The following is a 144,179-nucleotide window of genomic DNA, read 5'->3' as shown; positions in this document are numbered from 1 at the left end:
TTGAACCCTCCCTGCTTTTTTTTTTTTTAGCATAATGTGTTGCACATTCAAGGTACTAAATAAAGAAATGTTTCAAAATACGTCACCATCGTTATGGTTTAACTTATAATCACGGAGTTTGCAATGATTTTACCACTATACCTTGCGCGTACTTGGAAAAAACTCACCGTAAACTCTGATTAGTTATTTGTTGAAAGCATTTATAGCTTATTAAAAGAAGGCCTCTGTTTCTTTGATAAGAATAACCAAATTTCTCAACCAAGAAAAAATATTTGCTTTAGTGAACGTGTTTTGCTAATGCACTACATTTTTAAAGAATAGAAAGCATATACACCAAAACCAAATCTTGTTTGGTATCTCAACAACCATATGGAAAACCAAGAAAATAATTAGAGATCTTAGGGGGCTTCAAAAGCAAATCCTTTTTGGTGTCCTAGAATGTGGTTGCTGTGAGGGCAGGGACCTGGTCTACCTTACTCTCCACTTCATCCCTGACTCCTAGGAAGGACCTCATCCAGAGGTAGATTCTAATAAATATTATTCAAGATGAATGAATTATGAATGAATGGAAGTTAAAAGGCTGAGCCAGAAACTCTAAATTAGAAGTATTTTTGAAAGTCCGCTAAAAGATGTATTTTTTGCACATACACTTAGAGGGTCAGGCATTTATCATCTAAAGAGTCACAGGAGTTCCAATCTGAATAAGAGACCATTTGTTTTCTTAATAGCTGTTACTACTAACTGTTCTACCTGAATTTGGTTGTTCACAACAGCTGCAAGATTCTTTTTGGTAAATATTGACTACGTTTTGTATTTAAAGGTAGGCATGTGTTCCTTCTTTACAATCTTGCTTCCGTGTAATATGTTAGGATGAGAATGAATACATGGAGTTCTGCCACTCATAATGCGTGAATTAGAAAGCCGAGGCCTAAAGCTGACCTGCAGCTTGCTCTGTGTGCCTCCCTGCTGGCCCTCTTCCACGGTTACTTGAGGTGAGTATGACAGTATTACAGAGACAGCGTGTAAATGAAAAGTAAACAGGGAGGCCGAGGTAGGTGGATCACGAGGTCAGGAGTTCAAGACCAGCCTGGCCAAGACAGTGAAACCTGTCTCTACTAAAAATACAAAAATTAGCCAGGCCAGGTGGCATGCATCTGTCATCCCAGCTACTCAGGAGGCTGAGACAGGAGAATCACTTGAACCCGGGAGGCAGAGTTTGCAGTGAACTGAGATCGCACCACTGGACTCCAGCCTGGGTGACAGAGCAAGACTCCATCTCAAATCAACAGCAACAATACAACAGCAACAATAACAACAGAAACTAAACAAGCCTACATATTATATACTGAAGGACTGTGAAGAACATTAAGGACCAGGTAACACCTGGAAAATGTATGTAAATATTTTATCTTTAAATACACTGAATGACTCATGGATGTCATATTTTAATGCCTTTGCTCATGCTGTCTGTCTTACTGTCCTCTTCTGTTCACCGTTGGCACCATCAGCAACATCCTTATTTATCCTCAAAGCACAGTTTAAATTCATCTTCCTTCCCTGAGTGTGCCTAGATCCTCCTCAGAACGACTTGATCCTTCCTGATGTTTGCATTTCTATTATTGCTTTATTGAAATTGCTTTATAGCAAATTATTTTCATGATTATAAGGAGAACCGGGGAGTGTATTTTATTTTACCAACTCCAAAAACAATCCCTCGGTAACTACTGTCTAAAAGGTATTTTTCTAGATGGTGCACCAATTCTGAATGGTGAGCAGGGAAACACTGAGAGAGGAGCATTCATAATCACCTGGGCTTTGAAGTTCGTGTTGGATTTTCTCGAATTGTTGTCGAAGAACTAGGGAAAAGAAAAGGGATCGTCATTTAAGGAATAAGTGAAAGTGAAAGGTAATAGAAGACTGGGGAGAGAAAAAACTGAGCACATGTCTGAAGTAAAAGGCGGGGATGTATCCATGATGGAAAAAAGGGAAGAATGAGTGAGTGAGCACATAAGGAAATCTGGTCAGATGACTGAGGTGACAAACAGACAGCTCAGATTTGGAAAGAAAGTACTTTGGGTATTTCCTCATCTGGGACAGGGAAGGGAGTGAGGACAGGCCTAGCTCATGATTCCAAATGCTCAACAGTGATTTGCTGAGTTAGGTATATGAAGAGCCTCTGAAGTTAAGAAGTAGGGTCCAATTAGTGCTGTGATCTATTTCATATTGTGACTAAATAATTCTCCCTCCTAACGCTGTCCACTCAGAATCAAATTCAAAAACACTATCTAGATTGTATCAGGCCTTCAAAATTGTTTAAAATTGTAGACAGAATACATTTTTTAAAGTAGGCAATTTAATAAGAAGTCCTATCAGTTACATTGACTTTTTTAGTATAAAATATGTCAAATAAAGTAAAAGAAATCACAGAAATTGTATCAATATGCAATTTGGCTCATAAATGACGATGTATTTAGTTAAAATGGTAGTCCCTTTGACGACATACTGTACAAGAAAAATCAGAGAAATAGAAGAATTAGGTTACCAATGAGAGTAGAAGATTCAATATTACCTCATGCATTCAGATAAGTACCTATACCTTAAAATAAAATACAAAATAAATAAGATATTTGATAAGTGGGCCAGGCATGGTGGCTCATGCCTGTAATCCCAACACTTTGGGAGGCTGAGGTGGGCAGATTATGAGGTCAGGAGATTGAAAACATCTTGGCCAACATGGTGAAACTCTGTCTCTATTAAAATACAAAAAATTAGCTGAGCATGGTGGCACGTGTCTGCCTGTAGTCCCAGGCACTCTGGAGGCTGAGGAAGGAGAATCCCTTGAATCTGGGAGGCGGAGGCTGCAGTGAGCTGAGATTGCACCACTGCACTCCAGCCTAGTGACAGAGCGAGACTCTGTCTCAAAATAAATAAATAAATGAATAAATAAATAAATAAATAAATATTTCATAAGCTGTGCAGAAGGAATAATAAGGAATTCTTATTAAAGAAATCTTTTTTACTGAATACAATTTTTTTTATTGCATTTTAGCTTTTGAGGTACATGTGATAAACATGCAAGATTGTTGCATAGGTACACACATGGCAGTGTGGTTTGCTGCCTTCCGTCCCCTCACCTGTATCTGTCATTTCTCCCCATGCTATCTCTTCCCACCTCCCCACCCCCCCACCCCTCCCCCATTTCCCCCCAACGGACCCCAGTGTGTAGTGCTCCCCTCCCTGTGTCCATGTGTTCTCATTGTTCAACACCCGCCTATGAGTGAGAATATACGGTGTTTGATTTTCTGCTCTTGTGTCAGTTTGCTGAGAATGATGGTTTCCAGGTTCATCCATGTCCCTACAAAGGACGTGAACTCATCGTTTTTGATGGCTGCGTAATATTTCATGGTGTGTATGTACCACATTTTCCCTATCCAGTCTATCATCGTTGGGCATTTGGGTTGGTTCCAAGTCTTTGCTATTGTAAACAGTGCTGCAATGAACATTCGTGTGCACGTGTCCTTGTAGTAGAATGATTTATAATCCTTTGGATATATACCCAGTAATGGGATTGCTGGGTCAAATGGGATTTCTATTTTTAGGTCCTTGAGGAATCGCCACACTGTCTTCCACAATGGTTGAATTAATTTACATTCCCACCAACAGTGTAAAAGTGTTCCTATTTCTCCACATCCTCTCCAGCATCTGTTGTTTCCCGATTTTTTAATGATCGCCATTCTAACTGGTGTGAGATGGTATCTCAATGTGGTTTTGATTTGCATTTCTCTGATGACCAGTGATGATGAGCATTTTTTCATATGTTTGTTGGCCTCCTGTATGTCTTCTTTTGTAAAGTATCTGTTCATATCCTTCGCCCATTTTTGAATGGGCTTGTTTGTTTTTTTCTTGTAAATCTGCTTTAGTTCTTTGTAAATTCTGGATATCAGCCCCTTGTCAGATGGGTAGGCTGCAAAATTTTTTTCCCATTCTGTTGGTTGCCGATTCACTCTACTGACTGTTTCTTTTGCCGTGCAGAAGCTGTGGAGTTTGATTAGGTCCCATTTGTCTATTTTGGCTTTTGTTGCCATTGCTTTTGGCGTTCTGGTCATGAAGTCCTTGCCTACACCTATGTCCTGAATGGTTTTGCCTAGATTTTCTTCTAAGGTTTTTATGGTATTAGGTCTAATGTTTAAGTCTTTAATCCATCTGGAGTTAATTTTGGTGTAAGGTGTCAGGAAGGAGTCCTGTTTCTGCTTTCTGCACATGGCTAGCCAGTTTTCCCAACACCATTTATTAAACAGGGAGTCCTTTCCCCATTGCTTGTTTTTGTCAGGTTTGTCGAAGATCAGATGGTTGTGAGTATGTTGTATTTCCTCTGAGGCCTCTGTTCTGTTCCATTGGTCTATATCTCTGTTTTGGTACCAGTACCATGCTGTTTTCATTACTGTAGCCTTGTAGTATAGTTTGAAGTCCGGTAGTGTGATGCCAAAAGCATGAGAGTAGATATAATGTGCTTATTAACCAGTATAAGGTTTTACACTTGAGGAGAAAACATTAATATAGACATTTTCAGAATGAATATTTGTTTGACATTAATATTTAATTTATGCACACCTCTCCTTTCAGATTGATTGATTTACTTATTATTATAAAGGTTTGCTCCTTTTCATTGGATAGGGTATGATTTTGACATCCTTTAGTACAATTTTTAACGTAAACAGTTTCAGCCGTGGAGCGCAGCAGACCTTGCTGCCTAGTGGAAGGAGCCTGGGGCCTGGTATTCCTGGCTGCTGGCCCAGTGCTGTTGAGCCGTGCTCTTGGGAAACTGATTTGGGTGCTCCAGAGCTCCATTTCTTCATCTACAACATGAAGGGCTTGCCGGTCTGAAAATCTCAACCAAGCCTCAATCCCTGATGGGCTTTTATGAATATCCCAGGATATGTGCTGCCTATTTCAATGACTTGAGTTGCTAATGGTTTATGTTGTTCTAGGGCTAGAGACGCTAAAAGTATTACAGTGTGCAGGAAAGTCTAACACAAGAAAATCGCCCTATCCAAAATGCCAGTAGCACCCACCTTGAGGAGGAGGAGAGGTGGTTTACAGCACTGGGTCTGCAGTGGGCCTGGGTCATTGTTCCTCGCCCTAATCACTGCCACCTTCAGCCAAGATTCTAAACATAATGGAGCAGAGTGGAGGTGCATCTATTTGAGGATCTCTGTCTTCTCTGTGAATCTGAGTGTGCTGTCCACTGAGAGTGGGTGTGCTGGAAGGTGTGAGTATAGTTGGTATAAAAGACTTGATATAATTGCCACGGAGAAACAGACGTAAATCAGAGTTGTAGGCAGCTTCAAAGACTTATTCAAGGTGGAGGACTATGAATTTACTGACTATAATCTGGATTTTTTTATGGTACACATAAAACAATGTAAGGAAACTAAACTGGCTATAAAATGCTTTTTTTTTTTTTTTTTTTTTTTTTTTTTCTGTGAGACAGAGTCTCCCTCTGTTGCTCAGGCTAGAATGCAATGGTGTGATCTCAGCTCACTGCTGCAACCTCTGCTTCTCAGGTTGAAGCAATTCTTCCATCTAAGCTTCCTGAGTAGCTGGGATTACAGGCATGTGCCACCATGCCCAGCTAATTTTTGTATTTTTTAGTAGAGATATTGAATAATTAGTTACTAATGAGAGTAGAAGATTCAATATTACTTCATCTATTCAGATAACTCAACTACACCTTAAAATAAAATACAAAAAAAAAAGATATTTGGTAAGTAGTGTAGAAAGAGTAATAAGGAATTCTTTAAAGAAAACATTTTTTACTGTATATGATTTTTTTAACATTTAAAAGCATCAGAGTGGATATGACGTGCTTATTAACTGGTATATTAACAGGTATATTAACAGGTGTGAGCCACTGTGCCAGGCCCAAAATTCATGATTTTTACTGACAGTTCTTAATATCCTTGGGGTAGGAGTGGAGAAGAGGAAAGTTAAATTGACCCGGGGTTGAGGTTTTGTGTGACATCTGGAAAAGAAGGGAAAAAAGGAATTGAGGATTTTTTTAATTGCATTTTAGGTTCTGGGGTACATGTAAAGAACATGCAAGATTGTTGCATAGGTACACACATGGCAGTGTGGTTTGCTGCCTTCCTTCCCCTCACCTATATCTGTCATTTCTCCCCATGCTATCTCTTCCCACCTCCCCACCGCCCCCGTCCCTCCCCTATTTCCCCCCAACAGACCCCAGTGTGTAGTGCTCCCCTCCCTGTGTCCATGTGTTCTCATTGTTCAACACCGTCTATGAGTGAGAACATGCGGTGTTTGATTTTCTGCTCTTGTGTCAGTTTGCTGAGAATGATGGTTTCCAGATTCATCCATGTCTACAAAGGATGTGAACTCATCGTTTTTGATGGCTGCATAATGGAATTGAGGCTATTTTAAGAGATTCATTGAGGTGGTTGGCCCTGGAGTCTTGATTGGATGAAGGATGAATCAAGAACGGAAGAAGACTCAAAGTCGGACAGTACGAGTCAGGTGTTGAATCATCTCGATCCAACAGCTAATGCATTGAGCATCCACGTTGGCATTGTGTATACTGTGGATTTTCTACTCAATTTGATTCTTGATTGAATTTCATTGTACAGTTGAGAATTTTCACTATTATTATGGTAGATTGCATCAATATTTGAAGCCTACATGTTATTTCAGAACCTTGGCATTTCCTCTCCAGCAGAATCGATTTTCTATTCCCTTAAGTCAAGGTGGTCTTCTGTGACTGCCAGGAAAGGTGGCGTGGTAGACAAGGGCTGATCAGCTCCTACCTGATGCTCTCCTTCGTGGCCTGCGACTTGAAGCCCTGGGTTGACATGTAGCAAGTCAGGCTATTCTGAAAGCCACCATATCGGAGCCACCATGGAGAGAGCCACCATGGAGAGAGAACAGATGAGCCCCAGCACTTCCAGCTCACAGGTGTTTGAAACTTTCCAGCCCAGACCTCAGATGCATGAGTAAGGGAGCCCTGTGATAATCCAGCCCCTGGCCTCCAGGCTTCGTTAGCTGACGCCGAGTAAAGCAGAAGTGAGTTATCCCAGCCAGCCAGGTCTGAGTCATGAGCAAAATAAAAGTTGGGGTTTCTAAGGACACTACCTCTTTTTGCACTGTCTTTAAGTAGAAGGTGTTTGAAATCATTTGGTTTTAGGTGTCCTTACACTAAAACCAGTTGAGAACCACACTACTCCAGAAAATCAGATTCACCTTCCCTGTGTCCCACAGTGCACTTCCACAGAGAGAATAGCCCACAAGAGCTTGTGAAATGAGAGGGAAACACCAATGCTGTGTGCTGCATGTTCCAGCCCTTCCAGAAAGCTTGGTTCAAGTCCTGCCTCAACCACCACTTTCTAACCGGATTAAGTTTTTTCATTTATAAAGTTAGAATCAGACCACATATTCTTGTTGCAAGAATTAAATATAATTATAGGTAAGTCGTAGACTGCAAAGCACTCTACAAACGTAGCTCACGATCATAAAAGCGATGGGAAGTTCTACCTCTAGCCCAGAAGCTGGGGAAGAGACAGTGTCCGCTGTTACCCCATTGCTTTTCTCATTAACTTCAATGTTTTGGAGTATTCTACTTACTGCAGAGGAATTTCACTTTAGTATTCCTGTCTGGGAAACAACTACTGTTACACGTTTCTGGAGTTTCATCTTGTTTTTAATCCACAAACTTTTTTTTTTTTTTTTTTTTTTTTTTTTTTTTTACAATTTCTGGATACATAGCAGGTGTATATATTTAGGGAATACATGAGGTCTTTTGATATGGGCCTGAGGTGTGACATAAGCACATCAAGATTTATTTATCTTCTTAAGCATTTACCCTTTGATTTACAAGAAATCTACATTCTTCAAGTTATTTTAAAATACACAATTAAGTTATTATTAACTATAGTCACCCTGATATGCTGTCAAATAGTAGGTCTTATTCATTCTTTTTTTTTTTTTTGTAGCTATTAACCATCCCTATGTCCCCTCAATCCTCCATTACCCTCCCTGGCCTCTGGTAACCAGCCTTCTATTCTCTAAGTCCATGAGTTTAATTGGTTTGATTTTTAGATCCCACAGATAAATGAGAAGACGTGATGTTTGTCTTTCTATTCCTGGCTTATTTCACTTAACACAGTGATCTCCAGTTACATATATATTGTGGCAAATGACTGGATCTCTTCCCTTCTTTAGGGCTGGATAGTACTCCATTGTATATATGTACTACATGTTCTTTATCCATTCATCTGTTGACTGGCACTTAGCCTGCTTCCAAATCTTAGCTATTGCAAACTGTGCTGTAACAAGCATAGGAGTACCAAATCTCTACAATACTGATTTCCTTTGTTTGGGCATATTCCCAGCAATGGGATTGCTGGATTCTCTGGTAGCTCAACTTCTAGTTTGTTGAGGAAACTCCAAACTGTTCTACATAGTGGTTGTATTAATTTACATTCCCACCAACAGTGCACAAGGGTTCCCTTTTCTCCACGACCCTGTCAGTATTTATTATTACCTGTCTTTTGAATGTAAGCCATTTTAATTGGGATTAGATGATATCTGATTGTAGTTTTGACTTGCACTTCCCTAATGATCAATGATGTTGAGCCCTTTTTCATCTGCCTGTTTGCTATTTGTGTGTCTTCTTTTGAGAAATGTCTCTTCAAATCTTTTGCCCATTTTTTGATTGGATTATTCAATTTTTTTTTCCTACAGAGTTGTTTGAGCTCTTTATATCTGGTCATTAATTCCTTGTCAGAGGGGTAGCTTGCTAATATTTTCTCCCATTCTGTGGATTGTCTCTTCACTTTGTTGGTTGTATCCTTTGCTGTACAGAAGCCCTTTTAACTTGATGTGATTCTATTTGTCCATTTTTGCTGTGGTTGCCTGTGTTTGTGGCATTTTACTCAAGAAGTCTTTGCTCAGACCTGGAGATTCAATATCCTGGAGATTTCTCCCAATGTTTTCTTGTAGTAGTTTCATAGTTTGAAGTCTTAGTTTTAAATCTTTAATGCCTTTTGATTTGATTTTTGTGTATGGTGAGAGATAGGGGTCTGGTTTTATTCTTTTGCATATGGACATCCAGTTTTCCCAGCACCATTTATGGAAGAGACTGTCTTTTCCTCAGTGTATGTTCTTGACACCTTTGTAAAAAAATGAGTTCACTGTAGCTGTGTGGTTTTGTTTCTGGATTCTCTCTTCTGTTCCACTGGTTCCATTTGTATGCCAGTACCATGCTATTTTGGTTACTATAGCTCTGTAGTATAATTTGAAGTGAGGTAATGTGATTTATCCAGTTTCATTCTTTTTGCTTAGGATAGCTTTGGCTACTCTAGACCTTTTGTGTTTTCATATAAATTTTAGAATTGTTGTTTATATTTCTGTGAAGAAAATCATTGGTATAATGATAGGGATTGCATTACATCTGTAGATTGTTTTGGATAGTATGAACATTTTAAACAATATTGATTCTTCCAATCCATGTACATGGAATATTTTTTTCTAATTTTTGGTGTCCTCTTCAATTTCCTTCATCGATGTTTTACTGTTTTCATTATAGAGATCTTTTGCTTCTTTGGTTAAGTTAATTCCTAGGTATTTAATTTTATGTGTGGCTATTGTAAGTGGGATTACTTTCTACATTTTTTTTCATATTTTTCACTGTTGGCATATAGAAATGCTACTGATTTTTATATGTTTATTTTTGTATCCCGCAACCTGGCCGAATTTATCAGTTCTAATAGGCTTCTAGTGGGGTCTTTGGGGTCTTTAGGTTTTTCCAAATATAAAAGCACATCGTCAGCAAACAAGGATAATTTGACTTCCTCCTTTCCAATTTGGACGCCCTTTGTATCTTCCTCTTGTCTGACTGCTTTAGAATTTCTAGTACTCTGTTGAATAACAGTGGTGAAAGTGGTCATCCTTATCAGGTTTCAGATCTTAGAAAAAAGGCTTTCAGTTTGTCCCCATTCAGTATCACACTAGCTGTGGGTCTGTTGCATATGGCTTTTATTACATCGAGTTATGTTCCTTCTATACCCAGTGGTTTGAGGGTTTTGATCATGAAGCAATGTTGAATTTTACCAAATGCTTTTTCAGCATCAGTTGAAATGATCATATGGTTTTCATCCTTCATTCTCTTGACACAAACTGTTTCTTACAATTTGAATGTAAAAGGCTTTGCTGACTTCTTAGCTTGGCCTTTTGTTCATTCAATACTTTCTTTCCCTTCCTTTGTCTAGAATGACTGATCTGAATTCAGTTAAAAAAAAAATCCAGGAATTATAGCTGGGAAGATCGCTGTGTACCTATTATTCATTAAGGTTTTTGTGTTTAGTACATTGGACCCAGCTCACTTTGTTAACATTTTGAAATGCTTTATTTCTTTTCTACAAAAAGGGCACAAAGTGGAGGTTTCTAAACTTTATTTTTATGACCAAGTCAAACTAGTAAAGGTTGAAAATGATACTGAAACTAGGTGCTAACACTGTAGTTTCCCTTCGAGGAAAATGTGCCGTGTGTGCAGGACGTTCGCAAGCATGATAGTTACGCGTGGTAATCAGTTACAGTTTAGCTTGACATATCCTGTCTCTAGAAGTGGGCACCGAAGTTCCCTTCCCACACTGCCATTCCCCTGGCCCAGAGGAAGCTTCTGTTGTGTTCAGATTGGCAGCCACACTCTTCCTAGAGAAGGTTTGTCCCCCTTTGCTGCTCAGCTCCCAGAGAATGTCCTGTGAACTCTCCCCCACTGATTCAAGTCACATGCATTCTCTAAGACCAGGTATCAGTGCCGCTCTCCCCACTGGGACCTTATGAAATACACACGTCTAGATGAACTCTCCTCTTTCCTGAACTAACCAGATTATTTGCTATTAATGCAATATTGTCTTACGATGTCTTAAATAGTACCCCCGCTCCTAGACTTCAAATATTTGAACACAGACCATTTGACATCCACTAAATAACTGCTGAATAAATGCATGAATTGTTGAACTATGTATTATAAATTGATAATGTCATTCGAGCAATTGATTTTCTAAGTTAAGTAGCCAGAATTTCTAAAGGTCTCTCATTGGTGGGGTCTGTCCTTCCTCCACTCTTCCAGCAGGCCTGCCTTTTTGGGATGATGGTAACATGCATATTAGATTCTCTGCAGAAACTGGCTCAGCACTACAGGTAGGTAAGAAGATTCAGAACCAGTAAGTATAAAAATACAAATGAGTATTAAAGTTTCTTACTCCAATTCCCTGATGTCAAGATTAGGGAAAAAGGGCCCTGGAGGCAGGTGTCTTCCTGCAGTGACTCAGATGTCAAGGGCTGGCATGGGCTTTCCTCTTCCAGTGCTGCTTATTTCTAGAACAGTTTCTAGAGTAACTTGAGTGATTGATGAAGAACCTATTTCAATTCTCTCTGGCCAGCATGCATATGTACTCCTCACTAAGCATATTTTTACAGCAGCTATTTTTTAAATAACAAGGCGAGTAGATCACCTGAGGACAGGAGTTCAAGCCTGGCCAACACAGTGAAACCCTAACTCTACTAAAAATTAAAAAAAAAAAAAAATAGCTAGGTGTGATGGTACCTGTAATCCCGGCTACTCAGGAGGCTAAGGCAGGAGAATCACTTGAACCTGGGAGGTGGAGGTTGCATTGAGCTGGGATCACGCCACAGCACTCCAGCCTGCGCCACAAGAGCAAAACTCTGTCTCAAAAAAGAAAAAGAAAAAGACAATTGTTCCAAGCATTAGGTGCCTGAGCAAAGGAGAGACACAGCACCTGCCTCCCAGAGCCAGCATGGGAGCCTCTCCCTGTTCCTGTGGCTTCCACTCCAATCCTCCAGCCACGACTTGCTCCTGATCGAGCCTCTACTCTGGGGTCTTTATTTTCACTGGCTTATTTTTTTTCTCAATGTCTCGGTCTGAGCAACAAAATTCTAAATATTGTTGACTTAATTGATTATCCAAATAGGGAAAATTTAATAATGATAGAAATAATGTCATTAGCTAGGTCATGCTAAGTGCAAAGTTACTACTGATCAGTCGATCTGCCGAGTAAGCATACTGACTCTATAAAAACATGTATTTTTAGATTGGCCTCTGTTTCCTTTTTCCTCTGGAAGGGAAACACAAAAACTAGGTATGGGTAAAATCCTATGAAGAAAATAACGCCTGATTTATCCACGTGAAGTTGACATAATCAGGGTTATACAGCACGACACTGCTTTTTCAATTGTGCCAGACTACTCTTAGGCGTCAGTGACAGGGACAGCAGCTTTTCTGTAATGGCAGTGGACCGCCGTTCCCATATTCCTTCCACGCACTCCTCGAAGCATCAAAGAAACCATGCCCGGGGCAGGGAGGAATGTGGAGGATGTGTGAGTCCCAGCTGGGGGCTGGCAGGATACCTTACAGGGAAAATCAAGGGCAACAGCCTGCATTACACCCAGAGTCATCAGTTTGTGCCTATTTTAATGCCTTGTTTTATCATCTTCAGGTGTGGGAAAACGAGGTTCTTTTTTTCTTTTTAGTAAATTTGAGATAATTTTCTATAGCTCTTTTTCTTTTTTTTTTTTTTGAGAGTGGAGTGCAGTGGTGTGACCTCAGCTCACTGCAACCTCTGCCTCCCAGGTTCAAGCAATTCTCCTGCCTCAGCCTCCTGAGTAGCTGGGATTGCAGGTGCCCACCACCATGCCCAGCTGATTTTTGTACTTTTAGTGGAGACGGGGTTTTGCCATGTTCACCAGGCTGATCTTGAACTCCTGACCTCAGGCGATCTGCTTGCCTCAGCCTCCCGAAGTGCTGGGATTGAAGGTGTGAGCCTCCATCTCTTCTTATGTGGGTTTATTTCTTGATTTTTTTTTTCCAGAAAAAGCCCAAATAGTCATTATTCTTTAAAAAAAAAAAGGCTCACAGAATATAATAAAGATCAATGTTTTTTATTGCCTTACCTTTGATTCTGGTGCACAAATCTTCCCGGAACCAAGCTGGGTCCAACCGCGTTTTCTTGATGCTCCATAACGAGAAGCAGACAAAATAGGAAAGAAGGGAATTTATTGCTATCACCAGATACAGGGGACAAGGCCAGAGATAATTCCACCAGACCAACTCAACGTGTTACAATTTTCTTAGTGCTTATATAGGTTGAGGTTATGTGCCTACATGCATTATAGCATTCCCTAAGTCTATTGGTAACTACTTTTGTTTCAACTAGTGTTGGAAAAGCAGCAAAGGAGAAAGGACTTACAGAGTGCCTACATAAATTGCTTATGAGTAACACATAAACAAGGAACAACAAACTGTGGAAGGCTGCAGGAGGCCTCTGAGGAGGAAGGTCCCTTCATGCCTCATGTTCCAGTGCAGGGTGACCTGGGCTCTGTTACAGTAAACCTTGTGCTCAAGGATGTAAAACCCCTTTGTAGCACTATGACGTAGCCAGACTTGCAGGCTCCTTGTAAGGCCTGTGTTCTGTCCACTGCCCATAGATAACAGGCTAAAGAGAACCACATGTTCTTGTTTTGTGAAACTCCCAAACTGCCACTGTTATCAATCCTTAAAATGATATACCAGTCCTGGCCACTGATTCACCCCACCATCACTCCACCCCACCCTGTAGATCAAAGTGATTGTAACCAATAAATATTGTGGATGATCAGAGCTTGGGGCCTTCACTGCCTCTTCCAGAGTAATAAGTGATGGCCCCTTGGTCCCACTGTCTCTCTTAATCTGTCTTTTTCTCATTCCTTTGTTGCCACTGGACTCAGGGTACCCACAGGTGAGGTAGGGCTGGCTTCCTACATTCTGGCACCCAAAGTGTGGGGCTCATGGATCCCTATAAACTAGCAAGTCAGAGGCAAAAAATGCTTGCTAAATCTGATTAAGCTGTGAGGGCCACAGTACCTTCAAAGCCTGCCTACTGTTGTACCAGTGATCATTTCTATCTTATCCTTTACAGCTTGGCCCAGAGAGCTCCCTGAGATTCTCTAATGAATCTATTCAAACAGCTGCCTCTGTGACCTCGACTCATCTCAGATTCTGTCCACCCAAGACAGGTCCTGGCCCTAGGAATGTCAGACGGTCTATTATGTCAGCTTGCTCCAGGTTAGGGAGAAGCCCGTGTAAGGCTTCTACTGACTGTATGTTGCATTTCTAGCTTTGATGTCTGGGCACTGATTTCCCTCAGTTTAGCTATTTGCTCAGTGTCAAGGCCATGCTGTGGAAAGCTGTGTAACTGGAGCACTATGCAGGCCCGTCTGTGTGCTTGTCAGAGAGAACTGGCCTGCCACACAACAGGATCATGCTGAGTCGTTCCACACATCCTGCAGAGACAGCACACCAGGCTGTGCTGGGCATTCAGTCCCTGCAGGTCAGTGAGCCTAGGAGATGCCTGGCCGGATATAGGGGTCCTGTTACAACATTTGACCTGTGTAACTCCCATCTACAGTGATCCCTGACATCACATAATTCAAGGGACACTATTTTCCGCAACAAATGCCTGGCATCTCACTGGAGATGCATGTGTTTGGATTATTTTCCATGTTTTTTTCTTGTGGAGTGGCTGTGTGATTTGGATCTCACAAATCAGGGGTCTGGGGTGTGCTCTTACCTCCGTAACTTAGCTCACGGAGAGATTCCTCGCCTGTCAACTTAGCATGCTGAAGTCGAACTTCAAAGGTTCCTTCCAGCTCTGAAATTTGAAGATTTTATTTTATTTTTTCAAAGAAAGTGTTCACTACACTAAAGGTTTTTCTAGGGAAAATAGTGCCTAACTGGCTCTCTTGGAGGGTGGGGCAGAGGAGAGGAAATAAACCTGTCATTTGCAGTGTTTGCCAATTACCATGGTGTAAAGGCTCATACGCTCAATTTCAACCTGCCAAACTGAAGACACTGAATGTGGAATTGGGAAGTTCAGTCTCCAAAGCCAGGACAAGCCAGTTCCAACACACCACTGGCTGAATCTCACTAATCATTTTAGTGTTTTTTTAAAAAATATGTATTTAAGCATTTTTAGATATTTTAAATTTTATGTGTGTATTCTAGGAATATGTACTCAGATTCTTTCATCAGGCATGTGTTATTAACAATGTTCATCTTCTTAAAGGCTGAACTGAGTTTGCACATTTTATCAACAGATATTTACTGAACATCTAATATTACCAGGCAGTGTCCAAGGCAGTGGGATTCATCCATGAACAATACGTACAAAAATCTCTGACCTAAATGGAGCTTGAGGTTTATATCTAAATCATTCAAAGATTCTGTCGTGAAAGAGAAGTTAGAAATCTTTTAGCTGCAAAACATAACCCGAATTAAAACTCACCTTTGGAATAAGAGAACTTATTGGTTCATAAAATTACAAAGTCCAGATGCACCCGTGAGGGGACGCTTCATTCAGCTTGTGTCTGTGTCACTGATCTTACCTGCTTTACACTGCGTCCCTTGCAGACCCGTGATGTCCCCACCTGTGACTTTAGTTACAGATCTCAAACATCACACTCAGGAGAAGAAAGCGATTGCTTTTCAGGAGCTCCTGTAATCCAGAGGAAAAAAGCTCTTATTTGTCCAGAAGCCCTAAAACATGCCACTTTGCCTAGGGACTGTTTGGACACTTCCAGGCAAATCTGTCTGCAAAGGTGTTGAGATTTGTTGATCAACCAAAGCCCATGATTTCTTATCCCTGCGGTTGGAAGTGGAGCTTCTCCTGAAGGAGAAGCTATTTTGAAAAAAAAAAAAAAACAAAAAAACAAAACAAAAAACCAATAAACCGATGCTAGATGGTAAAAATAGCAAATGTCAATCACAGGCACCTTCAGCACACCTGAAATGTGTTATCATACCCCTGAAAATGAACAGAGCTTTCCCGTGTCTCCCCTTCTGGTCAAAGACAAGAAAGGCGTGGCCTCTGGGTCTCAGAGAAGCTTATAATCTAGGCAATCTTGGACCTGGCTAAAATAGTCAATATTTTAAAAAATACTAACTGGAGGTTAGCACATTTGAATCCATTGTAATTAACCTGCTTTTCCCGAATAGTTGGAGTGAAAAATAGAGAAGAAACAGATCAGAGGTTCTTCTTTTCACATTTAATTTTTTTTAACAATCCATGCAAATTTCTTGGTGGCATTCCGGGTTTTTTTCCATGAATCAACAACATGAACTCAGAGTCAACTGTTTTGAAGGCAAGTCAGAATAAGCCTGACAGTAAACACCCTATATGGATGCCTGTGGTGGTTTCTGGAGAAATAGGTAAAGGCTGAAATGTCTGATGTTTGAGAAAAATCATTGTCTTTAAGGAAGGGCATGGAATATGAGAAATATATCAGTATGATCTGTTTCTAGTTAATAATGACATGTCATTAGTTTCTAAGTTTTAAGGTTTTTTTCTTCCAAAAATATTTACACATAACTGATTTTATATAATATTTTTCACTTTTAAGTGAGTATCAACAAAATACATTTTAGCTAAGGTTCAAAAAAACTTGAGGCATCATTAAAATTTATTAATTTCTCTGCTTCAGATGATCATGAAAACATCAGACTGACAGAGATAGTCTTTGGATTTTAGATGTAATTATCCTTAAGTTACCAAGTACAAATCTCGTTTGAATATGATTATCTGCTTCTTAATGTGATTAAGTTTCAATCTGGCTTGTGACGTCACTAGTCTCATCTAGCATCTAGATGTACTTTTGTATTTTTAATCTAAATCCCACCAGAGTCTAGCTGTAACTTAATACTGTTTCTCCTTGTTATCTCCTCAAGGGAAATTTAGGATAGGAACTGACTTCGAGATTTCAATTATGATTCCTGATGACATGCAATCTTTTCTATAAGGAAACTTCTACCCCCTGTCCTTGTTGGGTAGATGTAGGTTGCTTGGTTTGCATCCTTTTGAGTCACAGCTGCTGTGAACAGAGGCATATTATCTGCTGCTGCATCAGAAGCTAACTCTAAAACTTAGTGGCTTAAAACAATCATTGTGTTAAATTTCATAGTTCTTTGGGTCAGAGATTTGGGCAGTGCTTCTGTGGTGATGCTCTTTCGGGACAGTGGATGGCATTCAGCTGATAGCCGATCTGGTCTGAAGGGTCCAAGATAGCTTCATTCCCGCATCTGGCACCTTGGCAGGGGCATCAGAGGGCAAGGCTCAGCTGGACCCCTCTCCCATCCGTATTGTCTAAGAGCCTTTTCACAAGGTCTTTCTAGTGAAGTGGCAGCTCATGGTTCCAAGGGTAAGACTGCTGTTCCACCAGAGACCCAGATAGAAGTTGTGAGGCACCTTCTGGCCTAACCTGGGAAGTTCTTTTTCCAGGTTACTTCTCTTGTATTCTAGACATCAAGCAAATGTCGAAGGCAAGGCCAGTTTTAAGGAGAGGGAGATGAGACTTCATCTTTCAATGGGAGAAGAAAAGAGTTTGCAAAGGTCTGTATTCTGCCACAGGCAGTGAATCCATAGGTTTGCTAAGGATACAAAGCCACACTGAAAAGGTAAACTACAACTATCCCATTCATCTCTCAATCATCTGGGACAGAGAAAAATGCTGAGGGTCCAGTGAGCAATGATAAAGTATCGGGGGCACGTCTGCCAGGAACTCTTGTCCAGCAAGAGGGTTCCAACCTGGATGGGGGGGTGCGCAAAAGGAAAGAATGATAGAAAAACAGGGTCTGGAGGACGAGAAGACTGTGCTTCACCAGCAAGTTCATTGTGCTCAGGGTCGACTTATATACACTTTTTTGGGTACTTGCTTAAATCAGCTAAATGCATAGTTTCGTGAGATAAGCGGAACAGAAAGTCTTAAAGTAGAAAAACAAGTTACAACATCATCAAAGGGGCACACTGGAAAGATCAGATATACAATGGAACCGAGTAGGTGGGTCTCATCATCTTACACAATGAAAAGGTCAACTAGACAATCAAACTAAACAGGTGACTTGATATCTTAACAAGAAGTTAGTCATTGCTTTCTTAGGAGATTAGTAAAAGTAATCATGTTTACTGAGGAGGAACTAAGTTAAAAGACACAATGTGTCTTATGACCACATGACCATCTGGTGATTGTCCATAAATGCTTATCTTTAGCTCAGATCCTCTTTCTGTTCCTGCTTTCCCATAGCTCGACTCCCCTCAACTGGAGACTCCATGTCGGGGCTCAAGCCCACCGTATTGTGTAGCCCAGTTTATGAGGGGCTTCACACGGGAGCATTCCCCACAATAAAGTGGGGCATGAGTGACTGTGTGGGGCTAGGGCAAGCGGCTGTGGTGAAGAATCCACTCTGAAGGAAGGGAGGTAGGAGTCCTGGGTGGGGAGCAGATGACCTTGCTCCCCAGGAATTGCCCAGCTCCAGGGGAGAGGGAAGCAGAGCGCCTAGCTGCCTAATTCTCGAGGACCTTTGATCCTATTTTTTTTAAGATTAACCTTGCTATCCTGGAGCTTACTTAGGTGGGCCAGGATTTCTTGAAACCAAAACTTTCCTGAATCACCTCTTCACCATCTGGATGCCACGTGTTTGCTGAGTAAGTTTTGACTTTTAAAAGAAAATACTACATATTGCTGCGTGTTTCGCTATAACAAAATCTACTTTTACTTCTCAAGGTATTCCTGAGATGGAATAATAGTTAATGAACTCTGCAACCATAACATGCTGAAAAATCACAGATTTAGTTTATTCTACGTTGAAATATATGGGTACACATTGAAAAACTCAGCTGATGTGTAAGGGTTTTTCTACTCAAATCCAGCTGTTTGAGCACACGGTGTTGGCTGTCGCCTGCTTCACCCTTCCACGCTAAGAGTGGGTGGCAGGAGAACAGGCTGGACAGTCTAAACTCACACTCACAGGACATCAAGCCATGGCCTTGTGAGTCCAGCTGCACCTTGTTTCAACTGTATGATGGTTACAAAAAATGTTAGAGACGGATTCTTGAAGACATAAACTGTAAAACGTTAGCGTTCCTTACATCTCATAATCAAATGTTCCATTTTGCTTTCTTTAAAAGCATAATGTCATTTAGAGTTTTTAGGAAGCTAAAACTTTAAGGAGCTGTATGATCGATGGGAAAAATTTAAATGTTTTCTAAAAAGCACCGGGTCTATTTCTAAAACAGATTTTAGTCTCCAGCTAAACATTCATACACACATCAATATCATATTCAACAAATTTGCTTTCACTCTGTAAAATTCCATAGAATAATTTGATTTTAAAGTCACCTGAGTGGTTAGACCTGAGTGTTTGAAATTGGATTTTTTTTCCTTGTGAGAAGCACAGAAGTATATAGCCCACATATAGCCAGGCTAGTGAATAGGGAAAACTGTTATGCATCTTGTTAAAGCTGATATAAACATAAGTTGATCATTCTGGCCAGAACCAAGGTTGACTTATGTCGTAGAAAAAAATAAACATAGCACGGCCCTAACCCTAACCTTTTCTATTGAGTGAGAAGTGATGATTTTCCCATTTTTTAAAACGAGAGAAACTTATAGGAGAGTCAGTCACCATTGCTGGGAGTATTCATTCCTTTTTTGGAGTCTGCTCTAGACACAGAACAAGGGGCTACCTCTGGGTATTTGTAAGTAGTTGTTTGGGGAATTGTGTAAGCAAGTTTTCAACACTGAATAACCCCATTTTTGTTACAAGGAGAAATGAAGACATAGACCTCTATTTATATGTTGTCGCTTCCTTTTCACATCAGAAGGAACCATTGATTTTTCTCCAGCTCAATGTTGATGTTCAATTTCAACCATTTAATGTGCTTATAATTTTGAAATTTTTTGATCAAAAAAAAAAAAACATACAAAAAGTTAAAGAATACATTGTTCTGGCTGGGTTCCATGGCTCATACCTGTAATCCCAGCACTTTGGGAGGCCAAGGCGGGTGGATCACTTGAGGTGAGGAGTTTGAGAACCACCTGGCCAACATGGTGAAACCCCGTCTCTACTAAAATATAAAAATTAGCTAGGCATGGTGGTGGGAGCCTGTAATCCCAGCTACTCGGGAGGTTGAGGAGGTTGAATCGCTTGAACTCAGGAGGCAGAGGTTGCAGTGAGCCAAGATCGTGCCACTGCACTCCAACCTAGGTGACAGAGCCAGACTCCATCAAAAAAAAAAAAAAACAAACATTTTTCTTTCACCCATTTGAAGAGATTTTTATAGAATGAATAGAATACATTATAAGTCAATAGTTAAATCATAGGTTGGGAGGCCAGAACAAATCACAAATGGCTTGGATACCTTGTCCTACTTTGTTATTTGTTTGTTTGAGACAGGGTCTTGCTCTGTCGCCCAGGCTAGAGTGCAGTGGTGTGATCCCAGCTCACTGCAACATTGCCTTCTGGACACCAATGATCCTCCCTCAGCTTCTCACGTTGCTGGGACTACAGGCGAGCATCACCATCTCTGGCTAATTTTTTTTTTTTTTTTTTTTTTTTTTTTTTTTTTTAGAGGCTGGGTCTCGCTATGCTGCCCAGGCTGGACTCAAACTCCTGGGCTCAAGCAATCCTCTCATCTCAGCCTCCCGAAGTGCTAGAATTACAGGCAGGCATGTGTCCTGCCTCAGATCCTGCCTTGAAGGACAGCACGTGCAAGCAGGTAACAATGCATTCAGAGCCATTTCTGGAGGAGAAATCACTGCTTTCATGAAGCCTGAGTTTTCATTCTGATTTATTATATACCACCCCAACTTAACATTGAAAGAAATACCTATCTTTTTCTACACAAGAGCAAACTTGGAGGTGAAATTAGGTCATGCATTGTTTTATTTGCCCCATGCTTAGTTGATCACTTTCTGGAAATTTTTTTCCATGAACGTGTAGGTTGAGAATTGGCCCATGCAGGAGAGGACAGTGTCTTTTTTGCTTTGAAAAGGTCCCTTGCTGCAAGTGTAAATGTATTTAAAGCAGAGGTGTGCAGCTACCATGGAGGCCTGGCCCTCAGAAGATGGGGCCAAACCCTGCAGCAACAGCAAACGCAGGAGAAACCTGTACGGGAGGCCGAAGCCCTGAACAATCCTTAACAGATAACCGATTCTAGCCACTGGGAAGGAAATGAAAAGGAACATTTCTGTGGATTATGCTGCTTCTGCATCTGCTTTTTGGGCAAAGATACTGTCATTTTTCACCCTATGATTTGACATTTAATTAAACTGAATGTTACACTAATATTTGTACCATGCTGGGAGCACTGCAATTAGTTTTGAAGAATTGTCCTACAGCTATACAGATGGTCCCTGACTTATGGTGGTTTGACTTAATTTTTTGATTTCAGGGGTGATGCAAAAGTGATATACATTCAGTAGAGACCATACTTGTGCTTTTGACTTTTGATCTTTTGCAGGGCTGGGGATATGTTGTCTAATTCCCCTCCCAATGCTGGGCAGGGGCGGTGGGCCACAGTTCCCACGCAGCCCTGAGATCCTCAGGATAGCAGCCGATACTGCGCAGAGGGCTGTGCTGTCTGCAGGTTTTTGGATATTGTGTTTTCCCATCTCATCATTTCTACAGACACGCATCTGTGGCTCCTGCTTCTGATGAGAGGAAGGCAATTATTTTTGAGATGAAACTCAAGATAACTTCCCAGTATGAAGTTGCAGTTCAGTAATGGCCATTGCACATGAGTTAGGACTTCTGCATTTCATCATCTTGACCATCTTATCTTTTAAAGGCATTTCAACTTATCATATTTTCGACTTGGATTTATCAGGACATAACCCCATTGTCAGGAGAGGAGCATCTCTATACAGTCTATTAACCAAAAGCTGATTCCCACAGAAAATATTTCCAATAAATCAACTTAAAACATTTCTAAGTGGATTTCCACTATGAGCACTGCTGCATAAATCATCGTCTCTCCCTTTCTCCTGCTGGAAACCGTAAAAGAAGAACCTCCATTTGGAGCCAAACTAGGAGATAGATGTATTCCCTCTAGCACAAAATGCGTGCACAGGATACTAGAAACAGCTGAGATCTTGGCGAAGCATGCTAGCAAGATTGAAGAGTGAAATAATGAAGAGCTGCAGGTGAGCTAAATTGTACTAGATCTTTGGAAAAGTTAGGAAAAGCTCATTTCCTGAAAACGATGGAAACACAGCTGAACTGAAATATAGAGCTAAATTCCTTGTTAGTAACAGTGGGTGGAGAATCAGGGTATAAGGGAGAAGCCTTCTTGAACTTGGTTTGACTCAAAGGGTTAGAGGAAATAAAATATCAAAAAAGAGAGAGAGGGAAATACAACAACTGGCCACACTTGCAGGAAGCGATCTGTTTCTGTGACAGCACAGGGCAGAATCTTTTACCTTAAAATCTGAAGTTTCTCTTGACCCTTCCTTTATTTTGGAAATTTCCACAAAATTCTGTCATTCAATGATAGGGAAAAAAGTAAACAGCAACAGGTAGGAAGCAGCTGGGGCTTCGCTGATGGAAGATACTACATGAAAAATTTTGAAAGAAAGCAACAAAACCTCAGTAGAGAAATAATGCTCACCAGAAAACACGTTGCCACAGCATAGATTTTTAAAGTGACTGTTTCTCTATAGTTAAAAAAAAATCTTATGTAACCTCTGTGCAGGAGGATCACAAATCAGATATTTGAGAACTTAAGGAAATGACAATAACAGTAGAAAACACATGAGCCTAGACAACTCAGAATTATTACTTAAGAAAAGTGGAAAATGAAAATGAAATTGAAAGGAGCACCAGGAAGAACAGGAATTGAAGGTGCCCAAATGGATAGACATGCCGGATGGGAAAAGTGAATTCAGTGAAACGGGAACAAAGGAAGAATTAAAAGGACTGGGGAGAAAAAAATAGATAAAAAGAATGAGAGTTGTGATAAAAAATTGAAAGCTAAAGAAAAAACCAAAAATTATTATTTACATTTTAATTCAAGAAAATGTTCCTGAAATTAAAAACAAGCCACATACTGAAAGGTATACTATGTCCTAGAAAAATAGAACTAGAATAGTCAACACTGAAATGTATTTTATTGTGCTTTGAAGATAAAGAAAAAGTTCTGAAGTCGGCAAGGCCAAAACGATGACATGAAAAGATTGAAGAAAAGAAAAGAAAATTACTTGCAAGCAGGTAAAAGATTAGCCTCTAGTTTCCTCCTGGCAAAATTTAACTAAAAGGTAGCAAAGCAGCACCTGCAAAATACTGAAAAGAAGAGAGTTCAAGGCAAACTGTCCTTCTGTGTAAAAATGTCAGCAAAACCCTTAAACATACATGAATATAGGAAATACTGTTCTCATGGGTTCTTCCTTTAGGAAACTATTGGAGAAAAAATTTCAGTCACCGAAGAGATGACAGAGAGAATTGTGACAAAAGGATCTGTGAAAAATCATTAACTATATTCTTGGGAGAAATAAGACAAACAAATGCCACTCATAAAGCTATGTAAAAGAGACATGTCTAAAATAAAGTAACTCAGACATGCTGAAAATGAAAAGATACCTAAGGGTGTGCAGGGCTGCAGAAGGAAGCAGGGATCACAGTGTTAATACTAGGCTAGGTAGAACGCACACCAAAAGCCATTCTCATTTTTAATTGAATCTAAAATGCCACTGATTGTATGATTTATCATTACTTTGTTTCATTAAAACAATATAGGTGATCAAGTAAACTGAGATAAAGTGCTTTCTTATCACCCAAGGTTTTTACTTTCTACTTACTGAAATGGGTAAATGTATTACGACAAAGATTTTAAAAAATGATCTATCACTAATTGTACATTCATAAAGATGAATATATCAGTAAAACACATTGGTTTATTGCTTCCAGAAATTCTTGACTTCAGTGACAGTTCATTTGAATGTATTGTTAACTCAAATTCATTACTGTCCATACTTTTCTACATATCAGCCTCTGTGCCGTCAAGAGCACTAGCAGTGTGGCATTTCCTAAGAGCACTCCATGATTGATTTCAGAATATTCTTCCAAGCCATTGATTCCTGTACAAATCAGGGAATCGTTGGCATATGTGGATGGGGTAATGTTAGGAGAGTTTCATAAAGGAGCTATTTGCATAGGTATAGACAGGGTATAGAGTTCACTAGCTCAGGTGGTGGGGACCCCCTACCACTCCTAGTCTGAAGAGTCCAGAGGGAAGCTGGGACCTCCCCCTGCTCTTCTTTCGAGACAGTGCCGCCACCAAGAAACAGTCCCACTGTTAGGAGCTTCCCTACCCACCCCCGCTTGACACACGCCACCCTGTGGCATGAGCCAAGGGGAGAACACCCAGCTCTTCTTCTCTGTCTCCTGCTGGGATGCCCTGCTGGCGGAACAGAACTCAAAGCCAGCAAGTAAAGGAGCCCGTTAATCAGTACCGTCCTTCCAAGATCCTCCAGGTCTCAGACAGGAATGTGAGAACTAGCCACGGTGGAACTGTGACTATTGGCTCCCTCTGCACATTTCCCACCCTTCCGCTGTCACAGCCTCCCATTGTGCTAGGATTTATTTGCCTCCTTGTGTGATTCCTCTTCAAGACTGTAGACAAGGGCTGTTTCCACCTTAATTCTGCATCCCGAGGGTGCAGCAAGGGCTCCACAAAGCTTTTGGCATTATGGGTTGGCGCTCCGTGCCTGTTTCCTGCTGGCACATTTTGATTCAGTCATACTGGGTGAAACCCAAACATTTGAGTGCTATTGCAGTCACTTCACAATGATGCCACGGTTCTGTAAACATCTGAGAACCCCTGGAATAAATAATCTATTTTCAGGTAAAGGGTTCCAGAATGCCAGAATGTGCACCCCAAAATATGTCACTTTGGCATAAGGATTATTTTGAGTCAGAAACACTTGAGAAACAGCAGATAAAAGAAATGCATTTCATTCTCCCTCTTTCTTCCCCAAAATAGAAGGTTAAAAACACCCATGTGAAAGATGCCCTCCCTACACCAGGAGAAAAAAGCATTCTGTGACCAGGAGCATAGCCCAGAGAATTCTATATAAACAGACCATGGTAAAATAATGCTTATCTTCCTGTAGCCTTTCCATATAATTTAGTTACTTTCCCACAGTTGCCTCTTTTTTGCTCAATCTAATATAAAAGCAGTTAGGTATTGCCATTTCTTTGGGTCTTCATTTTCTTATTCAGGCTCCCATGTCATGTGAAACCTCTGTTAAATGTGCATGCTTTTCTCCTGTTAATATACCTATGTCAGTTTCGCTCTCAGGCCCAGCTAGGACCTAAAGGGTAGAGGTAAAGTTTCACTTTTCCTTTACAGGTGATTGTAATATTATTATTATAGGCTGCTTGGGCTCTCAAACCACTAAATACTAAATCTAGAATTATTATTATTATTTCTTAGAGTCTTGCTCTGTTGCCCAGGCTGGAGGGCAGTGGTGCAGTCTCAGCTCACTGAAACCTCTGCCTCCCAGGTTCAAGTGGTTCTCCTGCCTCAGACCCCCAAGTAGCTGGGATCACATTCCACCATGACCAGCTAATTTTCATATTTTAGTAGAGGGGTTTTTACCATGTTGGCAAGGCTGGTCTCCAACTCCTGGCCTCAAGTGATCTGCCTGCCTTTGTCTCCCAAAATGCTGGGATTACAGGTGTGAGCCACCACACCCAGCCTAAATCAAGAACTATTAATTGAAGGAACCAACAGAACTATTGGGGAAAGGGAGAAGAGATGCCTTTAGTCCCTGATCTTTTAGTTTATATGAGGAAGGTTTTCCCCTAAGCATGCTATTTATTTTGCCCAGGTTAGGAGGAGTAACTTAGTTGACATGTGATTGGGGAATGTCTGTCCTCACTCTGCTATAAGAAATATTTGAAACTGAGTAATTTCTAAAGAAAAGAGGTTTAATTGGCTTACAGCTCTGCAGACTGTACAGGAAGCGAGGCTGGGGAGGCCTCAGGAAACTTACAATCATGGTGGAAGGTGAAGGGGAAGAAGAACATCTTCTCATGGCTGGAAAAGAGGAGGGAGAAGAGAGATGGAGGAAGCATACATACTTTAAACAACCAGATCTTGTGAGAGCTCACTCATTATCACAAGAATAGTGAGGGGAAAATCTGCCCCCATGATTCAATCACCTCCTACCAGGCCCTCCTCCAACACCGAGACATGAGATTTTTGTATTTTACAGAGATGTAAGATTTGGGCAGGGACACAGACCCAAACCCCATCAGGGGAGAAATCCCCTTCTTTCTTGCTGAGAGCACCCTGGTTTTCTGCCTTGCTCTCCCAGCTCTCTAACTTAGGGGCGCAGACCTACCATCGGTCAACATTGCCTCTGAATGGTGGGCAAAGCCTCCTTGCCCCAGAACCCAGGGATAGAGCTTTACTGTGCCCCAGAACCAAACCAGTCTCAACAACCCTGTCAGTGATAAAAGCTGACCTTATCTCCACTGGCTGGATTTTTTTTTTTTTTTGTGAATCCCTCAGCTGGTTCAGAATTTAGTAGTGAGTGATGCATGTCTTCCCCGTTCCCTCCCTCCCACCGCCCTCCTTTCCTTTCCTTTCCTTAGGTTCGTGGGGCTCAGTTAATCGCAGCACTAGGTCTGTGGCACAGCAGCAGCAGCAGATTGTACAAGGACTCTCTCTAACTGTATTTCTCATTCCTTGACCACCCCACAATCCCAACCAAACTCTTACTACTTTATGTGAATCCAGAATGATCTGTACCTTGCCCTCTTCAAAGTGGGAATTTTAAGGTAAGAGCACACTAGCTTGCACCTACTTCCTTTCATTTGTTCCTCAGTGTCTCAGATAACTAACTCTTGCTGTGAGCTGTATAGTAGGTAGCAGATTCACTCCAGGACACTTGTTAAACATTTTAAGTTACTTTTATTTTGGTTCATTAATGACCATTGAGACACATTCTATATGCCTGCTGTAAAACAGTAGATCTAAAGTCACTTCTTGTGAGTTAAGCCTTAATCCTGGATGCAGATGCAGTAACTTGAATTTCCCGACTAGAGATAAGAGAAAGCAATCCTCGTTTCAAAGATGCGATTTTACTCACTGTTGAGTCTCTCCATGCTTGTCTTACCAAGATCTGTGCCACTCCCCTGCCCTGCAAGCCACACTCCTTAGCATGGTCAACCGTGCTCTGCCACAGTTGCTTTCTATAGCTCAGGCTTAAGGGACTGTGGCCTTGTCCATCCTAACACGTCTCATGTACGAAGTTGGATGTTACTTACCAGGTTCACATTTGCCCTTCCTCCTCCCTCTCTGCTTGGGGGATGAACCAGCTGAACACACACAATGTCCCGGCTCTGAAGGTCCTGGAATGGAGGAAACCCATGTCCATGTCTTCACCCACTGGTGTGTCTCCAGGATGGATGTGGAGGCACTGGCTCCTCCTTGGCCACAGCTTCCTGGTTAGGGCCCTAGGTTAACCATGTTCTGAATAGGAAGACAGGTGAGTTGGGAGAGATGGAGCTGGGTGCCCGGACAGAAATATGCAGACTGCCAATGGCCATGGCTCCCAGGTGCCCCAGGGGTCCCTGTTTTCACAGTCCTGTCCTGCCATGTTTCTCTTCAGATGGCTTCATAGAGCCCAGAGTTCCTCTATGAAAAGTGTGATCATTCCCAGTGGATTCATTCACTCCATAGGTTTACTGTTGGAGATCTGGTTGACCCTGATTTAGAGCTCAAGAAAGCACTAAATCTGAGATGTTTAAAACCGAATTCACATCTCCTCAGAAAGATCTCAGGATCTCTCCTTTCCTGTTTTTCATTTTTTTTTTTTTTTGCATCAGGTTTTGTTAATTAAAGTGTACAGATGTGTGCAGCAGCAGGGCTGTTAGACGCAGCCGTTTCAGTCATGTTCTGTCTTTGCATCCTAGAAGACTGTCATGTAACACAAGCTTTTTCTTTCCTTTTGGTCCCAGAAGGAGAAAATCATGACAATATTCTTACATAAATCCCCCATTATTATACTATGACAATAACAGGATGTTGTATGTGGGAAATAATGAAACCTATTGCTGTCTCTTCCCGAGTTTCTGATAGAGTTTCTGTGCTGAGTGTATCTCCCTGCCAAGTTAGGTGTTGGACTTCCTCCCTCAATCACCCCAGTTACCCAGGGAGAGAGACACTTTCAGGATGGTCTCTTCTGCCTGTTCAAGTAGTGCCATTCTACTATTTCAGAATTTGTGTGTGCACAGTTGCCTTGAGAGGAAGAAGGCGGCTCTCAGCAAAGAACTCTATTTCCAAACATTGCTCTTCTCTCCATATCTTGGTCATTTTTACAGCTTGAATCTGGCTGAGAGGTCCCCGGTTTTCACAATTTCCTTTTGGAATTGGCACATGGAGATCTGCCTCAAACCCACTTTGGTATCTGATGTCTATGTTATGGAAAATTCAATGGAAATAAGGCCAAAACCGTCCTGTCTTCACATAGTGTTGAAAAAAAAATGAATAAATTGCTGTTGAGTGAAGAATCTAGAAACTGAGAAGAAAAGCAGAGATTTCAGTCTCATCTTGACTCGTAGAGGTGACATCTACAAGATTAATATGTATTATGTAGCACAGTATTTCAAGACTATACAAATATCCCATTTTGTATATATTCAAGACTATATAAATATCCCTAAGATGCCATACAAGACATCGTAAGCCAGTTGCCCCTTGTCCCCCAAAGCTTATTTCTGTGCCTTGTTTACAGTCATCTGGGATTAACTTTTCATCGTTCTTACAACCTCTTCTCCCATGTTCATTTGCTGCCCTGGCCATTTTCCAGAATTGATCTGCTGAGCACCCGCTCAGAGCCTGGCATTTGCCTAGGTCCTTCTGGTCATACATCGTTAAACAGAATGGAGTCTTTGCCCTCATAAAGCTTGCATTATAATTAGAGAGGAAGACAGTAAACGAGTAAGCCAAAACACGTTTGTTAGAATGTCAGGTAGGAACAAGTGCTGTGTAGAAAAATAACTCTCCATGGCTCGAAATGGATGGAGATGGGCAAGTGCTGGATGAATTAGGTTGGTGGAGAAGGGTTTGCTGACAAGGCAACGCTGAGTCGCTACCTGACAAGCTGGGACAGGTGGCCATGAGAAGCTGAGAAAGAGTGCCAGGCACAGGTAAGAGCAAGTGTGAAATCCCCGTGGCAGGACAGAGCTTAACGTGATCCTGGAAGAACCAGAGATCCCCGGAGCTGAAGCAGCATTAGCAGTAGGCTACGTGGTAGGTAAGAGCCTATAGGGCTGATGTGCCACACCATGGATTTTGATCTCATTCTGTGCTTGAAGGGATGTCACTGAAGGGTGTCCTACTCCCCCCGCCATATTTATCAGGCTGGCCAAAGAACGTGCAGAGCCTGACACCACTTCCTCTGTGGGGCTCAGCCCCTGTGTTCTTCCCCTTTCCACTGCAAATACTAGACCACACACTGACCACCTGCCTGACCTTATATTCCTCTTCCCCTCTTCCGCTTATCCAGTCTATTTCATGTACTGCAGCAGATTTATAACCCTGAAAATTAACAAGCCTTTCACATGTCCCATCTCTTTGGGTATTTTTCTTCTTTAACTTGGCTTTCAAGACATTCCACTGAAAACGTTCTAACTGTCCCTTCCACTCCACTTCATTCCTGCCTTCATACTAGTATTGATGGCTCCTCAGCTCTACAGAGACAGTCCCTCAGCCCCACTGTGGTGCACCTTTGCTTATGCTGTGAGTACACTCATGCACATGCACACACATGTGCATAGCTCACTTTTCCTTACTCGTGTTTAAGCCTTACTTTCTCACCAAGTCATAGGTGTCTTCAGAGAACAGTCCCGTCTACATATAACCCTATTCAGGAGGGAATAGTAACAACACAGCTGCAAGTGAAAATGACAGTTTTTAATTCTTTCATGTTAAAAAAGTGATCCAAAGTTGGTTTACCTTGGTGTCATGCATGTATGCATGACTGTAAGGTCCTATCTAACAGGATAACAAGAGGAATGGAGCACATGGGATTCTGACTACTTTAGGCTTTCTGTATAGCCAAGAGAAATAATTCCAATCAGCGTATTCCTAAGTGTGTATTTTCAGTTGTTGACTTAACTAACAGACAGTAATAACCAATTTCAGGATTGACCAATACATCTATTTCTCTGTATGTTACATGGACAATGCAAAAAAAGACAACGCTTCCAGAAAGAGGCTACCCTTAGAGTGAACTGGGAAGAAATAGACCATAAACATGGCAGGGGTAACAGTGTACATGAGTGTGTGTGCATGTAGGTGTGAGTGTGTGGGGACGTGGATGTATGTGTGTGCATGTGTGACTGTGTGCATGCATGCACATAGGGGTGTGTGTGTGTGTGTGTGTGTGTATGTGTATAACATAGCAGACCGAGGAAACAACACACATAAAGGGAGAGAGACATGAGAATGTGTTGGAACATGTAAGTGGTCTGGTCTAGGTGGTGATAGTGGTGTGTGTGCACCCAGGGCTGGGGAATGGATGAGGCCTGGCTGGAAAGACCCTAAGGTCTTGCTCAGGAGTTTGACTGTCATTCTCAAGGACATCCAGGGAAGGATTTCAGCAGGGGAGTGACACAGTTAGATCTGAATTTGAGAAATATTACGCTATGTAAATAGAAAAAAAATTGAGAGCAAAATGAGCTTATTAAATAGGAAATTTATAACCAAATATTCTGAAGCTATGTTTTCAATAACTAGTACATAATGAAAACAGGACAGTTTTCTCAAAATGGAAATCATAAATTTTTTTTCCTACCTTGAATTTCTTGGGCACAGACAATGAGATAGTTGAAATAGTTGGACCACCTGATTTTCCACCAGTGTTTTGAAAGGTGGATAACACAAAGATATTTTAAAAATGTAATAAAAGAGCAAAAATTGTCTTTGCGATTAGATTTTGTTTATAATAACTTGGTTCCTGTGATTAATAAGGGCCATCTGTCTGGGATAAGTACTCAATTTAAGTAAGTGAAAACACAGTCTTGAGAGATACAGATCAAATCAGCAGCAGAAAACAACTCTTAAGATCATATTTCTTCACTGGGCTGTTTATACGTGGACAGCATTGAATCATTACGTAACTGCCACAAGAACACACTTTTCATTTAGTTAATATCTTAATGGGCTTGTGAGAAATATGATGTAAAAAACATTGGAAAAATAACACTAGAATAAAGTGAAAGATAAAAATACCTGCATGGGAGAATATACACATAAAAGAAGTGTATGTCACTCATTCAGCTGGCTATTGATCAAGCAATTGACACCAGGCATCTTCCTCTGTGCTAAGGGTACAAGATGAACTAGATACTTCCCTGTTCTTGAGAAGTTCAGTATGATGAGGGGAAATAGAAAGAAATACAGTGCGTAACATGACAACAGAGAGGAATGGAGAGAATGTGAAAAGGAGGGAGTCTAGGATGGGAAAGGGCTTTGCCGAGAAGGTGAAATATGAATGAGTCTTGAAGCCGAAATATCAAGTTAATTGAAATTAACTTGAAGCCGAAATATCAAGTTAATTGAAATTAACTTCATATTTCCAATAATTGGAAAAGACAAGAAAAGACAATCCAGGCTGAGGAAGCAATGCATACAGAGGCACTGAAGAATGAAAGAACTTGGCATTCAGAAAAGGGTCACAGGCTGGAGCACAGGACACAGCACAAATTAGGAATTCTCAGAGAGATTGGAGACATGCTGCACAGAGTCACAAAGTCATGGACATCACACAAAGACATTTGGGCTTCGTCATTTAGGTCATGCCTCTCTAACAGGACCATGTCTTTCCTCATACTTAGAATGGAACACAAAACCACAGATACAGGCAACTCATCCTCCTGGAGCATGAATTTACCTATGGCTAAAGCATTATTTAAAACAGAGAAAGACGCGATTGAAAAATTCACATTAGTCTTTAAAGTGAATCATGATACTTAAGTTAGACATTTTATCTTTGAAGTGTTGGGCTGCCTTTGGCTCTAACCCTAACCCTGTCAGAACTACATGCTTCATCTCCTCTGCTACTGGAAGAACTTTCAAAAATATTAGGAAGCAATGCTATGTCATGAGATGCAGTTGAAGAGTTTTCACCAGAGAGCTCCTATGATCAGTTTGGTGACAAATGTTAACTTGGGTAAGGATAAGCGAAGGGTGCAAAGAGGGTGTCTAGACGCAGATGGTCAGGTCACCATGTGAGCACTGGCACAATGCATGTTTGCAACAAATTTTTGCTGTGGTCACAAGCTTGGCAGCCACCCATGTCAGCTGTGACCCCATCGACCTAGCCCCTGACCACTGTTGCTCCCACCCCAAAATCCAAAGTCTTCAGCAGCATTTCCTTTAGAGCCTTTTTTTTTTTTTTTATTGAGACAGAGCCTTGTTTTTTCACCCAGGCTGGAATGCAGTAGTGCAAACTTGACTCACTGCAACCTCCACCTCCTGGGTTCAAGTGATCCACCTGCCTCAGCCTCCCGAGTAGCTGGGACTACAAGTGTGTGCCACCACACCTGGCTAAGTTTTGTATTTTTAGTAGAGACAGAGTTTCACATGTTGGCCAGGCTTGCCTTGAACTCCTGACCTCAGGTGATCTGCCCACCTCAGCCTCCCAAAGTGCTGGGATTATAGGCATGAGCACAGACATTCAAGTGTGTTCTCATTCAGACTTGGTGCCTTGTGTCCCAGCTTGCTTGTGGTGTTGAACCAGTGGGTACACAGAAGTCAAGAATTGAGGTTTGGGAACCTCCGTCTAGATTTCAGCGGATATATGGAAATTCCTGGATGTCCAGGCAAAAGTTTGCTGCAGGGGTGAGGCCCTCATAGAGAACCTCTGCTAGGGCAGTGCAGAGGGGAAATTTGGGGTCAGAGCCCCAGACAGAGTCCCTACTGGGGCACTGACTAGTGGAGCTGTGAGAAGAGGGTTACCATCCTCCAGATTCCAGAATGGTAGATCCAACAACAGTTTTCACTGTGTAACTGGAAAAGCTGCAGACACTCAATGCCAGCCCATCAAGGCAGCTGTACCCTGCAAAACCACAGGGGTGGAGCTGCCCAATATGATGGGAACCCTCTGGCATCAGTGTGACCTGTATATGAGACATGGAGTCAAAGGAGATCATTTTGGAGCTTTAAGATCTGACTGCCTTACTGAATTTCAGACTTGCATGGGGCCTGTAGCCACATTGTTTTGGCAAATTTTTCCCATTTGGAGTGGCTGTATTTACTCTGTGCATGTACCACCATTGTATCTAGGAAGTAACTAACTTGCTTTTGATTTTACAGGCTCATAAGTGAAAGTAGTTTGCCTTGTCTCAGCTGAGACCTTGGAATATGGACAATTGAGTTAATGTGGAAATGAGTTAAGACTTTGGGGGACTATTGGGAAGGCATGATTGGTTTTGAAACATGAAGACATGAGATTCGGGAGGAGCCAGGGGTGGAATGATAGGGTTTGTCTGTGTCTCCACCAAATCTCATCTTAAACTGTAACTCCCACCATTTCCACATGTCATGGAGGGATCCAGTGAGAGGTAATTGTATCACGGGTGTGGGTCTTTGCTGTGCTGTTCTTGTGATAGTGAATAAGTCTCACAAGACCTGATAGTTTTGAAAAATGGGAGTTTCCCTGCACAAGCTCTCTCTTGGCCTGCTGCCATCCATGTAAGACATGCCTTGCTCCTCCCTTGCCTTCATGCCATGATTGTGAGGCCTGCCCAGCCACATGGAACTGTAAGTCCAATCAATTTCTTTCTTTTGTAAATTGCCAGTCTTAAGTGTGTCTTTATTAGCAGTGGGAAAACAGATCAATACACTAATTATTAGAAAAATGCAAATCAAAACTACAATGAGATATTATCTAACTTCAGTCAGAATGGCTATGATATGAAAGACAAAAATAACAGATACTGGCAAGGAGGTGCAGAAAAGGAAACTCTTACACACCTTTGGTGGGAATGTAAAGAGTACAGCTGCTGTGGAAAGCAGTCTGGAGATTTCCCCCGAGAAACTGAAAATAGAACTATCATTTGATTCAGCAATCCCGCTACTGGGCATCCTCCCAAAGGAAAAGAAATCAGTATTTCAAAGGGATACCAGCATGGCATATTTATTGCAACTCTATTCACAATAGCAAAGATACGGAATCAACCTAACTGTTCATCAGTGGATGATTGGATTAAGAAAATGTGGTGTATATACACAATGAAATACTATTTGGCCATAGGAAAAAAAAAAATGAAATCATGTGTTTTGCAGCAACGTGTATGAAACCGAAGGTCGTTATCTTGATTGTGATAAGTCAGGCACAGAAAGACAAATATGATGTGTTAACACTCCCATGTGAGAGCTAAAAAATTTGAACATATGGAGGAGGAGAGTGGAAAACTAGGTAACAGACTGGGAGAGTAGATCAGGGAGAAGGGGCAGGATAAAGAGACGTGGTCAGAGGTACAAACATATAATTAGACAGAAGAAAATAAATTCTGCATTTGATAGTAGAGTAGGGTGACTATAAGTTAACAAAGATGTACTTGGGTGATGGACACCCTGAATTGATCACTATGCATTATATACATGTGATAAGTTTTCTCATGTATGCTATAAATTTGTACAAGAAAAAGATAAAAATAAAGTTCTAGGAATTTATATGAGAGTGGAGTTGGGTAAAGATCTCCAGATAAAACGACCCCAGCCAAAGAGCCATAGAATAATGCCGTTCGTCCCCATTTCACTACTATCTTCCAGGATTTTCTGCAGGCAGAACATGGATACTTTGCATGCATATGAAACATGCAATACTGGGTTACATATGGAAGCATTACCCACTGACCCTCCGTTTCCTTTACTCCTCAAGTTCAATAATCACATAACAGAGGTGGGGTGGATGCCAACACTTGAATCCTACAGACCTTATTGATTCACTTCTCATAATGGTAGATGGCTAAGATGTGTCATAGAAGGATGCCAAAACTTGGGCAACTTCCAGCCCACTCTTTTTACTTGGCCATTTCCAAACCTCTTGTGACCTTATTGTCATAACCTAGGGTCACATTAGTCCTGGCAAATGATAGGTAGTGGAGTGGCTTGGGTCGAGTCTATTCTGGCAAGTCCTGGGAATGTCTCATGACCAGGGTCTCCTTGAAGTTTCTCACCTGCACTTTGAGTCCTGAGACAGGAAAGGTAAGTTCTTTTTCTTGTGGCTCACACTCTCTTTTGTGTGCTGTGGAGCTGCCACGCTGATCACGTATTAAGGGGAGTTTTAGGACAACTAAGCTGTACTGCAGTAATAATCATTCTTAAAAATCCTCCAAGTCTCAGTAGTTTAACAAAATAAACTCACAAGATGGTCTCACTTAGGTCCTCCTTAGGTTTTCCCTGGAAACTTTCCAGAAAGTGATGACTGCGGGCTGCTTCCATTTTCCGATGCTGCTGTTCTAATCCCACGGCCTTCCACGCAGACATGGAAGAAAATCTGTGGGCAGTGATGCAGGAAGTTTCATGGCAGGCTATTACGTCATGGCCATCACTTCTGCCACTAGATTCTTGGCCAGAATTCAGTCACATCCAGAGGGCGGGACAGAATAGTCTAAGTCTGAGCCCTGTGAGAGAACCACATAGAACTGGTTAACACAGAGTCTCGCCTCTGCCACCAGGTTTCTGAATGTCCCTATCCCGACTGGCCTCTCTCGGGAAGTCTGTGTGAAAATGCACATGACTTCCGTTTCCAAAGTCTGTAACACTACTGTTAGGCCTTCTGCTCCTTGTATGTGTTCCTCAGTTACTCCAGGCCCAGCTTCCTGAGCCCAGCTTCCTCACTGACACGTTCCCCTCACTAGTTTCACATTAAAAGAAGGCTGGAGATAAGTCCTCTCCAGGTGGCATATAGACATTGTCTGTTCTCATATTTCTAGTCCTCCTTGTAACTACTGTAGCTAGGGAAATGTTTCTGCATGAGGTCAGAACGATAAAATGAATATGTATACATATTTTTACTGGTTTACTGGAAGTATCGGCATGCTTTTGTTCAAGTAGTTACTTGAAAATTTACAAGTCACTAGATAATTGTTCACATTGAAAGCATGACCTCAAGTATTAGTGCAGAAACACCTCCTATGTCCAGCACTTCACACACCCAGTCTGAAAGTTCTCCTTGACTTGATTCCTGGGAGAGGGAGGTGGTATCTGAACGCTGAATGTTTTAGAGACCAAAAGATAAAAGCTACTCTCAGGACAGGTGATCTCACAGCTGTGAGATCTCTACCCTGAATCCTCAGGAGAAAACGATTTTCTGTGCCTCAAACTTATCAACTTAAGTGAAACTAAGGCAACTTTTGACACCATAAGTACTAGAGCAGGGAAATGTGCATGAACACACACACATCACTGTCCATATACTTTTTATCGTACGCATTTGTTGATAAGAATTTTTGAGTCCATGTCTTTGATATGCACATATTTATTTACTTGCAGGGATTTTGCAATGTTACTCTACTAAAGCATTATTTACCATATAAAACATGCAAAAATAAAAATTTGAAGATGTGAGATGAAGGTGAAATTATATTTTTAAAAACATTTGTTATCAAATGATAGCAAATACTTTTTGCTTTCACAAAAATATGATCAATAATTTAGAAAGAAGAGTATGCTAGAAAATATCTTATTAAAAAAATCTTGGCTTAATATTCTGTACACAGCAATGCAAAGAATTAGACCTAAGTTCACTTTATGTGATAAAAGCATTACTCAATTTTAATAGTTTTTGTAGCTGAGAAAGATCATTTATGAAGAGCTTTAACAAAAAGAAATCAAAACTGGCTCCTTTAAAATATCTTGACATTCATTTTTCAATTCCATTCAATAATTGGGAGAGAATTTTAGAAATTTTCAGTTTTGCCTGATGTTAATGAATTGTCCTTGCAGACTATGAGGAAGCTGATGTATTTTTGACAAATAATTTTAAAGTCTACTTAAGACTTCCATTTTACAGATTTTAAAACGAGTTTGTAAATTATGTTTTCAACTTTTAAGGAGAAGATAAAAGAGTATCTGTAGGTGACTCACACTGTTTCCAACACATTCAAATTATAAAACATAAAACACATTCACTTTCAAAATATCCTCTGTGTAACACATGCTTTAAAAAAGACCGCTGTATTATTCCATCATAAAGTGGGGTAAAATTCTGATACATGCTAAGTGAAGTAGGTCATGCAAAATTACAAACATTGAATCATTCTGCTTATATGAAGTACCTAGAGTAGTCAGAGAGACAGAAAGTAGAATGGTGATTACCAGGGACTGCAGGAAGGGGCAATGGAGAGTTATTATTTAATGGGTACAGAAATGTAGTATGGGATAATACAAAGTGTTCAGTGGATGGCTGGTGGTGATGGTTGCACAACAGTGTGAATGTACTCAGTGCCACTGAACTGTAAGCTTAACAATTGTAAATTTTGTGTATATTTCACCAAAATAAAAAATAAAGCAGTTACATTTTCATTTATTCCTAAGGGGTTTACATTTGTTTAAAAGGTGCAGATTGAGAGAAAGAGAGAGAGAGAGAGAGAGAGAGAGAGAGAGAGAGAGAGAAATAGTAAATATCACGAAGTTCTAAGTTAATGGCTTTCAAAGTATCCTTCCTGGATCAGCAGCATAGACCTCACCTGGGAAACTGTAATAAATGCCAACCCTTGGCCACACTCCAGACCTACTGAATCAGAAACTGCAGGGGCAGGGCCCAGCAATCTGTGTCTTGCAAGCTATCCAGGTGATTCTCATGCATGCTTAGAGCTTGAGAATGCTGTCTAGGCAGCCTGCTACTGTCCTCACAGAAGAAGACAGCAAATTTGGAACACCTGTCTTTCTATAAAAGAAAAATTCTCTTTTAAATACACTTGCCTCAAGATAGAGAGCCTTTTGTATTAAAGTATTTCATGGTTCCTTGTAATGATTCTAATGTATTTTGAATGCATTCATGTTTAGTAAAGCTAACCGTGTTCATGATAATCTATATAGAATATACCAATTTAATATCTTCATACATTCACTGGACTTTGAATGAAGCAGTCAATGGATTTCACATGTTTTACTCTCTCTGCCCCATTACAAAGAATCCTTGTTTTATTTTAGCCAAAGCAGCTACAGCATTAATGGTTTATATTTTAACAGTTTAAGAAACTGTTTATAAAAATATAAAAAGTATATTTACGTTTAAGAAACATAAATAAATGGAGATATTCTATGTTCATGGATAGGAAGACTCAATATTTTTAACATGTCAACTGTTTCTTAGTTAATATGCACATTACATGAAATACAAAGAAAAATCCCATTAAGGTTTTTGTGAAAATGAATACTGATTCCAAAATTTGCATGGAAATATAAAAAACCTAGAATAGGCATGATAATCTTTAAAAATAAGACCAAAGTTGATGGAATTACATTACTATGTTTCAAGATTTATTATAAAGTTTCAGTAATTAAAACAATATGGTGTTGGTGCAAAAATAAACAAAGAAACAATTGAAACAGAACAGGGGGTCTAGAAACACACCCCTCTATAATTAAAGTTGTTTAGTTTACAACAAAGTTGCCAATTCAATTTTAATAGGGGAAAATTGTGTTTTTATTAAATAATGCAGGAGCAGTTGAATATTTGTAAATGAACTTTAAAGAATGAATTTTAATCTTTAATCCCCTATTGTTTGCCATTCACAAAAAATTTAAGTTATGAAAAGAATGACATGAAAAGAAGAATGATAACACTTCTAGGAAAAATATATAATTTTTTTTGTGACATACTATAGGCAGAGATGTCTTAAAATAGGACCAAGAAATACATCAACTGTAAAAGAAGAACAAGTGTGATGTTAGCTGTAGCTTTAAATGTCAATGAAAGTGTAGTTTAGTACAATATCCTTAAAAAACATATGGTAATATCTACTAAAGCACTTCTGCTCTGCAAGTCTATGCTCAAGATAAATGGCAATGTGTGCCAGAGCCAATGGCAGCATCATTTGTAATAGCTAAGAACTGGAAATGACCAAAATGTTCATCAAGAGAATGAATACTACACAGCTGTAAAATAACAAGTGATCACTCTCACAAAAACATGGATAAATGTCACAGATAAGTTGAGCAAAATATGCCCCCCCCAAAAAAAAGAAAGAAAGGAAAAGAGTATACAGTGTATGATTCCATGAAGTAGTTAAAGAACAGGCACAAAATTAATCTGTGTGATACAAGTCAGAACACTTGTCTTCTCTGCAGGGAGGGTTTGGTCTATGCTGAGAAGTAGCAAGGATCCATATGAGGTATTGTAGGCATTTGTCATGTGTTGAATTGTGTTCCATAAAAAGCTATGTCAAGTCCTAACCCCCAGTGCCTCAGAATGGGACCTTATTTTACAGAACTTATCAAGTTAAAATGTTATCACTAGGGTGGGTTCCGATCCAGTAAGACTACTGTTTTGATAAAAATGAGAAACTTGGACACAGACAGACATGCAAAGAGAGAAGACTGCGTGAAGAGAGACAGAAGTCCATGTGACAATGAAGGCCGAGTCTTGGGTGACGAATCTCTGAGCTGTGGAATGCCAAAGACTCTCAACAACCAGAAGCAGCTGGGAGACGCATGGAACACATTCTTCCTCTCAGCTTCAGAAGGAACGAACCCTACCAACATCCTGATCCTGGATTTCCAGCCTCCAGAAGTATAAAGCGTAAGTTTCTGTTGCTTGCACCTCTAGGGTGTGGTGCTTTATGTCAGCCCTAGGATCTAATACAGTGTTTGATGTTTTTACCTGGGTGCTAATGCTATGGAAGTGTATATATGTATAGTGCATATATAAAACTTCAATTAAGATACGTGTACTTCTCTACATGCATGCTATATCATTTTAAATATTAAGCTTCATCCATGTGTTCTATTTTCTTCCCTTTGGGATACAATGGATGGCATTGAAATCATTTATACAAATCCATAGCAGGTTGTGATCTTCAATTTTTGAAATCGTCCTGACATTTTCTTTCCATAGTCCTGTTAGTAATACTCTCTAGATTTAAACCATCCGTACCTTGATGCTTATAACTCTAACTTATTACTCATAATTGCTTTTCTGAACAGAACTTTAAAAAAGTTTGTTTTGGCCACTCAGGGAGGTGAAAGCACACATGAGAAGGCAAGGGAATTGATTTAGAGGAAGTAATAAATCTAACAAAAGAGAAGGAACACTTCTGGGGCCTTATCACACTCATTCTCTTCACAGTAACGAAGCTGAAAAGGCACTTCATCAATAGTCTAATTTATAAAGTCAAGGTCTGATACTGTTTGATTTTTTAAATAATTAAAAACTTGCTTTCAGAAGCACACAATGCCATCAGGAATTAGATATTTAGAAAATACAGTCTTGCAACTGGCTTGCTTTCTTTTTCTAAGTCTCATCTGTCTAGCAATATGATCGTGTGCAATTGCTGTCTAATTTAATTCATGTTTAAAGGAACTGATTATTTCCTTAAGATTAGCAAATTCATTTACAGTTATTGGATTTTGTTTTTCATTTACTCAAATGAAATATGATCTTAAGCAGAAATAAGTACAATTGCAATTAACGTGATTACAATAGGGTAATTCAAGAAAGAAAATTCTTCTGTTTAGGTTGTTTTTGTTTTTTGTTGTTTTTTTTTTTTTTTTTTCATAATCATCAGGCCGGGTTTAAGTAATTTTTCCATCAAAATGATGAATTAGTGGCAGTCAATTAGAAGTCTTTTTGTTTTTTTACAATTAAATATGACAATTATAATGGGGGAAGCTTCTAAAGTTTCATCCTGATTCTTTTAATGTGTTAAATTTATTGACCACTGTATTACAATATTTTCAATCCACTAATTTTTTTATTTTCCACAATTATGAAACATGTCATGTGCCCACAGCTCGACCCTTAGGATTCTTCTTCTTTTTCTGCTGAGCCAAGCGATTGACTCACAGTAAGAAACTGAAGTAACATGCAGGTCTTCACACAGTCTATCACGGGGGCTGCTGAAAAGGGACATATATTCCAATTATCAGCTAAATAAGCTGCAACCATTTGGGGCTACTGAGAGTTTTCTGTCTTAGATTAGTAGCTTAGCCATCTTTGCAGCCGTCCAGTTCCCTGGGAAGATCACTAGGATGGCACTTGCAGTGACGTGGATGTAAGGAAGGTTCCATCTACTCTTTTAGCAATGGCATAGCTAAACTTTTTTTTTTTTTTTTTTTTTTTTGCCTTGGTAAGCCTCTGGGTTTCAGTGTTATAAGCAAAATAGTTTCGAAGTTGCTGAGAAGGAGGAGCTCCCAGAAACCCTCTGGGATTTCTTTTCCAGTTTTCCTTTGCGATTCCAATGATTAGATCATGGCTGATGGTTACGGGAAGAGGCTGTTTCTGGTGCAGTGGCTGGCCGAGGGTGGATCCCCTCCTCACCTCGCCATGCTGGCTCCAAAGGCAGGTCTTCCCAAGGCTGGCACAGGCCTGCTTTGATGTGGAGCAGCCAAGATGAGTAAAATACTGGGGAGTCAAGCCTCTTTGAAGGTTTGGGTTGCTATCATTTGCTTCAGCGCTCACAAAGTGTAGGGCCTTGTCACAAACGCTTGAGCTTTTTGCTTGGGACAGTGACACCCCAGGAGATGTTTCAGACTGCCAGTCATGACGTTTCTCCCAGAACGGTTTCGACGCTCTGTTTTCCACACTCTGATTCAAAGCCTCCGGGTGAGGCAGCCCTGGACCACACCGCTAGCCTGCTTTAAGCACACAGGCCCTTCTCGGGCAAATCACAGCATGACTGTACTTTCCTGATGGTCCTCCTGTCGCTCTTGGAGGCCAGCACCTGCTCGGGCTGACCTGCTCTTGATGTATTGGCGGGGACACTTGAAGGTGCCACTGCCACTGCTGCTGTGGGACCAGGCTGCCGAGGCTCCCCTTTCTTCTGCAGCATCTCTTCTGAGTTAGGGCCCTGAGTCCATTGTTTTGATCCTCCCACAAAGGCCAAACTTCTGCTGGTTATTTCCAAGTTTGCACGCTGCCAGCATGGCAGGGTTGGGTCGAGTTCCTCAACAGACGTAACCGCTGCTGTTTGAAGTCTGATGACTCCCACAGAGTCACGGACACAGTGTTTTTCCATCCAGTTGAAGACATTCCTGGGCCACACAGGACTTCCTTTTAATTTGCCTTTAGTTTCTCTACTCCTAACTCTTCTTCGTAAGACTTGCTTGTATATCTGAACCCTAATCTTGTACCTACCACAAATTCTTTTCTCAGAAGGCTTCTGAACCCTTAAAAAAATAAATGGATTTAAGCACCATGGGTGGGAGTAATCAGGTCATTTTAGCAGGAAGACATAGCTGAACCCCAGCTCCCACCCAGCAAGAAGTCATGTTGCTCCAGGAGTTTTTGGTTTTTAGATTAGAATAGCCAATCCCCTAATTATGGATCACAAAACAAAGTGCACATACTGTGGGGTTCCTGAAGTGATCAAAATCACAAATGAAACTGTCATCACCAGGAACACGAAATTAGACATTGACCTGTTTCTTTAGACTGAAATTGTCTTTTAATGGAATCACCATTTTAAAGATAAAGTGACACTATTGATTTGTTTAATCAAATGCTCTGTTTTGAAACAATGAGGATGACAGCAAGTAGCTACGCTGTATTCATCCCTTCTCTAATCAGTTAGACTCTTTCATTCTCTGATGTGATAGAAAATAATAGGACAGGTTAGTGATTGTATTTGTTACTACCCTTAAGATAAAATTTAAAAGTCCTTAGCGTAGCTTGTAAGGATCTGGCCTCAGCTCATCTTTCCAGCTTGATTTTCTACCTCTTTCTCTTTGTCATATATCCTAAAGCCCCACAGGACTCCCTTCAGCTCTCTAAGCACTCCATGATTTCCTTAACTCCTAGTCTTTGGTTTATTTACTTCTCCATCTATACCTGACAAAGTCTTATTTATTCTTTTAGTCTTCACTGAAATGTCACCTCGTTAACAGGCCACCCATCCACCTGCAAGCCAGCAGCTGCAACCAGGTAAATTCCCCTCTTACAGGCTTCTGAGGGCTTCAAGCTTGATCACTGCCATTTGCCCAGCACTTAACATAGTCTCTGGCACATGGTAGGGACCCTAAGTAACTATCTAATGTAATCAAAGTTGCTGTCCATTAGCATAAAATGCCTTTTTCTACTCCTTTACTTTAAGTTTCTGTGAGTCTTTATGTATTAGGCAAGTCTCCTGAAGGCAACATATAGCTGGTTGGTGAGTTCTTATCCATTTTGCAGTTCCATATCTTTTAAGTGGAGCACTTAGGCCATTTACATGCCATGTTGGTACTGAAATGTGAGCTACCATTGCATTCATCATGCTCTTTGTTGCCTTCGTACTTTGTGTTTTTTTGTTTTGTTTTTGTTTTTTAACTTGTATTTTTGTTTTATATGTCCTGTGTGATGTATGCTTCAAAGAGGTTCTGTTGTGATGTGCTTCCAGGATTTGTTTCAAGATTTAGAGCTCCTTTTAGCAGTTCTTGTAGGGGTGGCTTGGTAATGGTGAATTCTCCTAGTATTTATTTGTCTGAAAAAAACCACGTCTTTCCTTCCTTATGATACTTAGTTTTGCTGGATATAAAAATCTCGGCTGATAATTGTTTTGTTTGAGGCGGCTAAAAACAGGACCCCAAACCCTTCTAGCTTGTAGGGTTTCTGCTAAGAAATCTGTTAGGTTTTCCTTCATAGGAAAACCTATAAAGGTTTTTTAAAAGCACCTTTTAGGTGCTTCTGTCTCACAGGTCTTAAGATTTTTTCCTTCAACTTAACTTTGGATAACCTGATGACAATGTGCCTAGGTGAAGATCTTTTTTATGATGAATTTCCCAGGTATTCTTTGTGCTTCTTGCATTTGAATGTCTAGGTGTGTAGCAAGGCTGGGGAAGTTTTCCTTGACTAGTCCCCAAAATGTGCTTTCCAAGCTTTTAGAATTCTCTTCTTCCTCAGGAACGCCAGTTATTCTTAGGTTTGGTCATTTAACATAACCCCAGGCTTCTTGGAGGCTTTGTTTGTATTTTATTATTCTTTTTTCTTTGTCTTTGTTGGATTGGGTTAATTAAAAGACTTTGTCTTCAAACTCTAAATTTCTTTCTTCTTCTTCTTCTTTTTTTTTTTTTTTTTTTTTTTTTTTTTTTTTTTTTGATAGAGTCTTGTTCTGTTGCCCAGGCTGGAGTGCACTGGCGCAATCTCAGCCGACTGTAACCTCTGCCTGCTGGGTTCAAGTGATTCTCCTGCCTAAGTCTCCAGAGCAGCTGGGATTACAGGTGTGTGCCTCCACATCCAGCTAATTTTTTGTATTTTTAGTAAAGATGGGGTTTCACCATGTTAGCCAGGATGGTCTTGATCTGACCTTGTGATCTGCCTACCTCAGCCTCCCAAAGTGCTGGGATTACAGGCATGAACCACTGCACCCGGCCTCTTTCTTCTGCTTGTTCAATTCTATTGCTGAGATTTTCCAGAGCATTCCACATTTCTAGAAGTGTGTCCAAAGTTTCCTGAAATTTTTTTTAGTTTTTTTGTTAAGTTATCTATTTCCTTGAATATTTCTCCCTTCACTTTCTGTATCAAATTTTGAATTTCCTTGCATTGGGCTTTGCCTTTCTCTGGTCCCTCCCTTATTAACTGAATAGCTAAACTTTTGAATTCTTCTTCAGCTAAGTCAGGGATTTCTTCTTGGTTTGGATCCATTGCTGGTGAAGTAGTATGATTTTGGGGGCTTTGAAAAGTCTTGTTTTGTCATATTACCGGGGCACTCACAGTTTTGGGGGAAATCTCCCAGGCCCTGCAGGAGCAGTCCACTTCCTTCAGGGAGTCTGTGGGTCCTCTCAGGACTGCTGGATTGTTCTTGCAGTGCATCTGGAGTTAAAATTCACAATGCAAGCCCCCACACATTGCTCTGTCCAGTGCTGCAATCTAGTCCTGCCTCCCATCCGCAATGAAGATCGTTCTCTGAAAAGTCTCCTTTCTATGATTTTTTAGGGTAACATATAACATTGGTGAAAGCAGAGTCTATTAGTTAACTCAGTTATGATAATGTATTTTGGAAATCTGGAAATATGCCTCTTTGTACCCAATAAACGATAAATTTGAAAGCTTTTAGGTGCTGTTTTAATGTCTTCTTATTGCTATATTTCTCCTTGATATGTAAGATGTTTGTGCATACATGGCAAAAATTATAGTCTTGATTCATGCTAATAAATTTTGCTTGAATTACCAACCTAGAAAACTCATAAAAACAACTTATTAGCATATGGTATATAGAATTTCTTAAAACGGTCATTAATATTTTCTTTACCAGTTTTAAAATTCAGTGGTTCTCAGTGTAAACACCACTATATTTCAATCCTGTTACCCACTTTTTTTCCTGAAGTTATAAGAGAATCTGACAACTACAAAATGAACTCTGCTTTCGTTCATAAACAGCACAGCATGGGGTCAGACAAGTTCTACCTTGAGTCAATTATTCTGTGACAAATAACGCCTGAGGATTTCCAAATTGCTGCTATTATTGTGAACTTACAAAGTTTTTCTTATGAAAAATAGTATTTTCAATTTTCATATTGAATAATCATCTCAAAAATGTATAAATTTGACTTCACAGCATACCAATACCTGTGTTTTCATCACCCAGCTTCCGAAATCATCAGTGGAAAATGATCTTTCTTCATCTATACCCTGCCAGTTCCCAGCCCCCATAGTAAGCAAGCCATGGACATTATGTAGTTTTATCCTGAAATGTTATAGTATGTATATTGAGAAGAACTCTAATTAAAACAACCACCAAATGACTATCTCATGTAAAAATTTAAAATTTCTTAACTTATAAAATATCATGTCAATATTAAAATTTTCTATCATCTTGTAAATGTCACTTAAAAAATAATTTGTTCAAATTGGCATCCAAATGTATCTCCTAGTATAAGACATGGCTTACATTTATTTTGCTCTCGAGATTCTCATCCATTTTCTTTTCTCTTACAATTTATTTATTGAAGAAAATGGATTATCTTTCAAAGAAAATGGATTAACTTTTGGCAATCACAGTCTGGAATTTCCAGATTATATCCTGTCTGCTTTACAATGGTTTTCTCTGTCTTCAGTATTTTTTAAATAAATTGGAAGTTGGGTATAAAGACTTGATATGATTTTTGCTTGATTCATTTATTTAATTTTGGGAAGATAAGACTTTCTGAAAGTATGTATTTCTCATTAAGAATCAAGCATTTCTGGTTATCGTTTTTTTAAATCATGTTAATAGCTACTTAAATATTGGTAGGATTCATTAATTCGTGAGCAGTTGCTAAATTACTATATTCAATTTTATTGTTTCTTTTTGTATACTAGCTGGGTATTTCTTTAACCGGTAATTTTTCCTCAGCTAGTATTTGGTTAAACTACCTAAGATTGTAGGTAAAAAAATGACATAAAAATGCTTGAATGTTTTCATTTATTTATAAGTTTTCAAAATATTGAGTTTTGCTTTCTCCAATTATGACCAATGTGTTTGGTGTGTGTTTGTGTGTGTGTGTGTGTGTGTGTGTGTGTGTATGTGTGTGTTGCAGTCTGAAGAAAGGGTGCTTGTAAGAAAGCTAAATATCACTTGGAAAGAATTGATTGACTTCACCTTGGCAAATTCAACACAGACCAGGTTTGGGTTTTTCAGAATGCAGGATCCAGCACCTGATCTGACAGCACAGAGATCAGATCTGCACTCAGTGGATATACTCACCTCATAGAATCGAGATATGAAAATCAGGAAGGTGGTTCCTTATTCTCCAATGAGAAATACAACCCCCAGGCCAACAGGGGACTTGTGATCACTGATCAACATTTTCTTTCCCTGGAGAAAAAGACACAGCAGAGATCTTAGTTATTACATGAATTTGCTCAGTGGAGCACAGGAGCTGGCTTGTTAGGTAGGTCTTTGGCTGGCACCATTGCACCCCAACAGTTTGCAAAATCTGTTGCCAGGCTAGAAATAAATCTGCAAATAGACTTGTTTTATTGGACCAGGGCAGATGTTCTGGCTGTTATTTACACATGTACTCCTTTGATTGACACATTTTTTTCTCTCAACTTACACTGAAGTCTTGGCTTTAGAGATTCATTTTATTTCTTTTCAACAGTGATTTTGCATATCTTTACTGAGAGTGAAAGTTAGAAAAATCGACATGAATCACAGTGGCATTTGCCAAGGTCGGCTTGGAGAAAAGAAAATCAAGGCTCCAGCATGGTGGCTCACTCCTGTGATCCCAGTGCTTTGGGAGGCTGAGGCTAAAGGATTGTTTGTAGCCAGGAGTTCGAGCCCAGCCTGGGCAACATAGCAAGACTCTGTCTCTACACAAGTGGCTATAGTCTCAGCTACTTGGAAGGCTGAGGTGGGAAGATTGTGTGAGCCCGAGAAGTTGAGGCTGCAGTTAGCCATAACCATGCCACTGCACTCCAGCCTGAGCAACAGAGCGAGAACATCAGGTTCACCAAAGCCTAAAGGGGACATACAAGGAGGGAAGAGTTTGTTGGTTTTAGCATAGGGGCGAGGGTTCTATGGCAGGCCTAGTTCCAGCACAGCCTGTGCTGACACAGAAAACCCTCTCAGACGCTGCCATAAATACTACGTATGAGGAACAATGCAGGGCATGTGAGCACATGAGGCCTGACTTTGAAGCTAGCCGTGGGGCATGACTACCATGCTGCGGGGAGCCAGACCAGCAAGGACCAGGAAATGGAGATGTGTCCACCTGACCCTATGGCATTTCTCTTGAACAATCAAAGCAACCAAGTAACTGTGCAATTACAGGACTAGAAAACCAAATGCTGCATATTCTCACAAGTGGGAACTAAATGATGAGAAAACGTGGACACAGAGGGGAACAACACACACTGGGGCCTTTTGGAGGGTGGAGGGAGGGAGGAGAAGAGGATCAGGAAAAATAACTAATGGGTGCTAGGCTTAATACCTGGATGATGAAACAGTCTGTACAACAAAACCCATGGCACAAGTTTACCTATATAACAAAGCTGCACGTGTACCCCTGAACTGGAAATAAAAGTTTAACAAAAAGTAACAGCGCAGTTAAACAAATCAGATTTCTCTTTTTTCTCTTTGTATAACATTGAAACTCAGCACTGATATTTGAGGCCTAAGTAACCTCTAGGGGCTATTAAATAATTTGTGTGGTTAGGAGTAAAGTTTCAGAGCACATATATACATATGTATATATGTATACATGTGTGTATATATATTATATATATATGTAGTATTTGGAAGTAAAGCTTCAGAGAGGAAGAGCATATGTATATGTATATAAGTATATGTGTGTGTGTATATATATGATATATATATATATGATATATATAGTGTTTGGGAGCTGAAATCAGTAACAAGAAAAAAATAAGAGTTTTCTCTCCATCTGTACCATAAACTGGTAATATGAGTTGCATAGGTTATGATTCCCATCACTCTTAACCTCCTCCAAAGTCATTTTTTGGGACTCCCTGTGTGTATATTACTGTACCAGGAGTTAGGAACATGGAAGCTTCTAGGGAAGGCCCAGCTCTAGGACATGCTGATGTACCTGAGAAGGGGTAGAATACTAATAAAATAAACCACACATTAAATTATGAGGAAAGTGGGAAACAAAAGGAGGAACAATGGCAACAAATACATATTTCACATGAGGACTGGAGGAAGTCAAGAGGTCCTGAAGGTGGAGGTGGCCCGGGACCATCTGTGGAACTGAGGCAGGCTGGGGAGAAAGCACAGGAGCTGGCGGTTTGGCAATAAGGAAACAAAAACCCTCCTTTGGAAAGGAAGCTCATTTAAAAATGGGCACAATTTTCCTTTCTACCCTGGTCAACATCCTCCCAGATTGCTTCATGGATGAATTCTTTTGAAACATTTAAGGAAGAAATAATTCAAGTAATTAAAAAACTTTCAGAAAACCCTAATACAAACATCGACAAGGGCTTCTGACAAGAACACACATGCCAGTACCCCTCACTGGCATGAATGCAAAAATCCAAAACAAACTTTTGGTAAATTAAATCTAACATTGTAGAAAAATAATATATTATCACAAAGTGAGGTTTATCCTGAAACTATTATGTTAGTTTAAAATTTGAAAAACTTAATATAATTTAAAGAAGAAAAATCAGGTGAGCAGAAAAAAATCATTTAACAAAATCCAACGTTCATTCACAGTGACAAAAAGAAACAGTCATCTGTGAAAATCTTACAGCTAACATTACATTTAGTGGTACAATACTGAACTCATTTCCCCTGAAATGAGAAAGCAAATATGTCCCTCTCACCACTTGCGTTAATTATTCCACCAAATAGCTAATCCAATGCAATAAGGAAAAAAAGAAAAGAACAAAAATAAATAAGAAGAAATATTGGAAATGAAGTAAAACTATATTTGCAAATGACATGATTTTATATAGAAAACTCACAGAACTCTAAGAAAAAAATCTACCACATTCATACTAAATTGGATAAGTTGAAATCAACACGACTTCAGAATATGAGATATATATATATAAATTTTTTGTATATCTATATACAGATAAATTTATAAACATTGATTTCAATAAAATAAACATCAGAAAACATAAAACACCTAGGAATCAATTTTTAAACATATATAAAAAAATCACAATTAAAAACTACAAAATACTATTGAGAGAAATGCTTTTTACATTTAGGTCTTTTTAACCTAAGTACATGGAGATATATATATAATCATCATAGTTGTCAAGTCATTAATTTTTCCCAATTTGTCTATAGATGCAATTGAATTTCAAAGTTGCAGCAGGGTTAGATTTTTTTGAAGGGCAGTATATATGAGTAAGTTGTTCTGACTTACATACGGAATTTAAAGGACTCAGAATAGGCAAAATAATTTCAAAAAGAGTAACAAAATTGGATGTTATTACCTGATTTTAAAGTACATTGTAGAGCTACCATGAGATGTGATATCAACAGGTGGATAGATAGACCTATCAACCGAACAGAATAGAGATTTCAGACATAAATCCACAATATATGGTCAATTGATTTTCAAAATAAAGCAACAAAATAATTCATTTTTTAATTTTTGTTTTTTGGGACAGAGCCTCACTCTATTACCCAGGCTGGAGTGTGGTAGCATGATCATGGCTCACTACAATCTCAACCTCCCAGCTACTAAGGAGGCTCAGGTGATCCTCCCACCTCAGCCTCCCGAGTAGCTGGGAATACAGATGCACCCTGGCTGCCACACCCAGCTAATGTTGGTATTTTTTGTAGAGACAAAGTTTCACTATGTTGCCAGAACTGGTTTTGGTACAAAGTGGGATCAGGGGGCTAACAGCCTTCAGAGCCGAGAGCCTTAAGCAGACTCTGACCCACATATTTCTGAACAGGTGATTGTTATTAACAAGTAGATGTTCTGTGTTTTATCAGGCTCACTACTAATCAAACACAAACTAGAAAAGCATTCTTCATAAGGGAGCAATGGGGGAAGGGTCACATATCCCATGTTTAAAGAACTGGTTCAACTAGTCTATGATATGCATACATTGCTCACTATTTTAGAACACCCTGAGCAATTTTCCGCTTTGGGGGCCAGCTTGGTTTCCCTTGCCATCATTCTCAGTAAACAATATAATCCATCATACTCATTAGGACTTGTTATCAGCAGTATCCTATTGTAGTTTTTCATTCTATTTTCAAAGATGATTAATTAAATACTACAAGCCAATGATGAGAAGGTTTGTGACTCTGACAGAACTATCTTGCAAAAGCAAAGAAATTGTGAGTTTTACTCCAACAAATACATTATTTTAAAAATACTGTAATCATCTCATCCAGATCCAATGGAATTACTATTTAAATAGAAGATGTTATATTTTAGCAACCTTCTTGAACTAAAACAACAAAATGCTGTTCAAACTATTAGCCACAGTTCACTGCGTTGTTTTCTAGAGTTATTGCTAGCAAACTTCTTTAAGTTTGCTGATGTTTACATGCTTTTGTCTTGCCTTGTTTTTTAAGAATATATTGAGTAAGTATAGCAATAAAACAAACTACAGTTCGGCCATCCGCCACCCCACCACCATCACCTCCATCAGGGAATATGTTGACTGAGAGTTTTAAAAATAAATTAGTGTTCTGTGAGCCACGCTCATCTGAAAAATACAAAATATTTAATCGAGTTTTGTTTTCATGATAATTGAACAATAGTACATTTTGCTTGTTTTTAAATCCTTACTTTGACAGATTTTTCTCTTAACCTTCAAAGTTTATGTAGCAGACATGAGCAAGACATTTAAACCAAAGAAAAGAGGCGAAGAAAATTGGTGAACAGGTGAGGAAACAATTTTACGGGTCATCACTAGTTTTGTTGAAAGTGATTTGGCATATATATCTACAATGCTTTTTAAAGCACATACACAGTTAATTTAATATTTAACTTACCTATAATATTATAGTTACTAATACAAACTGCTAACCATAGCATTAATATAACACTTTTCCTATGGAAGTATAAAGAGTTGTAATGATAGAAACAATTGCATTATAGAATCAGGGACATTTGTTAAATATCCTGAAACTCTCTAAAGTTTTAAATTTGAAAACTTTAAAAATATTTTATCATGGGCAATGCAAAGTAGAGAATGGTATAATTAACCTATATTCATGCATCATGCAGCTTCAACAGTGATCAATTTATGTCCAATCTTGTTTGATCTGTGTTCACCCACCGGAATTTGGGCTAGGCTGTTGTCCTGTTCCTGTGTGTATTGGCAGGTGAAGAGGAGCAATTATACAATTCTACTCAAGGCAGCCGGCAAGTCACATCATGTAAACACAAACTGCTTGAGACATTGTTGCTGAGACCAGCTTGGTCATGGAGACTCCAACCCAGGTGGTGCTGAAGGAATTAAGAAACAGACACAGAGATAGAGTGCAAAAGGTGGGATTTCGGGGGGCTACAGCATTCCCAACCGAGAGCCCCCAACAGAGTTTAACCCACACATTTATTGACAGCAAGCGATAATCATCATTTAACTAAATGCATTCTTCGCAAGAAATAAAGCATTCTTTACTAGCGGCAAGAAGCAGGCTCTGACGCATTTATCTACTGCAGCTGGAACAAGTCATTAAGGCATGGGTCGCTCATGCTATTGTGTGTGGTTCAGGAACGCCTTAAGCAGTTTTCCGCCCTGGGGCGGGCCAGGTATTTCTTGCCCTCGCTCCAGTAAACCAACAACCTCCAGTAATGTGCGCACCTGCCATAACAAGTATATCGCAGTACTATAGATAGGTTGTTTACGGCCAGTTTCTTTTTTTTTTTTTTAATAAGAAATTTAAAAAAGTACTTATTCAGATTCAGTTATGTGTAAATTTTATTTATAGTTGTATATAATTTTTAGTATTACAAAAATGATTCTGTAGTCAGTAACAGTAAGTTGTACATTTAAAAATAACTAAAACTGTGGAGCCGGATTGATTGTAATGCAAAAAATAAATTCTACAGGTGATAAATACCTCATTTAACCTTATGTAATTATTATATATTGTATACCTCTATCAGAATATGTATATATAACATATATACATATATATAACATAAATATTATGTACCCACAAAAATAAACACAAGTAAATTTAAATGTAAAAAATAAAATAAAAATTTTACCTACAGGAACAATATTCCTTGTTTGCAGTTTTAAGCCATTGGCAAAAAAGACTACTAGAGACGTTAGTCCATTATTTAACCAAATAGTGTATTCCTACCATCTTTTATCTATACCCTTGGGTAAGGGAGACTAGTTTAAAGTAAGTGAAATAATGAGATTTAATTTAATGCACAATACTTAACATGAAAAATGTTGACTTAAGAAATTAAGTTCACACATAATCTGAAATTTTTAACATGTACTACATTTTGTTTCATAAAAGTACAATTAGTAAAATAATATACTACTTACTTTTTAATTTTTTTTGAGATGGAGACTCGCTCTGTCACCCTGTCTGAGTGCAGTGATACAATCTCGGCCCACTGCAGCCTCTGCCTCCTGGGTTCAAGTGATTCTTCCGTACGGCCAGTTTCTTTAAGGCCTGTTTATGTCCATCTGAGGGCTTGCTCCCAGTACACTGTGTCCACATCATACCAAGCAACCATACTGAATGATATTTTCTGAGGGAACTGGTATTTTGGCTTAACTGGCCAAAGAAACAACCTGCTTTTATATGTATGTATACAGCGTAAGGTGCAGACCCATCGACAGGTACAGGTTTTCTGGTAGTGGCTGCAGATGCAATTAAAATGGATTTTTCTTTCCACATAGTATATACAGGATAGAATGGAATATCTTAGAGGCCTTTTTTCTGTCCAGCCTACACAAGAACAGTAACCTCACTTAACCAGTATCACCCTGTGTTCCAAAAGAAAGCAACGTGAACATTTTAACCTGGGCTGGAAGCCATCACTACTCCGTCTGTCAGTTAATATAGTAATCTTGTCAGTCTTGGAGTCAGACAGTTTAAACCCTTGTTCTGCCACTGAGTAGCTGAATGTCCTTGAGCAACTTACCTAACTCTTCTCTGCAAAATGGGTGGAAAAGAGTACTTACCTCATAAAGTCCTCAAATAATATTATTTTCTCTCAGCTTTTATCAGTTACTATGCTTCATTTTGTGTCTTAGAATCCAGCCAGGGCTTGCAGAAGTGCTCATTTTTCTCACAGGACATTTACACACTGAGTGTAGACTCAGCTCCAAGAAATCTCAGTTTACTGCTTCATAGACCTCAAAGTCAACTGAAGCCATAACTGCGTTTATTTAAAAGACAATAGAACATGATAGAATATTATTTATCCTGTTGGTATACCTACTGAGTATTATAATTTTCTTCTTTTGTGAATGTAAGTAGATAGTAACTCCTTAAATGGAGGGCTTGTATCATCTACTTGATTTTAAAAATCTTCTTATTTAAAAAAAAATGGTATCTCTGTTCATAATAGGTCCTTAATAAAATTGGATGAGAAGTCAAAAAACTAGAAATGAAATTATTTACTTGCCATATCTAATATTACTTATCACTCAAGGTTGATATAAAATTTGAATATTACAAATATCTTTTGAGCATTCCACCCTAATGGGTAAACAAGGCAATGTAGAAAGTTTGTGAAAATAATAAAACATTTCAACCACAAAATAAATTATTTGCTTCACTTGCAAGAAATAAATTTGCTATTTTTCAGCACAAATGATTACTAGCAAATGGAAGTGTTTTCTGTTTCTTCTTCTTTCCATTGACTGGGGTGTAATTCACACCAGACAGTCAACAGGCAAAACCTTAGCCTCATAAAAAATGAAATAATTTGGGAGAATTCTGAAGCTAAAGAATACTAAATAGGTGGGAGACATTTTCACTTAGCATGGTTTGAATAAAGTATTCAAATGAACAGGTGTGGGCTCACCAGCCTGTAGGACATGCTATGTATTTTCATTTATCGTTAATTATCTCAATACAGGCAGCTGAGACATGAAAGATGCTCCCTTTTAAATCATTTAATCTTTTAAAAAGACTAGGGCCTGCTGCTTGCTGGTACAATTTAAAATCTGAGAACCGCTAGTGAAGAAATGCCTACGGCTGGCTTCAGTTTGGAGAGCAGTGGTTCTCAAACGAAGCGTAGGGTGAGAAGGGTCTGGAAAGCAGGGAAAATGCAGATTCCTGGTTCCAGTCAGCGATGTTGATCTTGCAGGGATGATGTAGAAACCTGACCACTTTGAAGCACACGGATGTGAGCCTGCTGGGAAAGCCCCGGGGAAGGCTGTGCCTTGCCATTCATGTCCTCCATGTATGTGATCGGGACAGCCTAGCCTCTCTTCCAAACATTCTTGGACACAGTTTCTATCTTCTGGACCATCCCAGGATTTCTCCTGTTGTTTGAAATGTACTTTAACCCTTATTAAATTGTCACAAACAAAATGAAACACCTAATTTCAGATTTATCCTATGGAGACTGGAGCCAGTGACCTAAGAAATTCCGAAGACTAGCATAAAACCCAGAAGAGTGGGATAAACAGAATTCACTCTCCGTCCCCCAGGAGCCAGCTAAACTGGCTCAGAATACTTTTTTTTTTTTTTCTTTTTTGGTTCTAACTAATTTTAACCTCAAGTTCTTTCAGATCTAACCAGATGCATTCTCCTAATTGAATGGATTCATAAAAGGAGCTATAAATGGTGGAAAATGTTTTAATTTATGGATGGGCATGGTGGCTCACATCTGTAATCCCAGCACTTTGGGTGGCAGTTGAGTTGGATCAGTTGAGGTCAGGAGTTCAAGACCAACCTGGCCAACATCGTGAAACCTCATCTCTACTAAAAGTGAAAAAAAATAGCTGGGCGTGGTGGCACACGCCTGTAATCCCAGCTTCAGGGAGGCTGAGGCAGGAGGGTCGCTTGAACACAGGAAGCAGAGGTTGCAGTGAGCAGAGATCATGCCACTGCACTCCAGCCTGGGAAACAGAGTTAGACTCCAACACAAAAAAAGTGTTTTAATTTATGACTTTTATTATGATGTTTTAAAAAAAATTATGGGAGGCCATTGTATTGGACTGAGCTCCTGCCCTAGGCCCAACAAACCAGACTAAGCCAGCACAGAGGCGCTCATGCTAAACGCACATAATAAAATAGAAACTTTAAGGAAGTAAATGGATCCCCAAACCAACCAATTTTTCCTGAAAACAGGAATCCGGTCTACCTGAATCCACTAGGAAGGAAGCCCCCTTTGCTTTAACTCTTACAGTAAAAGTAACTCAAGTTAACTAGTCAGTTTTTCTCTATGGTTCTGTTTCCTCGTTTCCATCTTACAAAACCTACTTTTCTGACATTTCTCAATAGGAGTGTTCATTCTGTTCTGTAGAATGGAGGCTGCCTGATTCATTAATCATGAATAAAAGCCAATTTCTTCTATAAATTTGGAGTGAGAGTAACTTTGTCTTTTAACATACTCATGGAGATTTAAATTTTGTGAATATAGAATCTTCTCATCTTATAAAACTGTTCAAGAGTGAACCAACGGTGACTTGCAGTTTGTTGATCCTGGGCAATGACCCTGAGCAGAGCCCTTCACACAGTGGGAACATGTTTGCAGTAGGCAGGGTTTATTGATGCTGCCGCCTGAATTGACCTGAGTGACCCACCAACATCATCCTGTGCTCCCTTGCAGGCCTGAGGGAGGGAGGGGGGACTGCTTTCTCTAACTCAATGGAATTTAAATGCTAAAGTCCATATTATTTGTTCACAAACATCTCAATAAGGACAAAATCACAACAACAACGAAAAAGGACAAGTAGCCATCTTAACTAGTATTTTAAAAACATGGATCAATCCTGACCTTAGGTCATTATTTCAGAGTAATCGCCAATGTTTAAAAGTTAGATGTGTGAAAGTTTACAATTTCTTCCTGTTTTGGTATCACTACCAGCCCTACTGAGACCCCAGAAGAAAGGCAATGGAAGTAAGAGCTGTGGGCTGTGAGTAAGCTAAGCTGTCATACACCTGGCTAGTGCAAACATTTATCTCATATGGGCTCTCTGTCTGCCAGCTTGCCCAGCAATAATTTGTTTAAAAATTCTGTATCGTGGTGATTGATATTGATGCATCTCTGCAAACTAATCTATGGATCACTTTTTTGGTGATTAAGAATGTTTTGGAAGCTGTCGGAAATTAGGAATGAGTTCATTAGCACAACAATAGACTCATTAAGGTGACTGGTAAAAATTATTGGCGTTATTAACTTCCAAGAAATCTGATTTTATTTTTAGTAGAATTTCTCCCAGCTAAGCAAAATCGTTTTTTTGTTAATTGTTATTGTGCTAATGATAGTAATCATTAAGTTTTAATCATGCCTGGCCTCCAGCAGAATGATGACTTAGGCAAGGACTGTTTAGATCCATGTACTACTTTGTGTGCAGTATTTACCTTATTAATTCATGCACCAAATATTTGTTCTCTACGTGAGGTTGTTGGTGACTTGACAAGTGCAGTTTTGGAGGAGCAGAGGAAGTGAAGGTGTTTTAAACAGAAGACATAATGACATATTTGTGTGCTAATGGGATGACCCAGTAGATAGTAAGGACATGGTGATGGAGGAGAGAGGAGACAATTGCTGTTGTGTTGTCCTTCGGGAGGGAACAGAGGATGGTGTAATGAGCAAGTGGAGGAGTTGATGTGATTGATGACGTTAGTTAGGGCAGGCTATTTGGGTATTTGGGCGGCCAGGTTAGAATTGTGATGGCAAGTGGGTAAGGATACTGTCTTCTGAAGATAACCGTGTTTTCTCACTGAACTAAAAATAAACTGAGAATTATGGAGGCATCTTGGGGACTTGAGGAGGATGAAGGTGAGCAGTTGGGAGAGTGAGTGGCCTAAGGAAGCACAGAAATGCTTCCTGATAGTACAAATTGTTCCGTGAGGTACAGGGTCATGAATTTACTGCGTGGTCATCATGACAGACAGTCAGCTGTCTGTGTACCGAGATGGAGTACGTAGGAAACTGGATCTACCCTGTAGAAAGAAAAAAGTTTCTCCTAACTCCCAAAGGCAGTGAATTGTCTTGCAAAATGCATTGAGAATTAATTTATAATTCCGGTCAAGTTCTGGATACATTTGTGCTATGCCAGGACTATCACTACAAATACGTTTCTATAAATGGTTAGCTTTGAGCCTCACTTGGAGGTCCGATGGCACCCACATGGGTAAAAATGTCGTTAATATCTTAGAACATTTAGTTTGAAATGATGTACTCTTGACCTTACCAAATAACCTGTCTATATGTAAATAGCCAATGTGTTTTTCGTCTCTCCAGAGCTTTGAAGAAGTAATCTCAATCTCTGAGCATTTTTATCATTTTTTTCAATGTATCCTTCTGAAGTTTAAAGATTTGCTTTTTCTTGATGAACACGAGTTCCTTTTTATTATTATTAATGCAGCAATGCAAAGCAACAGTGACAGAATCGTTGATACAGGGATAATTCCCTGAAAGCGATGAATCTCTGAGGCAAAAACCTGAAAGCAAAAAGCTCCCTGTAGTGAAAATAAGTGAGATGTGGGAAGCATTTATAGAAAGAATGACGTTTTCTCCACCATCCCCTGGGTCTGTGAATGGCTTCATCAGAGCTTCCTGGCAACAACGTTAATTATCAAGTGTCAACCTTGGTGCTTACAGAGGGCAACGTGGACCGGAGCCAGGCCCCCTACTGGGCCTGTGATGAGCACCCAGGAGCAGGTTGAATGAGGGATCAATGACTTGCAGGGTTCCAGGCAGAATAATGAACAGAAGTGCGCCAACTGCAAGTAAAAATCAGCTGGAGACATGAGAGCTCTGAGGGTGAGTGGCCCACCATGAGGCACAGCCGTAGAAAGTTGAGCAACTGGGGTCATCGGACCTGGCCTGGGAGGTGCTGACTGCGGATGGCCTGGCTCCTCTGTTAAATCAAGGCCGATGATGAACTTCTTTTTTTTTTTTTTTCTTTTTTGAGACAGAGTCTCACTGTGCAGTGGTGCAATCTTGGCTCACTGCAACCTCCACCTCCCAGGTTCAAGTGATTCTCCTGCTTCAGCCTCCCGAGTAGCTGGGATTACAGGTGAGCGCCACCATGCCTGGCTAATTTTTGTATTCTTAGTAGAGATTGGGTTTCATCATGTTCGCCAGGCTGGTCACAAACTCCTGACCTCAGGTGATCCACCACCTTAGCTTCCCAAAGTGCTGAAATTACAGATGTGAGCCACTGCATGTGGCCAGTCCTGATGAACTTCTAATCCTTCTCTGCTTTTGATGAAATGTGTCACTGGGGACTTGCTTTATCCCAGGAGCCCTGCTTGCCCTGGAAACGCTATAAAGAACAAAGTCAACATTGTCTCTGGCTTGATGAAGCTTAGAGTTTATGAGATGAGGCAAATGTGAACTGTGTCATTGCACAGATGTGTGTCATATTGAAACATGCTGCATGGGCTGAGCACGGTGGCTCACACCTGTGACCCCAAGTCTTTAGAGGCCAAGGTGGGTAGATCGCTTGAGCCTAGGAGCTTGAGACCAGCTTGGACAACATGGTGGAACCCAATCTCTACTAAAAATACAAAAATTAGCCTGGCGTGGTGGTGTGCACCTGTAGTCCCAGCTATTTGGGAGACTGAGGCTGGAGGATGGCTTGACAAACCTTGTCTCAAAAAAAAAAAAAAAAAATGGCGAGTGTACAGAGGAGTCATACATGGTAAAGAAAGCACACACTGGCAATTTCACCTGAAATTGGTCTGAAAGAGCAGAAACAACTTCCTGAGGAAGTGGTGGTGGAGGAATAGCTGGAAGGAAGAGCGGGGTTTCTGGAAGAGATGGAAAAGGCCTCGTGGGGGTAGGGAACCCCGGGCACTGAGAGGTGACCGTGCTGGAGAACACAAGGCCAGGGGCAGCAGCATATGGTAGGAGAGGGGCTGGAGAGGACATGCAGGCCGGTCTGTGTCAGGTGCAGAGTCCATGGGAAGGTCCTGGGTCTTTATCCTAAGAGCACCAGGAAGCATTGAAAGCAGGGGTGTCCAGGCCAGGCACGGTGGCTCAAGCCTGTAATCCCAGCACTTTGGGAGGCCGAGGCGGGTGGATCACAAGGTCGAGAGATCGAGACCATCCTGGTCAACATGGTGAAACTCCGTCTCTACTAAAAATACAAAAAACTAGCTGGGCATGGTGGCACGTGCCTGTAATCCCAGCTACTTAGGAAGCTGAGGCAGGAGAATTGCCTGAGCCCAGGAGGTGGAGGTTGCGGTGAGCCGAGATCGCGCCATTGCACTCCAGCCTGAGTAACAAGAGCGAAACTCCATCTCAAAAAAAAAAAAAAAAAAAAAAAAGAAAGCAGGGGTGTCCCATGAACATGTATGTTAATCGCAGCACTATTTACAATAGCAAAGACCTGGAACCAACCCAAATGCCCATCAATGATAGACTGGACAAAAAAAGTGTGGCACATATACACCATGGAATACTATGCAGCCATAAAAAAGGATAAGTTCATGTCCTTTGTAGGGACTGGATGAACCTGGAAACCATCATTCTCAGCAAACTGACACAAGAGCAGAAAATCAAACACTGCATGTTCTCACTCATAGGCGGGTGTTGAAAAATGAGAACACATGGACACAGGGAGGGGAGTATCACGCACTGGGGTTGTGTCGGGGGGGTGGGGAGCTAGGGGAGGGACAGTGCGGGGTGGGAGGTTGGGTATGGATAACATGGGGAGAAATGCCTGATGCAGGTGACAGAGAGATGGAGACAGGAAATCACCACAGCATGTGTGTACCTATGGCACAACCCTGCAAGATCTGCACATGGACCCCAGACATTAAAGTATAAAAAAAAGGAGGCAGGGGTGTCCAATCTTTTGGCTTCCCTGGGTCACACTGAAAGAAGAATTGTCTTGGGCCACACATAAAATGCAAGAACACTGATGCTAGCTGTTGAACAAAAAAGAAAAACCACAAAAAAAATCTTCTAATGTGTTAAGAAAGTTTACAAATTTGTGTTGGGCCACATTCAAAGCCATCCTGGGCCACAGCTGGACAAACTTGATTTAAAGTGATTCAGCATATTCAGATTTTCTGTATGAGAAAACCCTTCTGCAGTGAGTAGATACATTTACTAACCTAGAGGCTACGGGCACACAGACGGTGCAGAAAGCACTCGTGCACAGCTTGAGGAGCCCTAGGTGTCAGCTCCAGCAGGAAACACAGGGGAGTCTTTAAGGCCAGATCAAGACTTTAGGCCAGGCATGGTAGTTCATGCCTGTAATTACAGTACTTTGGGAGGCCAAGACAGGCAGATCATGAGGTCAGGAGATCGAGACCACGATGGATAAGCTGCTGCATACCCGTACATCACACATGCCATCACGTTGGCATTTAGTCCTCACAGCAGTCCAGTGAGGTGGTTCCTGGTCTCCGTTTTCAGAGATGGGGAAAGTGAAATGTTGGAAAACATATTAACCTGAGCAAAGTCGCGGTTTCTGACAAGCAAGCACCATGTTTCAGTGCTGTCTGACTTCCCACGTCTGCACTGTTACACTGTTAGCTGCTACCTGGTGCTACAGGGGCGACCTCTCTGACCTACTCTGTGTCCTGGTTAGGAGTTGACAAGTGGCCAGGTATCCTGAATCAGCTGCTGAAGGCATCAGGGACTTCAGCTTCGAGGGACTGTGAAACATTGTCTCTTTTTTTCATCACAAATAGCATGGTGACTTACATTCACTGTTTTTTTTTTTTTTTTTTTTTTTTTTTTTTTTTTAATTGAGTTTTAGATGCAAGGTGGGAAGATTAAGGGGAGAAAAAATAACAAGAAAACAACACAAATTCTATTCTCTATTGCCTCAGGATGGAGATTTATGCTGACTGTGAAAAATGAATTTTCTACCCCAGAGAGGCAAGGTGTGGTGTATTCCTTCCCATAAATTATGACCATTGGGATACCCCGGCTCTCTCCATCTGTACAGTTTTTAACAGTTGGCTAATTACATCAACTGACCCGATTTAATAAATTTATGTGTGACTTGAGCTAGAAATGCATTAGCTAGCCAAATGAATTAAGGCTGTGTGTCTTTTCAGGTATTCTCTGTTCCTACATGTGTCTGACACATAGTAAGCACACAGGAAAAGTTGGCTGAGTTATTATTATTATGTGCAAAGTAATCAATGTTACAGCTGCAAAGGTTTTAAATTGAGAATGCTCTATTAAAGTGATTCTGTAGTTCTAGCAGCTATTAACCAGGACATCATTAAAGACTTTGGAGAAGATTAGCTAATGAGCAGCTCAATTCATTAATAAGACAACTCAGCTGTGTGTTTTCTTCCCTTAACAGTAGATCTTCTGACTCTCCAAGGCACTATTTAAACTATTAAAATAACTAATGAGATCATTACCGTTGTCAGAAAAGTACCAGCCTGTGCAGCTATCTTCACTAGTAAATGTAAAGTATTTGCTCGAGCATAGCTTCTTCCATGTTGAGTAGAATCAAAAGAGAGCCAGGTAACTGCAGAGCAGAGAACCAGCTCCAGGGTGCCTGGGTCTACATGGCAGGGAGAGTGCCATCACACAGCATCACAATTTCCCAATCAGATGTGCAGTTAGAGTCATTCCTTTGTTTGAAGGCAATTGAGGGTTGGATTTTTCTGTAACTTTTAAATCAAATGAACACAACAGCCTTCACTGTCAATGAGACTTACATGAAATATACATCATGTCCAGCAGCATGCATTTATTCCTGCTCTGCTTAAGAGCTGGGCACCCTGAGATCTCAGAATAGCCTCAGCAGAGGTGAGGCTTGCCTTTTCTACCATGGAGTGGTATTTCTGTCCTCATTCCACTGACTACAAAGTGAATGCACGGCCCCACATAACTGAAACATGCCATCTTTCAGGGTGCCAGGAGGGACAGGAAATGCATTTGGAAACAGAATTGTCCTGGTTGTGCTCTTAACATTTAAAATTAAATTACATCTGTAACATCAGTAAATTATATCTATTTAGTTTTTTTTCTTTTTTCTTTTTCGTTTCTTTTTTTTTTTTTTTTGAGACAGAGTCTCACTCTGTCACCCAGGCTGGAGTGCAGTGACACAATCTTGGCTCACTGTAGCCTCTGCCTCCCAGGTTCAAGCGATTCTCATGCCTCAGCCTCCCAAGTAGCTGGGACTACAAGTGTGTGCCACCATGTCAGGCTAATTTTTATATTTTTAGTAGAGATGGAGTTTTGCTATATTGGCCAGGCTGGTCTCAAACTCCTGACCTCAGGTGATCCACCCACCTCAGCGTCCCAAAGTGCTGGGATTACAGGCATAAGCCACTGCACCCAGCTTCTATTTAGTTTTTAGTATCCTTATATCAATACTTCCAGCTGTTTTAGATCGTAAAGGGTAGAACCAAGGTCTGTAAACCTCTCAATGCCCAGCGCCTGGTACCTAGATAGGTGTAGGGAGCCGGAGTAGCCCATCTGCTCTGGGGGATCAGCAGCAAGGCTGCTGTGAACTTTGGTTGAACTTCAGGGAAGTGAAACCACAATAGGAGGATGTGTATGCCTCAGAGAACAGACGGGCCTAGAGAGATAACCAGCTTTCACTGACCTTGCTGAAAGATAGGTTTTAGCTGAAGTATGAGAATTACAACCACGGAATGTTCTAAGTCACTGCACCCTACCTCCCTCTGCTATGTGCTTTGTGAACAAATAAAATAAAGTATGCTGAGACAGGTCAGGGCCGGAGAGAGTGACATCCTCACCTCCTGGACCGCCTGGCCCAGCTTTCTGTATGTCTGTGTCTGTGTCTTTTCTTATCCCCTGTCGTTCCCTCTTAGGTCCTTGAACCCTTGTGCAGTTCAGGACGAGGCACACACCGGAGGTAGGCAGTGGAATACACGCCCCTCATATTGATGTTCAGAATGAAAAGAATAATAATGCATTTAGATGTATGTTCTGTAAATACAGATAATGGTGGAGTTGGGGAAAGAGAGGGCAGACTATTCCATTGTCACAGCCGTGATGACGATGATGATGATGATATTATTACTTTAACAGACAACAGACTGTTATTGATAACTAGTGGATTATATATGATACTGTTATTGGTAATTAGTGGAATATATACAGAATAAAATCATAGCATGTGCAGCATCAATATCTAGGAGTTCCTCAGCTCATCCTCTGTGGCTTCCTGAGTGCTCTTTTCTGCCAGGAAGAGTTTTGGTTTCTGAGGGAGAAGTGCAGTGTGGGGATAAGAGAGTGAAAAGCTGCCACCAAGCTTGGGGGTATCTCAGCTTGTTCATCTTCCATGTCACAAAGGTCTTTCTGGCGAGATTTCCAACATTCATTCTTCCATGCGTCTGCAACCCACAAATTTCAGGTTTGTTGGCAATAAACATTCTGTTCCAGACAGACCAGGAATATCTTGCTTGCTAAAAGCATTTCTCAGTGAGTAATTGGTACATGACAACCCCTGAAAGACCCCAATTTAACAGTGGATGTTTGCAAGGAGTTCTGCTTAGGGCCAGGCTTGCTTCAGGTGTTCCCAAGGAGGGAGGGAAGGGTTACAGACATTTTCCTGACTGAAGACAAAGAGCTGTTAGCTGGAATGTTAACATTCATTTGAAATACAAAGCAACCAGCTGTTATTATCAGAGCACAAATGCCAAGACGAGCCAACTGTTTAAGGTCCACCTGTTTTGACCTAAATGCGGCAAAGTATTAAAACCACCACTGCATTGCACTCCAGCCTGGGTAACAAGAGTGAAACTCTGTCTCAAAAAAAAAAAAAAAAAAAAAAAAAAAAAAAAAAAAAAAAACCCACCACTGCTCAGGATCAGGATCAATTACAAATAAGGTCAATTTAAGTAAATCTTCATGATAGTTCTGTAAGCCAAAAAAAACAAAAAAAAAAGTTACATTTTCTTGTACTGTAATCCTTTTTAAATTTAATCTGGCTGCCATCAGAGGAAAACAAACATTTTGTATAAAATTCAACCCATTGCAAAGGGTTTTGTAATATTTGAATGTCAAAGAATATACTTCAGATGTAAATATCAGAAATGACAGTGTGGGTAGTCGTAGTTCTCATATAAGGTAATCATTCTGTAGAATACATTTCCTTTATTTTACCTGTTCATTTGGTAAAATCCAATATCATTAAATACTACTGTGATCTTTAAAATGACATAAACTTGTAAGAAATTGGGTTACAATGTATGAAAATCTCATCTAACCAGAGTAATATTCCATGTTATAGTAATGAAAACATTAAATATTAGGGGTAAGAAGAAGTGAATGTGACTTTTCATTTTCATTATTTTACTTCTTCTTTATTGTGTGCCTTACGTGTTAGAGACAGGATTAACAATGGAGCTTTCAGAATCTCCAGTTTTCTTTCTCCAGTTTCCAGGAATAAAACAGAAAACAAACAAACAAACAAAACCCAAACTGACTACCAAGCCAGAGCTGGAGACACATGATGTGCCACAAACACTCACCCAAACCCTCATGCCAGACACTTGCCTAGGTTGACTGTTCTAGATACATACTTTTTCTTTTGGTGCATTTGGGGACTCTGTGACTGTTACCTTCTTTGTACCTTGAATCTGTTCTGGCGGGAGATGCTGGGGAAACACGAAGAATCAGCAAAATGTGTCCCATGTCTATTCATCCAATATTTTAAAGGGTCTTTTATGTGCTTGTTGCTGGATGTGAAAGGAGAGCCAAGTTCCTTCCCTATGAAATCCTGTGGTCTGGAAGGGAAGAGAAGTATCTACAAAGGTAGGGATAAGCCAGCAGATCCTGCACTATAGAATGAGGAGATGCTGCAGGAAGACAGAGCAGTGAGTGCATAATTGTGCCCAGAAGAAATTGTAACTGAAGTGGTAAGATTTGTGCTGAGTTTAGAATGACATTTGGGAGTTTCCCAAACATAAAGAGAAGGATAGGAGATAGATTATATGTCGAAGAGAGACCATAAATATATATCATTTTTATTTGTCAATCAAAAAATTAGTTATTCTGTTATTGTGATTATTTTTTTCTTGCAGTTCCAGCTCAAAGGAAGTTATTTTAAAAGAGCAGTGCAGGGGCTATTCTGCCAAAATGGCTGAATGGGAACAGCTCCAGAGCACAGTTCCCACGGAGAGCTACTCAAAAGATGAGTGATCTCCACATTTCCAACCAAGGTACCAGGTTCATCTCAATGGGACTGGTTGGACAATGAGTATAGCCCAAGGAGGGTAAACTGAGGCAGGGTGGGGCGTTGCCTCACCTGGGAAGTGCAAGGGGCTGGAAGACTCCCTCTCCTACCCAAGGGAGGCCCTTGGGGTCTTATCTGGACACTCTCTAGCACTCCAGCTCAAGTGCTGTGCTTTTCCCACAGACCAACAGATTCCTGCCAGTGCCAAAAACACCACCACCATGGTTTCCATCACAAAGCTGGGTGGTCATTTTAGCTGGTGTCTGAAACACCTGTGAGACAGAACCACCCATTCCCCTGAAAAAAAAAAAAAAAGGTGGGGGAGCTGAAGGCAGAGAGCCAAGTGATCCGGCTTGGTGGATCCCACCCCAACAAAGACCAGCAAGCTGAGACGCACTGGCTTGAGATTTTTGCAGTCCTGGGACAGTCGCGCTTGGTGGAGGGGAGGGGTGTTCGCCCTTGCTGAGGCAGTCCTAACCTTCCCTATGTAAACAAAATCACAAGAAAGTTCACACGACAGCTGGGCAGAGCCCAGAGCAGCTCAGCAGCACCTCTGCAGGCAGACTGTGACTAGACTCCATCCTTGCTGGGCAGGGCATCAATGGAAAAAGGCAGCAGCATCTCAGGGACTTAGAAATAAATCCCCATCTTCCCAGAAAGGAGCACCTGGGAAAAGGAGTGATTGTGAGTTCCGCTGCAGCAGACTTAAAACATCTCTGCCCAGCACCTCTGAAGGGAGCAACAGAGCTCCCAGCACAGCACTTGAGCTCCGATAAGGGACAGACTGCCTCCTCAGGTGGCTCCCTGGCCCCTGTATATTCAAAGAGACACCTCATACAGGAGAGCTCTGGCTGACATCTGGTGGGTACACTTCTGGGATGAAGTTACCAGAGGAAGGAACAGGCAGCAATCCTTGCTGTTCCGCAGCCCTCACGGGTGATTCCCAGGCAAGCAGAGTCTGCAGTGGACCTCCAGCAGTCCTGAAGCAGAGAGGCCTATCTGTAAGAAGGAAAACGAAATAACTGAAAGAAATTGCTTCAACATCAACAGAAAGGGCATCCACTCAGAGACCCCATCCAAAAGTCACCAACTTCGAAGACCAAAGGTAGATAAATCCATGAAGATGGGAAGAAACTAGCACAAAAAGGCTGAAATCACCAAAAATCAGAAAGTCTCTTCTCCTCCAAGGGATCACAAGTCCTCACCAGCAAGGGAATAAAACTGGGTGGAGAAAGAGTTTGACGACTTGTCAAAAGGAGGCTTCAGAAGGTGGATAATAACAAACTTCTCTAAGCTAAAGGAGCATGTTCCAACCCAATGCAAAGAAACTAAGAACCTTGAAAAAAGGTTAGATGAAATGCTAACTAGAATAACCAGCTTAGAGAAGAACATAAACTACATGATGGAGCTGAAAAACACAGCATGAGAGCTATGTGAAGCATACACAAGTTTCAATAGCCAAATCAATCAAGCAGAAGAAAGGATATCAGAGATTGAAGATCAGCTCAACGAACAAAAATGAGAAGGCAAGATTAGAGAAAAATAAGAGCGAAAAGAAATAAAGCCTCCAAGAAATATGGAATTATGTGAAAAGACCTAATCTACATTTGATCAGTGTACCTGAAGGTGATGGGGAGAATGAATCCAAGCTGGAAAACACCCTTCAGGATATTATCCAGGAGAAGTTCCCAACCTAGCAAGCCAGGCCAACATTCAAATACAGAACGCATAGAGAACACCACAGAGATATTCCTCAAGAAGAGCAACCCCAAGGCACAAAATCTTCAGATTCACCAGGGTCGAAATGAAGTAACTACAAATTTTGTTCAAAGAGACATGGCAGACTTTTTCCTGAACTGCAAAAAGCTACAACTGGTTTTCTTCCTTCACGAACGTTTTTTCATTACCAATCCAGCAGAAGAACAAAATGAGCAGCTGATTTATCTCTAAGATGATACTTTGTACACCTCAAATATGCCAAGGACTCCTCAAAATGTACTTTCGGTGACTCCTTTAATCCTCACAGTGACTTAGGTAACTATTATCATCACCATCCCCGTTACACGGGAACCGCATCATGGAATGGTTCAGTAAGTTGCCAAGGTGACGTGTAAATGGTAGACCGAAGATTCCAATCCAGTAAGTCAAGCCCCTGGCCCCACGCCTTGAATCCTGTCATGCTGACTGATTCTACAGTGAGTGGACTGGCAGGAAGCACTTCCAGGTCTGTCTCATGTGCTTTGTTCCTTTTCTCCACCATAAGAATGTCGCCTCTGCCACCCCTGTCTTGCAGAATGTCTTTCTGACATTCACCTGCTCTCCCGTGCTTCTCAGAGTGTGGCTCCTGAACCAGAAGCAGCAGCAGCAGCAGCAGCAGCAGCAGCAGCAGCAGCAGCAGCAGCAGCAACACCTGGGAAGCTGTTAGAGACGCAAATTCTCCAGGCCCACCTCAAATCTACCCAGTCAGAAACTCCAGGGATGGAGCCCAGTCATAACAAACCCTCTAGGTGACTCTGATGGGAAAGAACGTCTGACACCCATTGGCATGCCCAAGGACAACTCGGTTCATCCTTCTGAGCCGGGTTTCTCTGTTAGGAGAGCGTGTGGAACCAGGTATCTCAACATTTCTTCCATTGCAACAGCTAGTTCTGTGGCCAGAGTCTGATAACCCAGAGGGGCATGTGAAGCCGAGAATGGCAGATACTGTGTTGTGCTGCCCAGATCCCCCCTAAAAACTGAGGCTAGAGTCTCTCCTGCAGTGGTGACTGATGATGGCTGATTCTCTTCAGGATCAAGCCAAGTTCATGCCTCCTTCCCTGGCCAGGAGTGAGCAATAGCGTAGACCTCCTGTTTGAGTTTGAGACACCTCGGTTGGATGCCTCCAGCTCCGGAGCACCCTGTGGGGTTGTCTGGGGCTCTGTCCCACATCCGTCTCTTGCAGCACTCGCCTTTGTGTGCAGGTGTTGATCACCACTGTGTGTCCCCAAATCTCCTGCAGGCAAATGTCCATCTTACAGTGCATCTGGGGGACCTAGCCTGGGGGATAACATTTTAAAGGATTTGTATGCATAACTGATACAGTGTGCTGGGATGAGGTCAGGGACAGGATTTGACTAAGTCTATGGAATCCATGAAACATAAGCTTTGTCCAGATCATCTTCTATAGCAATGACGAATAACTCAGATTTGGCTACAACAGACTGAAATATTGTAATGGATGTTTTCGGATATCTGCACAGAACATAGTTAAATTGTGTAATGAAGTTTTTCTTTTTCCTCTCGTCCCCTCTTTCTCTGAACGCTCTCTCTCTTCCCTACCCTCAACAGGCTGACTTCGTTGGAGCAAGGTGCCCTCATTCCCATCACATCTTGCGCAGAATCGAAGCTGTGGTTTACGCTGGCCTGTGACAGCTGCTGAGCTCTTTTTAACTTTCCCCCAGGGTTGCACACTGGCCTAGTGGGGTGGGCTCCTCGGGCCGCAGCTAGACACTGCCCAGGTCGGTCTCGGGCTGGAACACTGCAGAGCTGAAGGCTTGAGTACAGCAGGAGCTCCACTTAGCAGTGAAGCCACAAGTTCCTCGATTTAAGCCGAGCCCTGCCATAGCTGACTCGGGGAACTTTCTGGATTTGTTATCCAACAAGTAGTGAATTTCATTGGTTTGAAACATATCTCCTCAAAGGGCCTTTGCTCCCAGGAATATGCATGAAGCTGGAGCTCCCTTCTAGCCCTCCTCAGCAGCCTCTCTGCCTCTCATTTCCATGGCAGGCTTCCGTGTAAAGTTTGTTCAAAAAAAGTTTTGGCAGACAAGAAATCCACTTGAGAGAACAACTATGGTTCCTTGGAGTTGTGTGCGTTCGAGAGATGGTAAATGGATGTTTGTAGTCGCCTCTCTAAAAATCACTTCGATTTTAATCAGAACCTTGGCTTTCTGTAACCCCCTCCATCGCTCCACCCCCGGCCCCGGAGACATTTTCAGATGGAGTGTTTCCTGGTTCGGTGAATTTCACTTCACAGCTCTCTGCTCTGCCTTGAGCAGTATCAGTGCCAGAGTGCCAGTCTAGCCTGGCAGACACAGGTGATTTGAGCACTAGCAAAGCAGTAACACTTCGCCTCAAAAAATTTTGTATTTGATAAAATGCATTGAAATGGAAAAAGCTTAAACACAGGAAAATCTGAAACTTTATAGGACTTTGTTATACTTTACAGGATGTTGTTAAACATGAGTGTGTGTGTGCATGTGTGTCTCTGTGTGTAAAATTTTAAAAATCTACTTAATTCTACATAGCATGGGGGCAGAGCGTGGGCATGAGGGTTTAATGCCTCTAAAAGTTTTAATGCAGCCCTAGCCACCATCAATGCACTTAATCACACGCTACCTCCATGTCAAAAATAATTTGTATTTGCAGGGCCCAGCTTATTCCATTACAAGCATCCACAGTCACGAAGTTTAGTGTACATAGATAGGATGATACACTATGCCCAAATCACTAGAGCTGTGCTGTGCAGCACAAGAGCAGACAGACACAAGAGGCCGTTTACATTTAAATTTAATTAAATCAAATTCAGTTACTTGGTTGCAGTAGCCACTTTACAAGTGTTCAACTGACACATGAGGCTAGTGACATTGGACAGCACAATTAAATAATATTTATTTCTTTTTTTGGGGGGGTTGTTGGTTCCAGGTCTTTGCTGTTGTAAACTGTGCTGCAGTGAACATTCGTGTGCATATGTCCTTATAGTAGAACGATTTATAATCCTTTGGATATATACCTAGTAATGGGATTGCTGGGTTAAATGGAATTTCTATTTCTAGGTCCTTGAGGAAATAATATTTCCATAACTGCAGAAGGTTCTACTGGACAACAGCACTCTAGATGTAATTAAAGCAATATTGTCTGAGATAAGATAAAATGCTGAGAGTTGGTGCTAATGTCTAGTGTATGGAGTGCCAAATGAATTTCTAGAAGTCTCTAAATCAAAGGCCATATACACTTACCCCAGCATCGCCTGGCTGATAGCTTCTGATGGTCTAGCTAAGGGTCTGTCTAATCTCAGACCTCCATTATTCTCTGGAACATGTACGCACCTGCGTCAATACGTAAAACAAATAAAATACACAGAAATTCAATCCATGTTGTTCTTTCCTGGCTCTCAGAGCTATGGACTCTGCAAAATAGCCAAGATCTTATTGCTTTTGTTGCATTAATATCTGATGCTGCAGATTTTTAAATCAATTTTTGTATGCAGTAACCAGCAAATCTTGATTCCGTGTTTATAGGGAGCCAAGCACTGTTAAGTGCAGGGGGTTGGTAGAACAACGAGCTTAGGGTCACTGGGACACACACGAGCCTCTGGCCGTAATGCTGTGTGGCGACTTCTACATGGAGGCACGGGCCAGGCAGCAATGCAGCACAGAAGGAGGGTGTCGTCCTGAGAAAGCTTGTGACGGTTTCGCGGAGGAGGTGACTGATGACTCAGTTAAAAAATATTAGCAGGTGGATCTGGTCATAAAGGCATAGGCAGAAGAAATGACAAGTGCTGTGCCCCACAGACTGAAGCAGTGTGCCCCTTTTAAGAGAAAGAGGGAGATCTGACTTGGCTGGGTCAGAAGAAGCAGGTGAGCATAGGAGTGAGTGAATGAATGAATGAATGAATGGTGCCTGTGTATTCCAGTAACATCCCACGACCCAGCTAGAAGCCCTCGAGGACCCAGCAACCCTTCTGTGGACACAGTTGGGAGCAACGTGATTCTGCCTGTATTACCATTATTTGTGAATTTCTTTCCGTCCTCATTCCACCGTCTCATTAGAGAATACTACTTACCAGGAACAGGAGGGCTTTCTCTTTATTGTTTCCCTCTCAGAACCTAGCTCTGTACCCTGCACATCACGGGTATCAAATATGTGTAAAAACAAATTGAAAATGAAAGGGCAGGCTAGCAAACAGGGTAATTCGACAAATATTGAAATGCACTGTTTTCGCTTCTGCATTTGACCAATTACTGGGAGAAGAACAAGGCTGAGACGCACAAGGACCCTACGCCTCCTGCAGAGAGACCTGTGTGACTGCAGACCCTGCAGGACTACCAGCAATCCTGGAGCAGCGCAGCATTGCGTAGGGCAGGGCTAGGGCGGGGTGTGTCGTGTTCAGTGGAAGAGCTGGAGAAAACTCCGCGAAGAAAAACAAACGGAAAGGTATGACCCCTGCAACGACAAAAGCCCCTCCTCTGCGTCTCTGACAAATCTCAAGTGAGTTGGACAATCATTTTTTTTTTTTTAATAGAAAAGAATCTGGCTCTATTCTAACATAAGCAGTATTGAGAGTCTTCTCTGAAGTTCTTTTTCTGATGGACCAAAAATGATGTGCTGGGGACCTCGCCCGTGCCACCCGTGCTCTAGCAGGTGAGATCTGGGTGGGGGGTGGAGGTGCTGGCAGTTTTCCAGGCTGGCCATGTGGGAGGCTGGAAGCAAGGGAAACGTGGAGCAGCAGAAATCCCATCACCAGGCTCTTGGCAGTAGAAGGCGAATGCCCCCACATTCTCTATGTTCTCAATAAGAATTTGAATTATTTAGCTCAATATCATCTTCTGTTTTGCAGTGAAATCTAGTCAAAGCTAGTTTAAAATTGAATTTCTTTCTCCTTTGCTGGGATGAAAATTCACAGTGTCATTTCATTCTGGTCAGGTCACTGGTTCTGCCAAAAAGCAGTCTCGCTCTCTAGAAATCAGCCTTTCCTTTCTTCTTCCAGTGTGGACCGTTGCCTCATCCTTCACAACCTAGGCAGACATTTCTGTGTGTTTAGTGATGGAAAAGCTGAGTGGGCTCAAATGAGACCCAAAATGAGAAAGGAAAGCAGACTAACCTCTAAAATAGAGAAATAATTTAGGATACAACTAATTATGCATAGGCAGACTGTCAGAAAAAAGGACCTTGATACACACGCACACATTTATGCATATATATGTTATATATGTATATGTATATGTATATATATATATATATATATATATGTACACACACACACACGTCTATGTGTGTGTTACACATTCTTCTAGGCACATTTAATCAGTGGCATGATTTGTTTTCAAAATGGCTTTGAGGCACCTATGATTATAATGAAAGTCAGTATAGCCCAGCGCTGGGATCAGAGCACTTTTCTGGGAATGCACCAGGTAGTAAATATTTTAGATTTTGTGAGCCATAGGATCTCCCTTTCGATTACTCAACTCTGTTGTTATAGAGCAAAAGCAACCTGTTATACATGATGTGTCAATGAATGGTTATGGCTGTGTTCCAATAAAACTTTATTTGAAAAGACAGACAGCTGGCAAGGTTTGATTCAGAAGCCATCACTGGCTGATTCCTCAGGTAGTGGGGAAAAGCGTAGATTCAGAGGCATGTTAGCAAGGATGTGGTGAAATTGGAGCCCTCAGACATTGCTGGTGGAAATGTAAAATGGTGTAGCTGCTTTCCAAAACATCATTCTTCAAAATGTTAAAAACAGTGTTCCCATATGACCCAGAAATTCCACTCCTGGGTGTATACTCAACAGAAAGGTACACAAGTGTCCACACAAACACTCATGCATGAATACTTACAGCAGCATTATTTCTGATGGCCAAAAAGTGAGAAAACCCACATTGCCATCTGATGAATGGATAAATAAAATGTGTATAATTATACAAGGGCAATTTCTTTTTATTACATGGCAATAAAAAGGAGTGAAGTGCAGGCTTTACAATATGGTTGCTCCTTGAAAGCAAGGTGAAAGGAACAGGTCACAAAAGACTCCGTGTTGTATGATTGCATTTACGTAAAATGTTCAGAATAGGAAAATCTATAAAGACCAAAAGTAGGGTAGTGATTGCCTGGGGCTGGGATAAATGGGTAAATGACCATTAATAGGTATGAGGCTTCTTTTGGGGAGTGATGAAGATGTTAGAAAATTAGATTAATGATCACACTACTGTGAGAATATATTAAAAGTCACCAAATCGTATTTTTAAATGGAAGTTTGGGTATAGGTGAATTATACATCAATAAACCTGTTGTTTAAACAGTGCGTACTGTCGACAGGACTTATCACTGATGATGTCAACCCATCAGCTAGCCTGTGTCTCCTCTGTAAATCACCTTTTCACTTCTATGCATGCCCTACTCGTGGGAAGCAATTCCCTAAGCAAGGGGTGGAGAGTTAAGCTCCACTCCTTTGAGAGAAGAGTAATGGTGTAAGTTCCTTGGAATCCTGTATGGGAGATTTCTCTCTCATTTTCTTCATTCAATAATTTTGTATGAGTATGAACTCATGGATATCTATTTTTTATTCTTAGATATAATCCAACACTAGATTATTCTTTGTCACTCAAATTGTTCCAGCTTTGGTTATTGGGAATCCTTTCAGGTTGGGGTTTATGTAATTATAAATAAATTATTTCTTTACAATAACAATTAACATTGACCTGAACAGATTTGAAAACAAAAACAAAAACAAAAACAAAAACAAAAACAAAAAAAACAGCCAATTTCAAATGTTTTGATTCAGTGAAGAGAAGAGACCTTTCATGTGTGCACCAGAAAGTGGCCGTTGAGACTTCTCTGAGTGGTGAGACCAGCGCCTGGCCAAGACTAAGGCCATCTTGAAGTGAGTGTTTGACCCCTACACACCAATTAGTTCCTCAGAAACAATACCTGTGGCATAGACAACCCCTATAAAGACGCTTGTTTAACCTCCCCACTGGTCAGCAGTTTCACAAAACGGTCTGGTGCGCCAGTCTCATGAAAGCTTGCTCTACAGAAACAGTGCTTTCTGGATGACAGCTGCGGGAAGCCACCGTCTCCACCCCCAGACACGATTCTGTTCGTGAGTCCCTGTTCAGTGCTCCTTTCTGAGCGTCTGGATTGTCAGCCTCTTCCCCTGGCCTCTCTGCATCCCCAGGCTTTGGCGGGGGGGCTTGCCTGGGTCTGCCCGCTGGAACACAGGGAGTTTCTTGGCATGGGTGGGGAGTGTTGGCAGTGAACCTGGGCATCGATTAGGAGTCTCATCTCCATGTTGTTCCTCATAAGACTAAGTCTAACGTGCAGATAAAAGATATCAATGCCCCCAAATGCAAGTGTCTGATTTCTGCGGTCACCTTGTTAATGCCCAGGCAGAGACTTCTACGCCTCCAGACCCCTGCCTGCACCCTGTCCTCCTCTCCCCACTCTGCAGGTCGTGAAAATCGGCCTTTTCGGCCTGGATGTCAATTGTAATGACGACTGTTGGGTAAATTGGATAATGGTTAGGACAATGAATTTCACCGGGTTGTCTCTGAGTTTCGAGTGTTTTTGATATTTGCATCTTTTAATTCTGCCCTGTGTAGCAACCGGTATGCTTAGGGTAGCTTTAAAAGGGATCTCCTGGACGGAAATTCATTCCAAAATAGCACTTCTGTGTGAAGGTTCGCTCCGTTCTGCTCGCGGGAGCACAGTGCCCTCTGGGGAGCACGGGCCGGCTCCCCGTGTTGCCTTCTTTCTACAAGCCACTGGCCAGCTGATGAGACACTGCGCCCCTGTCAGGGCGGGCTCCCACCTCAGCTGTCCCTCTGTGCCCAGGAAGGGGACGGCCAAATGCCAGCCGAAGCTTGTCCCCGGGACCCTGCCAGTGTGGCAGTCACAAAACGGTGCGAGCTTCGGCCACACAGAACCTGCAGGTGCCCCCTGGGGCGCACGAGGAGCCGGGGTCTGGGAGTGAGCGCGTCCTCCTCCACTTCCCAGTGTGTGTGTGCATGTGCTTCCTGTGTGTGTGTTTCATGTGTCTTTCATGTGTGTTTTATGCATGTTTGTTTTTTGTGTGTATTTCACGTGGGTTGTGTTTTGTGTGCATGTTTCACGTGTGTTGTGTGTGTTTTTTCTGTGTGTTTCGTGTGTGTGTTTCATGTCTTTCATGTGTTTTATGCGTGTTTATTTCATGTGTGTTGTTTGTGTGCATGTTTCACTTGTATGTGTATGTTTTCTGTTTTCGTGTGTGTTTCATGTGTGTGTGTTGTTTCATGTATGTGTGTGTTTTGTGTTTCATGTATGTGTATTTGCGTTGTGTGTTTCATGTGCATGCGTGTGTTTTGTGTGCGTTTCATGTGTGTTTGTGTTCATGTTTCATATGTGTATGTGTATGTTGTGTTATGTGTGTTTCATGCATGTGAATGTTTTATATGTGCTTGTGTTGTGTGTGTGTTGTCATGTGTGTGTTGGGTAGTGGGTATATTTATTTATTTTTGTTTTCACTAAGCCTTCCGTATTCAAATGTTTATGTTTGTTTGTTTTAAAAATACAATACAGCCTTAACAAGGCCTTGTGGGCTCAAGAGTGGAGATGCCGTTCCCCAGTTCATGAGGGAAGAGGTGAAGGAGCTGAGTGAGCAGGGGTGGGGCTGCGGGGAAGGCAGCAGCAGTGCAGAGGAAGCCGCAGAGGGCCCGAGCAGCCGGGAGCCCAGCAGAAGGCCGTGCCCCGGGCACCGTGGACCTGGCCCTGGGGCTTAAGCTGGGCGGTCAGTGCAGGAGCCAGGGCCCAGAGATGGGCCCAGAGCATCTGGTGGAAGGGCGAACCTGCCGTCCAGGGACCAGATATTTACAACAGTTATATTTGAAAAGGAAAGCATAATTGCATGGAAGTAGTTTATTTGATTTAATGTTCCCAGATATTATATATACATAGGATTTGTTTAAACAGACTATAATTAAGTGGTTCTGCCCATCTGCTGAGTCAAAAATGCAACAAAGAGAGGTATAAAAGCGCCACCTAGTGGGGAAATGGAATTACTAGCAAATTTGTCTTTTTTTTCCACCTGTAAAACACAGTCACGTGGACTGTTATAAAGGGATTAATAATAATATCTTACTTTCACAGTGTTGGTAAGAAGGGCAGCCCACCGCATGGTGCACGGCACACATCAGGATCCCTAGAGACGTGAGTATGGTGATAGTCTCATCTGTATTCTAGTTCTTATTCTTGTTAATCAAGATGATATTATTAACTATAGCAATCGCTGCTGGTTGGACCCACTGCATTTTATGTCAATGTGATTCATTTAACAGGCTGTTCACTTAACTGTAGAATGTCCATCTTAACTCTTTTTGGATGGAATTAAATGATAATGACATAAGTGACGTTCTTAAGATCATGCCTTCTGTGGGTTTGTTAATTAGGCTTCACATTCACATAATTGTTAATATGTCCATATTCACTATTCCTAGATGCTGTACTGGAAGCTGCTGGGGGTCAGAGGAAGCAGGAAGGACAACCACAGGCCCTGGCTCTGAGGATGGCAGCCTCCCTCCCTCAGCAGTGAGGGCAGACAGACAGCAATACGACAAAAGGTGCCTTTCAGTGATAAGTGTGGCGTCTCAGAAACATGATTCTTTCTCATATGTAAGAAGCAGCAAAGAGACAGAGGCCTGACAGAAGAACTGCTATTCCTCGAACTCTACTACCCAACCGCCCTTCACATTGAAACTGGCCCCTAAAGAACTGAGGCTCAGAAGACCCACGTTTTCTGGGCTCAGCATCCGCCCTAACTGGCCGTGTGAGCAGGGAGAGGTCACATCCCCACCCAGAGCTTCATTTCTGTGGAATGATGGCCAAAGTCTCTTTCAGCTCTAACAGTTTATGGTCTCAAACAATTAACATACCAAATAGCGTCTTCCATGGGTCCTGTTACTTCCTTACTATGAGCACTTTGATCTATGCCAAAAGTCAAAGCAGTAGATTTGACTGGAGACCAGAGCCACTTTGAACTTGTCATCTTATTCTGATCGGCAGAGGTAGCAACTCTCTTCACATGAGGTTTTTATTTTTATTTTTTTGGTGGTGGTTGTTTTGAGATGAGGACTCACTATGATAAAATATTAATTTGCTCAATTACATAAATGTTTCTGAGGGAGTCACTTTTTGTCTTGATTTTTTCTTTACTACTTTCCAGTTCTAATAGTGCAGATAATTATTTCAAATGGTGGCAGCAGAAACTTACCAAAAAACCCCCCAAACCCATAGTTCTGTGTGTGTTTGACAGTGTTTTCCACGGAATGACAAAGGTTTTCTGGTCTGTATTGTTTGTTAAGGTGCCTTCCCATCCAAACTCACGGGAGCCATTCTGACTGCCATTTTGACGGTGTCTGAGCATTGAAGGGACCCACACAGTCATCACAGGGTGTGAAATTTTCCACCTGTGCACAGCATTGTCCTTTGAAAGTTATGGGTGGTTACAAAGCATGCCCATGTTTTCTGGGGAGTGCTAGGTGCAGCAGAAAAGCTGCATCCACACATAGAAGATAAACTTTGACACCTCTCTGGGTAGATGAGGTAAGACAAACACATACGCGAACAATTCTCTCCATCAGCAAGTCTAGCGTACGCTGTTACATCTGTAAAACAATTGCCTGGTAGCAAGGCCAACAGAGAGGGAAGTCGCTTGTTAAATACTCTCTTGTGCCAGTGACTGTGGGAGGCATTTGGAATAGAGCCTCCTCTCTGCAAGTTAGACTTGAATGGGAAATGACAGTAAGCTGTATACTATGTGCCACATATAGAACACGCTGCATAACAGCAGTTTGGGCTCTTAACCAGTATTACTCGTTTCCTTATGAGAAAGGGAGAAGAAATGAGGGAGAGGGCCGAGTGGAGAAGGAGGCAGCTGAGGATCGAAGAAGAGAAGAGGCAGGGTCCCCTGCCAACACCGTGGTTCCAGCATTACAGCCTCCAGGGCCATGGGGGACACGTCTGTGCGATTCAGCCACCCTGGGGGGCTGTGGTGATATGTACAGAATCCGCAGGAAAGTAACACAGCATCAAAGATGAGGAAACCCCGGGGACGCTACAGGCAGTGAAGCTGGAGGGCCTGAGTCTTACAGGTATCAAAAGTGGTCGTTTTCATTTTCATTCTGTCTCTCAAACACACACACACACACACACACACACACACACACACACACACACACACACGGACATTCCTAATTGAAGAATTGCTCTAAATGGTTATTTTTGGTTCATGGGATTGCCTTGGAAAAGGAAGAAATGTTCTCCTAAAGGAAGCCTGGCCTGCCGTGATGAATGATCACGTGTGTATACAACACGTGAGAAGCAGGTCGGAGAGTTGCAGTGGGCTCAGGGTGCACGCTGGGAAGCAGTGATACTGTGGCCACCACCTCTGCCTGGACAAAGGGCAGCCGTCCTGGGTGACAGGTGGTCTCACAGACATCTTGTGGAAAGGACGTTCAAAGAGAAGGTTGCCCTGACCCCACGTTAACTGCTGCTCCCTCCGTGCCATCAGGAAATTCTCTACATGTGAGCTCTGGGACACTGCTGGCTGGAATGTTGAGAATCCCGTCGCACGAGCAGAGGGAAAGACCCGTTCTGATGGAGCCTGGTGACGGAAATGGAAAATCACAGAACAAAGCAGGACGAAGGGAGAAGGAGACCCGAGCAGGCGGACATGTCCCTTAGCCACATGGCGGACATCTCCTCCGACGATCTCACGAGGCAGGACAACAGCTAAGGCCCTAAGTGGGTCATGGATAGTGTCAGTTTATGATTTCACTAGGCTTTATTAAATGTATGATTCTCATTCCAAAGTTGAGTTTCCCTCTTTAGAGTGTAGAGCGATGGCCACCTCCTGGTGCCCCGGGTACCGCAGGTGAGAAGCACAGCGTTCATCACAAGCGTGGCGTCATTGCTGGCTGGCCAGAAGCACTGCTCGTGTCAGAAAGTGAGCCAGCCCTGGAGGGACTCCCAGACAGCCTTTCTCTGAGGGTTCAGGATCAAAACTACTCCAGAAAATTTCCAACTTTCAAAATGGGAAAAAACCAAAACTGGGTCCCGTAGAATAGCATGGCAACGCGTGTCCAGTGAATGTCAATTGCATTTCGTTGGATCGGGGTTGTGATCAGTAGCCCGAGTCCTGGCACACAGGACATTTCCACTGAAGGTCATGAAAACCCACTGCGTGCCAGCTTGCACGTGAAAGGGGCCGTTGCCAGGGAAGAGGAAAGCCCAGAGCTGGTGTGAACCTCAGACTCTCTATCCGGGCATCAGTGGCCTTGGTTAGCTTTTCATGATTAGTGCCACCACCACCAAGGCCAGCACTTCCTCATTCACGTGGAGGGGAAAGAGAAAGCATTTACTCTGTCAGGACGTCCAAATTCTTAACCTTTGCCCAGGTTGCTGACTCTGAGCCTGTCACTGTGGGGGGTGAAGGCAGGTGCCCGCTGCCTTGGCCTGTACTGCAGGAGCCGATTCCCAGGGCAACAAGGGTGGGATTCCATCAGGGGAATGTGTGTGAATCAGGATCCACCCCCGGAACTGGAGATGAGGTCACTTGCACCCCAGATTTATGTCCACAACACACAGGGAGAAAGCTGGACAGCCGGTATGTCCATGACACTGGGCCACTCCGAGGCTGAACACATAAGCTCTGGAACGTTTGTTTTGTTCCTGTGGCAAGAATTCTTACCATGTTTACATGAATGCAAGGAGCATACTCTATTTTTGTCTATGTAATATCTACCAAATTTGTATTTAAGTTAAAACCGAAGGGGTGAATCATTTGGTGATCTTATGCACCAAATTGAAATAATGCCATTTATATTAATTTGTCATAGTAAGAGAATTGCAAAATAAACTACAGTGAGATACCTTTTTTGACCTATCAGATTGTCAAAAACTCCCAAGTGTAGTATTACGGTAGCCGGAACATGGCCCTCTCTTACATTGCTAGCAGGAGAGAAAATTGCTACCAATTTTTGAAGAGGAATTTGGCAGTAGCCAACATTACAGATGCATCTGCTGTTTTCATTTTGTTTTGCCTTCAGCAATTCTACCTCTGGACTTTATCCTACAAATTTTCCTGCGTATGTGTGAAAGAGGGAAATACTGAAAACAACCCGAGTGTCCTTCCACGGAGACTCGTTAAATGAAGTGTGGAATCCCCACTGCAAACACCAGGCTTCCCTCGTGGACAGAGGCCTTCTGTAGGCACCAGAAATGCCCCCAGATAGAGGCAGCTCTCTCTGTACCCATCAGAAACATCCATAGACAGTCAATCAGAAATGAGCCCAGACAGAATGGAAGTGAGAAGGTGCCGCACAGCGTGTAGCACGTGCCCTCTGCTCGTACAGAAGAGGAGATCTTCTCATTGTACATTTTATATCTCACAGTATTTCCATTAATGAATCATAGGCATATACTAGCTCTTCAAAAATTAAGACATTATGCAAAGCAAAACACTAAAATCAAAAATATGTCTTTTTCTCAATTAATAAGCTTCCCAGGAAAGCAAAAATTACATCCAAACCCTTTTTTGTGTCCAGCTTTGCTTCCAGTCTACTAGGGTAATAAGGTAATATTAATGAGAGAGTATTGTCTTGAAGGCACTCTGATTTTCAATTCGAGTTTCGTTAGAAGCTATCAGCATTTTGGATCTGATATGCCCCGTTACGCCCAACCGTCATTTTGCTCTTTTGGGTTTTTCGTTTGTTTGTTGTTGTTTTTGTTTTCTCTTCGTCAGGACAAATTCTCTTGTATCCCCGTCTTTGAACTTGGTGAAAAATGTCCTTCTTCCTTTCTCCTCTCATGGAATCTGGTGCAGCCGCTCCTTTCAGCTTGAACGTATAGATTTTGTGTGATGACTTTATTTTGTTGCTCATGTCAACTAGAGTATACGCGTCATGAAGCCAGGACATATCTGTTTGCTCTCCACAATGCTGCTGCATAATTGTTTTCAATAAATATTTGTCACAGCCAGTGCAGTGGCTCACGCCTGTAATCCTAGCACTTTGGGAGGCCGAGGTGGGCAGATCACAAGGTCAGGAGTTCAAGACCAGCCTGGCCAACACAGTGAAACCCCGTCTCTACTAAAAACACAAAAATTAGCCAGCCATGGCGGTGCGTGCCTGTAGTCTCAGGTACTTGGAAGGCTGAGGCAGGAGAATCGCTTGAACCCAGGAGGCGGAGGTTGCAGTGAGCCGAGATCATGCCACTGCACTCCATCTTAAGCAACAGAGTGAGACTTCATCTCAAAAAAAAAAAAAAAAATTTTTTTTTTTTTTTTTTTTTACACTGGATGAACTGTTGGCACAAGCTGAAAGCTATGTGGTGACAGTTCAAATTCTAGGTTATTGGACTAGCTCACAACAATAATCAGATAAATAGTTGCACTAAACAGAAAATCCCAGTACTTACAATACAGGGAGCTGCTTGCTGAAGACTTGACTGTAACCATCCATTTGTTCCCAAATTGTTTTTTCTCTGTAGAATGGATGCAGTCTGTGGGATTTTTGTCCAATAAACATACGGTCTAGACTTCGGGAGCCCACAGTCACTGTAGCAGCTTGTCTTAGGGAAGCTTGACCATGTTTCCCCTCCGCATCAGCCTCCCCCTTCCAAAATATTTTAAATAAACATATAATCCATCACAAATCATTTTTCAGGAAAGGGTATCTTCAGGCACCACTTCCAAGTAAATTGCTGCTCATAACCCTCTTCCATAGAGAAATCCTGGTGTCTTCGCATTCACTCTTGTGTCTACCCAAACTGATTTTTAAAATATATATATATACATATATATATTTTAAAATGGAAATGACAAGAATTCCTGACTATTCTGAAAATCTGCCATCAAATGCAATCAAATTCTTTCGTTACAACAGACGTGTTCACACAGGCGGAGCGTAGATTCTGCAAAATGATGACGACTGTCTCTGTTCGCTTTTCTGCCCATTTTCATTTGCCACGGACCAAATCTATTTATGGTGGTTTCTTTGATCAGTTCTTCTATCAGATCCCTGCTGTCACTACCTGGCTATTTTCTGGTATATCTCCCTATATATGAATCTTCAAAAACAGTGCCTTATGGTAATTCCTGGGCTCCACAGAAGTGTGACCAAAAACAAGGGGACCGCATGCTGAAACAGACTACCATGAGTATAGAGCGGCAGTTTTGGAAATAACAGCTTGTGACTTTTGGCATTGTCCTACAAACACCAAGCCCCTTCTGGGTGTTAGTGTGGAGGAAGCAGGCTGGCACAGCCTTCCTCAGTGACATCAGCACCCTCTCCCCGCGAAACCTCTGTGCTCCATGGACTCAAATGGCCCCCGGGAACGTGTTCACGCTGCTTGAGTTTTCTCCAGAATCCAGTCCACGTACTCAACCACGTTGGTGTAAACGCCTGGCCGCTCCCTCTGAGCGCAGCCTTCGCCCCAGCTTGTGATGCCTACCAGGTGCCACACCTCGTCATGTTTGCAGGACAGGGGGCCCCCCGAATCTCCCTAGAACAAGGGGAGGCAAGAAAAGGCACCCAGATCAACCCAGATCAACTCAGATGCTTCCCGTCTTCCGTACACCTCACTCGGGCCGATTTTGCCTAAAATGCTGTCTTGGCCCTTTGATATACGGCAAAGAGCCTGGGTGCTTACGTTCATCCAGTTTCCTCGTTTTAGATTTCAGTCTAAGTCGAATGGATACACTGTGTTTCCTGCTCACTGGCAGAGGCTGCTTTTTAAAATACATTAAGCATTTCAACTTGCAAATATTCCATTGGCTAAGAACACTCTGTTACCTTGCAAGCATCCTTCCCTCCTTCCCGGTAGCCCGCGCAGATCATCTTAGGGGTTATTTTATGTCCTCTGTATCTCCTCTGGCACTCTTCACTGGTCACTAAGGGTATCTTGGCTTTCTGGAGAGTGTTTTGTATTTTGTCTGAAAAAAAAATTGTGGTTTGTTTGCGCAATAACTATAGTATAATACATATAAACATATATGCGTGTGTGTGTGTATATATATATATATATATATATGTATATATGAGAGAGAGAGAGAGAGAGAGAGAGAGAGAGAGAGAGTCTCACTCTGTCGCCTAGGCTGGAGTGCAATGGCACAATCTTGGCTCACTGCAACCTCCGTCTCCCAGGTTCAAGCAATTCTCCCACCTCAGCCTCCCGAGTAGCTGGGATTACAGGCATCTGCCATCATGCCCGGTTAATTTTTGTATTTCTGAAGAGACAGGGTTTCAGCATGTTAGCCAGGCTGGTCTTGAACTCCTGACATAGGTGATCTACCTGCCTCGGCCTCCCAAAGTGCTGAGATTACAGGCATGAGCCACCATGTCCAGCCACATATATTTAAAATAAAAATCATGGCTGGCGTGGTGGCGTAAGCCTGTAGTCACAGCTACTTGGGAGGCTGAGGCAGGAGAATTGCTTGAACCCAGGAATTGGAGGTTGCAGTGAGCTGAGATTGTGCCACTGCACTCCATCCTGGGTGACAGAGCGAGACTATGTCTCAAAAAAAAAAACAAAAAAACAAAAAAAATCATGGCTATATAAAAATCTAGAAAGAAAAAATGTTAGGTTTATTTCACAGACCTTTTATAATTACAAGTATGAAAAAGATGTTATTCCCACTATTGCATGTACCATTTTGTTAATGTCAATTAAGTTCAAAAATTAATTATGACTCTAACTGAAATGACTTCCCAGAGAAAGTAATTGGATAGCCCGCTAGAACATTGACTGAAAAGTGCTAGGCTTCACATTAAACTTCATTAAATATAATTAGTCTTTAAAGAGGTTTAGTCATATTTAAAATTTCCAATCAAACAGATGAGGCATCAGCCTCGCTTGGGTGATTTCTGCCTCTCCGGCTCTATTAATCCTCTTCCTGCAATTGAATAATGTGACTTGACTCGCACTTCAGCTACATGACTTGATAGGGCAGAAAGGTTGCATTCTTTATTTTTAATACTGAGCACATATGAAAACATCATTTTTACCTCTTAATTTTCTGTACCCCCATCCAGTCACCCAGCAATCAGTGTATATTACATGTCTATCTCCTTTTGAAGGCAGGCATATGGGTCGTTGAGAATCTAAATTTTAAAAAATCATGGTTTAAATATCAGAAGCCCAATATGTTCTCCTTTGCAGAAGAGACTCTCTTCTTTCACTGTCCATCACTTGCGTTTTATGCATTTATCATATTCGTTTTTTTCTGCCTTGTTTTCATATATTGTCCTCCCTGAGGTTGAGCAGGACATCTCACCCATGCCAGGGTCAGAGGACGAGAGACAAGCCTCAGCCTCCCCAGCGACTCCTCCATCCAACTCAGTTCCTGACCCTTCACAAGCTGCTTCATTGTTCTGACCTTCATCCTTCAGCCGAAAATTATCTTTACTGAATTATCTTTGGACTACCTTATCTTTACTCTTCTGATGAACTATGAAATTATGTCCTTCTACGCACCTGGAGAAGACCGGGGAAAACGTATCTCTTCACCCACGGTCCCCAGATAAGTTTCAATAACCAGGAAAGTGTGCCAGCCTTCACAGAATGAATGACTAGTGTCCCAGACCTCTCCCTTTCATGAGGATAATGCATGGAGGGACTGGCAGAGCCAGGCTGTGAGTCTGGTAGTGTTAAACATTTTATCCACTTCACCACTGGAGACAACGTTCCAAACACAATTCTCCGTACCTGTGTAATTCACTGTCGTTTCCAGTTTCAACAACGCAATATCATACCCACTTTCTGCCATTTTATATTGATCATGTATTATTACTTCTTGAACCCCAAAGAAAGATGTATCCTCTTTTATTTCAGATTGATTCAAAATGCCACTGTAGACACGCAAAATCTTAGGTGACTCTACCCTAAGGAGCAAACAGCAGAGGGAAAGAAATTTCCTTTACTAAAACCAATCCCAAACATTTTTAAGTGTGTGACTATTTAACTATTACTAGTCTTTTCTGCCAGTGAGGGACATTCAGGTAGATAACAGGGATTTTCTCATAAGATTTTTCAGGTTAAAAAAAAATTCACCCTATAAAGAAAATACATTATACACAAAAAATGAATGAGTACTCATTCCACACTCCAACGCGCGCACACACACACACACACACACACACACACACACACACACACAAAACCATTGGGTTTCGTCTCAACTTTGCCAGTGACTGGCTGTGACGCTGAGAAACTCACAGAGCCTTTCTGGTACTCCATTCCCATATGGTGTGGCAGGTAAAGCAGACTCTTGACCTCACATGTGCTCTTAAGTTTAACATGAGTGTGCTGCAGATTGATTAAAAACAAAACAAAAAGAAACCCTGATATGAAAAAACACATAAAACTGTGTCTGCAAACAACTCAGATGTTATGGAAGTTAGCAAACAGGAAGTCTGTCTGATTTCACTTCCCTGGAATGTGTATCCTTCCAGCTGGAGCCTTTACGTTTGGCCGATGCTGAAAGTGATCTAAGTAGGGAATCCAGTTTGAGGATGCATGCTGAACTCTTCCTGTATTTTATTTATTTACTTAGAGATAGGGCCTTCCTCTGTTGCTCAAGCTGGACTGCAATGGCACTGTAGTAGCTCACTGCACCCTTGAACTCTTGGGCTCAAGCGATCCTCCTACCTCAGCCTCCTGAGTGCAGCTGCTTACCACCATGCCCAGCTAGTTTTTGTATATTTTTTAGAGACAGGGTCTCACTATGTTGCTTAGGCTGACCTCAAAGTCCTGGCATCCAGGAATCCTCCCACCTCAGCTGCCCAAAGTGCTGGAATTACAGGGATGAACCACCATGCCTGGCCTCTTTCTGTATTTAAACACACACACACACACACACACACACACACACACACACACACACACACACATTAGAAATTTGGTTCAAAGAACGGCAAATTCTCTGTTGAGTTCAGTTCCAGGCATCCTTGAGCACAACTGTTACGAAGATTTTCTGCCAATATATATGCAGTGTGCAGAAAGAGGTGTGCTCTGGCAGGGAGTAACATGAAGACCCCTTGTGGTGTGGATATGCTTAAATGGGAAGCGGAATCGCATGCAGTGAAGCAGCCAGGTACCCGCACCTGTTCGGATGCTGGCAGACCGTGAAGGGCTCTTCCTTTCTGCCTTTTTTCCACTGAAGCAATTAATTAATTTTGCGAATAAGACAATTTAATTGGTTAAAGTGTTTATTTCCTAATACTCCAGTAATCATTTTTATAAATATGTGAAGATGATGAACTAGTGAAAACAGGCATGGTACTGACCCATAGAAACAGTGAGCCGCTGTTAATATCCACTGGTTTCCAATGATGGAGCCTCCACACAGGTGTCTCTGAGTGGGTGAGGTGACGTGCAGAGTCACCTGCCATGGCCACTCACCACGAACAGATGCAGTTCCTCCAACGATCCTCGGCTTGATTTTGGTGGTACACTCTGCAACAGAAGCATCGCAATGAGAAAGCATTGTCCTATGTCGTGTCCTCCTTTCCACCAGTGATTCTGCTCCTTCAGGGGCAAGAAGAAAACCTTCCCTCAAGTCAACGGCTTACCATGACCTTGAGTTGCAGAGACTTTATGATCAAGTTGCCAAAGCAGACCATGCACATAAGAAACAGAACTGACTAAGCCATCTTGTAATTACTCATCCCGAAGGATGCCACCCTCCCTGTGTGGTCCTACAAGCCTTATCCTTTTTCAAATGATAACATGAATGGTTCTTTTAAGCCAGTGGTTGTCAAGTGCAGTCCCCAGACCAACAGCGTCACCTGGGAACTTGTTAAAAATGCACACTGTTGGCCAGGCACAGTGGCTCACGCCTGTAATCCCAGCACTTTGGGAGCCTGAGGTGGATGGATCATGAGGTCAGGAGTTCAAGACCAGCCTGGTCAAGATGGTAAAACCCTGTCTCTACTAAAAATACAAAAATTGGCTGGCCACGGTGGCAGGGACATGGAGTCCCAGCTACTTGGGAGGCCAAGGCAGGGAATTGCTTGAACCCGGGAGGCAGAGGTTGCAGTGAGCCGAGATCGCACCACTGCACTCCAGCCTGGGCCACAGAGTGAGACTCCATCTCAAAAAAAAGAAGAATGCATATCTTCAGCTGCACCTCAGATCCAGTGAATGAGAAACTCCAGCCTGGAAGTTCAGCCATCTGTGTTTGAACCAGCCCTGCTGAAGTTTGGGAACTACCGTTAGAAAGAAAAGGCGAGCACCATGCACTCAGGTGTCGACTGGATTCAGCGTGGTCCAGTTCTCCCCTGTCCCTGTGACTCCGCTGACCATGACTCCCAGTCACTCCTGCTCCACCCACGTCCAGACTAAGGCTGATCTGCTGTGAACTTCCTCTGACCTTTGGCCTTGTTGACCATTTGGGAATCTCTGGGGTCCTTGGTACCTTCCAGGGACTTTGACACAGACGCATCCCTGTGTTTCTTCTCTCTTGTGGCTCCCTAGACAGGACAGTTTTCTCTATTTCTACTTACTGGGATTCCCGACAAAAGCCCACCCTCCCGGTTGGAGCCTTGGAACCCAGTCATTCACAGAACACAGATGGCATGGGAGTGCTTGTAGACAGCAGTCTTCTAGAGCAGTGAGACTCAAACTTTCATGCACCTGTGGGTCGCCTGTGTAGCTTTTAAAATGCAGATTCTGACTCAGTCATGTCTGTGTGCATCCTAAAATTCTTTGTAACAAGCTCCCGGGTGGTGCCAATGTGCTGTGCCCGGATCACACTTAGAATAACGAGGTTCAGGTGCTCAGAGAGGCTCCATGTCCTGAGCTAAGGAAGGAGTCTAAGTTAGCAGAAGAATCGCTGATGAGAAGTCGGATCCTAGAAGGTGCAATCACTAGTTTTGTGGGCGTAAAACAACCTTTCTAGGCCTTTTATTTACTTGGTAGGAAAATGAGTGTATAATTCTGGGCCGATTTCAAATAGAAGGAGAGGATGGGAAAAGGAGTTTGGAACGAAGCAGCAGCTAACAGCACTTGAGGTGAGCACAAGCACAGTGTGTCCTAGGAAGCCTGAGCAGAGGCTCTCACTTTAGAGCTGCCAGGGAGAACATCCGTTTGGGGGGGGCCCTTTTGACGGTCTTAACTCTATTCTGGAATTTCTGGGAACCATTTATAGTTGGCAAGGTGGGAAGTGTCATAAAGGTAAATTTTTGGAAAATTAATAAGTAAGTAGTAACTAAGATATGTTAGAAACAACTCAGTAAAGACCCTATTAGGTGCAGGTGAGAGGCCTTGATGTTCATCCTATTTTGTTTCTCATTTTAAAAGAAATGCTGAAAATACGTGTTTAGAATCATATTTTGGGTTAAGAAGTGTTTCTTTCAATGTTTCTGCTCTCTATCTTCAGAAAGTTAAGTTACATTGCAGACCAACGACAGTGCAAGATACCATAAACATCTCAGGGAGACATTCCCTTTCACATCAGGGGTTATTTCATCTAACACAGTGCAGTACAAACAAGTTATCTAATTCACTCCCTCCGAAGGTGCACTGAAAGACAGACGAGTTTATTTTCCTTATCTTAACATTTTCTCGTGCAGCTATCAATTTATACTTGGTATATACCGTAACCTCTACAGGCCAGAGTCTGTAAATCCAACAGAGAAAAACGTCATGAAGAAGGAAGCGGGAAGATGCAATCTGCAATTTAAGGAGGTCTAAGTGCTCATCCCCATTTTTTAAACCACGTCAGTATCACTTAACAACAACATTTGTTAAGGGTTCCTTCCAATGCTTAGAAGTAGAAGGAAGACAACAGAATGATTCTGGATGCTAGTCCTTGACTTAGGGAAATTCATTGTGAGGCAAACAGAATGTAAGATACGACTTCATTGACAGGCTTTCTAAGGAGGCTTGAGCCATCCACAGATTTTCATCAGAGCATGTCTTAGCTCTAGGAAGGCATCGTTTGCTAGTTAGGATATTAGTGATGGAGGCAGTTTAACGTCTTTATGTTCTACAAAACAAGTTCTCAGAAATTAAGGATCGATCTGCCTTTTCAGTACAGCAGATAATCTGACACAAAAGATTTGTATGTTTCTAAAACACTGCAAAGCATGATTATCACTTTCATTTTATTCATAAAATCTCAGTTGCATCTTATAGTGTATTGTAACATTAAACACTTAGCAATGAACAGTCGAAGAACATGCAGCTTTATGTAAATCAGTGTATACTAAAGCCATCCTCCGTTACTATGGGAATTTAGGCAGGAGTGTTTGTGGTGTGTTCTTTCCTGTTGGGGATTTGTCCCTTAGGACAATTCTGTTTGCCTACAACCCATCTCTAGTGACTATGCTCAGAAATTGGCCACTGGGATGGAAACACTGCTGGTGTGATTTTCCTTGTAACTTTTATGTTATTACAGGTCTTGTATAATCTAAGCACTCCTATTTCCACCCTACCACACTCATTATTAGTAAAGTTTTACCTTAACCTTTGCCAGTTCATAAGTCTGCAGAATCCTGCATGGACTCTGAATAAAGACCCCTAAAAAGGAGGTGCTCCAGTGTTTCTTGAATAGATACACATTTTTAGAAGAAAATGAATAATTTGACTAACCAAGGTGCTGATTGATATTTCAGTTACTGGCCTTGATAACAGGAGTGTTGGCTGAATCTGGGTCTCATTATGAAATGCCAGTTGTAGCTGGGTGCCGTGACTCAAGTCTGTAATCCCAGAACTTTGGGAAGGCAAAGCAGGAGGATCGCTTGAGCCCATAAGTTCAAGACCAGCCTGGGCAACATGGCAAGACCCCATCTCTATAAAAAATTAGCTGGGTGTTGTGGTGCACGTCTGTAGTCCCAGCTACTCAGGGGGTAAGGTGGGAGGATTGTTGGAGTCCAGGACTTCAAGGCAGAGGCTGCAGTGAACACTGATTGCATTGCTGCACTCCAGCCTGAGCAACAGAGTGAGAGTCTGAGAAAGAAAAAAGGAAGGAAGGAAGGGAGGGAGGGAGGAAGGGAGGGAAAGGGAGGAGAAGGGAAGAAGGAAGAAAAGAAAGAGAGAGAGAAAAAAAGGAAGGAAGGAAGGAGGGAAAGAGAGAGACAAAGAGGGAAAGGAAGGAAGGAAAGGGTAGGGAAGAAGGAAGAAAAAGAGAGAAAAAAGAAAGGAAGGAAGGAAAAAGAAAGAAAGAAAGAAAGAAAGAAAGAAAGAAAGAAAGAAAGAAAGAAAGAAAGAAAAAGAGATGTATGCCAGGTGTATAAAGGTGTCAAATTGAAACTCATAATTTGTTAATACCAGGCAGTGTACAGTTTCGTCAAGCCCCAATATTTACCTTTAAAACATGGTCAGCTTGGGTGATAGGAGTGAATATAACAGAAAACTGCAAAATTTGTCATTTCATGAACATTCTCCCCTCCGTGGCTACGCGTGACGGCCTTGGTTGTGATATATTCAGTATGGAGTAATTCCTTCAGCTATATTTTTTTCAAGTGACGTTATACTCACCGTTATCCATTTTACACAACCTTAATGTGTAGCCAGAGACGCCTCCTCTCCCGTGCAGTATTTTAGTCGGAGATCCGTCTGAAGAAAGCTTTAAGTGACATTTGCCCCTACCGTTGGAAACAAAACGGTATAAACACAGTGCGTCTCACAGGCAGATGGGAAAAAGGGACCCGCAAAACCCTTCCTGCGGCTTACTTCCCTTCGTTGCAGGATGCTTGAGCTGGGGTGTAGGTAAAAAACTGGCAGCGGACGGCGGCGGTGCAGAGTTTCTGGCAGGCCTCGTGCCCTTCCACAGCGACAATGTCCAGTTCCTCTCCCAGGAAGTCAGTGTCGTGGTAAAATGAAGAATGGCAGAACACTAGACAGCAGACCACATGTCAGAGCGAGACACACGCTCAGCATTCAGCAGCCTCCTCAGGGCTGGTCACTCTCAGCCAGAGCGCAGAACGCTCACCGTTTACCTGGGATGCTGTGCCGGCAGGTCTGTAGACTGAAACCGGAAAGAGCTTTGCTCTTTTTAATGCGGGTACTGGGTAATCCACTCTCAGATGTTTTCAGGAGGCAAAGATTTCTAATGAAAACAAAAGGGAAGTAGAAATAGATCATATCAAACACATAGAAACATTGTTACAGCACACAGAGAAGGTAAAGTTGGTTCATGATGGCACTGAATTGCGAAGATTTTCTTATTTTGAAAGTACTCTTCATAAACCACAGAATCACACTCATAAACCACAGAGTCACACTCATATACCATGGAGTCACACTCATAAACCATGGGGTCACACTAATAAACCATGGAGTCACACTCATAAACCACAGAATCACACTCATAAACCATGGAGTCACACTCATAAACCATGGGGTCACGTTCATAAACCACGGAGTCACACTCATAAACCAGAGTCACACTCATAAGCCACGGAGTCACACTCATAAACCATGGGGTCACACTCATAAACCACAGAATCACACTCATAAACCCTGGAGTCACACTCATAAACCACGGGGTCACATTCATAAACCACGGAGTCACACTCATAAACCAGAGTCACACTCATAAATCACAGAGTCATACTCATAAACCAGAGTCACACTCATAAACCACGGAGTCACACTCATAAACCACAGAGTCACACATAAACCACGGAGTCACACTCCATGACCCTTAGGTTGCAGAAAAATTTTCTAACTAGATCATCTGGCTTGTGAAAACTTTTCTGAGCTTGCTCTATTGTCAGCCTTCCTAGAATCTTCCCTTTTCATTTCCTTCCTTTCAACACTCCCAGCCTATCTTAAAGATTCAAGAGTCTTCATGCTGCCTAGAAATCTCCTATCCAGGGCCATGACAGTTTTATAAGGAGGTGAGTGAAGTCCATCATCGACTCCACACCCTGGGAGCATCTTCCTGGAAAAGAGTGACTTTTCCTAAGTAGACAAGATCACAGCCTGGAGCAAGGCTGCCCATAGAGCTTCCTGCGGTGATGGAAATATCCTTGTGTCTCTGCCATCCAATACAGTAACCACCAACCACATGTGGCTATGGAGCACTTGAAATGCAGCTAATACGGCTGGGGAGGTGAATTGTTAGTTTTATTCAATTTTAAACAATTTCCACTTAAATGGCTTATAGAAGCCATGTTTCTATCACATTCTGTATTAAAGATAGAATGTGTTATTCCTATTATAGGAATTGCTCAGTAAGGGACTAAGACAAAGAAAGGAGCAGGGACTAACACAAGATTACAAGTGACAATGGCATCTTTCTTATTTCTGAACTTTATAACGCCCCAAGGCTCACTCTTTGGAACTGCTTTCTTCTCTGTCTGCATTTAATCCTTTGATAATTTCACTAGATTTTCAAAAAGTAGGCTGGGTACGGTGGCTCACACCTGTAATCCCAGCACTTTGGGAGGCAGAGGTGGGCAGATCACGAGGTCAGGAGATCGAGACCATCCTGGCTAACATGGTGAAACCCAGTCTCTACTAAAAACACAAAAATTAGCTGGGCTTAGTGGCATGTGCCTGTAGTCCCAGCTACCCAGGAGACTGAGGCAGGAGAATCACTTGAACCTGGGAGTTGGAGGTTGCAGTGAGCTGAGATCATTCACTGCACTCCAGCCTGGGTGACAGAGCAAGACTCCGTCTCAAAAAAAAAAAAAAAAAAAAAGAAGTATCAGCTGTATATTGGCAACACCTAAACGGAGACCCACAGCATAAAACTCTCTCCTGAATTTGACTTCTATTTCCAATTGCCAATTCAGCCTTTTCCCCTAGATGTCTCATGGCCATTGCTTATCCCACACTGTGAGTTTTATTAAAGCTTCCATGACTCTGTCATCGAATTTCCATCTTTCGAGTTCTTTGGACCAAAAGTCATGGTGCTATCACTGACTCCTTCACAATCCACAGTCCAATCCATCAGCAAATCTTATTGGCTCTCTGTTGATAATACACATCAATTGATCACTTCTCTCTCATCTCCACTCTGGTCCAAGTAAGCAAGGTTTTTATCTATTTAGTTCACTAAATGGTATAACCAGTGTTCAGAACAATGTCTGATATATAATAGGCACCAAATAAATTCTACTAAATGTGTTTAGTAAATGCAGGTAGATTCATTTTGACGTGACAGACCTGGCGCTTCTGAAATAGCCTCACTCAGTGGAAAGTGAGGCTCGTGTGATGGGCAAGGTGCACAAGGTCGCCCCTTGGCTGAATTTTCTGGAGGACACCTGTTCCTCAACAGGAGACCAATCACACAAGTGCCGAGGGCTCCGAGAGTTCCAACTCAGATGAATTTTATGGATTTTTGTTTGTCTATGTGTTTGTTTAAGTGAATGTTGTCAGTGAGGCACAGCAAGCTGCACGTGGTGGATCAAGCTTATAATCCCAGCACTGTGGGAGGCCGGGGTAAGTGAATTGCTTGAGTCCAGGAGTTCTAGACCAGCCTGGACAACATGGCAAAACCCTATCTCTGCAAAAATACAAACATTAGCTGGGCGTGGTGGCACACACCTGGGGTCCCAGCAACTTGGGAGAATGAGACGGGTGGATTGCTTGAGCCCAGGAAGTGGAGGCTGCAGTGAGCCAGGATCACACCCAGTGCACCCAAGCCTGAGTGGCAGAGCAAGACCCTGTCTCAAAGCAAAAAAAAAAACAAAAAAACAAAAAAAACAAAAAAACAAAACAGAGGAACACCAACCTTAGCTAGTGTCCTTTTGATGATCAAAGAAATTGTCCATGCTGTTTCTGATGTCCTGTGTCAATTTCCATTGGTAAGGAAACAGGGACTCAATTCTCAAATCCCCCCCTGCCATCACCCCAACCCACTTGGTGGAGACATTCATTTCCATCTCTCTCTCGACACTTTGGGTTTGACATTTTACTGACATTTTCAGCTCTTTCTGCTCCTGATTCAATTAAACAAAAGATTGGACCGTGTTGCCTTTTGGTCCTCATGACATGGAAATGGAATCCCTTCATTCCATTTAGAACTAGGCAACTCTCCCTTTGCCAAAGGTGGAGACTTCCAGCAATCCCACTACTGGGCATATATCCAAAGGAAAAGAAAGAAAAAAAAAAGCATTATCTCAAAAAGATACCTACACTCACATGTTTACTGCAGCACTATTTACAGTAGCAAAGACATGGAATCAACCTAAGATTCTATCAACAAATGAACAGATGAAGAAAATGTGGTGTGTAGAATATACTACAGAACGTTACTTAGCCATAAAAGTAATAAAACCATGTCTTCTGCAGCAACACGGAGAGAACTGGAGGCCGTTATCTCAAGTGAAACAACTCAGAAACAGAAAGTCAAATACTGCATGTTCTCACTTGTAAGTGGGAGCTGAATAAAGTACACCGAGCCACAGAAAGAGTGGAATGAAAGCTATTGGAGACTCAGAATTGGGAGGATAGAGGAGGGTGAGGCATGAGAAGTGACCTAATAGGTACAATGTGTGCTATTTGGCTACACTGAAAGCCCAGACTTCCCTCTACACGGTATATCCATGTAACAAAACTGTATCTGTGCCTAAAATTTATTTAGGTAAAATAATATTTATTTTTAAATTTATTTTTTTAAAAAATGAGCCCTCAGTAATGTTGGATTTGTGGTAAGTAGGTAGGGGATAGAAAGGGAGAGAAGTTAGAAATTCTTTACATCCTTTATCCTATAATGACATTTAGAGTAAATTTTTAGTAACTTGGAATTTTTAACGATGGATTTTGATCAGCTATTTTTAAAAGATCACAAATTATCCTTCCTTGTTAATTCCTTACCTTTGAGATTCTCTGGGCCATTCCTGGGAAAAGAAGGTAAAAAACAAGCAACCGGGATGATGAGTGCAGATTCGGCGACAGACAAAGGCATCTGGAGTCACGACACTGGCGACGTTGCTGTCTGCAAACGCCGTGTCGGGGAAAACGTCCCTAATACATGCTGCACAAGAGAAGAGCTATGTTAGGAAATCAGTTCGCCAGCTGTCAGGAAAATTCCAGTCACAGTATTTGCATATTCCATATTTAAAAATTTAAATGTATCCCAAGATCTTTTAATTTTTTTATTTAGAAGAAAATGGCACGATTATTTTCAACTTGAAATGTAAATATAGGACCTAACTGTATAGGACAAGATGAAATATCTCACGTGAAGGTAAAGATCTCTGGGTCCGTTTCACCAGTGAGCATAAGCTGGTATCCTGACTTAGGTCTATTGTACCGATCATCAACATGTTTCACGGTTAAACTACATCCTCAAGAAGTCAATAATTACCCAGATTTGAAAGGGCACAGGATTTCAGTGAAAATCCAGACACCACTTTGTGGAGCTTCATTATTTTGGTTGGTGTCCCTGTTTGGGAGTGCTTCAGTAGACACCTGTTACTGAATAAAAAGAAAAAGGGAAAGAGTCTTATTCTTCCAGCTGCAAGGAGGAAAAAACATGAGATGGCAAGAAATTCCCCTCTGCAGAGAGGACCTGGAAGACCCTGAAGCTTCCATTTGGGAGGCAATGCTGCTAAACACCTGTGAACTGTGACCTTTACTTCTTCCTTGGCACAGTGACAGCTTGAGAGAGCGACCACATGAAGAAAAAGAGTGCGTGAATGAATGACTTCTCAAGGCTTCTCACTTCTAATGACTTCGCTTTTTCAAAAATCTTGCTTTGGTTTGCAGTTCTCATTGTCTTAAGTCTTAGACATAAAAGCTGTCGTCTGAGCTGAGCTAAAGACAAGCCTCGCAAGTCAAATGGCTAATTAGGGGGTTTGGGGTGTGTGTGTGTGTGTGTGTGTGTGTGTGTGTGAATCATTGTTGTTTTGTTTGTTTGTTTGAGATGAATTCTCGCTCTGTCGCCAGGCTGGAGTGCAGTGGCGCAATCTTGGCTCACTGAAACCTCCGCCTCCTGGATTTAAGCGATTCTCCTGCCTCAGCCTCCCGAGCAGCTTGAATTACAGGTGTGTGCCACCATGCCTGGCTAATTTTTGTATTTTTAGTAGAGATGGGGTTTCACCATGTTGGCCAGGCTGGTCCTGAACTCCTGACTTCAAGTGATCCACCTGCTTCCACCTCTCAAAGTACTGGGATTACAGGCCTGATTATCATTTCTGAAATAGCTGGTTGATGCTTTGTTTGCTTTCTGTTTACTCCTCTTTGTGAATGTGGAGAACAGAATGTTAAAATCCAATGTTGAAACACAAATATTAGAAATTTGAATGTTTTTCACTTTTCTGTTGATTCCAGATAAATGCAGTTTACTATGAAAATCTAAATCATCTCAAATATTTCTGAATATGCAAATTAATAATATATTTCTCTAAAAGTTTTTAAAGATGAGAACACAGATTTGGTCATTAGATATGAGATCATTTTAAAATTCTTACATGATTTATCCTTGAAATATTTCAAAATCTCATATGAACCAGGATAAAAGTTTTTACATGTGTATTTTATCTTAGGTAGGGAACTGTTATTTAGCAAGAGGGAGGGGGGAGGAGGAGGTTTTTATTTTTATTCTCTTAGACTGTAACATTTTTTTAGACTGAGAAGGGCACTGCCAATCAGACCAATTGCAGCATTTTTAAATTGCCAGTTTAATAGTGTAGCACTTTTGAAATTAGCTAGGATATGGTTTCAGTGTATATATTTTTCTGACAGTGTTATTAAAAGGTAGACTTCTTATCATAAATGAAATGCATCCAAATTAGGCTTTAAGTGTATTTTTCATGAAGAAAACTAAGAGTACTTTTGTAGAAATGTCTTTTAGGGGTTTAAAATAAAATCTGGCATGAAATTTAAAATAAATTTCATCAAGTTGATGAAAAAAAAATTTTAGTACATCACCATTCTGGTTCACTAGCTACTCTGGTGTCCTGGGGCTCACTCACCGATGCTCCAGGCTGGGAAACCACCCTGTGGCATATGTGAAAAAGTGGCAGTGGATGTCATTTGTGCATCTTTCTTGGCATTCTTGAACACTCCTGGCAACTGAGCTGTTATAGTTCACACCCTTCATGTCCAGGTCCACATAAATGTCTTTGTTGCAAGCTGGAAATAAAAGCAGAAAACATGAGTCCCTTCCAGATTCCAGGGGCAATGACCTAAGCAACTGTCTCTCCTGACTCACGTGTGTGTTTGTGTGTGTGTGTGTGTGTGTGTGTGTGTGAGACAGAGTCTTGCTCCGTTGCCCAAGCTGGAGTTAAGTGGCGTGATCTCGGCTCACTACAACCTCTGCCTCCCGGGTTCAAGTGATTCTTCTGACTCAGTCTCCTGAGTAGCTGGAATTACAGGCATGTGCCACAATGCCCGGCTAATTTTTGTATTTTTAGTAGAGACAGGGTTTCACCATGTTGACGCAGATGGTCTTGATTTCCCAACCTCATGATCCACCTGCCTCAGCCTCCCAAAGTATTGGGATTATAAGTGTGAGTCACCGTGCCCAGCCCTGACTCATTCTTTTAACTTTTTCACCCACCTTTCCTTAGAAGTCTTTTATTATATTAATCTGCAAAATTCTTGTTCTTGAATGGAAGCAGTAAAAGAATGTCAGTGTCCTTCTTATATTGTAACAATTTTAGACTTGTAAATTCACATGTTGATTTTCTGACCTAGCCTCTATTCTCCCTAACTGCACTGATTATTTCACGAATTAATTGATTCAAGTATCTATTCACTATGAAGACAAGTGTCACTTCAACCTTTATATTTGCTCCTTTTGATTTGGATTAATATGTTTAATAAGGAATTCCTCCTGGGCACCACGTGATCCCAGCACTTTGGAAGGGCAAGGCGGGCAGATCACTGGAGGCTAGGAGTTTGACACGAGCCTGGGCAATACAGTGAGATCCTATCTCTAGGAAAAGTTAGCAAATTAGCTGGAAATGGTGGTGCATGCCTTTGGTCCCAGCTACTCCAGAAGCTAAGGCAAGAGGACCACTTGAACCCAAGTGGTCGAGGCTGCAGTGAGCTGTGATTGCACCACTGCACTCCACAGTGAGACCCAGTCTCAGAAAAGGGAATTCCATTTAAGATTTTTAGGCTGGGAAGTAGAAAGAATATAAATGAATGATGAGAAGTGAGATAGTAAGACATGGCTTTTTGTGTGTGTGTGTGAGACGGAGTGTTGCTCTCAGTGATCTTGGCTCACTGCGACCTCCTCCCAGGTTCAAGCCATCATCCTGCCTTGGCTTCGGGGGTAGTTGAGACCAGAGGCATGCACCACCATTCCCAGCTGATTTGTTAATTTTTCCTAGAGGTGGGGTTTCACCACGTTGGTCAGGCTGGTCACTAACTCCTGACCTCGCAATCTGCCTGCCTTGGCCTCCAAAGTGCTGGGATTACAGGCGTCAGCTACTGCGCCCAGCCTATAAGATACGTCTTTCCATGACATAAAGAAATGTTTATAGTGTGTTGGACGGGCAGGCACACATGTATGCTAGTTCATACTCTACTTTGGAAGAACTTCATTAAGGGGGTTTTTCTCCACATAGCAGTGTTTTATTTCACAGTCACAAAGCCATATCTGATGTGACTGACTGTATACGTCACACCTGGTGTTTTGTTCATTCTAACGACATATCTTACCACTTATCTGGTGTGGGCATTGCTTGAAAGAATACCCAGAAATTGCTCCTGTCCTGTTCACTCTTGGCAGTGTTTCTGTGACACTGTCTTTCAGGACACAAGTAAACCTGTTTTTAAAAAAATATGTATTACCGAATAGGAATTTATGTTTTAAAATAATGGATCTTAAAAGTCAGCACACAGAAAGACAAAGAGAGTAAAACAAACCACCTTATCTCATGCCGAAACAAATATTTTCTTAGCAAGATTATGAGTTTGCTTTTTCACTCCAGCATCCCTACACGTAAGAAACTACATGTAAATACTCCTTCCTAATAAGGACCAACAGTAACGGGTAAACTATGGCCTGCTGGTAAAATGCAACCAAAACTCTGTGTGTTTCTGTACAGCCCGTTAGCGATATAAAATGATTTTTGTGTTTTCAAATGGTTACATTTGAAGTGGCGACATACGTAAGTACTTATATAATGTCCTTGGCTTTGCTATGAGTTTTGTCCACAAAGCCTAACATATTTACTCTGCTTTATTAAGAAGATATTTGCGGATCCTTGTTCTACATTCTGGAACAGTAAATTTTATAAGTTCAAGGTGCTATATAAGTACCCGTGAATATAGCAATAATACACAAAGATGTGGAAACCTCAATTCTACAGAAAGGCTTATTATTAAATTTTCGAGCTCAGCCTGGGAACACAAGGGGTTGGCGGGATGTTTAAAATATTTTAAATCTGACAAACGACCCAATGCAGTGTGTGAAACTTGGCAAGATTCTGGTTAATTACTATAAATTACATTTGAAGGAAAACTGAAATAACATAAAGGAATTCTTGTTACATTACGTACGCCTTTTACTCAGGACAACTCATGCTGAGGTATTTAGGCGTAAAGTGTCATGATGTTTTAGAATTAAGCATGTGTACAAATATAGGTAAGAAAGGCAAAAATTGCAGTCATGGTGGCGGAAAGGGATCATTGTACTGTACTATTTTTTAAAATTATCCTTTAAAATAAAATATCTAATTTTAATAATAATTCTTAATATTTAATTTTTTATAATAAAATAAAGTTCCAGTTTAAATCAAAAATTAATAATCAATGGGGCTGGGTGCGGTGGCTCACGCCTGTAATCCCAGCACTGTGGGAGGCTGAGGCAGGTGGATCACGAGGTCAAGAGATGGAGACCATCCTGGCCAACATGGTGAAATCCCGTCTCTACTAAAAATGCAAAAAATTAGCTGGGCATGGTAGCGTGTGCCTGTAATACCAGCTACTCAGGAGGCTGAGGCAGGAGAATTGCCTGAACCCAGGAGGCGGAGGTTGCGGTGAGCCGAGATCGTGCCATTGCACTCGAGCCTGGGTAACAAGAGCAAAACTCGGTCTCAAAAACAAACAAACAAAAATCGATGGAAAAGCAAAGTGTGAAATGTTTAAGAAGCATAAAAATGGTGACAAAAAGAAGAAACATACCATTAATATTGAGACTGTAAGAGAGGCAGGAACGTCTACACTTGGAGGCGTATTTATTCTTTTCTAAATTGCCTAGACACCATCTCTTCTTTCTGTAATAATATTTCAACTGAAAGACAATTTATCTTCCAGTTGTTAATGTTAAATCGTATAAAATGATAGATGGAAATGTGTTATGAATAGCAATCTCCCTGTAAGAACTGTCTCCTCCATGTAGAAACATAAGCATTTACCAGCAGTCAGGATCCTCAGACGGTGATTCCGCCGTGAAAGTGAAGAGTAAGCACCTGGGGTGATAAGTGCAGATGACCTGGCAGTACTTGGCGCTCGGTGTGAAAACCATAGCAATGTCCCCTCCTTCAAAGTAGGTGTCCTTAAACAATTTAGTCACACATTCTGTGAGGCAATGCATAGCACATGTTATTTTGGATTTTAGTGGGCATATATCTAATTAGGTAATAATCTCATAAAGGCAAGACACGTAGTTTATTGAATGAATGGCCTCAGATGGAAATGAAAATCACAGAATGGTACACTGGTTCCCATGGGATTGTGCTGATGAGTGATTGTCTTGGAGACAAGGAGCGCTTTGAGGGTAACTGAATAATTTCAAGAATCTTTACTGGCAAAACTGCTGCTTTTCAGGATCTCATCCAGGTTTGGAATGAGCCTTCTGCTTTTTCCTGTCCTAACCTTGTCTCTTTGTCCAAACCCTGTACTATTTGAAACAAAAGGCTCCAGAGTGGTCACTTTCTGATAGCATCTGATGGCCTGGGGTGTGATAAGATCCTCACCCCATTGAGAATAATTTGGAAACCCCCAATCTCGCTACATTAAAATATTACTTTTAAGAAGAATAAAGAAGAATGTTATTTGATGAATCAAATAGATTTTCTATATTTAATCATGCAAACTGGTCGTGGTGGCTCATGCTTGTAATCCCAGCACTTTGGGAGCCTGAGGCAGGCAGATCGCTTGAGCTCAGGAGTTCAAGGCCAGTCTGGGCAACATGGCAAGACCCTGTCTCTACAAAATAAAAAAATAGCTGGGCGTGGCTATGTCCGTCTGTAATCCCAGCTACTCGGAAAGCTGAGGTGGGAGGATCTCCTGAGCTGCCTGGGAGTTTGAGGCTGCAGTGAGAGGTGATTGCACTACTGCACTCCAGCCTGGGGCAACAGAACAAGGCCATTTCTCTCTCTCTCGTTCTGTGTGTGTGTGTGTGTGTGTGTGTGTGTGTGTGTGCGCGCGCGCGCGCATCGTGTGCTAATTTTCTTGGAATGTATCCCCCTCCTAATTGGATCATTTAATTTTACAAGACAATTTGATTTTCAATATGCCACTAGGTGGGGGGATGGGAGCGGGGTTGGAGTTGAAAGATTGCCCGTTGGAGGCAGTGTTCACTACCTGGGTGATGGGGACACTGAAAGCCAACACTTCACCACTGCATAATGTATGTACGTAAGAAATCTGCACTCACACCCCTAAACATATAAACGTTTAAACATTTTCAGAAAATCCACATGCAGCTTCTAGCGTGAGTAAAAAACTAGTTTTTTTCATCTGTTTTTGCGAACTAGCAAGTCTTGCTATTGTATATTGACGTAGCACCCAGACTTCTTACCAATTTAACGGACTCCAATATTTAACATGATAGTTAATTTTGGATTTTTCTAGGTACACAATCATGGTATCCATGAAAGATGAGAGCTTATGTTCCTCCAAATCATTTTCCTCTTACTTCCTTTCCTCACTGCACCAACTAATGCCTCCATGTCATACTAAATGGAAATCATGGGAGGAATTCTTGTCTTATTCCCAATCCCTTGGGAAAGCTTTCAATATTCCTCTACTATGTATTATGTTTCTTGAAGAATTTTGGTTTGGATTTTTGTTTAAAATACCCTTCCCTTTTCTTTTCTTTTTTCTTTTCTTTTCTTTCTTTTTTTTTTTTTTTTTTTTTTTTTTGGTATGTGCCCCAAAGTCACGCATCTATTAATTTTTGAATGTTAAATCAACTTTTCATTCCTGCAATAAACCCAACTTTGTCACAATATCACAATTTAATCATTCTTTAATTTCCTTTAACATTCTACTGGATTCAGTTGGATAATGTTCTGTTAAGATATTTATACATATGTTCATGAGATAAAAGACCTGTAACTTTTTTTTCCTCAGAATTTTCCTATCCAATTCTGATGTCAGGATTACCCTGACCTTATAAAACGGGTTGGAAATGATTATCTTGACCTCTCAAACGTGTTTGTCTTCCATTTAATTAATTTCTGCAATTTATTTTTTCTGCCTTTCTTTGCACTTAATTTGCTATTCTCTTTCCATCTTCTTGTCATCTTATATTATCAAATTTTATCTTTTCTGTATTCTAATGTATATAAGCAAATCTATACATTAGATCTCAGCACTGATTCAGTTACATCTCAAAGTTTTGGCATACTGTATTTTCATTATTGTAGATTTAATTTTCTAATTACCATTGTGATTTCATCTTTGATTCATTAATTTAAAAAGGTATACTCAATTTTAAAACATTTGGGGATTTTCAGTTTCCTTTTTATTATTTTTTTAGCTCCCATTCACGATGATTGAATAACATGTTCAGTATAATTTCAACCCTTTAAAATGTGTTGAGACTTGTTTCAGAGGCTTGTGTGTGGTGAGGTTTTGTAAATGTTCCGCATGCATGTATGAAGGACCTATATACGAACATTGCCATTCCTTGATACCTGTGGGGGATTGGTGGCAAGACCTCCTGCAGACACCAAAATCCACGAATCCTCACGTCCCAAGATAAAATGGCATAGTATTTACATATAACCCATTCACATCCTCCTGTGTACTTTAAATCATCTCGAGATTACTTATAATACCTAATACAATGTAAATTCTATGTAAATAGTTGTTGTGCTGTGTGGTTTAGGAAATAGTGACAAGGAAAAAGTCTGCACATGTTCAGTACAGATGCAATTCTTAAAAAAATATTTTCACTTGAAGGTTGGTTGAATCCATGGATGTAGAATCCATGAATTAGGGGGTCAATTGTTTATGGCATTATTGGGTCCAGTGTTCAAATAACATCAAATTATTTAGCACTGACATATTTATCAATGAAATAATAATACAGTTTCCAAATAATTATAACAAAGGAATATTATAACCTGAGCAGTAATCTTGTCACAGGGAAGATCGAAATTATGAACTGTGTAATTTGACATACTAAGTGGAATTTATTTTTAATATCTTCACCTGGATTTGCCTTTTTTCACAAATGCCAGAAAAAAAGAATTTACTGTGCTTAAAATGCCAGCAATAGTTATCAGAAATTAAATATAATATGTACACATAAGTTCTTTTTCTAAAGGAATATTTCAGCTTTAATTTTAAATAAAGAATGTTTGCGGAGCCAAACAATACTTGTACGGATATACCTTACTTAATATTGGCTAAGTGATCTATAAACAAATTTAGCAGATGTGAGGTAGGGTGGAGAATTAACAGGGTAGTTAAATTATTGGATTGTATAAACTATGCATGAATATCTGCATATTATTTTTCAGTCCAAAATTCCTATTTTATGTGTGTGTGTATGTTCCATTGAACTGACTGCTTTATGGAAAACTGATCAGTGAAGCAAATCAAGGTTTCTTCTTTTTTAATGTTGCTTTTAAATATGATTTAAATGAGTTATGTAGTTAGGCATGGATGTAAATATGATCATATACATATAGACACAGATTCCTACAGTACGAACAATTTTTCACCTCAGTTCCCACCCTGCTTTGAAAACCTCTGGAACCTCAAGCAGGAAATAAATAAAACCATTTTATTTCCTTGCCTGGCATAGATGGTGTGGGGTTCTCCCCGTGCGTGGAGACTCTAGTGTGATCTCCCTCTCCCAGTCCATAGTTAAGGAAATGCTCTACTTACCACCAGAAACTGAAGTAAATAAAATGAAATGTACCATTTGATATAAGAAAATCATCCTACAATGAGAAAAAGGTACATGTTTTTAGAACATGAAATGTACATTGATAATTAGTTTACTGACACTAAGATTTACAAGAAATAGGGAGAAAAGGACGTAGTTAATTCAATAGCGTTCACAGGGTTTTCATTACAATGTTGAATTTTATCTGTCCAAACCCTGGCGCATACCTTAGCGTGGCTGTGTGTGTGGTGTTCCACACTTACAGCACTTCCCTGTAGTGCTGGAGCCCACAGGGAAACAGCCCTCCCCTCCTCCCCGCTTCCCCGCCACCCCTGCTCACCATAAATCAGATCCTTCTCATGCACCATCTGACCGCTCTCCCCACCCCAGTTTTTCATCTCGGTTTCCTTTCCCAATTTATTTCCTTTCTGACTTTCCTTGAAGTCTCTCCCTATAGCTACCAAAGAGCTATGAATGATTTCCTACTTAGAAAATTTTCTGTTTAAAAAAATCTGTGGCTAATACATTAGTAGATTATTTTGGTCACCTAGAAATCGATTTATTCCCAGTAAGCATTAAACAGACTGCTCTAGGAAAAACGGAGTCATCAGTGAGGCAAATCAAGACCTCTGACTTTTCAGTATTGCATTTGGATGTCTTTTTAATTTGCAAAATACTTGTTACTGCGTAGACACTGCTACTCTTCTTCTGTCCCACACCTACTCTCAAATTAGTTATGGATAGTAGTGGAACATCTCTACAATGCTAAATCAGACACATTTTAAAAATTAATCATTTTCTATAGTGTTTTTAAATTCCTATGATTAAAAAAAAGGCATTTCAAGGCATATTTGCTTGAGAGAAATGTTAAATAGTAAGTTCTGAAACTGTACCTGAAGGACCTTGTTTGCTTATTTGCTGCAATTCTTAATGGTGTTTTTCTTCTTCCAAAATGAGCTTCATCCTCCTCTGAATGCGCTTGTGTAGGAAATGGCCACTTAACTGTAATATTTACTTGTACTGGTTCTCGATGTTATGTAACATTGGTTCTCGGTACAGCATATTTGTGAAAGTCCTAAAATCTTCGTATATCAGAAATGTACCTTGAGAGAATTGCTTACTTTCTCAATACACTGAATTTATTTTTTAAGTTTTATTTCATATTTAAACAAGTGACATACACAGAGACAGCTGTAGAACTTGAATTTGCTTGTGTGCCTTAGACAGCTGTAGAACTTGATTTTGTGTGTGCAATATGCCTGCTAGCCAAAGCTGCACTTAACCAGACTTTCACCTGTCTGCTGTTAACCATTAATTCTAGCTTACCTTGAATCCCAAAGCCTAAAAAGAAAACACGGAAAGTCTAATGGACTCATGGATTTGCAATATAGTAGAGGGAGGAGACTTCGGCTGCTGGGGGAGGGGAGGTGGGTGGGAAGCAAAGAGACCGCCCCGGTGTGCCTGGTTCTTGTGAGGTCACTTTCCTGCCAGGTAACACTGACTCTCAGAGGTTATGCAGATAGGATTTCTTCTAAGGCCAAGCTTTTTTTTTTTTTTTTTTTTTTTTTTTTTTTTAATCTATTTTCACTTGTGAACAGTAAAAGTCTATTTTTAAAAAACAGAAAAATAAGAAGCTCTTTTTAACTTTATTTTTTTATTGAGACCGAGTCTCTCTTGTTGCACAGACTGGAGTGCAGTGGTGCGATCTCAGCTCACTGCAACATCCTCCTCCCAGTTTAAGCGATTCTCCTGCCTCATCCTCCTTGTGTAGCTGGGACTACAGGTATGCGCCACCGTGCCTGGGTTTTTGGTTTGTTTGTTTGTTTTTTGTATTTTTAGTAGAGACAGGGTTTCACCATGTTGATCAGACTGGTCTCGAACTCCTGACCTCAAATGATCTGCCAACCTTGGCCTCCCAAAATGCTGGGATGACTTAATCCCCCCACCTACCAAGTTGTCTGTAAAAACTCTGCTCCCCAGATGCTGGGGGAGACTGATTTGAGTAAAGATAAAACTCCAGTCTCTGGCACAGATCTGAATGCAGAGCTAGGAGGTAACAAGTCTAGAAGCCACGTGACAGTCAGCAAAAGCAAAGCCGGTCGCATCCCTGAAGGAAATGGTGGGTTTGGGGCCAGATGCGGTGGCTCAAGCCTGTAATCCCAGCACTTTGGGAGGCCGAGGCGGGTGGATCACGAGGTCAAGAGACCGAGACCATCTTGGTCAACATGGCGAAACCCCGTCTCTACTAAAAATACAAAAAATTAGCTGGACATGGTGGCACGTGCCTGTAATCCCAGCTACTCAGGAGGCTGAGGCAGGAGAATTGCTTGAACCCAGGAGGCAGAGGTTGCGGTGAGCCAAGATCGCGCCATTGCACTCCAGCCTGGGTAACAAGAGCAAAACTCCGTCTCAAAAAAAAAAAAAAAAAGAAAGTGTGGGTTTGTCCGGGAGGGAGCCGTCCAGTGGTAGGACCTGTCCTTTATAGGCAGGAAAGTTTGTGAAATAATTCTTGGGGGTTTCACATAATTATATTTCCCTGAAGGCCTTCCCTTTGGCCTTGAAGAAGGTCTAAATGCGTGCAGAGGGCGTGTTGATCGACGCCTGCTGCCACCCAGACCTACTCCCAGGTTGACACATGATGTGACTTGAGCAGAACCAGTCTGTGCACTGTCACTAGCTATCTGCAGGTCTTTGGCCAAGCTCCTGGATCTCTCTGGGCTTCAGTTTCCTCATTTAGAACACAAGACACATATTAGTGCTGAGGAATTCTGTGCATTCCCCTCAAAAAAACCTAACAATGGTTTTCAGTATGGCTGATTTGAATACATTTTGGAGAAAGAAAAATTTATGGTTCGGAGAAGGCTCTCAATCTTTCTTTTTCTTTTCTTTTTTTTTTTTTTTTTTTTTGAGACGGAGTTTCGCTCTTGTTACCCAGGCTGGAGTGCAATGGCGCGATCTCGGCTGACCGCAACCTCTGCCTCCTGGGTTCAGGCAATTCTCCTGCCTCAGTCTCCTGAGTAGCTGGGATTACAGGCACGCGCCACCATGCCCAGCTAATTTTTTGTATTTTTAGTAGAGATGGGGTTTCACCATGTTGACCAGGATGGTCTCGATCTCTTGACCTCGTGATCCACCCGCCTCGGCCTCCCAAAGTGCTGGGATTACAGGCTTGAGGCACCGCGCCCGGCCTCAATCTTTCATAGAAAAGCAAAATAAGCTGTTGTGTTTATAAATGGAATCATAATTTTTTTTAAAAAATTGGAAGATCAGGGGAGAAATGACAGGGAAATAAGGGAATGTGAACTGAGAACAGGTCTCTTTGTAAAGTGCTGAAGAACTACGCTGATTTTGACCTGGAAGGCATTTATTCAGACATTTTTATTTGATCTATTGCCAATGCAATTGACCTATCTTGGCATAAAGAGTTCTTAGCTGTTCTTTTGAGTTTCCCATTTGAAGTTAAGTACACTCCAGCTACCCAAAAAGTGCATATTCATGATGCATTGCTTTCATGAGGCTCAAACGTAGAATGGCAAATTACTGCCAAGAATGGCTTTCATGGAAAATGGATACGTGAGATTATATGAGGTCCTTCTAGCTTGCATAGTTTACTCCATGAAACCCCATCTCTCTTCTTAAGTCCCAATAAAAAGAAGGTAAGAATAACTCTCCAACCCTATTGAGAGAAACAGGCTCTAAATAAGAGAAATGCTTCATTGGAAGACCAAATAATTTTTTCCTAAATTTGATTTAGCTAGTTAGTGAAATCTTTAAAGTCTCTGAAATAGCATCGTGATTCAAAAAAATTTTGTCTTTTCAAATAAAAGAAGAATTTTTTGTTTTTGAGACAAGGTCTCACTTTTGTTGCCCAGACGGGAGGGAGTTGTGGTGTGATCTCAACTCACTACAGCCACTGGGTGACCCTCCCGCCTCAGCCTCCTGAGTACCTAGGACTGCAGCTGCACGTCACTCTGCATGGCTAGTATTTGCATTTTTTGTAGAGACAGGGTTTCACCATGTTGTCCAAGCTGATCTGGAACTCCTGGGAACAAGCGACCCACCTGCTCAGCCTCCCAAGTTCTGGGATTACAAGCATAAGCCACCATGCCAGGTGTAGAATAAAAGTCTTAACTGCATAGAAACTCTTTGAGATTAAACAGAATTTTCTTTTAAACTAACGATACATATTATTTTATTTTATTTTATTTTATTTTTCTTTTTTGAGACAGAGTTTCGCTCTTGTTGCCCAGGCTGGAGTGCAATGGAGTGATCTTGGCTCATCACAACCTCTGCCTCCCAGGTTCAACCGATTCTCCTGCCTGAGTCTCCCGAGTAGCTGAGATTATAGGCACACACCACCACACCTGGTTAATTTTTTGTATTTTTAGTAGAGACTGGGTTTCTCCATGTTGGTCAGGCTGGTCTCGAACTCCTGACCTCAAGTGACCTGCCTGCCTCAGCCTGCCGAAGTGCTGGGATTACAGGCGTGAATCAACTGTGCCCAGCTCAACCATAGATATTCTTAAAAAATTATTTTCAACGAATGCATTGCAGTTTAAAATTCTGGTATCGACTACTTTTATCTTATTTTTTTTTCAGTGAAATAAAATGGTTTTGAACATTTGAAGCCTGATGAAAATCAAGAATAACTAGGCAAAGTCTTAGGAATAATCTAGAAGTTAGTCTGCAGAGACCCAAGTACAAGTCAGAAGTTGGGATTGTAAACCAAAAAGTATGTGAAATAAGTCTCAGTCAATTTAGAAGGTTTATCTTGCCAAGAATAAGGATGTGCCTATGACCTAGTCTCATAAGGTCCTAAGGACATGTGTCCAAGGTGGTCAGGGCTCAGCCTGATTTTATATGTTTTAGGGAAACATGAGACATCAATTAATCTATGCAAGATGTACATTGGTTTAGTCTGAAAAGGTGGGACAGCTTGAAGAAGGGAAGGGGACTTCTAGGTCACAGGTAGATAAGAGACAAATGGGTGCATTCTTTTGAGTTTCCCATTAGCCTTTAACCAAATATGCAATTTTCAAGAAGAGTCACTTCGTCTGGCTCAGTGAAACCATACAGCAAAGGAGGTACTTGTCTCATGTGAGCAGGGAATGACTTTGGCTACTGCCCATCCTTTTTCCACAAGGAATTTCCCAGTGGGCAGATTGTGAGGAATGTAAGTTTTAAAAATCTTCATAGCTATCTTATTTGGGAATAGAATGGGAGGGAGGTTTGCTGAACGCAGTCTGCATCTTGACTTTTCCATGGGACTGAGTGATTTGGGGGGCCCCAAGGTTTATTTTCTTTTCAACGGATCATGGGTGAGAGATGTATTGGATTTTTTGTGACCGAAAGCCTTCTGTGTGGGACAGGGGTGGCCACGGCAGCATCAGCTCACTGAGATCCCTTCTCAGGCATGGTCAATCAACGCTAGGAGCTCCTTCTCTCTCCCATCAAAACTTGCTTTCAAAACAGACATAATAAAAAAGAAGGAAATGATTCCATTTTCAGCAACGTGGATGGAACCGGAGGTCCTTATGTTAAGTAAAATAAGCCAAGCATAGAAAGACAAATATTGCATAATCCCACAAAAGTTGATTTCATGGCAGTAGAGAGTAGAATGGGGGTTGCCGGAGCCTGGGAAGGGTGTGCGGGTCGGGGGTGGGGACCAAGAGAGGTTGGTGAATGGGTACAAACATAGAGTTAAATGGAAGAATACGCTCTGACGTTTGATAGAAGAGTAGGGTGACTAGAGTTAACAATGTATTGTAGTTTTCTAAATAGCTAGAAAAGGACTTGAAATGTACTTAACACATAGAAATGGTTGGGTGATGGATATCCTAAATACCCTGACTTCATCATTACACATTCCATGCATAGAACAAAATTTCACACGTGCCCCATAAATATGCAATAATTATCAAAAAGTAAAAAATAAAGGAAGAGAAAGGGCACAGCCTGCCGTGTCCTACAACCCCTTTCTTGCTGTTCCTGAAACGTCATCTTTTCGTTATAAGGTTTTAATGCTGACATGAGGTCGGGGTTTCTCAACTCTGACGTTACTGATATTGAGGGGGGATAACTGTTTTGTGAGGGGCTGTCCCACACACCATATGATGTTTAACAGCACCCCCGGCCTCTGCCCACTACAGCCAGTTGCACCCCCTCTCCCGTTAGGGCCACCAAAATGGTCTCTAGGCATTGCCAAATGCTTCCTGAGGTGGAGGGAGGGGACATGCTCCCAGCGAAGAATGACCAGTGTCAGATGATAACGAAAGTAACAAATGACAGTTATAAATGCTCTGTCATCTTGCATCCTTCTCCTACTGAGAGGCAATGGGATATTGACAAGAGGACACTGTCCAGAATAGGAATGTCCCAGCTCTGTCCTTGCCAGTGACCTTGAGCTCATCATGTTACCTCTTCAAGTCTCCATTACCTTATTTTTATAATAAAGACATATCATCATTAGCCATTTACTGAATGCCCATTACCTGCAATATAAACGAGAGAGCCTTCTTAGGAGTGGCTCACAGTCAAGTAAAGCAGACAAGTGTGAACAATAATTGAAAGGAAAAGTTCCAAGTTGACATGAGGGGTTCCCATGCAGGGACTGTGGGAGCCCGTGGCTGACCTTGGACCCAGGTGGCTCGTGCAACGTGCCTGCATTCCACATGTACGCTGCCACTGCAGGAGGGCAGGGCCAGCTTTCAAGATTGGCACTGCCACCAGCCTTTTTGGGGCAGAGCTGCCAGTAACCCAGGCCTCCTCCCAACACCGTTCCTCAGTAGAGAAGTCATCCCAGCCTCTCATCTTCTTAGTCCATTTCACACCGTTTAGTCCCACGAGGCTGCAACTGTGTGAGGGCCCCTCAGTTACAACACATAGCGAGTCATCAAGACACCATCCCAGTCCTACTGGGCTTTGACTGACGACCTTAAAATGATAATTTATGCCTGGCGAAAGTTCCATATTTCAAAACTCTCCTCTGTTTTGCCAAACTAGGTCATTCCCTGACCAACACAGGCCAAAGGTTCACCCTGCAAGCATTCCAAAGTCCTGTTCCAACACCATCTGGAACAATTGATGCTCCAAGACTGAGATAAAAGAGTTTCATTGCAAACCATTCTTTCCCTTTTAAACATAAAAAACATCCGCACGAAACAAAGACGAATGTCTTCACTGCAGGCAAAGGCAAAAGTTGAAAAAGTGCGTTTGTAAAATCATTTCATGGAATCCAGCCAGATTTTACAAAAGCCATTCAATTCTCAAGTAAATTCCTAACTCTTCAGTTTCCTACGACCTGGTTCGTGGCTAGCTCAGACCTCATGCTTTCCTTCAGCCTCTCCACCTGCAGCCCCTTCTACCACCCAGTGTGTCCTTGAGCAGGGGTTCCCAACGCCTGGGGCACAGAGCGGTACCCATCTTTGGCCTGTCCAGAAGCAGGCCACACAGCAGGAGGTGAGTGGCAGGCCAGCAGGCATTACAGCCTGAGCTCCTCCTCCTGTCAGTCAATGGATGGACGAGATGTTCGCAGGAGCTGGAACCCTACTGTGAACTGCGCATGTGCGAGATCCAGGCTCCTTATGAGAATCTAATGCCTGATGATCTGTCTGTCACTGCCTCCCGTCAACACCCCCAGACGGAGCCGTCTAGGTGCAGGACTCCTACTGATTCTACATGATAGTGAGTTGCATAATTATTTCATTATATATTACAAAAGAGTAATAATAGAAATAAAGTGCACAATGCATGTCATGCACTAGAATAATCCCAGTCTGTGGAAAATTGTCTCCACAAAACCGGTCCTAGTGCCAAAAAGCCTGGGGACCTCTGTTTTGGAGCATTGAAGGAAAAACTCAAACTCTTTCAGAAAACCTCACTTTTCTATTTTTCTATTTAACTTACATAAAATTTTGTAAATGGCCAATTCTGTGTACATGTCATCCAGTTTAACTGAGCTGAATCAAGCGAGCTAGTATCAGTTATGGTAAGCCTTAGATGAGGAATTTGTGTATTTGTGTTGCATAAGGATTTCTACCATCCATTCCAAATATTTATAAATATTATAAATTTATAAGTCTGAATTTTATATTTTATGAGATAATTTATACCTAACAATGCTTCCTTTTTTCTTTTCTTTTTTCTTTCTTTCTTTTTTTTTTTTTTTTTTTTTTTTTTTTTTTTTGAGACAGAGTCTCACTCTGTCACCCAGGCTGGAATGCAGTGGTGTGATCTCAGTTCACTGCAGCCTTGACCTCCCTGGGCTCAAGTGATCCTTCTTGGGGAGCTGGGATTGTAGGTGTGCACCACCAAGCCCAGCCAATTTTTGTATATTTTTGTAGAGATGGGGTTTCATCACATTTCCCAGGCTGGTCTCAAACTCCTAGACTCAAGTCTCCCAAACTGTTGGAATTACAGGCGTGAGCCACTGTGCCAGGCCTAAAAATGCTCCTTGAATTACTATTGTAATAGTCCAGATCCACTGAGCCTCCAGGGTTAATGCCTTTTGCAAAGCAGATTCCTTGTCTACCACGAAGGCTGTGCAATGCAGCAGCCCCTCTAGCTCCTCGGCATGCCCCAGTAGCCAAGTTAGGAGGCCAAGACACAAAGGTGCTGGATTCTCCCATGTTCAGGTAACAGGTTGGTCTCCTTCTTATAAAAGTGAGTGTGACACAGGTGTCCTCCCTTCCACCCAGCACAACAAAACCCAAGCCTGCTAGCTCTTTGCTCCAAGCTCTTTGCTAGCTCTTTGCCCCAGTGGGGTTCAGTGGCCAAGCAGGTGCAGCAGGGAACGGAAATTACATCTCTGAGATAGACTGAGTTCCAGAGGAAGCACTGCAAGAGAGTGATTCCAGGCACTGTACTAGAATTCGCAACCACTTACTTTCAGTTCTGTTTCACAACCAGAAGAAAACACTTGCTAATCATGATCTTTTGCCATTTATTTCACAACACACAATCATGGAGACGTTCAGTTGCAGTCTCGCAGTTACTGAATGCCGAGAGCTGGCCTCAGCCAGACGCTGTCCTTTGTCCTTATGACAGGATGCAAAGTAGATGCCACTCTCCATGCTTTGCAGATGACCCCCAGGCTCAGAGTTTGGCTTGAACCCAGGTTGTAAAAATCGCCCCTACTTTGGGCTGTTCCTCATGCTGGTGACCGCATCCGAGCTTTTCCATCACTGCCCTGCGTTTTCTCTAAAATCCAGTCCACGTACTCAGCGACTTTGGTGTAGACACCAGGTTGCTCCCTTCGGGCACAGCCTTCGCCCCAGCTGGTGATGCCCACCAAATGCCACATTCCATTGTGTTTGCAAACTAAGGGACCACCTGAATCTCCCTGAGTCACAGTGGGAAGAATAAAATGTTACAACAGAATGTATTCAAATAAGTGACCACCTCTAAAATTCTGTAGCCCAATACACAACCCACCCCCCCCACACACAAACCCTCCCCACATGCACATAAACCCCCCACACGCACACAACCCCCCACATGCACACAACCCCCCCCACACACACAACCCCACCACATGCACACAACCCCCCACATGCACACAACCCCCCCACATGCACACAAACCCTCCCACACGCACACAACACCCCCACATGCACACAAACCCCCTAACATACACATAACACCCCCACACGCACACAACCCCCCCACACGCACACAACCCCCACACACGCACACAACCCCCCACACACGCACACAACCCCACACACATGCACACAAACCCCCCAACACACACGCAACCCCCCCACGCGCACAACTCCCCACGCGCACACAACTCCCACACACGCACACAAACCCCACCACAGGCACACAACCCCCTCATGCGCACACAACACCCCACACACACACACAAACCCCCCACACATGCATACAACCCCCCACACATGCACACAACCCCCCACATGCACACAACCCCCCTGCACACAACACCCCCCACATGCACACAACCCCCCCACACACGCACACAACCCCCCACACACTTTCTTAAAGTATCTCATGTGCCTGCATTTTTTTGTATCCCTTCTTCTATTCTGAAAAAAATCTAACAAAGAAATTTGTATATCCTCTGACAAAGAAATCTAACATTTTTATATTTTAGTACAATTATTGTATGTATATTTGTCCCCCTTAAATTAGCACATGCACAGATTGTGACACCTATGATAAATAATATAAATACAAAATGTATTATATACATCCCATTTGTTAAAAGTTAATTTATCCAATCACTTTTCTCTGGATTTTTTAAAAACCGTAATAAATTATGCTATTGGAAAATCTATTTTGAAATGAATTTTCTCAGGCAGCCTATTGTGTTTTTATAATCTCATGCATTACCTTGCAAGCATCTTTCCCCCCTTCTTTATAGCCAGCGCAGACCATCTGTTTGGTTATTTTATGATCTTGATATCTTTTCTGACATTCTTCATTTGTCACCAAAGGAATATTTACCTTTTGTAGAATACTTTGGATTTCACCTGTGAAGTAACCAACATACAACTTCAGAGGGAGGAAACATGATAAATAGTCAATATGGAAATAAGTTTTAAAGTGAATCAGAGCGGTGCACTTTTCATAAGTGCTATATCTTTTAAAACAATTGTAAAAATTGGGAAGGTAGTGTTACACACACACACACACACAGAGGAAAAGAGAGAGAGAAAAGGCACCCTGTGCTGTTCCCTTATTGCCTGTGTGATACTGGGACACACCCAGCACCCTGGGCTACCAGAGACCCTCCTTCCACGTTTTTGGCACCCCCCTCATCTCAGTATCAGTCCCCCAGAAATCCCATTTTATATTTATCACCTACAACAATCCAAAAGTCTTGAAGTTCTTACTTTTCATTTTTTTGTTTTATATATTCAAAATTATAATTTAAGACTATATCATTTCTGAAAAAACCCTCCAGCCTTTGGCAACTGAGGGGTATTTTGTTTTTTGAGTAAATGCACGTGAGCATTTCCCTTGGAGAACCATTAATTTACAGATCATTTAAATGCTGCTCATGTTCGGGTTTCCCTTGGCTATACGTTGGGAGCTTTCATTGCTTAGTTAAGATGACTTTTCATTTCTTCTTGTCTCAAATTACCCATAAAAAATCAAAAAAGTGAATTACTTGGAAATGGACTGAATCAGGAAAGATGGAAAGTTTGGCAAGCTACCCTCTTTTGTAAAGAATGACTCTCTTTACAAATATCACTCTCCATAGTGTCTATTAGGAACGTAATTTTGGAAAGGGAGATTGGTCTGTTTCCTAAAAAGTTCAAGGGCAATTGGAACACTCCAAACACCCATAAACAGGAATGGTAAGCCTAAGGTTTACAGAAGGAATTCACATGGTTTATAAATTTGAGTAGAGAAAAAGTATTCAATTTCACCAACCACCAAAGGAAGCCTGTCTCCCCATTCAGTAGGAATGTAGAAACAGAGCAGTCTTAGTGCTACCTATGACTTCGCCATCAACAGACGACCAATCAACAAATCACAGATCGTTTCACATCACATTTCAGTTGTGGCAGATAAGTGAAAATGCCATTTATGCTCACCACTATTTCAAAAATACGGCTGGTATTAAAATAACTTGCTATGCAGTAGACTTCTAACAAGGTATATATATACATTACTATATCACTCTTTAAAAGTATTGTGGTAACTATCTTGCACTTCACTTCACTTGGTTTTCTCTGTGATCCTCGATATTTTATTTCAACGTTTAAAACCATTACTAGGGAAGTGGTTCACAGGCTTCCTCGGATGGAAGGAAGGGCACATGGGAAAAAAAGATGAACTGGCCACAAAGAGAGATGGCACAGCTGCCCGTGCTCCTGGCCGTTAGCATCAAGGGAGAACGTAGTTTTGGGAGATGGGAACGCCATTAACACTGAGGACGGAATGGGCTTGCCCAGGCCTGTCAGCCCTAGATGGACCAACCCTTCATGCAAAGTGAAGCACCTGATCTTTATAATGAAGTCAGATGCTTAAAAGTCTCCTAAAAAATGTTTTTCAAGCCAAAGCAAAAATACATTAAAAAAATAATAATAACTGGGGTGGGGCACGGTGGTCATGCCTGTAATCCCAGCACTATGGGAGGCCGAGGCAGGTGGATCACAAGGTCAAGAGATCGAGACCATCCTGGTCAACATGGTGAAACCCCGTCTCTACTAAAAATACAAAAAATTAGCTGGGCATGGTGGCACGTGCCTGTAATCCCAGCTACTCAGGAGGCTGAGGCAGGAGAATTGCCTGAACCCAGGAGGCGGTGGTTGCGGTGAGCCGAGATCGCTCTATTGCACTCCAGCCTGGGTAACAAGAGCGAAACTCCGTCTCAAAATAAATAAATAAATAAACAAATAACTGAATAAATATTTGGGAATAAATAGGTAGGAAAGATTAAGAATTTAGATATAATTTTAGACAGAAGCCGATTAAAACGACCCACTCCATGTACTTCAACATGTAAGACCTGCTCTAGAAGCAACATTTAAAGCATCATGCTGTACCTTTTTCCTTTGAGAAGCCCCATCCGGTTATCCAGCAGTTACTATAAACTGTATTTGTGTCACCTTTGGAAGGTAGGCATACTGGTTTTTGGAATTCTGAAACATAATTTTTAAATTAGAGTTTGGTCAAATAAAGTTATGGATACAGACTTTAAAAAACACATCTTTTTCTTTTTCTGTCTTCTCTGTCTATAGAGCAGCACTAAGAAGAACGCTTTTGCTTTCTGCTGAACTTCTAAGGCTAATGACTCAAGAAAATTTGTCACCACCATTTTTCACATGACATTTTTGGTGTTGCGACTTCCTGAATTCAGTTTTTAAAACTCAGAACCTAAATCTACAGTCAAAAGCATGCGGAAGTTCCTGCATCTTACTCTGTGTGTGCTAGCCTTAATAGTCATAGCAGAGTGTCTTCACTGCTTCAGGCATTAAGTGCTTTATTGTATTAATTATTATAACAAACCCAGGAAGAAACTAGCATCCTCATTTTACAGACGAGGAAATTAGAGGTGTGAAGAGGTAAAGCAACTTGCCCAAGTTGTCACATAATTGTCTGTGTGTAGTGGCACGATCTTGGCTCACTACAGTCTTGACCTCCGGACTCAAGTGATCCTCTTGCCTCAGCCTCTTGACTAGTGGGGACTACAGGTGCACACGACCATACCCAGTTAATTTTTTTTTTTTTTCTAATTTTATGTGGAGACAGGATCTCACTGTGTTGCCCAGGCTGGTCTCAAACTCCTGGCCTCAAGCATTCCTCCCACGTGGGCATCCCAAAGTGTTGGGATTACAGGTGTGGGCCACCATGGCTGGCCATTAATGTTATTAGATGCAGAGAGAGATCCAAGATGGCTGATCACTAGCAGCTCGGGATTGTAGCTCCCAGTGAAAGCGCAAAGAAGGAGAGGACGCCACACCTTCACATGAATTCTTGCTGCTCACGCACCAGGAGATTCCCAGTGGAGGAGCCCCACGGGTCGCCAGTGCGACTCTTGTGACCGGTGAGGCGGTTTTGCCGGCGCCTCGGAGCGTCGGTTCCTGGTGCAGAGTCAGAAAAGCACCATCAATCTTAACACCGCTGATTTAGTCGCAGTGGGTTGCTGGGACGTCCACTCAGAAACCCAATTACAAAGGGTTGGACGTCCACTCAGAAACCCAATTACAAAGACGGTAATTATAAAGACCACATGGATAAATCTACAACGAAGGGAAGAAAACAGCCAAAAAAGGCTGAGAATGCCCAAGATCAGAACGCCTCTCCCTCAGCAGGGGATCCCAGTTCCTGATCAGCAACGGAACAAGGCTTGATGGAGAACGAGTGTGTTCCAATTACAGAAGCAGGCTTCAAAATGTGGATAATGAGAAACTTCTGTGAATTAAAAGAACTTGTTCTAACACAATCCAGAGAAACTAAGAACTTTGAAAAAAGGTTTGATGAAATGTTAACAAGAATACACAATTTAGAGGGGAATATAAGTGAATTGATGGAGCTGAAAAACACAATAGGAGAACTTCCTGAAGTATGCACAAGGTTTAACAGCCTAATTGATCAAGCAGAAGAAAGGATATCAGAGGTCGAAGACCAACTCAATGAAATAAAACAAGAAGACAAGATTAGAGAAAAAAGGATAAAAAGGAACGAGCAAAGTCTCCAAGAAATATGGGACTATGTGAAAAGACCTAATCTACGCTTGATAGGTGTACCTGAATGTGACGAAGAGAATGAATCCAAGCTGGAAAATACGCTTCAGGATATTATTCAGGAAAATTTTCCCAACCTAGTAAGGCAAGATAATATTCAACTCCAGGTAATACAGAGAACACCACAAAGATATTCCTCAAGAAGAGCAACTCCAAGGCACATAATCGTCAGATTTACCCGGGTTGAAATGAAGGAGAAAATACTAAGGGCAGCCAGAGAGAAAGGTCAGGTTACCCACAAAGGGAAGCCTATCAGACTTGCAGCAGATCTCTCAGCAGAAACCCTACAAGCCAGAAAAAAGAGTGGGGACCAATATTCAACATCCTTAAAGAAAAGAACTTTCAACCCAGAATTTCACATCCAGCCAAGCTAAGCTTCATAAGTGAAGGAAAAGTAAAGTTTTTTGTGAACAAGCAAGCACTCAGAGATTTCATCACCACCAGGCCTGCTTTACAAGAGCTTCTGAAAGAACCACTACACATAGAAAGGAATAAACAGTATCAGCCTTTCTAAAAAATACCAAAAAGAGGATCAATATAATGAAGAATTTACATCAACTAATGGACAAAATAGCCAGCTAATAATAATGGCAGTATTAAACTCACATATATCATTGTTAATTCTAAATTTAAATTGACTAAATCCCCCAATCCAAAGACAGACAGACAATTTAGATAAAAAACTAAAACCCATCAGTATGCTGCATCCAGACCCATCTCACACTCAAGGATACACAAAGACTCAAAACAAGGGATGGAGAAAGATTTACCAACCAAAGAGAGAGCTAAAATAAATAAATAAAAAGCAGAATTTACAATTTTTGCCTCTGATAAAATAGTTGTTAAAGCAACAAAGATCAAAAGAAGCAAAGAAGGATATTATATAAAGATAAAAGGATCAATGCAACAACAAGAAGAGCTGAAGATCCTAAATGTATATGCACCCAATACAGGAATACCCAGACATATAAGACTAATAAAGAGACTTAGACTCCCACACAATAATAGTGGGAGATTTCAACATTAATATTAGACAGATCAATGAGACAGAAAATTAACAACGATATCCAGGACTTGAACTCAGATCTGGAACAAGTAAACGTAATTAACATTTATAGAACTCTCCACTTTAAATATACAAAATAAACACTCTTATCAGTACCATATCATATCAACTTAGAAGTTTAAACGAAATGTTGGTTGGCTTCTTGTTTGTTATTCTCTTCCCTCATTTTCTTTCATGTCTCCATTATTAAGGACAATTATAGGCATACCCATATTTAGATTGCATTCTAGCCCGGGCAACAAAGCAATACCCCCATCCTCTCTCCCTCTTCCTCTTTCTCTTTCTTCCTCTTCTTTATTCTTTTTATTATTCTTTTTTTCTTTCTCAAAAAAAATAAAATAAAATAAAATAAATGTTATTAGATGCAGTGGGCATTCAGCTCCTGGGAGCAATGAACCTCCAGAGGCAGCACCTCTGATTACGATCCTCTAGCCTTTCCTGGGCTTCTTTCTGCATCAGTCTCTTTCCTACCCAAATTACACCTGGAAGTTGATATCTGGTCCCACCTGCCCTCACACTTCTCTAATATCCCTAAGCCCAAAGCAGTGACCATCATGCTCTCTTATCAAAGGAAGCCCAGATTTCCTACACCCATTATTTCAATAACCTGCATGCAGCTGTATTCCTCCCTGAAAGAACGAATTCACATTTCTTGCTCTTTAAGTAGAAGAGATTTCATGGCCACCTGCAGGGTCTTCACTTCCCATGCAACCCTCACCTTTCCCTCAACTCCAGCAGTCAGAAAATAACGACAGTCTCTAGATCTGTCCTCTTGTTCAAACTGATATGAAAGGGTAAACCAGGACCATCCCACCATCCACCTTCTTCTTACATATGCTACATACCAGTGTAATTCAAAGGAGCCTCGAGTTTGATTAAGGCAATATCATGATGCTCTTCTGAGATTTTATAGTTTTGGTGAAGAATAATCTCTTTTATTTGTGAAAAAGGTGTTTCTTTTGTAATGTCTGACAGACTTAAAATGCCACTATAAATGCGCCAAATATCCGGTAAGGGCAGCCTAGGAGAGAAGCATAAATACCCATTTGACACTGGGAAGTCCTTCCTGCTATACTGTTCTCCTGTCACTGTCTTTCAAAGAAAACTGGGAAGGAAATACTACATAGGACATATGTTTTCCTACCTAATTCCCCCTTCCAGTAATTTGTCATCACCAATAGCAGCAGTAGAGAATCTCTGAAGATTCTATTTAAAAAACTGAAAAGTGTACATTTATGTAATTATATCATGCTTAGTGCAAGTGAGATCACAAGAATGTTGTTGCCTCGTTTTTGAGAGACACTGTAGTGGGAAGAGACCAGCAATTTATCACAGGAAAATTAAGCTCAGTTCAACAAAACTGAACCGAATGGCTTCGTTAAAATTCAGAACTATCCATGGTGAAACCCCACCTCTCCTAAAAAATGCTAAAATTAGCTGGGTGTGGTGGTGCATGCCTGAAGTCCCAGCTACTCGGGAGGCTGAGGCAGGAGAATTGCTTGAACCCGGGAGGCAGAGTTTGCAGTGAGCTGGGATTGCGCCACTGCACTCCAGCCTGGCACCTGGTGACAGAGCAAGACCCTGCCTCAAAAAAAAAAAAAAAAAAGAAAAGAAAAAAATTCAGAACTATCAAGAAGTCAGACTGATCTTCTAATGCTCTTCGAATTGGGTAGAGTAGAAGGACTTTAGTGTTGTTTAAAATATTTCTATATGGCTGGGTGTCGTAGCTTACACCTATAATCCCAGCACTTTGGGAGGCAGAGGTGGGTAGATCACTTGAGGTCAGGAGATCGAGACCAGCCTGACCAACATGGTGGTGAAATCCTGTCTCTACTAAAAATACAAAAAGTAGCCAGGTGTGGTAGTGCATATCTATAATCCCAGCTACTCCGGAGGCTGAGGCAGGAGAATCACTTGAACCTGGGAGGCAGAGGCTGCAGTGAGCCAAGATCACGCCACTGCACTGCAGTCTGGACAACTGAGTGAGACTCCAGCTCAAAATAAATAAATAAATAAAATAAAATAACTCTATATTTTGGAAAGTATGAAAATTTAAATTGATTGTTTAAAAGATGAATGTATACTAAGTATATCCAAAATTATGACCTAAAGCAAAGCCTCACTCCATACAAAGATCTGGAAATCTTTATCATCACCAAGTGATGCAAGACAGGTGGGCACAGAATTTAGAAACAAATAATGGCGATATCAGGTGCAAAGGGGCCTTTTTGTTTTCAGTTAAATCTCTAATAAACTCACAAAGCTGAGCCTTCAGGAATGACAATTATTGGTCCCAAATTGTAGGGTACTCAGTAAAAAAGAGACCCACTATTTCCTATCTTGGGCCTTTTCTTCCAGGTCAACCACCATAAAACCACATGCCAGCTCCTGTGCGATGACAAGGTGGCGGGGTCTGGCTCCACCACGTGTACCACTGACTGCTAGATTTGGGTGGCAATATATTCAACCCTAGTACATAGCTCCTATGCATTAATTTCACTAAAACAAAGATACTTGTGTTTGTTTTTGAGAAAGATCAAGTGTCTTCTAGTATTTCTTCTGCTTTTTCATATGTTTTGTCCATTTCTACATTTATTATTGAATATAGTAATCATAGTTTATATTTTTTGAGTAGTGTTCATGTTCTACATACAATACTAACCATTTTAAATGTGTCACTTTATCCTTCCAATAACCTTACAAATTAGGGACTATTATTATCACATTTGAGATAAAATAAAGCTCAGAGAGATTTGCAAGTCTCGTAGGGTTGCACCTCTGATGAGCAGCAAAGCTGTCACTCAAGCCAAGCTCTGTCTAATTCCAAAGCCTCAGTGTTTTAACTCATAAAAACCCTAACATATCTCTTTGACAAATAAAATAGAAATATATCAAATTATATACATTGAAATATACAGAGTACAAAACTCTCACTTTTAAAAATTATTATTACTTAGTATATTTAGGAATCAAAGAACAAAAAGTAAAATTTCTATGGGCCTGACACATAACTGTTTGAAGAACACACCAGGGATTGGTGGTGGGTGATGGGTTGGAGAAGCTGGGTATTGACTTTGCTTCTCTTTCTGTGGGAGAATACCCACCCAGGGGCATCAGTCCTGTACAGAGACCACACGCTTTTCTGATGGGTCAGATGGTCAGTGCTTGGACCCTGCTAATTAAATGGTGTGAAAACCATCCCTGCTTTAACACGTCTCTGTTTGCAAAGTCACAGGATGATGGAGCAGCTGATCATAGATCCTTGAAAATGAAAAGTCAAGATAAGACTCTGGATTAGGTGCATCCAACACTTACCCATCAAAGCAGTGGGCAGCGGTGACGACCCACTGGTGCCCTATGAGTGATCCTCCACACTGGTGCCTCTGAGCTGTCAGCTTCACCTGCAGGCTCACCTGCCAGGGCCACTCTCCCAAAGAAGAGTTGGTTCCTCCAACAATGCGTGCGTTTGTTCTGGTTGTGCAGACTGAAAAGACAGTGTTGATGATGAGGTTGGAATTAAAAGTGAATCACAGTCCCTTCCAACCCAAAAAGAACAAGACACATAATTCCATAAGACTAAGCAAGCTATCAACATGACAGACATCCTTACAATTCCACGAAAAAGCAACGTTACTCACCAGAGCTGTCCCCAGTTGTACACAATCTCAAAGAGTAACCAGAGCTCCTTTGTGTCCCATACGTAATCCTAGTTGGAGAACCATCCAAAGATAATCTTAAGGAACACTTGCACCTAGATAAAATGAACAGTAGAAAGAGTAAGCCTTCACAGAGGGAGAAATAATATGAAGTGATCATCTCAATTGTCTTTGAAAAATAAAATTTCCCTCACTTCTCTTCCTTACAGTCTTCCGGGAGTAAAGAATAAGTGAAAAACTGACAGCGAATCATCTTTGTACAAGTCTCTTGGCAAACATTCACTCCTTTAACGAAAGTCACATTCAATTCTTCTCCTCCAAAGTCAACTCCTGGGTAAATTTTAGAATGGCAGGGTTCTGTGGTCAATTATAAACATAAAAACATATCAAATGAGAAAAGCAATGAACAACATTTCCACAAGTTTCTGTTACCTTAAGGATTCTTTCATCATTGTTGCTGTTAAAAGTCATGAAATATGTTACATTTTATATTATTATCGAATCACATTACCAGGCAAAGTTCTTTTGCAGGTTAAGAGGCTATATCCAGATATGGTGTTTTCTTGAGGAGTAGAGGAACTTGGTGTGCCGTTTTCAGATGTTTTAAGAAAACAAACATTTCTATTAAAAAAAAAAAGCAAGAGAGAAAGAAAGAAATTTGCATTAGTGGCATTAGACAAACACAAAAGCAGCTCACACTCAAAAAGCAACTCAGCAAATTTTATTCTTCTGGGAAACTCTCTTCAAAGTAAATCAGACTACAGGATTCTAATAAATTGCAGAGATTAAATGTAAATCAAGCCTCATCTCCCTCTGGAGAAAACTGATAGGCACAGACAACCTGAAAAGAGGACAGTAATGAAGTTCTGCCTTCTAACTGGAAAACAACAACAACAACAACAAAAAGCATCAAAGAAGGAAATTCGGGGAGTTTATGCTGCCGATGATATTACATAACTAGATACCCTTCTCTTGGCTCCAGGCTGTGTGTAGAAGAGGGTGGGTTATCTGAGATAAGGAGAGTGGGTCAGAGCCTTGATCAGAAGAAATGGAGCTCTAGTTTCTGAAACAAAGAGAAGAGCCAGCAAGCCTAAGGGATACCCTGCCAGCGAATGGCTTTTACTCCAAGCTAATGCAAAACATCAAGATCATGTTTTGAACCTTCATTCAAAGGCATCAGATCCTTCTTTTTTCTCATGGCTATGCTTCACTGGTTCAATGGTAACATTTGTTTTAAAGTAAAAGAAGGTAGGCAGAGAAGTCTGCTAATCTCTTAACTAATCTGCACCTGGCAGAAAAGTCCCAACTTCAACTGCAGGTTCAAGTGTTTTGAGGACAATGAATGAAACTTTTTAAAACTCAGACGATAACGTAAAAGTGATGAAGGTAAGCAGCAAGTGCCCCCCATGCATACTCGCCTTTGTGACTCTGTTTCCCATGCATTCGTATAGAAGGTAAAGAAGAAGCAGTTGGGATGATAGGTGCAGATGGTCCTACACACAAAAGGATCTGGAGTGAGAACCCTGGCAACATCCACATCTGAGAACGCAAGATGTTGGAAGATGTCCCTGTGGCAACCTGTGAACTCAGAGAGCAGATGTTCCTTAGGAAACGACATGATGCTAAATTTCCTTATATTTTGTCATCATAATTAAGAAAATTGTGACTATGTATCATTCATAGTACTAAACATCTTAAGTAAAAACATGTCTGTTAAAGTATCTGCAAACTTGTTTGCTATTTAGAGGAAGGCAAAGTTGGTCTAATTCCAAAGGGCAAATTCCTGTGTCAGAGAAATAAAAGTTGTGCTCCTAGCTTCATTATCCACCAATGCTAAATGTTTACATTACTCAGTATTTATTTATGTTTCCTTTATATTACTCTGATTCTGAGGCCTTAGGAATGTAAGGGTTTTTTGTTGTATTTTCCTCAACATTATAAAAAGTTATTTAATAAGAAGAGATTAAAAAAATGCTCTGTGCCCATTAAAATTAGAACAACAGACAATCCACTTTTATTATCATTATATTCATATAATCTTATATCCCGTTTTGTTTGATTTGTGTTCACATCATTTATGCAGTTTACTAAATTTGATAACAGATAATTCTGTTGATATTCATTGGTTTACAGATTCAATGCACTCTATCAAAATCCTGCTCCCTTTTGTTGCAGAAACTGACAACCTTCATAAAATTCATATGGAAATGCAAAAGATCCAGAATCACCAAATTAATCTTGAAAAAGGACAAAATTAAAGCACTCAGACTGTCTGAGTTCAAAACTTTCTGCAGAGTTATGGTAATCAAGACTGTGTGTAACTGGCGTTAGGGTAGACATATAGATCAATGGGTTAGAACTGACAGTCCAAAAATAAACTCACATTATAGACAACTGACTTTTGAAAAGGATTTCAAGACAATTCAATGGAGAAAGAACTGTCTTTTCAACAAATGGTGCTGGAATAGCTGAATATCCACATGCAAGAATTAAGTTAGATTCCTTCTTTATACTATATACAAAATTTAATTCAAAATGCATCAAATATCTAAATGTAAGAGCTAAAACCATAAACCTCTAAGAACAAATTTTAAACGAAAGTCTTCATAACCATGAATTAGGTTTTGGCATTTTAGGTAAAGCACATGCAAGAATAAAGCCAGGCTGGATTTCACCAAGTTTAAAAACTTCTGCGCTTCAAAGAAGTCCATAAATAAAGTGAAAAGATGACCTGCAGGTGCACAGAAAATTTTTGCAAATAATATATGGTCTAAGAGTGTAGTATCCAGAGTATAGAAAGAGCTCATACAATTCAACAATGAAAACAAAATAACCCAATTATTTTTAATGGCTAAAAGATTTAAACAGAGATTTCCCCAAAGAATTCATTCAAATTGGTAATAAGCACATGAGAAAATACTCCACATTATTACTCATTAGGGAAATGCATATCAAAACCACCATGAGAAACCACTTCACACTCCCTGGAAAGGCAATAATAAAAAAAGCAATAACAAGTGTTGTTAAGGTTGTAGAGAGATTGAAGCCCTCAGTGGAACAGACAAGCTCAGACCATGGTTCTGGGCTGCCATGTCTGCTGTGTACACCCGGGAGAGCACCGTGGATGTCTAATCTCTGTACTTGCTTTCTTGTTAAACTGCAGTGAGTTCCCATATGATTTAATCTGATCAAATGGCCTTTACAGAATGATAAAAATCCTGGCTGTAGCCAGGCACAGTGGCTCACAACTGTAATGCCAGCACTTTGGGAAGCCCAGGCAGCCAGATCACAAGGTCAGGAGTTCAAAACCAGACTAACCAGCATGGTGAAACCCCATCTCTACTAAAAATTCAAAAATCAGCTGGGCACAGAGTCCTGCCTCCTGGCATCCTTCAAAAACTCTCCCAGAAAAAAATAAAATGAATGTTAAAGTTAAATCACCAGTTCCTGTGAACCATCCACCTGGCACACACTATAGAGAAGGTGTACTGTGGCAAAGAGAAGACAGGCGAATAGATGCCTTGTAAGCAATCTTCCCAATCTTACACAGGGAAATCCCAGCCCAGCACCCAATACAGCGCCAGGCACAGAGCCAGCACCCAGAACTGCAGAGAACTGACTAGAAGGGATTTGGTTTCAGTAGCATCTTGTCATTAACATCCTGATATGCTAAATCAGGTGGAATGTCATGGCAGTTTTCCGGGTAATTCCATTGAAATTAACTTTATGTGTGAAACGACAGTTTTATTCCCTCCCCGTGGTAGAGTCATTTCACTAGATATGGACACAACCAAGGAATGACCTTACAGTTTCCCTACAATATCACTGTACTGGTTTCCTATAACTGCTGTCACAGGGGCCTAACCACAAACGTAGTGGTTACAAACAACACAGATGTATCATCTTACCGTTGTAGAGATTAGAAGTATGAAATGGGTCTTACTGTGCTAAAATCAAGACATCAGCAGGGCTTTGTTCCTCCAGGATGCTCCATAAGGAAACTGTTCCCTTGCCCTTTTCAGATTCTAGAGGGCACCTGCTTTCCTTGGCTCATGGACCTTCACCTTGTTAGATATAGTGAACTCCACATTTCTCTTCAAAGAATCAGTATGTCAGTATGTTCAGCTCTCTTTTTCTTGAATTCTCCATTTTAAAGTTTAACTTCCTGGTTCTCTGTGCCCTCTTGCCTCTAGTTTCGGTAAACAACTTTCCCGCCAGTTCTGATCAGTCGTTCACATCTGTTCCCCAGTCCCCTGCTCCATCCTGACTCATCCCGATCACCTGCTCTGGTCTCCTGCTTAACCCAAAATGGGGTAAGCCTTACCCCCAAAATGGGAAATACCCCAAGGTAAGGGATAAAAAGGATAAAGCTAGCAACAATAATATTCCCGCTAATAATCCCCTTGCCCTAGTGTTAAAATACCAGAATAATAATGAAAGGACCAAAAACAGGAAAAAGCAGCTGCTGTCCCAAACCCTTTCCTATCCCTGTTGTCCCTCCTCCCTATAACTCTGCCTCTTGGGAATCGCTCCAGAAGCCCGCTCACTACTAGCCTGAGTACCCTTCCTTAAAAGGACTTCAATGTGAAATAGGGCAATGGAAAACAGATATTCAGAACTTCCCTTGCCCCTCTTCTCAGGGGAAGAAAGAGGCATGATCCATAGAGCTGCTATGGGAGCCAAGGAACAGGAACACCCCCCTACTGGGGGCCCCAAGCCAGTGTGACACAGTCCTCGGAGTTTATGGGTGCCTAGGAATTTATACCCTGGCCAAATGGGTTACAGACAGTTGCTTAGTATGTAAGAAAAGTAATGAACAAGCTATAAAAAATTAACCCTTGGGGGAAGTAATTCAGGCTTAAGGCCATTCCAAAATATCCAGATTGATTACACAGAGATGCCTCCAATTGGTCGTATTTATTAGTAATAGTAGTCACCTTACTCATTGGGTAGGAGCTATTTCCTTTTCAAGCGCAACTGCTAATAATGTAGTCAAGGCATGAGTTGAAAATATGATACCCAAGTTTAGATTAACAGAGAACATTGATTCAGATAATAGGACTCATTTCACTGCGCATGTCATGAAGAAATTAGCCCAGGTACTGGATATAATATGGAAATATCATCCTCCCTGGTACCACCTTCGTCAGGGAAAGTAGAAGACCTATCACCCTGTTAAGAGTCCAAACTGCTCCCCAAAAAGACATAGGCCCATCCCCTTATGAGATGCTTCATGGATTGCCTTATCTACATGCTGCTACTGATGTTCCTACACTTGAAATAAAAAAAAAAAAATCAGTTTCTCTGAAATTATATACTTGGTTTATCTCCCACTTTCCCTTCCCTCAGAACTAGAGGTCTTTTAGCACAGGGGCCACCCCTAGAGTTTCCAGCACACCAACATCAGCCTGGGGACCACGTCCTTGTCAAAAGCTGGAGAGAAGGAAAACCTGGAACCAACCTGGGAAGGACATTACCTAGTGCTCCTAACTACTGAAACTGCAGTCCAGACAGCAGAAAAAAGGATGGACCCATCACATCCGAGTCAAAAAAGCACCGCCCCCTCCAGAGTCATTAGCCATAGTCCCAGGGGAAAACCCCACCATACTAAAGCTAAGGAAAATCTCTCTTTCATCCATTCTATGACTCCTTCTTCTTTGCTTGCTCTATTGCTGACCACCTAGTTATTAATGTAACCAAGTCAATTTCACCTCAAACTATTACATTTGACACTTACCTTGCTATGCTCTGTGGAGACTTGCCAAGTCAGAGGCAACTCTCCACTTCAGAAAAGTATCGTTATCCTTCCCAAATTTTCTCAGACAAATATATATATATATATATATATATATATATATATATCTGTTAACTGGAATAAATTACTTTGAGAAGAGTTTGACAAAGATTCCAGTATAAACTGAAAATCTTGTCCTTTTTAGAATAGAACTTCTCTGCCAAAGTTGGTCCCATGCTCTATAGAATGTTAAAGAGCAAGGATGGACCACCCCAACCAGCACTTGGCATTTCTTACAATCCCATATATTCATTTTGCTAAAGGAGTTACCCCTCCCCATTGTCAGCTAAACCAATGTAATCCAGTACAGATCACCATTGCTGTTCCCTAGAGTTCTTCCTCTTCGTTGAGCCATTTCTTTGATATAGGAGCAGAAGTCTCAGGCAATAATAACCCTATAGGACCTTTGAAATGTGCTTCATTGCCTCCTCACATCCTGCACCCCCTTCTCTCTCTCTCCTAAGTTCTCCGCTAACCAAGGCATCTCTAGTTATCTACCCAATGATAAAACCTAAGTGGTTGTTGTAGAGATTAAAGATTTAAAACAAGCTATAGCAGTCGAAACAGGGAATCAGAATACAAACGGCTGGCTGGAATGGATTCGATATTCTGTTCATATGCTAAACAAGAGTGACTGTTATGCTTGTGTGACAGGCAGGCCAGAGATCCAGACTGTCCTTTCCACTTCAGTGGTTCTCACGACAGGGCATGAGCTCTATGGTAGCTCTTTTTCAGAACCCCACAGCCTGAGGCTATGACTCATGCAAGACTCTCACTGCTGTTCCCTAAGGTTAAGAGCCCTGTGGGTCAGCCCCCAGTGCCATCTGGCCTCCAGCCCCCACTGTTAATTCACCCTGTGCCTTTCACGATGTGGGGGGGGGGGAGTTGGCATTCAAGGAATGCCAGCTTAACAGGGTGCCGTGAAACCAAGCCTTTTCAAGAGCTCACCAGTCTCAGTCTGCCCTTGTCCATCCCCGAGCAGGTGTGTGGTAGTACTGCAGGGACTATTGCTGTGTACTCTGCCAAGTACTTAGAGCAGTGCTTGTACCCTTGTCCAACTGGCCATCCCTTTCACCCTAGCAGTCCATCAACACGATTTAAAAAAGAGAGAGAGAAAAAAAGAAAAAAAAAAAAAGTGCATCACATGGGTCCTTTAACCCTTTAACTCCCATGTTTATATAAACACTATTGGAGTTACCAGATAAATGTAAAGCCAGAGATCAAATACTTGCAGGATTTGAGTCAATATTTTTGTAGGTGACAATTAATAAAAATGTACATTTAATTAATTACATGTATTATGATTAGCGGCTGTTTATGAATTACACCAGGGATGCTGTCAAAGAGATAGAAGAACAACTAAGCCAAGACATGTGAAGGAAGTTTGAAGAGAAAATAAAAACCATAAACATTCAAGATGGGGGATTGTTAGATATAGTGAACTCCAAGTTTCTCTTCAAAGAATCAGTGTGTCAGTATGTTCAGTTCTCTTTTTCTCTAATGCTCCAATTCCAAGTTTAACTTCCTGGTTCTCTGTGCCCCCTTGCCTCCAGTTTTGGTAAACAGCTTTCCCACCAGTTCTGATCAGTAGTTCACATCTGTTCCCCCAGTCCCCTGCTCCATCCTGACTCATTCTGGTCACCTGCTCCAGTCACCTGCTTTGACTTGAATCACCCCCAGTCACCTGCTCTGCCATAACCGTTTTTCCTATCAAACCACTCACCGTGCCAATCTGGCTCATCCCCCTGCTCTCTTTAAAACAGCCAATCAGAATTAGCTTTGACTGTGTTGTCTAACTCCAGCCAATAAGGGAATGACACAGCAGTAGGGGCTGCATCAAGGATAAGAACCTCTTCCCCTCCCCTGTTCAGATGTGTGCTCACCGTTGCTCTGTTTGCGAGATGCACCCTTCTATAGAAGTAAATTGCCTTGCTGAGAAAATTAATATTTGAGTTCTACTTCTTTTGTGGCATCAAAAGTTTACATATGACAAGCTTCAAAGCCAGCAGTGTAACACCTTCAAACCTCTCTCTCTAGCTCTGACCCTTCTGCCTCTCTCTTTTTCTTATAAGCCTTGTGAGTACTCAACCCTTGTGAGTACCTGGGGCCCATCCAGAAAGCCAGAATAATCTTCCCATCTCACAGTGCTTCACTGAATCACACTGGCAGAAGCCCTTTTGCTAACTGTAGGGACACAGTGCGGGTTCCAAGGCTTAGAGCAGGGACATCTCTGGGGGCTCTTATTCTGCCTGCTACAATCACAAAGGGAAGTCATCCTACAATTACCAATTTCTGAAAGTGCACAAGGCTTCAGTGAGAATCCAGAATCCACGTTATCCAGCACCTTTATACTGGTAGGTGTTCCTCCGGGACTGTGCTTCAAGAGGCAGTTGTTCCTGAATGTGAAGAAAAGAGGTTACTTTACTTCCTGCCCTTTGAGGTGTAGGCAGCAGTCTGGGTAACATTTAGTATTCACATGGACATTGGGAAAAGCAATGACCCTGACAATGAGTGAGTTAGGGGTTTGCATTATTAATCAAATGGACATCCATCCCCTCACAAAGGAAAGTAGGGTGAGAATGAGGCCAGAGACACTACGATACTAAACCCTCATTCTATAAGCAAGGCCTAAGTGTGAGGCAAATGGAACTTACTCACTTCAGGAAAAAATCACACCAAAATTGAGTAGAATGTGGAGTGATAGTAGAGACTGGGAAGGTGACAGAGAGGTGGGAAGGGGGTGGGTGACGAAAAATTGTTTAGTGGGTCCAATGTACATTACTCCAGTGATGGACATACTAAAAACCCAGACTTTACCACTATACAGTACATCAAGGTAACAAAATTACACTTGTACTCATAAATTTATGCAAATAAAAATGAGGTTTAAAAATGAGGAAAAAAATTCACAAGTTGACATCAAATTGTGATTAGCTCCATGAATGAAATCAACAGAGCTGGGTGTGACTTGAAAGAGAATGCTCAGAAATGGCCTTTTGGAGGGGGTGATATTTGAGGAAAGACCTGATTTGTTACAAATCAGAAGAATCAGCCTTGGTGAAGTCGGGGAACAGGAGGCCAGGGGTGCAATTACACACTAGGGGAAAAGAGTAGGGAAACACATGAAATTAAAATGAAGTATTTAATTTAAAAATGAAGATAAAGAATAAAACAGACTAAATGAGGAAAGTGGTTAGGAGTAAAAGCCCTGTTCGGTTTTCAGTTGGGGAAACAAAAAGAGGTTATGAAGAATACAGTGAAATCCTGGAGGCACCAATATAAACAAAAAACACCATGAATTGTACTCACCGGTGCTCTGCATTGTGAAATGTTTGTGTGGCATATGAAAAAAATTGGCAGCGAATATTATTGGTGCACTGTTTTTGGCATTCTTCAACACTGCTAACCTTAGATACATTAAAATTGACTCCTCTCATATCAATTCCTTTATAAATGTCTCGGTGGCAAGCTGTACAAGAAAAATGCATAGAGCAAATACAGTCCATTTTCTTTCTAGAGGTAGATTTGACACCCACTACTATTTGAGCCGGCCGTTTAGAAGGATAATAACCCATTTGTGGCAACTGCTATGTTAAGGGATTTAAAATTTTTTTTATGTCCATAAACTATCGAACTCTGCTTGAAGTAAGCACAATCCAATATTTTCCCTAAAACAATAGCATCGAAAAAGGGTTACTTCACTTCTTAAACTGCAAGATGCATGCAACAATACAGGTAAATTTCACATTGAAATTATCAATGAGCAGTGGGAAATAAGGCAATAATAATGAGGACACCTATAATATGTGCTGAGGTTTGCATTACTAAAGAAACTGTGCCTTTGACCTTGTGCATTAAGTAAAGGAGATTCCTTATGTCCTAGTGTTATTTTTCTGCTTTCAACTTCTCCTGTCTGATTACAAGTTGCATCTGGGTCAATTATTTCCAAATCTGGAGAGTTGTTACATATGCGTGATGAAACCACTTCCATTCTTTTGAGATGGAGTCTCACTCTGTTTCCCAGGCTGGAGTGCAGTGGCATGATCTCGGCTCACTGCAACCTCCAACTCCCAGGTTCAAGTTATTCTCCTGCCTCAGCCTCCTGAGTAGCTGGGACTACAGGTGTGTACCACCACACCCAGCTAATATTTTGTATTTTTAGTAGAGATGGGGTTTCACTACATTAGCCAGGATGGTCTCGGTTTTCTGACCTCATCATGATCTTCTCAGTGTACTGGGATTACAGGCGTGAGCCACCATACCCAGCCTTACATACCCTTTTCATGGATATTTGTCTTACATGCAAAAGATATAGATAATTCTTTTCACAGACAGTGAACCAAAATTAGGCTCTTTTTTTAAAAAAAAATTATTTATTTATTTATTTTATTTTTTTGAGACGGAGTTTCACTCTTGTTACCCAGGCTGGAGTGCAATGGCACAATCTCAGCTCACCACAACCTCCGCCTCCTGGGTTCAGGCAATTCTCCTGACTCAGCCTCCTGAGTAGCTGGGATTTACAGGCACGCGCCACCATGCCCAGCTAGATTCAATTTTCTTAGTTGTACTTTTGGTTAAGGAAGTAATGTAACCAGAAGTATGAACCATATACTTTCTTAAAGTTTTATTCCTGAAGATAATGTGAAATAAGCCATAATCTATTGTAGGTAACTTCCCACTCCTAAGAAGTACGGTTAAAGCCATAAAACTAAATGTAAGGGTGGGAAAGACAGAAAACATACAAGCTGTCAGGAAAACAGTAGGCTGAGTTGGGCAGGGAGGTGGATTATTCACAGTGGTTCTCAAACAAAAATTTGTAGACGGTAGAAATAAAACCACTTTCCAATTTTTCTGCATGTAAGAAAAGAGTAGGCTAAGAGTTGCGATGGGACTCTTACAAATAAAAACTTTTTCGGTGTTCATATGAAAGCTCTAAATGCTTTTGACTAGAATTGTTTCGAGTATAGAGATTTTATGCACTCAGGAACAATTTTTCACTTTAAGATGTTGCAAGTTAGGAAAAAAAATCATTGAAAGCAAGCTAAATGAGTAACACTAAGTTTTAGAATACATTAACAAATAACAGGTATATTGAGAAAGGCACAACACGACTTTCTCTTTAAATTTTGCTATAGCATACAACAATCGGAAAGAACACTTACTCGAATCATTTATACCAAATTATATTAACATACAAATTTGATCTTATAAAATAGGAAATGTACGCCATCTCAGGTACACTACACCATTTTTTCTTTTTCTTTTCTTTTTTTTTTTTTTTGGTAGAGTTTTACTCCTGCTGCCCGGACTGGAGAGTAATGGTGTGATCTCAGCTCACCACAACCTCCACCTCCCAGGTTCAAGTGATTCTCCTACCTCAGCCTCCCCAGTAGCTGGGATTACAGGCATGCATCACCATGCTAACTTTGTATTTTAGTAGAGATGGGGTTTCACTTTGCTGGTCAGGCTAGTCTTGAACTCCCAATCTCTAGTGACTCACTCTCCTTGGCCTCCCAAAGTGCTAGGATTACAGGTGTGAGCCACCGCGCCCGGCCGACTATACCTGGCTAAGTCAGGCCCGTATTTGTAACTAAGACATTCCCATCCTTTGACAACTGGCTAAAATGCAAACAGCAGGCTCAAAGTGTGTGAGTACTGAAGGGGTCACGTCAGTGAGGAGGAAAGGATGACACATTTTAAAAATCTGAAATTGGAACCTACAAAATTAACTGTGCACAAGAAAAATAAAAACAATATAGTAATGATATATAGTCATACATAGAATAACAGCACAGCTATTTTAAGATTCTGACAGCCCATCAGTTGAATCCCTTCAGCACTTTTCACTTTCTGATCAGTCCCAGTCATGGTTGAGAAATCATTTGTTTGTCTTAAATTTATTAGGAGAGCACTAGAAACTCTTTCCCAAGACATCAGTAGCTTCAGATGTCAGAATCAAAGTTCTCTACCATCGTAGTCCTCACATTTCCTTTAAGAAGTATTATTCTGCCGGGCTCGGTGGCTCAAGCCTGTAATCCCAGCACTTTGGGAGGCCGAGGCGGGTGGATCACGAGGTCGAGAGATCGAGACCATCCTGGTCAACATGGTGAAACCCCGTCTCTACTAAAAATACAAAAAATTAGCTGGGCATGGTGGCGAGTGCCTGTAATCCCAGCTACTCAGGAGGCTGAGGCAGGAGAATTGCCTGAACCCAGGAGGCGGAGGTTGCGGTGAGCCAAGATCGCGCCATTGCACTCCAGCCTGGTAACGAGTGAAACTCCGTCTCAAAAAATAAAAATAAAAAAAAAAAAAAAAAAAAAAAAAAAAAAAAAAAAAAAGAAGTATTATTCTTAGCACGATTTGCAGAACTCAGTTCCTCAATTTGGGCTTAATGGTATATCACAGAGTTTCTTGATGTCAGCACTGGGGTTGACATTTTGGGCCAGAAAATTATTTGTTGTCGAGGACTGCCCTGTGCCTTGTAGAATCTGGGCAGCATTCAAACATTCTGGCCTCTACTTAGTAAATGCTAATTGCATCCTCCCTAGCTGTGACAACCAAAAGTGTCTCCAGACATTTTCAAGTGTGCCCTAAGGGAAGAAACAAAATCACTGATGGTTGAGAATCTCTAATGTACAAATTACCCTCAAGTGAACCTGTGAGAGAGATGTTCCCTTGTGTTTTCTTAAAAATTCTTATCTGGAAACAAAGAGACACGATTATTTGGATTTGCTGCAAATCTTATACTTTAGTGCTAACCTCATACAAAATAGAGGTTCATTAAATATGTGTTGATTTATAAAGACAATAGAGGTAACCAGATGAATATGGATCCCTCTTTTGTGACCAGAATACTGCTCCCATCTCCTATCTTTACGAGTGATTTTTTTCCAAAAGGCTGTAGCAGTACAGATTTGGAGCAAAAGCTATTCTAAGGTAGATCCAATATTAACTCAAATGTATCTAAGAAATTCGCGTCTTACCACTTATTTGATGACCACAGTGCTTTAAGGAATGTCCAGAAATTGCACGTGTTTGATGTACTTTCGGCAGGGTTCCTGTAACACTGTCTTTCAAGAAGCAACCAAACCTGTTTTAAAAGTAGCTTTACTTAGGAGTTAGAATAATAAGCATACACTGAGGAAATGTCTAGCATTTTCTATACACTAACAAATAAAACCAGGAATAAGGAAAGTAATATAGCTTCCCCAATACCTGCTGGAAAGAATACTCTTAGAGGTAATTTTCTAACATCCCCTTAATATCTAACTTCAGCATGGCATTTTCTTTACACTCACATTTTTTAGGTACAGAAAGACAACCATATTAAAGAGTTAATGATTTTTCCTGTGTTCTGAAACTTTCAGGCAACTATGCCCCCAATTGGTGATTATTTTTGCAAATGCTTTCGTTTACTTAAAAAATTAAATTAGTGATAAGAGCTGTACATAGTGTTCATCTTGTTAATTAACTCCTTGTAGTCTGCACATAATGGAAGACTTCCTTCTGTCTAAATTGTCAACCTTCATGTTAATTTCATTATTTATAAGAATTCCAGAACCTACCTCAACTTTTAATACGATGATCCTCACATACAATCTGGGTTTTCTCTACAAATTTAACGTGTAGGATCAGAGAATGACTATCTGACTTATAGCTCATAAACCCACATAGAGTGAAGATGAGAAAAGGGTTATGGATATGGACATGGGAACAACAACGCAAAGCTTATTCTGGATATTCATCAAAATGAAAAAACATTAAGATGAAACTGTGGCTCGTGATTAACAAGCATCTCCCAGACCTAATAAGAATTGTAATTACTATTTCTCCAAAACGTTTACAATTCCCCAGTTAATACATAGTCACAAGCGTAAGTGTGTACACATACACGCCACACATAGCGTCATGCCACAGATGCACAAACTGGCCCACTATAGGCACCATTCAGATCTGCCCTGTCCCCAAACCACAAGTTCTAGATCTTTCTCAACTATATTCTCAGCAAAACGCTTGTCTTATTTTCTTTGGACTGTGCTATCCACTAAAGTGATCATGGGTCACACAGTTCAGTATGTTACTTTATTCAGATGAAATGTTCACCTGTTAGATTCTTTCTTGAGACAATCTCTTAGCCCAACAATGTTCAAGCATTTTGAGGCATTGAATAGAAAATGACCAACATCATTTACTTTAATTAGATGTGATCATAGTTTAAAATGCATATTTCTAGTCCCAAGAAACTTTGATTCAGCAAGTCTGGGCTGTGGCCTAGGAATCTGCATTTGTAAGAACTACGTGAAGGATTTTGCTGAAGCTGGTCCTTGAACCACGTTTGGGAAAGAACTCTCAGTTATACTACACCTTTTTGCACACAACTAATTCCATTTTGAAAAATGGCTTCGCTAATCACGAAATATCAACTTCTACCTTTTATGCATGTCATTGACCGAACTTGCTGGAAGAAAACTGAACAGCAAACACCTTGGGTGGAACGTGCACATCATCTGGCAGTGTTGGGCATTTGGGGTGTACATGGAAGCTACATCCCCACCTCTGAAGAAGGTGTTTTCATACAGTTGAGTCAGACATCCTGTGATAGAACCATTAAGAATTAATTTGGGATAAATTCAAATAACACTTTTAATAAAAAGATATCTGCTTTCTTCTCTCTCACTGACTACTCAAAGGTCTATATAATATAACTCTAATTATGCTGAGAAAATAAAATATATTAAACCAATTATTTGAACAATCTATTTTGTTATTTAATTTTCTGGGTACTTCTGTATAAAAAATGTGGCTTATTTTTATTAAACTGCACAATAATTTACATATAAATTACCCACAGTAAAATAAAATCCTTAGCTTTTCCCTGTTGCCTGACATGCTATGAAAATATCATGCCTTAAAAAGAACAATATTTGGTCTATTTTCAAAACACTTTTGTAATAAACATCTTCAGCAGCTTCTCACAATTCTATCAAGGAAGACAGAGGCAGGTTTTGTTATCTGTTTCTGGCTGATGCTTTTTAAAAGAAAGAAGTTAAATAACTGAGTTTCAGGGCACACAGACTTGCCCAAGATCCACAAAGTCCACAAAGGTGGTTGGACAGCCACCCCACCCTGACTCCCAGCCCTGTGTCCTTTCTAGCATGCAATGCTAAATGCTGTTCCTTATCTCGGTGTGATTCAAGCAAACTGACAGTTACTGAGTGTTTATTTTTTACTCGTTTTTAAGATAGTTTAAGCAAATGCATGCGCATGCTAAATTGAAAATACATTTTGAACTATTTAATGTTTGGAATCATTCCCAAAATATAATGCACCCCACATATTATTAAAGAATTAGGTGTCTTTACCGGCTTTAATTTGTACATTTGGATTTACCTGGAAAGACCCTCTTGGAAGTCTGCTTAACAAGTTTTCCCGTTCAGGTGGCACATTCATCTCAGTCAGTCAACTGACCATTAACCATGGCTATGCCAATGACAACCTTGTCCATTCCCTGGGACAGTAGTTGCTTTTCGATTTAAATAGTATATATTTTGTATTGCCCCTGGGGGAATGAGCAGCTTAGGCAACATCCATTTTATTAGGCCCTGAAGAGGGCCATCTTCTCTGCACTATCCTACGCCCCTGGGGATTCTGGCCCTGAGCCCCATTATGACTACCCAGCACAGCAAGATTGCTTCTCTCACTCTCAGAGGTGTGGCCAAGATGACTGCCTCTTGGGTAAGGTTTATATTTGGAAAGAACACAGATCTCTTCAAGTGGAAGCTTTTGGAATGCAAGTGTATTGCCTAGATTTCATGTATGCACAAAACATGGAGGAGTTGGTTTAGTTACAGTACTAGTTATAAGTCTATTTTTTCAGACAGTTGGTGGTTTTGACTGACTCATAATTATCAAGCAGTCACTCCTCTTCCAGCCTCCAATTCACATGCGAGGATACACACAAGGGCTGGTGCTGGCCCAGAGCTTCCCATTCTGCAATTGATTCTCTGTGAACAGCCATGTGACTCAGTCAGGGAAAGGGGTGACTAGAAAGACACCAAGTTTGTTGTTGAATAGAAAGAAACTTCTAGTAGGTGTTCTTGTTCTTGCTTATCCTCGGAAGTTGGTGATCATGATGAAAATGATGACCATGACCATGAGAGCCATGCTTGTACTGTATTTTGGAGCGTTTGTAAAGTACTGTTACATAATTTATCTCATAATCATGGTGGCTTTCAAAGACTTTGGGCTGTTATTCAGTCTTGTTTAACAATTACATAAACAATAAGGAGCAGTAAAGTACTCTAATTTTAAAGAATTAGGTGGCAAACACAAAAAGATAATTTACAGAAGAAATAGAAGTGATTAGGAAGCATAGAAAACATGGGAACAATCAAAAATACACACAAGTTAAAACAACTAGAAGCCATTTCATCCGTGAGATTAGCAAAAGTGAAAAATTAAATAACTAGTATTCGTATACTGATTTTGATTGCGAATGATGGAAAACCTAGTTCAAAGTGGCTTGAATACAAATGAAATGTGTTAGTTCAGAATCCAAAAGCCCATGGTGAATCAGGCTTAAAGGGTAACTGGACATTGCGCTCAACCGACAGCATCAGACAATATGTTCCTTCCATTTGCTCCAGTCCGTGGTGTTACCATTACTCCCAAGCTCACATAGTAGCAAAATAGTACCAGCAGCTCAGGCCTCTGTATTCTCTTACGTTTCGAGTCAAATTGGAAAAAAAAAGAGTAAGAGTTCTATTTCTAGACATCTAAACAGAAGATTTGTTGCAACACGTTGGCTCTGATTGGGTCACTGCAGCCAGCAGGATGCGTGCATTTCCTGGTTCAGGCCTGGGTGGGTCACGAGCTCCAGCTTTGGTGTCAGTAGCAGAATCAGGGTCACCAGAACCATGTGGACCAAAACTGAGAGGCAGTAGCTCTGTAGAAGTAAATTAGGATATTCTTTCCAGAAAGATAAATATGTCAGGATGCAAAGCCACAAGCCTGTTAGAGTCTGCCTAAGTGGGCCACGAAAGATAATTTCATGATGCTACACCATAAAACCTTCAAAAATATTCATACCTTTGAATCCAGTACTTTTATTTCAAAAAGCATATTCTACAGAAATAACTGAGTAAGCACATGAGAACATACACACAAAAATACCATAAAAAGAGAATACCAAGCTCTAAAAATATTATATTATTTATTTGCATCAAAAGATAGCTGTAAGTGGGAAATGCAAGTCAAAAAGTATCTATAGTTAATTACTCTTTCTTGTAAAATGTGCAAATAGGTAAAGGTAGAAGAATATCTGAAAGACTAAACAAAATATGATTAACAATGACTGTGACTGTTTCTGAATTTTGGGACTACACGCAATATGTAGTTTCTAATATTTTGCTTATTTACACCCCTAATTTTCCTAGCCATAATCATGATTTATTTTGACAAACACACACACACACACACACACACACACAAACACACCTGGATCCGGCCGTGGTCCACAGTATCCCCGGCTATGCTCTTCTCAGCTTTCAGTGAGTTTGCACATGGGTTTGTAAGTTATGGTTTAGAAGAGCAATCAGAATTGGGGGACAGATGCAGGGGAGGTATGATTTAGGGAAAAAAACTTTGTTCTTGGAAAAAGCCTCTTTATGAATGTAAACCTTACCCATAGATGTTTATTGTAGCCATACATCTGAGAAGAAAGTTAAATACTCATTGTTTTGTGGCCCTCTTAAGTCACCGTAGACTCAGAATCATGCCTTGTGGGGACACAGAGAAAATTCCCTCTACAATGATTAATGAAAAACGGTGTCCAGAATCATTTTTATTCTCCAAAAATTCATGAAATGAATAAAGAAATAAGATTGAAATCTGGTGTCAAAAGCTATTCACCTAGAACTACGCAAATGGATGGTTTACTAAGTTAAATTTAAACCAGATACTTTCATTTTTGAAATGGCTCCCTAGTGATCCAGAATAAAACCAGGTATCATGTACCTAACAGAAACTTGGATTGGACCCAGATACTATAAAATACCTAGCACTCTTTTGAATTTTCAGACAAAGTTTAATTTTTAATGTTGATAATAATAATAGAGGACTAATTATTTTGTTCAGGAGACTAACTTTTTTGTTAAGGAGAAGTTTTTGCCAACACAAGTCCCAAGACATTCCCACTTCCAAGCTCCTTCCCCTGGTCTGAAATGTATGTACAGAGCAGTATATCCGACAAGTGGTACTTGCTCCGGAACATTAAGTGGACACATGTCCTGAATCATCAGGGACTAACTTTTCCCCTGAAGCTGTATGTTCAACAGCTTTCTCCAGCGGTGGTGTGATTTACTTAGCTGCTCCTGTCTTGGCCTGAATTTCATGTTTTATAGATAATTCACTTACCACAGGAAACTGTAGCAAACAAGGAAATGAGGTAAGTTGATTGCTTGAATAAAATCATTCTAAAAAAGAAAACAATATGTAACTCTGCTGGTTTCAGGCTACATTTAACATAAATCTTAATTTAAGGTGATATAGATTTTCTTGTAAATGTCTGATTTGCAAGACAAAGCACACAATTACCAGTAGAGAAAACAAGAGTTTTTTTTTTTTTACATTTGTGTCTAGGGAGTTGGAAAATTTATAATGCTTCCCAAGATACAAATTGAGACCTCCAGACTAGTTGTGTTTATTGTTGTTAGGCCACCTCTGTGGCTAGCAATGTTGGAAGGCCAATTGGTAGAGAAAGAGTAAACAGTTATGAAACCTCTTGATCTGGGCAAAAAGAAAATTAATAAATAATGACAATAATGTCCGTTCAAAAATCCCTAAGTAAAGAAAACCTCTGAAATATTAAAGCCCATTTAAAAAAATTTAAATCAGTCAAATATTCTCTTAGATTTAAAATCATCTTACATTTAAATACTTCTACATAAAAGAATATTAGTTCCTTCTATACTCTCTAAATACCCAGGAAATTAGAATATAAATGAATACTTTTCTCATAAAGTAAAAAACTATACTTTAAAATTTATAGTTTATTTGGAAACAATCAGAATAATAGAAATTTGCTACCTGAAAACACAATTGCTTCTGTGGAGGTGAGGCTCTCTTGTCACTTAAAAATGAACAGTCTTCAAGCTGTTCTAATGTGGCACTGCAGGCACTATTTTGCTTGGCTTCAATATTGACTTTGGGTTTCTGCCAACAGTTTCAACTTTTTGTCCTGTCAACATATTCGATGAACATCCTATCTGTGTTCAGCTGTTAAATATATTAACTATTTCAGGGAGTGATGTCAGCAAGAATAGGAATAGGAGGTTGTCAGAACAGGAGTTTCTAGTGCTCATTCCTTGCAGAAACATCAATTTGAATAAGCATCCACACACAAAAATTACTTCACTAGAGCTAACGAATCAAGTGAGAGGTTACAGCACCTGATCGCAGCACAAAAATAAGAAAAGACACATTGAAGAATATAAGAAGGACAATTTCACATTATCAGTGTCACCCCACCTTCAAGCCTGGGCAGCACAGTATGGTGAGTGATACCCTTTTGCATGGAGGAAGGACAGTTAAGAAAGCACCCAACTTCACTGTAGAACCCAAGCACCAAGCCCACTCCAGTAAACCCCAACACCAGAATTCAAGCCTGCCACAAGCCAGACCAGGCTCTATGGCCTCAGCCCCATGTTCAGCCCTGACCAGGTCAGCTCCTGGAGCTTGAGGCTCCACAATGGCCACAGAAGATCTAGACTTCAGGCCTGCTCCAACTCTATCCTGGACCCCAAGACTCTAACCTCCACATCAACCCCAGCAGCCCAAGGATTCAAGTTGGTACCCATGGCCTTAGAATCCAGGCCATTCCTTGCAAATCCAGCATGAGTTCAGTCTCCAGAGATCTCAGCTCCATGCTGGGCCATGTGGACTCAGATGCTGGGCTCACCCCCGTGGACTGTGGTGCCAGGACAGCCTAAATAAACTCAGAAATAAGCCTATCCTCATGAACTCAGGTGCCAGGTGATCCCCATGTTAGGCTGGCCTCTGCAGACTCAGGCTTAATGCTCATTTCAGTGCCAAATCAGCCCCCAAGGACCCATGCTTCAAGCTAGTCCTTGCACACAGAATACAGACCACCACACTGAACCCAGAATCCAGCCCTGCCCAGCTTAGAACTCCAGCAGAAATCCTGTGCACATACTCCAACAGACAGCCACCCACAATCTCTGGTCAATATGACTAGTGAATGGCTTTCTTTGCTTAAGCTAGTACGTAAAGACTGAAATAGGTGCCTACTTCAATGCAAGGCCACATTGATCACAAATAATCAGGGAAACAAGAAAGCATCAAAAGAAGAAAATAAAGCAGCAGGAGGTGACCCTAAAGAAATGGAGATCTACACTGCATGACAAAGAGTTAAAAATAATTATCTTGAGAAAGCTCAGTGAACTACAAAACAATATAGATAGACAGGAAACAAAATCAGGAAAACAATACATGGGCAAAATTAGAAGTTCAACAAAAAAATAGGAACCATAAAAAAGAACCAAACAGAAATTCTGGAGCTGAAGAACACAATGACAGAATTGAAAAATTTTGTAAACAGCTTCAGCAGAAGACTTGATTAAGCAGGAGAAAGAATCAGCAAGCTCAGACACAGGTCATTTGAAATTACCCAGTCAGAGTAACAAAAGGAATGAAAAAGACTGCAGAAAGCTGACAAAACTTACAGGACACCGTCAGGAAAACCAATATGCAATATAAGAGGCCCAGAAGAAGCAGAGAAAAAGAAAGTTGCAGGAAACTTATTTTAAAAATAAGAACATAAACCTCTCAAAATTTGGAGACATAAAAGAAATAAACATCCAGATTTATGAAGCCCAAAATAACTCCAAATAGATTA

General features: G+C 41.2%; 2 protein-coding genes and 1 long non-coding RNA gene across 4 annotated transcripts; 1 reads left to right on the top strand and 2 right to left on the bottom strand.

Moving 5' to 3' along the window:
* The first annotated feature begins 74,324 nt into the window (after nucleotides 1-74,324).
* On the top strand, nucleotides 74,325-77,662 carry LOC141584042 (uncharacterized). The gene is made up of 3 exons (XR_012516944.1): nucleotides 74,325-74,404; nucleotides 76,645-76,704; nucleotides 76,992-77,662. It is a non-coding gene; the product is annotated as an uncharacterized LOC141584042 (long non-coding RNA).
* Nucleotides 77,663-81,015: 3,353 nt separating this feature from the next.
* On the bottom strand, nucleotides 81,016-105,780 carry F11 (coagulation factor XI). 2 transcript variants are annotated; one of them, XM_010344358.3, is made up of 15 exons: nucleotides 105,424-105,780; nucleotides 104,530-104,585; nucleotides 100,821-100,983; nucleotides 99,121-99,227; nucleotides 97,425-97,584; nucleotides 95,816-95,925; nucleotides 95,323-95,482; nucleotides 91,494-91,603; nucleotides 91,228-91,390; nucleotides 91,033-91,139; nucleotides 86,838-87,006; nucleotides 85,258-85,433; nucleotides 84,558-84,653; nucleotides 83,346-83,485; nucleotides 81,016-83,055 (listed from the first exon to the last, which is right to left on the bottom strand). In XM_010344358.3, the coding sequence occupies exons 2-15, from the start codon at nucleotides 104,582-104,584 to the stop codon at nucleotides 82,894-82,896; spliced, it is 1,878 nt and encodes a 625-aa protein (XP_010342660.1). In that variant the 5' UTR covers nucleotide 104,585; nucleotides 105,424-105,780; the 3' UTR covers nucleotides 81,016-82,893. The 2 variants fall into 2 exon arrangements, with proteins under 2 accessions (XP_010342660.1, XP_074252838.1); XM_074396737.1 differs by lacking the exon at nucleotides 84,558-84,653.
* Nucleotides 105,781-113,455: 7,675 nt separating this feature from the next.
* KLKB1 (kallikrein B1) lies at nucleotides 113,456-142,448 on the bottom strand. Its single transcript, XM_010344362.2, has 15 exons — nucleotides 142,352-142,448; nucleotides 141,680-141,738; nucleotides 137,696-137,858; nucleotides 136,249-136,355; nucleotides 132,575-132,734; nucleotides 131,552-131,661; nucleotides 124,890-125,049; nucleotides 123,983-124,092; nucleotides 123,666-123,828; nucleotides 123,454-123,566; nucleotides 123,131-123,299; nucleotides 120,661-120,836; nucleotides 117,049-117,144; nucleotides 114,884-115,023; nucleotides 113,456-113,870 (listed from the first exon to the last, which is right to left on the bottom strand). The coding sequence occupies exons 2-15, from the start codon at nucleotides 141,735-141,737 to the stop codon at nucleotides 113,679-113,681; spliced, it is 1,917 nt and encodes a 638-aa protein (XP_010342664.1). The 5' UTR covers nucleotide 141,738; nucleotides 142,352-142,448; the 3' UTR covers nucleotides 113,456-113,678.
* Between the last annotated feature and the right edge of the window lie 1,731 nt (nucleotides 142,449-144,179).

This window comes from Saimiri boliviensis, chromosome 3 (genome assembly GCF_048565385.1).
Source record: "Saimiri boliviensis isolate mSaiBol1 chromosome 3, mSaiBol1.pri, whole genome shotgun sequence".
In the NCBI taxonomy this organism is placed as follows: Eukaryota; Metazoa; Chordata; class Mammalia; order Primates; family Cebidae; genus Saimiri; species Saimiri boliviensis.
The sequence above is the reverse complement of the archived record's forward strand: the minus strand, read 5'-3'. Positions and strand labels throughout refer to the sequence as shown.

Bases quoted from the DNA above. Each gene is read 5' to 3' on its own strand.
- F11 (XM_010344358.3), bottom strand. From the start codon at position 104,584: ATGATTTTCTTATATCAAATGGTACATTTCATTTTATTTACTTCAGTT. The intron at 100,984-104,529 runs GTAAGTAGAGCA...ATTGCCTCACAG, and splicing joins ATTTACTTCAGTTTCTGGTG to AATGTGTGACTAAATTGTTT. The intron at 87,007-91,032 runs GTGAGTATAACG...CTTCTGTTGCAG, and splicing joins GTTGTGTAAAATGGATAACG to AGTGTACCACCAAAATCAAG.
- KLKB1 (XM_010344362.2), bottom strand. From the start codon at position 141,737: ATGATTTTATTCAAGCAATCAACTTACCTCATTTCCTTGTTTGCTACA. The intron at 125,050-131,551 runs GTAATTGTAGGA...CTGAGTTCACAG, and splicing joins TTGTGCACTTTCAGAAATTG to GTTGCCACAGGGACATCTTC. The intron at 123,829-123,982 runs GTAATGTGATTC...AATTGACCACAG, and splicing joins CTGCAAAAGAACTTTGCCTG to AACCCTGCCATTCTAAAATT.